General features: G+C 40.6%; 2 protein-coding genes across 2 annotated transcripts; one reads left to right on the forward strand and one right to left on the reverse strand.

Annotated features, from left to right (window-relative positions):
• Positions 1-1747: 1747 nt before the first annotated feature.
• LOC126109869 (peroxisomal membrane protein 11C) lies at positions 1748-24716 on the reverse strand. Its single transcript, XM_049914935.1, has 5 exons — positions 24341-24716; positions 24077-24255; positions 23801-23869; positions 23447-23579; positions 1748-5845 (listed from the first exon to the last, which is right to left on the reverse strand). Exons 1-5 carry the CDS (start codon positions 24569-24571, stop codon positions 5768-5770), a joined length of 690 nt encoding a protein of 229 aa, XP_049770892.1. The 5' UTR covers positions 24572-24716; the 3' UTR covers positions 1748-5767.
• Positions 24717-24816: 100 nt separating this feature from the next.
• Positions 24817-105795, forward strand: LOC126109868 (FAST kinase domain-containing protein 4). Its single transcript, XM_049914934.1, has 11 exons — positions 24817-25368; positions 37586-37768; positions 43424-43609; positions 50914-51193; positions 56222-56352; positions 61699-61861; positions 69037-69123; positions 81008-81169; positions 87471-87570; positions 95305-95548; positions 105573-105795. Exons 1-10 carry the CDS (start codon positions 25207-25209, stop codon positions 95534-95536), a joined length of 1686 nt encoding a protein of 561 aa, XP_049770891.1. The 5' UTR covers positions 24817-25206; the 3' UTR covers positions 95537-95548; positions 105573-105795.
• The last annotated feature ends 16101 nt before the right edge of the window (positions 105796-121896 follow it).

Raw genomic sequence — 121896 nt, forward strand, 5'->3', positions numbered from 1 at the left:
CCCCCCAATCCCAAAGATCCAACATCACCTGGCCTGCACCCCCATCCTCTTTCCCATGGTCTTCCCTCCCTTGGTTCGGTCACCCATCCTCCCAATCCACTACTGCATGCAATCATCATGTGCTGCACAAACTAAATAGCGTTGGTACACATGTCCCATTCATATCACGTGCATCTACTGCCTCCAACTGCAAACCTTCCTACGGTTCCCTCCACCTTTTTCTCCTCACCCACTCTACTCAAAACAACCCATCATACTAGTCTACCTGCAGAATTACAGTCCCTGCACTGCTTACTAAGCCAGCACATTATAGCTGTATAGGTAGGTGTGTGTGTGTGTGTGTGTGTGTGTGTGTGTGTGTGTGTGTGTGTGAGCAGAGATAGATAGATAGATAGATAGAGAGAGAGAGAGAGAGAGAGAGAGAGAGATCCCTTGCAAAACAACCTTTCTCACTAGTGGTCATATCCATGCAGTGAACATTCACCTCCAAGAGATCGTTGGTCAATCCGAGGCTCTCCATAAATGGTCATCCAAGATGGATGGGAAAGTATGAGACCATGGTCCTACCTGTAATTCTCTATTGTAGCTCTACTTGGGGTCTCGCTATCAACTGCAGCACATACAGGTTGTCGCTAATCAAGTTGTCTGACGGATTGTCAGTGCACCCAGATTCACAAGAAACATCAACATCCATCAATAACTAAACACTGATACCTCATGTGACCTCGTGAGAGATCGGTTGCTGCAATTAAACGACAAAATAAACAGTGTACATCAAATCATATGACAGGTCAGGGATGCAAGCACATCATTCTCCTGAGCAATAAATCTCTTCGAGGCACCAAGATCTCTCATTGAACAAATAGTATTCACACCAACTTTTAACTAAATACAGAATATTTAACTACCCTAGACAATTACAGCACTGGAAGAGGTAAAAGGACGATGTCACTTGCAATACCCTTTCAAGACGGTAAACAAAGATAGGTACTCATCTACGAAACAGTTAAGTAGAACCGCAAGAGAAACAGCAGTGAGACCTGATCTTATTTTACTGTAGGAAGCATGGAGGTGCAGGTAGGGGTCAGGACGAGGTTACATAAAAGTAACTGAAAATGATTGATGTTAATATAAAGTCCACAGTTTTCTGTGTTCCTTGCTCAAAAGAATTTACATGCTTACAGTTGAAAACTTACACTTACTGTATATAAGTATCTTGTGTTTTAAATTAATATTACAATAAATTGTAAAGATTTTAATTTATATCTAGCAAACTACATTCTTTTAAAAAAATTTAAAAATCTATGCAGCATAGTTTGTCTTTGTACTACAGACAATTTCACATTTGTCTTACCTGACATAAGATTAGAATATAAATACAACAGTGTGAAAAGCTCATCCTGTATAAAGCTTCCAACTGGATTAGACATTCAGTGCCCCAGCCTCTGAATCACACTGAAATATAGCCTCCTTAGCACATTATTTGTGCTAAATTTCTCACTAGAAGACACAATTAAGGAAGTTAACAGTAGATTTGTCTAAGTCTCAGTGTAAATATTGTTGCCTCGTGAAATGATTTGTTCCAACTGTGACAGCAACAAATTATAATCACACCATATGTTTTCATTACAAGACGTTGCTTACTTTAAGCAATGTTACATTATGGTTAAATAAAAAATGGACAGAGTGACACAATACAGAAAAGGTTTTCAGAAGGAGATTTAAACAAAACAAAAACTACCCCATGTGAAAAAATAAAATTTATTTGTATACTAAAATTCACCTAATTTTTTTAACATGGTATTCTTATACATTGTACAAAATTGGGGACAATATCAGTGGAATGCTCTCAAAGTTGAGCAAATATTTTGTAAAGATAACTTTTTTCTGCTGAATACTTGGTACTAATGATAGATGCTGTCTGGATAGTTAATGTTACTACCGTCACCACCAATATCACTTCCACCATACAATATTTCCAGACAGATGGCACGTGTATATATAAATGCACAAAGACTGTTCCTTTTCACGACAATTTCCACTAATCTTATTACCTTACCAGTAGTGTTACAATAGTCGCAGTAAAAGATCAGTTTAGAATACTGTATACAAACTGTAAACAGGCCTAATAACGACCAATGCCACTAAAGCAATCAGCTCAATATATACACACAACACAATACATGCATTTTATAGTCTTTCACAACTTCAATAAGTCTTTATTTTTAGGAATATTTTGTTTTATTTCAAAGTATTGCCACTGAGCACTGTGGACAACCCGAGTGGAAAAAAAACACACGAGACCATTTTCATACCACTAGCACATGTAAGTACGACAACCTCTCTATTTCGTCTTGCTGGCATAAACAAGACTGGATGGAACACAGAGCAGCAGAACATGGAAGAATGGTAATAAGTAAAGTTGATGTTTCTGAATATTGGTACAGATGTCAACAGAATATCACATACAGGTATTGCACATTTAGATTTAGCAGCTGTTACTCTCTCTGATACTGATGTCAGAAAGTTGGTTTAATTTGCATATTTCCATTCATTTGTCATGCAGAAAAATATTCAGAGACAATTCTACAATTAGAAATAAGATCAAATTTGTGGCAAAAGAAATAATTAGTTTGGCCCATTTGAAGACTTATTGCAGTTGCAAAGGTGTCACAACCATAAACTGTAAAAACAATACAAAAAATATAATTCTAGAAATACTTCAACTTTTTGGACTAATTCATCAACAAAAATTTAAAATATGGCAAGATTAAGCAACCAAGTACATATAGCAACTTTGTGTAAAGTTAAGTTCTAGGCTTGGAAGACCATAAATACATCATTTGAAGATTCAGTACACACAAACACATGCATGCATACACACAAACATACAAAATTATTTTTTTGCTATTCCCCCACCCACCATTGCTTTACAAAAACTGTTTTTGCAGGGGAAAAACTGAGTTAATTGAGTACATGTTCCACTGTACCGTAAAGGGTGTGGTAGTAACTTGTGTTACTGGTAATGTCTGACATATTCAAAATTGATAAACTACAACTTTTCTGAATATTTATTCACCTTGATTTTCACTCATTTCTGAAACTGAGAGTCTGGGTAGTCCAGTTCCTGGAAAGTACATTATCATGTGATTACTTTATTGTGATGTCAATGTAATAGGAAAAAATGAAACACTAATGTATTTCCGGCATGTTAGTGTGAAAATAATAATCATTGCCTTCAGTCTGCTTTCAGTCAACTCAGTGAAAAAAGTAATGGTAGAAGTGGGTGTCAGCTAAGTGAACACATTTCTCATGTTTGACATTTAATTTTTATAGTTCTATGACATTCACTTGGAACAAATGTAACTGGAAGAGATGTAGTTAATACAGAAATTGGAGAGACAACTGATAAGACCTAGAAAACAAAAGTGGTCCAGATGTTATGTGCAACATGGAACATGCTTGTCAGATTGATTGAAAATACAGTTGTCTTTGACAAATTAGAATCTAAAAAGTATGTCAAATATATAAAAACAGGAAAGAGTACAATCACAAACATAAAATCAAGGCAATCAGTCTTCCATTAACATTGGTAACTTTTCCTGTTGCTAAAATTTGGCACACACATTAGTTAACAAAGATGAAGAAGTAACTGTAACCCACACACAAGGTTAAAAGGTGATTCCATAATTCATTAGAACAGTTGCGTACAATAGGTTCCAAGGACATATGACATTTCCATCATTTACATTCCCATTGTTCTTTTGTATTGGCTTTGTATATTTACATATTACTTTTCAACTTTATTCACGACACTCTGCAAAGTACAACCTTAACCTTAGCTTGGTACTGGAAGGCCTTGGGTGAAGTACAAATTATGGAAGGTGTAAAACTCACCACTCACAATACAGTTATCTTACATTTGTTTGACACTTAACATGAGTGTTTCAAATAGCTCCGAGCACTATGGGACTTAACATCTGAGGTCAACAGCACCCTAACATGAGGGTTTCACAATGCCTTCACTATATTATGAAAAGGATAGATTGTTACTCAACATATACTGTAGCTGCGTTTGAGTTGTGCTTGTGTGTGTGTGTGTGTGTGTGTGTGTGTGTGTGTGTGTGTTGTCAATATTAGAAGAGGGCCTTATGGCCGAAACTCTTATGTTTAGCAGTCCTTTTGTTGTGCCTGTTCACAACTTAACATCTCTCTATATGACGAGTAACAATCTATCCTTTTCACAATACTATCATTATTCCATACTGGATTTTCCACTGTTTCATTTGGCAATGCCTTCACTAGTTGTCAACACAACAGAAACTGCTTTCAGCATGTGCCTCTGGCTAGTCGAAAAAATATAAAAATTAAAGACAGCAAAAGTTCCTGAGATTTTGGACAATGTCCTCCTTTTGAGTTAAAGTCATGTGTATCACAGGATATAGTAGGTTGGGTGGTGGAGAGGCAGCTAGGTAGGACAACAGTGTGAGCCCAGCCCAAGACTGCTTTGTTTCTTAGGTCAGCAACTTTTTCAATCTACTTTATGTTTGTCTACAGCTCAATTTTGCAGTCAATGATTACCTTCTATCACTTGCATTATCAGACGGTAATAGCTTCACTCATTCTTGTAATAAGCAATGACAAGAGAAAATATATTAAGCACATCCTACAGTGACAACTGGATTTTAAAAAAGCAACAAGCTTACAACATACCTCTAACAGCAAAATTGCTAACTTGTAATGATGAGCTGTATTTCTGGTTTACATCTATATGTAAATATTGCTTTTGAACTTTAAAAATCCAAAGCTGGTCACAGTGTGAATTATTAAAATTGCCAACCTAAATTGCCAATAGTATCTCGTGCATATAGATTTGAAAATTGCCATCATCTTTTTCCTTCTATTATTTACTTTAGACCACTAGCACTTGCCAACATTCCTTGTCTGCATTGAGAACTAAAACTGGAAGACAAGCTCAAAAAATGTTACATTTGTTTTAGACATATATAGACATTTTTGTACTATTCATATTTCTATAAGACCTACCTGTATGGTGTCTCTGGTGAGGCACATAGTTTGGAAGTATTGAGAATGCAAATATAACAGCTAACAGTTGGACATTTGAGCCCAATTATGCCACCTCAAAACCCCCAAACGACATGCCTACACCAGAGACACCGCACGGACAGGTCTTTAAACCAAACCCTTTGCTCACAACTAGGATGAGCTGGATTGACAAGATACCAGAATTTGAGAAGGAACTGAATATATCATTACCCAAGATGAAGTACTACATATGTGAGAAATCTGGAGGCATAGAAATTCAAAGGAAGTTTAGAGAAGCAAAGAGCAAGAAGAAGTTGATACGCTAGTTTCCAACCATACAGCAGCATGTCCTCTTCACTTCAGATCTGTAGCTCGTGCCTCAAGGGGCAATTTGCTGCAGACTGAAGATTGCTACAAATGTGCAGAGCTAGCACCTGTTAATGTTTATCATCAACCTGTGTCATTTGCCCACAAGCTCCAAACCATTTAAACACAAAATTACCTTACACCAAGAACAGGTAGATGCATCTTTTAAAGGTATTTTAGCGCTCTTTACATTTGTATAATACTAGGCAACTGCCAGTTATCGAGAGCAGGCGCATCCAACACTTTTACTGAGACTAAAGATTTATACTATGTATAACAGGCTGACGTTGTAGAGATCTGCAACAGTTGTTCTGTTTGCAGACGCTGCCCTATAGGAAACATCGGTTGAATGTGCTCAGGCCCTGTTGGCTCGGAATGATGTAACAGCCATGTAAAGACCGAGCAGAGATGACAGTGTTCCCACAGTGCCAACCTGAGGAAAGAAGAACATCAATATCACAAACACTCCACATGTTATACGATTTACATTTAATGAATATCATACACGCAGGGTTTGACTGAAAAGTTATGAGATTGGGAGTGGTACAAGTCATTTTCAAAAAGTAAGTTTACTAGATTTTTATATTTTTTTAGAAAAAGTGTATTTGAAAAAAAAATTATGGAATACAGTTGATATAAGAGGCATGTTTTTTTTTTTTCAAGTAAGGTTCCATTTGAACATAAGTACACAACGAAAGGTTATTTCAAAAAAGGAAATTTATTTTCAGAAAGTACATACTTCACTCTATTTTTTGACATAGTTGCCAAGTTTGTTCAAACACATATCACACCTCTCAACCAATTTTAATATACCCTCTTCATAAAAACTTGCCACCTGCTCCAATAACCAAGAGTTCACTGCCATTTTAACGTTGTTGTCATCATTGTAACAGTTAACACTGAGGTGGTGTTTGAGGTGGAGGAACAGATGGTAATTGCTCGGCACAAAATCAGGACGTAGGGTGGGTGGTCTAACACTTCCCAGTCAAAACTGTCCAATAAATCGCAGGTGATTTTGAATTTTTCATCTAGTTCAACTTTGAAACCTTGCTTATTGCCAAATTTCATGATTCTAGGTCAAGGGGGTGCTTTGATGAGTGTGTTTGCGAGTATCGACATACATTATGTAAACGCCTGTATCTTTTGATTGAATTGACTTAGAAGCTCCAATCTTTTACACTGCAAGGGGACTGTAGACCTTAGTATACTGATTGAGGTACTACAGTCTTAAAAATAGTCAACAAGTACGAGGCGTGTTTTTTTTTAAAGTAAGATGTGTCTTGTTGTAGACACTAGTAGTTCGCGCGCAATGGCAACAAGCGCGTACGTTGTGTACTGGCATGCCTTGGGGTAAACTGTGCTCAGTTTTAGCTCTGTAGCTAACCTGTACAGTTCTGTTCTGTGCTTTCAAAATTTTGAAGACTATCAACTCGCCCGCCGCATGTGAGGTTCGCTCAGTAATACAGTTTTTGTCAACAAGGAACCTGTCTGCTGCAGAAATTCGACAGATTTGCGAAGTGTACGGTGATACTGTTATGAGTGAAAGCAAAGTGCGTAAGTGGGTACGAGAATTCAGAGATGGCTGTGACAACTCCATGATGAGGACCGCTCTGGTCACCCTTCTTTGATTACAGACGATTTGGTGGCTTCAGTTGAAGCGAGGATTTGTGAGAACAGGCGCTTCACAATAACAGGTCTCTCAAATGAATTTCCTGACGTGTCGAGATCAGTGCTTTACAAAATTGTTTCTGAACACCTAAAGTTTAGGAAACGGTGCTCCCGTTGGGTCCCGAAACTCCTAACAGAGGACCACAAAAACCAAAGATTTGAGTGTGCGATGAAGTTCTTGACTTGTTATCACGAAGGTGATGGCTTCTTGAATCAGATCGTAACTGGAGACCAAATATGGGTTTCGCATATCGTGCCCAAATCGAAGCAACAAAGCATGGAATAGAGACACACACACTTGCCTGAAAAGGTGAAGGCCAAAGAGACTCTGTCCCAGCACAAAATCATGGTGTCAGTGTTTTGGGATAAGCATGGTGTTTTGTTGGTCGACTTCATGCAATGAGGAACCACTATCAATGCAGAAGCATACTGCCAAACCCTGAGAAAGCTACGCAGAGCGATTCAAAACAAAAGATGCAGCATGCTGACGAAGGGAATTGTCCTTCTCCCTGACAATATAAGACTTCACACATATTTTGATACTTGCAAACTCACTTATCAAAACTTACAGGGTATCTCCCATTGGCCTACAATCATGAAATTTGGTATGAAGCAAGGATTGACACTGCAAGTGAAGGGAAAAAAAATCTAAAAATTGTGATGGTTGCTTGGTTGGATGCTTAAAGGGACCACAGTACTATGTCATCAGTCCCTTCATCCTCTAACAGACACGACTATATATGAATGTAGATCAGAGAAAGCCTACTATGCAAACCCCAGAGGTAGAAAACCCCTAGGTTCTGCCTATGTCAGTGAAGCTCAGGTAAGGGTCAAAAAGAAGAAAGGGAGACAAACAGAGAAAACCAAGCAAGTTGCCCCATCTAGGGAGCAGCTGGAAGACCCCAAAACAGTGCAATGAGGGGACGGACATACATCCCACAGCCCCCACCACTTACCAGAGGTACTCTGCTCCGCGACTGCCTTGGAATCACTAGCAACACGCACAAGCCAAGAAAAGCATAGAGAGACAAAAGACAAACAACTCTAACAGACCAAATGAGAGGGGGGGAGGGGGGGGGAGAAGAGCAAAAGAGAAGGCAGGATGGTCCTGTACTGGACCACCAAGCCCAGACAGCTGCAGCATGGCCTGGGCAGAGGCGGCAATGAAGTCTTCTGCCAACCTCTCAATGAGCTGATAAGATTAAGCAGCCCTCCCTTAAAGAGGGTGGTAAAAGCCTGCTTCACAAATAAAATGTAAAACTAAGTTAGCCACTGAGGCATCATCTCCTAACATCAGGGGTAGCAAGTCAGGAAGATGACGAGTCTGCCGCAGGGTGGCTAAAAAAATCTGAACTATCATCAAACAGGCACCACATCGACAGTGACGTGAGTACTCGCTACGAAGGAGATGACCACGAGTCAGCTATGTATGGTCGATGCAGAGCCGGCAAAGGACAGTAGAGTCCAGGCGCGAGGCCTGCATGGAGGACCTCCACAAATTAACAGTCTCCTTTATCACTTGTAGTTTGTTTGGTGAAGTCAGAGTGAGCCAATCCATATTCCAGGCATCTAAAACATGACACTGTAATACAGATGGGAGGTTTGTTTCCGGAATACCGATCTCAAGAGTCGGTTTTCTGGTAGACTGTCTGGCCAGGCTATCAGTAAGTTCATGCCTCAGGATTCTTATGTGGCCTGGGGAACAGATGAAGGTCACTGAGCATCCACACTGTTCAAGGGCATGCGGGGAATCCTGGATAGCAATGACCATGGGGTGGTGAGGGTAACAGAGTTAAGAGCTTGAAAACTGCTCAAGTCGTCACTCCAGATGACAAAGGACCCACCAGCTACCAACTCCGTAGTGAAAACACTGCAGTCAACCAACAAGAAGAGGAGTTCAGTATTTCTCACATGAATACAAGCAAAGCCTACATGAACAGCAACCACTGAGCCATCAGAGTAGACAACTACTGAACCCTGAGGATGAGCTAAGGATGGAGAAAAATTGGCATCAGAGGGCCTCGGGATGAACCGAGTTTATTGGACCTAGTCGTAGGTGAAGACGAAGCTGTGGCCGAGGGATGCACCATGCAGGCATATGGAAGTTGGTCCAGAGGAGAGGTGGAAGAGGAAACAAATGAAGTGCAGAGAGGATAGATTGGATGCAGATTGTGATGGTAGTTCCTGATCAGGGCTGCCATTGTAGGAGATGGATAACAGGGTTTGGAAAGAGGAGATGGTAGTTCAGATGCTTAGGGGAGCTATGAATGTGGGTAGCATAATTGACAAGCTGTTGCTGGCACCTAGCCAGCAATGGAGGGACCCCAGCCTCCACAAGTAAGCTGCTCACAGGGCTAGTTCGAATGGCTCCTGTTGCAAGTTGAGCCCCACAGTGGTGTATCAGATCCAATGTCCGCACTGCTGAGGGGGTGATGCTGAACCATTATTCCAGATTCTCACAATCGAGGTGGAATTGTATCAGGGCTCTGTAAAGCTGCAGAAGGATCACTTTCGCTTAAGCTGGTGAAGATGGGGAACCCATGTGAAACGAGAATCGAAGACTAATCCTCAAAAGCGATATGAGACCAGCGCATTGAGTAGCTGGTCACTGTGGTAAAGCTCAGGCAGTGGGTGAATGGTACGACATTGACAGAAGTGTTTGAAACGAGTCTTGGAGGTAGAAAATCGGAAGTCATGGGCGAGGGTCCATGCCTGCACCTTTTATATGGCACCATGCAGTCAATGTTCAGCAACACCCACATTAGAAGAGAAATAGTAGGGACAAAAGTCATCAGCATACAAGAAGGGTGTTACTGAGGACCCACAGCTGCTGCTAGACAATTGATGGCTACAAGGAATAGAGGGACACTCAGTACAGAGCCCTAAAGGACCCTTGAAAATGGGGGTACTGTGGACAGCACCATCTCAAACCCGGAAAATATGGTGCAACAGGAAGTTTTGGATGAAAGCTGGGCCCAACTCTGGAGACCTCACTCACGTACAGTAGCAAGGATGGGGTGTCGCCATGCAGTGTCACAAGCCTTTTGCTGGTCGAACAAGACAGCTATAAGGTGCTAACGTCAGGCAAAAGCTGTTCAGATGGCAGACTCCAGGTACAGCAGACTATCAGTTGTGGAGTGGCCTTGGCAAAAACCACTTTGGGACAGAGCCGGAAGACCCCTGGGACTCAAGGAGCCAACACAGCTGCCAGCTCCCAATGCATTTAAGCAACTTAAAGAGAACACTGGTGAGACTTATTTGGGCAATAGCTGTTCATCTCTAGAGGGTACTTAGCTGCTTTCAGTATTGGAACAATGATGGTTTCTTGCCATTGCGATGGGAACTCCCCTCGCTCCAGATGCTGTTAAAGATGGCAAGGATATGACATTGACAATCCACTGGTACATGTTCATCCAATTGTTGGTGCGGTCTGGTCCTGGGGCAGTATCAGGAAAGTGCGCTAGGACACTGACGCATTCCCACTCGCTGAACAGAGCATTATATGGTGCCAGGCAGCAGGCAGTAAAAGATAACTGCTTTCACTCCACTGCTTTAGGACACGAAAGGCAGGCTGGTAATTTTCAGATGCTGATGCTTGAGCATAGCGCAGAGCAAAACATTTCACTATGGTGCCTGCATCAATGCAGACAATGCCATTTAAGGTAATACCAGGTACACCTGCAGATGTCTGGTATCCATACAGACATCTGAACTTAGCCCACACCTGTGAAGGGCAGGCACGTGGTCCGCTGGTTGAAACATACTGTTCCCATCATTCTCGCTTCCATTAGGTGGTGCACCCGGGCATGGAGCTGCTTAAAGGCAATAAGGTGCTCCATATATGGGTGCCGCTTATGGCATTGGAGAGCCCATCTGCGATCTCGAATGGCCTCTGCAATTTCCGAGGACCACCAAGGTGCTGTCCTCCATTGGGGCAGGCCAGTGGAACAGGGGATTGTTAAATCGGCTGCCGAAACAATGGCTGTAGTTTTATTCTAGACCACTCATTGGTATCTGTTGAGAGCCCATCTGGGCATGCATCCAGGGGAGTTACACTGAAGGAGGAACAGGAACATAGGGAAGTGGCCGTAACCACACAGGTCATCATGGGCTCTCCAGTGGGTGGATGGGAGAAGACAAGGGCTGCAAGCGGAAAGGTCTACGGCTGAGAAGGTTTTGTGCGGCACACTGAATTGTGTAGGTGTAAGGGTACCCATATTCAAGAGGCAAAGGTCAAGTTATGCAACTAAATTTTCAAGGTCTCTACCACAACCAGTGACCATGGTTCCATTTCACAAAGGGTTATGGGTGTTTAAATCACCCGTTAAGAACTGTGGGGGGAGCTGAGAGATCAATGCAAACACTAAGTCCTGAGACACTGACACCAGCAGAAGAGGGCTAAACATTGCAGATGGTAACATCCTAAAATGTCCTTACCCGAACAGTCACAGCCTCCAAAGGTGTATTAAGAGGCCCAAGTTCACTATATGGTGTGTCTAGAATATATATGTAAACTCCGCCTGACACCCTGTAATAGAAAGCATGATTCAAATAATATCCGCACTATCCACGAAGGGCTGGGGTCTGAGCTGCTGGAAACCAAGTCTCTGAAGGGCAAATCAGAAGGCAGGTGATGTGCTTGAAAGATGTAGCTACCCAGGTGTTGGAAAAACTGCTACAATTCCACATGAAAATAATGTTGTTGATGTACTGTGATGCCATGAAGGGACCAAGGGGGCACATTATGCCATAGAGTCACCTGCTGCCACTAGTCGAGGGGTTATGGCATCAATATACACTCCTGGAAATGGAAAAAAGAACACATTGACACCGGTGTGTCAGACCCACCATACTTGCTCCGGACACTGCGAGAGGGCTGTACAAGCAATGATCACACGCACGGCACAGCGGACACACCAGAAACCGCGGTGTTGGCCGTCGAATGGCGCTAGCTGCGCAGCATTTGTGCACCGCCGCCGTCAGTGTCAGCCAGTTTGCCGTGGCATACGGAGCTCCATCGCAGTCTTTAACACTGGTAGCATGCCGCGACAGCGTGGATGTGAACCGTATGTGCAGTTGACGGACTTTGAGCGAGGGCTTATAGTGGGCATGCGGGAGGCCGGGTGGACGTACCGCCGAATTGCTCAACACGTGGAGCGTGAGGTCTCCACAGTACATCGATGTTGTCGCCAGTGGTCGGCGGAAGGTGCACGTGCCCGTCAACCTGGGACCGGACCGCAGCGACGCACGGATGCACGCCAAGACCGTAGGATCCTACGCAGTGCCGTAGGGGACCGCACCGCCACTTCCCAGCAAATTAGGGACACTGTTGCTCCTGGGGTATCGGCGAGGACCATTCGCAACCGTCTCCATGAAGCTGGGCTACGGTCCCGCACACCGTTAGGTCGTCTTCCGCTCACGCCCCAACATCGTGCAGCCCGCCTCCAGTGGTGTCGCGACAGGCGTGAATGGAGGGACGAATGGAGACGTGTCGTCTTCAGCCATGAGAGTCGCTTCTGCCTGGGTGCCAATGATGGTCGTATGCGTGTTTGGCGCCGTGCAAGTGAGCGCCACAATCAGGACTGCATACGACCGAGGCACACAGGGCCAACACCCAGCATCATGGTGTGGGGAGCGATCTCCTACACTGGCCATACACCACTGGTGATTGTCGAGGGGACACTGAATAGTGCACGGTACATCCAAACCGTCATCGAACCCATCGTTCTACCATTCCTAGACCAGCAAGGGAACTTGCTGTTCCAACAGGACAATGCACGTCCGCATGTATCCCGTGCCACCCAACGTGCTCTAGAAGGTGTAAGTCAACTACCCTGGCCAGCAAGATCTCCGGATCTGTCCCCCATTGAGCATGTTTGGGACTGGATGAAGCGTCTGCACGTCCAGCACGAACGCTGGTCCAACTGAGGCGCCAGGTGGAAATGGCATGGCAAGCCGTTCCACAGGACTACATCCAGCATCTCTACGATCGTCTCCATGGGAGAATAGCAGCCTGCATTGCTGCGAAAGGTGGATATACACTGTACTAGTGCCGACATTGTGCATGCTCTGTTGCCTGTGCCTATGTGCCTGTGGTTCTGTCCGTGTGATCATGTGATGTATCTGACCCCAGGAATGTGTCAAAGTTTCCCCTTCCTGGGACAATGAATTCACAGTGTTCTTATTTCAATTTCCAGGAGTGTACATGGGTTCTGGGTTCCATTGTGTGGTGTGGACTGAGACCTGAGGGGACACCGGAATCTCTGCCTCAGCAACAGGAATGGAACAGGCAGGATCTGGTGGTGTGAAAGACACAGGAATGTCCTTCTTCTTGGAGGACTTTTTCTCATCTTTCCTCTCATTAGAGGGTTTGGATGATTGCAAGGGCTTCTCTGAATCAGTTTCAGGCAAGGATGAGGATTGCAAAGCCCTGCAGTGAGCAGCCAACGGCTCCTGCGGCCACTAGCTGGTGTACCATTGCAGACCATGGGAAGCCTTGAAAGAACTTGTCCCGAGGGACCCCTTCCTGGCGAGAGAGCCTGGATGAAGGTGATGTGTCTCTGGATGACAGATGGGGATTAATGTTCTTAGTGGGTGGGACGCCATCAATCCCAAAGTACATGTGGGGAAAGCAGCAAGATAGGTGCCCCGGACCATCGTGGGGGCAGGCATGGTTGAGCAGCCCTGAGGGCCCACTGTAGAAGTGTAATGGGACAAAGCATCATCGTCAAAGAGGGCGACGTTGCCGTAGCTGTAGTGTATGACATTATTTGACACGTTGGGTGCAAGTGCTCATGCTTCTTCCTGGCCTCTTGGTAACTGAGTTTGTCCAGAGTCTTGTATTTTTGTATTCTTGTACTTTATTTTCTCTCTAGAAAACTGTGCAATCTGGTGGGCAGGGAGAATAGAACTTTCCATGGTCAACACAGATGAGGGAGGTGTTTGTTTTGTGGTGTTTCAGGGCACAAAAACAACTAAGATCATACGCACCTTAGAACACTAATATGAAAAAGGAGTTCAAAGCGACTACATGTTAAGCACAATCGCTGGAAGAAAAGAGGGGTAAGAACAAGACTTCCTTTTGGAGGAAGGTCCATAAAATATGCCAGAGAGACAATGGAGGTACTGAACTTAAGATGAAATGTCCTTCGCCATATTGCCACAACAGATAAAAAGTAAAATACGGTCGACAGCCCACGTGTCATTCGCTAAAATGGCCGATAACTCAGATGGCAAACATAGATTGGAATGTAAATGGTTAAAAAAAGGGCATTCAGTCAGCAAATGGTGAACTGTCGAAGGTTGACGACAATGAGCACAAAGTAGTGGGGATCAACACTTAACAAATGGTGATGGCTAAAGCGACAGTGCCCAATATGCAACATAGCTAAAATGATCTCCTCGCTGTGAGAGGGCTTAGAGGTGGTCAGCCAAGCCGCCAGGAGAGGTTTAATTCCCTGGAGCTTGTTCCCGAAAAGGAAAGACCAGTGATGATGCCTGCTGACAGACGGCAACACAGAGATCATCAGGAGGAATGAGAGATGATGATGATGATTAGTTTATGGGGCATTCAACTGTGCAGTGATCAGTACCCATACAAAGTCCCAATTTTTTTTCACAGTCCAATCTAGACATTGTCACAAATGATGATGATGATGATGACGATGATGAAATGATGAGGACAACACAAACACCCAGTGCCCAGGCAGAGAAAATCTCCAACCCAGCCGGGAATCGAACCTGGGACCCCGTGATGCAAAGGCAGCAACGCTAGCCACTAGACCACATCGGAAGGAATGGAAGAACTAGCGGGTGGAGGTAGAAGGACCGCAGCCTCGTTTCCCATCTGACCAAGGTGACCAGGGACCCACATAAACATCACATTTCTTGGAGACTTTGCGGTTGGCAGATGAAAACTCTGATGTCTGTCAGCTGGAGGGACATACCGAGTCTTTGCGGGAGTATTCCTTCTGGCCTGCCGGTTGTGTAGCAGGTGATTTTGACGCTCTTGGTGAAAATTTGGGGGCTCATTGCACAGCTGGAGGAGAATGAGATGAGAATGCAGCTGTGACAATGGGTGATTTTACAACCACGGTGCTGATTTTGAGGTTGCAAGTCTGCGTGACAGTATTCTTTGTGCAGCGAGGTTTACGAGAATGGTACTGTGAGTGCCAGATGGTAAAACACAGGGCTTTTGACTGGCCAACAATTTATGCAACTTATGAGTGACAGGGTAAGGCACTTTTTCCTTCACTCTGATCTCCTGGACAACCCACTCATCGCGATACACAGGAAATTCTTGCGATGTTGCTGCACGGTCACCATTGCAATTAATACAGTGGGGAGGAGGAGGCGGGCAATTGCCCTCACGAGCATCCCTAACACAATTAACACATTTAGCCAGGTTTCGATAGGACAGTCAAATGTGGTTATAACATTGGTAGTGGCATCGGGTTCGGAATGTACAGTTGGACTGTGATAATTTCATAGCCTGCTTCGATCTCTGATGGAAGCACTGCTCTATCAAATGTGAGAAAAACAGTGTGTGTACGCACTAAGGATGCATCAACCTATTTCACGACCTGATGGACTGCAGCGACACCCTGATCAGAGAGGTAAGTTTTGATTTCTCCCTCGGTTATACCATCATGCAGTCTATTGTAAACAACACCAAGTGAAGAATTCAGCATTTGATGGACCTTGACACAAACAGGATAACCATAGAGGAGCGAAGCTGCAAGCAGTTGTTGTGCTTGAGAATCACAATTGGTCTACAAATGCAAAGATTCAACCCCCCCCCCCCTCATAGCCACTCATTGTTGCCAATCCTCAAAAAACAAAAAACCACACCCCGTTATGGTCACAGTACTTTTTAGCATGTGTTGTAAAATGACTTAATGATTTGATCAGTAAGTTTTGTTAAAACTGTTCAAAACAGTCTGCTCGGGCACTTATACACTGCTGCCAATGTGATTCCCATGCTGCAAAGGCTCCGTGGAAGTCAGCTGCTGTAACCTATTTCAGAGACACCGTGACAGCCCATCGGTTGGTGGAAAAATCATAAAAAATATGACTTTTCAGGCTTCTCTTAAGCTTTGAGAACAGATAAACGTTTGGTAGATTCCTATCGGGGATGTGCGGTGGCTGCTGCAAGGTTGAAACCCCTATCCAGGCCAGGCAGGTGGTCACAACGAAGGTGGTGTAGGCTGGAATGTTATGGTAGGGCACCTGCCATGACAAAAGCTCAAGAACAGCTTTTGCACCACACATGATCCTCACTGCTCAGAGCTCGGATGCGACTGCTCCCCAGAGCATTGCTTAATTTAGATTCCCAGCACAAATCCCCTGCTGGGGTGTATCCTGCTAGCAACTGGAGTGCTGCTTGGTGGTCAGACTCATTACTTTACAAACAAATCCTGTACACAGCTCTTTAAATAATCTGTCATATTGACAACAGCCCAGTAGTACATTTACACCCTCTTATGGACTTTCTTGTCAGTAATCAATCACAGTTTGAAAATATTCATAAATATAGGGTGTTTCAAAATGAATATGTAGGTTTTAAGGCTTTGTAGCATTTTTTACATTCAACTCACAATTATAAATACATCAAATGAAAGAGCAAGTCAGACGGTTTTGTTTGTATAACTGTGCACAAATGGAAGAGTATGGAATGACAAAGAGTTAGTGAGGAATGTGTTGAACAAATGAGAATCTTTCATGCACACCCCCGAGCAATCAATCTGGAAGGCAAGTCATGAATTAGCAATTCCGGTGATGTCAGTGTGGAGACTTAAGGAGACACTTACAACTATGTCCTTATTGCCAACAGTTTTTACAAGCTCTAAAGCCTACATTTACAAGCCAACTTTGCAAACAAAATGTTGCTGCATGACAATTTTATGGATTGTGCCGTCTTCGGTATCAACATTTCACAGAAGTGGAAATGCAAACACACATAATGTGTGCATCTTGGGTCAGCAAATCCCCACAAGATGGTACCGATACCACGAAGCTTCCTTAAATTGAATGTTTTTAGTGCCATATCTTGGCAGAAAGTTTATGGGCCTTTCTTTTTCATTGAAACAACTGCAACTGTTGTTTATTATGTTATGCACTAGAAATGTGGCTCTTCCCTGAATTTGAAGAAGCTGAAGCACAGAACTTTATTTGGCAGCAACATAGTGCACCACATCACTGGCATATCTCAGCACACGATTGGTTAAACAACATCGTACCTGACTGACAGATTGGCTGTAAAGGGCCAGATGACACGAGCTTGTTTTGCATGACCTCCACATTCACACACGATCTGATGACATGTGATTCGTACCTTTGGCGGTTCATAAAGGATCATGTGTATGTGCCTCCACTACCAGCCAATCTATCCCAACTTAAGAAACAGCATTGTTGCAATGATTATTGCAGCTACACTGATCAAGGTTTGGGAAGACCTCACCTACCGACTTGGTGTGATGAATGGTACCCACAGTGAACATGTGAAAGAAAACTGTTTGATTTGCTCTTTCATTTGAGGTATTATCTATAATTGTAAGTTGACTGTAATACATGCCACATAGTCTTAATACCTTCATTTTGAAAGAACATGTATAATGCTAGAAGCAGCAACAATTTCCACTATCCATTACTCAGCCATAATATGGCACAGAAAGGAATGAGATACTTAGCCATAAAAATCTTTGACCAAATTAGCAGTGAGAAAAAATTAATAGGTAATAAATAAGCAAACACATACCGAAATTTTGTCTGCTTGACAACTCCTAATACTCTATAGAAGAATTTCTGAACGGAACATTCAAATATCAAACTAGCTAGATAAACTGTTGAACACAAGCAAAACACTGGTCAACTAATAAAAGAAACGTCCCATTAAAATTCTTAAGAGCAGCAATTTGCCTTTTAACAGCAGAGAAAAAAAATATATACGTAGAATATTTCTACCTCTACACCTGAACTCTGAAAGCTATCATAGTGTGTGGCAGAGGTTACATATTGCTCTAGTATCCTCTGTCACTCTAGTTTGAGTCACCAATGATGGCGGTCAAGTTCAGGCTTGTTCTGCACACCTACACCATGCATTCTTCGACAGCCAATGAACTTTCGGTAGTGTTTTGAACACTCTGCTATGAATGTTGTATGCAGTGTGGTCGTTTAATGTAATTGTAGTGTGTTATTTAGTGAATTTTTATTCTACTTGTTGCAAGTTGTCATCACTGATGGCTGTGGTAAGTGACAAATTCTACATAAGCAAGTGAGAAATAATTTGCAGGATACACGCTTCCACCAAGCGCAGAGCTTGTGAATGCACTTACAAAAACTGTCGCTTGAAACTGACAACAATACAGTCCCTGTCCGCGACTTGACCCGCGCGAACTGCCATCGTTCGTGGATTTATATACTATGACAGGCCATTTGTGCCCTAACCTCAATAAGTATGTCGTAACACCTGTTGTGACCTGTTGTGGCAAGTTATGATGACAGACCACCTAATTTTACAGCCAATGACCCAATAATGTTTTCATTTTGATGGCAGGAGGACTATTAAGCTTATGACACAATAGCCACCTTAATAGACTAGGTACAAATATGCCATGAAACTGAATTATTGGAGAGAAAACAAGTTAGTTTGCAGGAGAAAATACAGACACACAGAATAAATAAATGGACACTGAGTCCTCGTTTTCTGTTTTTCCATTGTTTTGGCACTTGTGTTGCTATGGGTGAACCCATCACTATAACCTGTATTTAATATTCACTTTCATTGGCTTTACCAACTCATCCTAACTGTCTCCTTCCCAACTAACCTAGACCTCAGGCTACAGTACAGAAGTGAATATTCTGCCTTCGAGACAAACTAATTAATTAATTCAAAAGTGCTGTTTAAATTAATAAAAGAATCACTTGCAAGCAGTAAAAGCAGAAAATGAAGAAAGGGCTGCCGACACAATGCAAATATTTGTATCTTTTGTCAGCAAAACCTAGATTCTGAACTTAGACAAAATCATTATATTGTCAATAAGGGGCAAAAGCAGAATGTGAAAGAAAGGCTGTCCACAAAATGTGATTAATTCATATGTTAATGCATAACCAACTCTTTATTGGCTGCCTCGCACTTGATATGGAAAGACACTGCCAACAATTGCATTTGCTCTGTACTGTGAACAAGAGTAAGCATGAGCTTAAATAACGGCCAACAACACGTGGGCAGATGGTAACGCCCTCCATGGTGACCAACGGTAGTTACAATGCTTAAGCAAGAAATTGTAAATTTTAAAGTTTGTTCCAGTTGTAATACAAAACAAAATAAATATTAATTATAACTAATTAAATCTCAAGAAATTTACAATTATTTAAAATTCAGGTAACTGTTGTCCCATTCATTTATTTAAGCTCATGCAGAGAACCAACCGTGCACAGGCAGGGTGATGACTCCAGCAAGCGACCAAATGGGTATAAAAATCTGTTTATTTATGTAACTTTGACTAATTGCTTGTAGATTACGTACATGATTACTTACCAATATTATAACTTTACAGTGTAAATTGCCCTGAAGATGACCCCATCGCGGGTTGAAACCGGTTGGTGGCAAAATAAATAATGTGACTGTCACTTTGAATAACAGATTATAAGTAAATTAATCGCTGTTATCTCCACACAACTATGTTGTCTAAAAACTTAGACACAGCTGAGGGACATGTATTCAGCTGTGTCTATGGTCTCTCTAAACAGACCACTCCTTACACCTCCCTGCCTCTCATTGGCAGCTGCTAGGCTAGCTGCAAGAAGTGGTAGCAGCACTGACTTGAAGCTAAGGGAATTGGTAGGGAGGGCAGAAGCAGTAGGAATAAGGGAGTAGAGAAGCAGTAGATGTACCCAGCTGCAACCAGCCAGCAACAATGCATGACACCTCAGTAAACAAAGCATTTAATCTATTAAGACAAAAAATGAGATTTTTCCAATGTTTTTTTCAAACTTCCCTGATGTGTTTGAAATTCCCCGATTTCCAGAACCTGTGGCAACACTGAATGTGGTACACTGTCTAACATCCTTCTGGAGTCTAGGAAGATGGAATCTACCTGTTCTATTGCTTCCATGTCATGTATGGGAAAACAAGCTGTGTTTTAGAATGTTTTTTCACCCCTCCAGTTCATTCTTTGAGAAGCCTGCTTTCCTCTAGTTCCGTTGAAAGTGCACTGGAAATGGAAGCATCAGAATAGTGCAGGGTCCTTCCAATGAGTGTGTCTCTGACACATCTACAAATAGATTTATGCAGTGATTTCATATTAAATTAGGTGTGGTGTGTATTCCTAATTGTTAGCCAAATGTGTTGGATTCTACTTATAGCTCAGAAACAATCTAATAAAAAACAAACAAAAAATCAAGTCTTTATGCCTGCTGACATATTAAATTAAATTATGGTATAGATTAGCTGCCACGACGAAATGGGAGATACGATACTGTGTGAAGAGATTGACAGAGCACTGAAAGACCTGTCGAAACAAGGCCCCAGGAGTAGACAACATTCCATTAGAACTATTGACGGCCTTGGGAGAGCCAGTCCTGACAAAACTCTACCATCTGGTGAGCAAGATGTATGAGACAGGCGAAATACCCTCAGACTTCAAGAAGAATATAATAATTCCAATCCCAAAGAAAGCAGGTGTTGACAGACATGAAAATTACCGAACTATCACTTTAATAAGTCACAGCTGCAAAATACTAACACGAATTACTTACAGACGAATGGAAAAACTGGTAGAGGCCGACCTCGGGGAAGATCAGTTCGGATTCCGTAGAAATGTTGGAACACGTGAGGCAATATTGACCTTACGACTTATCTTAGAAGAAAGATTAAGGAAAGGCAAACCTACGTTTCTAGCATTTGTAGACTTAGAGAAAGCTTTTGCAATGTTGACTGGAATACTCTCTTTCAAATTCTAAAGGTGGCAGGGATAAAATACAGGGAGCGAAAGGCTATTTACAATTTGTACAGAAACCGGATGGCAGTTATAAGAGTCGAGGGGTATGAAAGGGAAGCAGCGGTTGGGAAGGGAGTGAGACAGGGTTGTAGCCTCTCCCCGATGCTATTCAATCTGTATATTGAGCAAGCAGTAAAGGAAACAAAAGAAAAGTTCGGAGTAGGTATTAAAATCCATGGAGAAGAAATAAAAACTTTGACGTTCGCCGATGACATTGTAATTCTGTCAGAGACAGCAAAGGACTTGCAAGAGCAGTTGAACGGAATGGGCAGTGTCTTGAAAGCAGGGTACAAGATGAACATCAACAAAAGCAAAACGGGGATAATGGAATGTAGTCGAATTTAGTCGGGTGATGCAGAGGGAATTAGGTTAGGAAATGAGACACTTAAAGTAGTAAAGGAGTTTTGCTATTTTGGGAGCAAAATAACTGATGATGGTCGAAGTAGAGAGGATATAAAATGTAGACTGGCAATGGCAAGGAGAGCGTTTCTGAAGAAGAGAAATTTGTTAACATCGAGTATAGATTTAAGTGTCAGGAAGTCGTTTCTGAAAGTATTTGTATGGAGTGTAGCCATGTATGGAAGTGAAACATGGACGATAAATAGTTTGGACAAGAAGAGAATAGAAGCTTTCGAAATGTGGTGCTACAGAAGGATGCTGATGATTAGATGGGTAGATCACATAACTAATGAGGAGGTATTGAATAGAATTGGGGAGAAGAGGAGTTTGTGGCACAACTTGACAAGAAGATGGGACCGGTTGGTAGGACATGTTCTGAGGCATCAAGGGATCACAAATTTAGCATTGGAGGGCAGCGTGGAGGGTAAAAATCGAAGAGAGAGACCAAGAGATGAATACACTAAGCAGATTCAGAAGGATGTAGGTTGCAGTAGATACTGGGAGATGAAGAAGCTTGCACAGGATAGAGTAGCATGGTGAGCTACATCAAAGCAGTCTCAGGACTGAAGACCACAACAACAACAGCTGCCACTATTTTCACCAAATTTTAAACAACACTTCCTGCATTTGAGAACAATCTTCCTCTTATATGTATGCATCAAATATAAACAACAAGTGATATCTCTCATCTCATATGCTATAATCACACATTTCGTTTTCTGATAGCACTGTGACACTTTATCGAAGGCTTCCCATAACTTAATAAATAACACAAGTCTGACCTCACTAGGTACTCTCTTCTTAACCTGAAGAATTTTTTGTGTGTGACAAGTAACAAACTAAATAAAAAGTAGTAGTTAATCATACAAGGTGATAAATAAAAGTGTTAAGATAATTGAAATTCCAAGGTGGAAAAAGCACACAAAAATGAGGAAAGCAAGTTACCAGTAGCAACCCTGTTTATTAAAGCCCATGAAGTATATAGTGGCTGACAGGGGAAAGAGCACTAATGTTTGCTGCTTTGTGTTTTCTTACCACTTTTTGATGTACGTGTAAGTTTAATGGAGTCAAGCCACCAATACCTGACATCAGTTTTATCCTATGCTATAATGGTGTTGTGGCATGTGACAGCATACATGGGTAAAAATTTACAAAGGGCTGTTGGGGAAGTCTAAGACGGCGAAACAGATGAATTGTGAGTCAATGTTTCATTTTTTTTCTTTTTCATGGGGCTAGGGAGGTGGGTGGCTGAAGATAAGTGATTAGTTTGTATTGTCAAAGTAATAACACATTTGCTCTTAATCATACATGCATAGGTGTTGCCAACATCTGTGCATGGACAGCCCATTGTAAACTTTAGCCCATACATGTAAAAGAGAAAGAGAGTAGAACAATGACAATATTATTATGCATCTATATTATTTTTCTGAATGTAAGCTGTAGTGACAAATACATCTGTGACAAAAAAAGGTTCAAATAGCTCTGAGCACTGTGCGACTTAACTTCTGAGGTCATCAGTCGCCTAGAATGCAGAACTAATTAAACCTAACTAACCTAAGGACATCACACACATCCATGCCCGAGGTAGGATTCGAACCTGCGACCGGAGAGGTCGCTCGGCTCCAGACTGTAGCACCTAGAACCACACGGCCACTCCGGCCGGCATCTGTGACAAAGCCCAAAGTATTGGATAGGTTAAAAACTGACAATCATCAGTTGACAAAGCCAAAAAATGTGAATAAGTAACCTTCGCTGCAGCGACATACTGGTCTGTAGCATTGGCCAAGGTTGAAAGGTGACAATGTGGTTTGGAATTTGCAATCTGCATTGCAGATTTCAGTTAATCTGCTTCAAGTTCTTGGTATCCTAATTATCTTAGACATTAAAATAAAGAACTAGCTCATCAAAAATAAGATAATGAGTTTATGAGTACAGCTGTGATGACCAGGGTGGGATGGCATACTAACCTGCAACCTACTTAGGCGACTCGACCATAGGAAGCCAGGAGGAAGACAATGTATGGCATGGATCAGGTCTATCACATTCCGGACTGCACTCAGAACTTCGCGTCGTCTCTTTGCTGCCATTACAACTGCATCCCTGTTGATTACATCACAGGCTGACATTTACTAGCAGTTGTGAAGGAACAAAAATGTTTCATTGTCAATGTCTTGTACATACAGCACACATGCACAGCAACCAAAACATTCTTCAAAAATAAAAGAAACCATGTTTCATGTTTCAAAGTCTTTCTGCATGTATGGATTGTCTATGAAGAAGAGAGATAATTAACTAGGTTTTCTAATTTGCTGGATACTTACTTGTGCTCGGAGTCTACTTCCTTCAGAGACTTTTTTCGCTTATTCATATTTTTGATGGTTCTAAGTGACCTGCATTGTTTAAAGAAAGGACAGGGTTAGTACAATTTTCTTCGCAGGCAGTAGTACACTAACAGATGGAATGCATAGAGAAGACACTGTTCCACAAGACAAAACGTGCAACACCTTGTACAAGTAAATAGTTTGAGTTACACTACTACTGACACAGGACTTCTCTTCTTGATTAAAACTTTTATTTGTGTTCCTTCTAGTACTTACTTCATCAGTGACAAGGCCAGTGAGATAACCCAGCACCAAGTGCTACATACAGCCCATGGTTCACTCCGAACATTAATGTAGTTGTTATCTGCCAGCCACTCTATGTGTTCAATTGGAAAGAACGCTTGATCTACCAAATTCCTGAGCACATTGACAAATCTGAGATAGACATCACGTTCCTAAAATGCAGTGGTTAGAGTTTCAGTCAGCATCTGTTTCCAAATAAATTTCATGAGAGTGGAATTAAATAATATATATACTAACCTGCGCACCAAGACCATACTCCAGTGTACAACTTAGTTGTGGGAAGTCATCGAACAGCCTTAATATAACACGACAGTTACTCAGTTGACTGCCGAAAGAATTTAATTTTTCCGATGCAGATTCCGATTTCACCAATGCAGATGTAAGTTTAGCGGCGTAACATAGCGTCCTTATCATTTTGTCTTTTCCAGTGGGAGTCTCCAAAAACTCTGCTATTTCGGACACGCTCATTGTAGCCTTTCGTCGCAGCACCGAATTCCTAAGCTGTAGACAGTTAACGGTACTCTTGAACACCTTGTGATATCGTTCACATTATTGGAATGCCTACGTAGGTAAGCACCAAGGTTAAATTCCGTAAAGACTTGGAAAAGCAAGGCCGTATCATTGACAACAAAGACATCTTTGGAACACGCGTACTTCGCGTTACTATGGTAACGATGCGCAGATATCAGAGATATTATTGTGAAATCATGTGTCGAAAGGTGGGCGAATGGAAGATCTTCAGGTGCAAGATCATTTATGTTATTTAATTTTGTGTTAGTAAATCTTCATTACTTTAGCACATAAACACGGTGGAAAATAAGACGTCATGTCATCCACTTACGACGCTTGGACATACAATTAAAAAATCTCGTTCAGCGTGTGGAACAGACGCAGTCGTCTTGATCCCATGAGAGGTAAATTATAAAAGGCTAGGATTCTGATTGAATCCTGAAAAAATAGTGAAGAAAATAATGTCATGGCACGCTAAATGTTGTGTGTAGAAGAAAATACTACGGGCTCTTCCTGCGTTTAGCAGCTGTGTATTTTGCGTTTAAGGTTATGTGGGATTTGAACTTTGAAGACGGAACATCTAGTTAAGTGATATGATTTTTCGCAGCATTATGCTGCGTTCAGTTTCTATGTCTAGTTGGCGCGGATTGCTAAGAGCAACTGCTCTGCCTTTGACGAGGCTTTCTAGTTCCTCGGCAACGGCAGCAACTGGCCCCGTTGCAGTCCCTTGCGAAGCCGAAGACACATCAGATAAGGTACGTTCCGTAAGACCGTAAAACATTTATTAGCTATCAAGAAATCAATCTCTCTGGTGTAATATTAATATAATAATATCAGTCCATGTTCACCAGTGCCTGTGCTATATGTAGCAACCAGAACACCATTAGCTGTGTATGTTAGTTTTATTTAGGCCTAATTGCAACCGGTTTCGGTGATGGAGTCCGCAATCTTCAGGCCCTTCTGAGATACACCTATTGTTGAAGTTGATTGCCGCCGTCACAAGATAAAGCTGATGAAGGTAACAGTAGCAATCTACTTCAACAAGAGATGCATCCCAGAAGGGGCTTGAAGATGGTGGATTGTATCACTGAAACTTGATGCTAATACACATAGTTGATGGTGTTATTGTTGCTATGCTGAATGAAACAAGTGCTGTCCCATTTCTTATTACAAGATGGATGTACAGAAATACCAATGCTAGTACACTGTTTTTCTACACATGTACATCATCAGATAACATCCCCTCTGTGAACACCATTCTTAGGTCTCTAGTGCCTTGTGTACCCTTTTTGAACACGTTCGTGTAAAAATCATACAGACATTTAGCTGTAATTCCTCTTAAACCATCATATTCCTCTTCTGTACCTATTTCCCATGTCTATTGGGATCAGTTCTCCTAGTCTTGTTACACTATTCTGAATTCGCCATACATAAATGTTTTTACAGTTGTGTAATTTATTTCTGCAGTTAGTGTTTTATGTTTGCAACTATTACATTCAGTATAGTCTAATAACAGGTATATTAGGGGATTATGTGTAGTCTGGACCTGTTATCAATATACCTAGTTTCGTACATTGTCCCAAGAATATTTTATGATGTACTGTACACCAGAGATTCTGAATGTAGAGTGTAGGCCTGTTTCTCTTTAGCAATTGGGCCTACTCATCAACTACTCCCTGCCTGTTCATGCCATTTATATGCTCAAATAATTTATCATTGTTAACTAGGTTATTTTCAAAACAAAACGAAAATCTGAGATTGCAATTAATAATATCTGCTAAGTTAAAATGTTCATATTTTTCCATGCAAACTCTGAAATTTCCTTTGTGTCTGTATTTACTCTATTCAGATAACATGTTATGGTCTGCCTGCCAAAAACATTCTCAACCCAAACAAATTCTTTAGCTAGCTCATTTCATTAAGTGTCTTTTGTAGATGTTAGTGCCATTCATTACTCAACTGAGAAACTTGCAGAATACAAACAACATTTTGCATTTAGTGAAGTGGCTATGGTAATCCTCTATTAGGACATTATGTCTGAAGTTCATGAGAGAAGTGTCACAGAACAGGAGGTAGTTATCACATCACACGTAATGTTCCGATCACAGGTCTAATGAAACACATGACTCATTGGTATATTGTATGATATGTGACATCATATGTTATGTAGTGGTTTACACTGTTTGCATTTGTATGTTTCAGTTGTGGATATCATACACGCATGTTGTTCACAATATGTCATTTAGTTCTTGTGGTTTAGATCATGTTATTTTCCAAACTCTGTACATACATGTCTAGTGGAGATAGTGAGTGTATTGACATTTGTGATACTTCTATCAAGTCAAGAGGAGCATTCGATAAATGTTAATGGCTGCTGTGATGTAACATTTTGCTGTGTATTTTCACAGTTTGGTTGCCAATTGGTGAAACCATATGTGAAAGCAAAAAATCCTGTTTTTGGTGGCAGACTGATCTGTAGATTAGCCCATTTGAAAAATCGCACTTATTAATGTTATAGTTACAGTGTTCTTTACGAGGGTCATTGCGTGTTTCCTATGTTACTGCTCAAGGCTGATGGGAAGCGTCAAACATTTCTCTTTATCTTTCTATCTGCTTGGACCATTGACCATTAGCATTTTTGTTTTAAATGGAGGTTGTGGTGAAAGATGTGTTGCGTAGCCCAAAGTCTGGATTAGGTTTGGAAGGTGGTTGTTTACTTGTGAGTTGGCAAAGGCAACTAATGTGATAGGAGAATTGGAAATACGGAAGCGTCCGATCCCGCCCGTCTGCTTTGACCCATGACATCACAAATACGGCGGAAATGACCATAAGCCACAATTCCAACATGGCGCATATAAAGTCGTTACGTACACATTGTGAGGATGAAAATACATCGAAAAACAAACACACACACATTCCACAAAAAGCCTAATGACACTAACGGGACAAGCGTGGGAAATAGGGGGTTTTTGGTTGAGGACAAACTAAATATAAACAAATTTAGACACCCATCCCAATACAAAACCATTCAAAAGACAAAAAAAAAAAAAAAAAAACCGACATCACAAAGCTCCCCAAAGCACAATATCATCTGGAATTGGACACTTCCCTTGACCATTATAGCTCTACAGCAGCTCCCGATCCCATAAATTGGGATCGAACACTTCCCTTGACTTATATAGCTCTACAGCAGCTCCCGATCCCATCTCCCAATACAAATACATTGGGATCGAACACTTCCCTTGAACTATATAGCTCAACAGCAGCTCCCAATCCCATCTCCCAATACAAATACCAACTACACCGCCACACATTGGGAGCGAACACTTCCCTTGATCTATATAGCTCAACAGCAGCTCTGAACCCCATCTCCCAATACAAATACTAACATACACCGCCACACATTGGGATCGAACACTTCCCTTGACCTATATAGCGCAACAGCAGCTCCCGATCCCATAAGTTGGGATCTAACACTTCCCTTGACCTATGTAACTCAAAAACATCTCCCAATACCAATACCAATCTTCACAGCCACACGTTTCAATGAAACACTTCCCTAGACCCCAACACACAACACATACACCTAAAACAAAACAATAAAAACTTACCACAAGAAAGTTCCGGTGCCACAAACTAGGTTGGCCACCACAATCACACACAGGAGCGCACGCGTGCGCGCGCGCACACACACACACACACACACACACACACACACACACACACACACACAAACCAATGAAAAAATACTCAACCAAAAGAAAGACCCAACCCACCCACACCTCAACCCTCCCCCCCCAACCACCTCAATTTCCCCCACCCCCCACCCCAAAATAAAAAACCCACAAACAAAAACTAAATGCAACATAAAAAAATCCCAATCACACACTACAACTCAACAAAAACTTCAACAAAATAGATCCTCCACAACTAAAACACAAACCAACACACTCCCCACCCCTCCCCTTCACAAACACTCTAACGTGAAATAAACCACCCACCCCACCCTGAGCCGCAGCCAGCCACCCACCTACCCAGACCATCCTAACCAACCACTTTTGGCCTATATATTTTACTGACAGCCCTTAAGAAAACCCGAAGAACACAATAGCCCTCAGGGACACTCTTCCGCCAATCTAAATGAGACTGAAGGTTGGAAGAGCGCCCCTTCCCCCTCCCAAGAACTGACTTAACAGCCCCCCACATCCCCTCTATTGTATTGGTGCAAGCCCCCGTCTCATAATTTTTGAACTCTTAAGCTATGGTTAACTACTAAATGATGGAATCCCCTCTCACCCAACCCCCTATACGAAGAAAATGCATCTGAAACTACTGTGGACCCCGGTTCTATGTACTCCTCAATTAATCCCTCTAATTCGGCCTTAGACCTTCCTTCCACAACCCTAAAACCACATTCAGAACACCCACCCCCGGAACAACAGCCGTCCACACCCAGAGACCAACAACAGACTTACCCTCCCATACTTCCTTTTCCCAAACTGCGACTCGTCCACCTCCACAACAACAATGGCGCTAATGACCATAGCAGTTTTGCGCCCTAAAACAAAAAAAAAAAAAAAACCTCCACATCAACCTCATGCCCCCCCCCAGCTTACACCTGTACTTAATTAACTCGGAACACACTTCACGGCAAAAAGAAAACCAATCAAGCTCACCCCTCTCCCTCACACCAGTTTCATGTGCGCAAAAACTGTGTGGGGATCTATAACAAAAGTAATAAGTCACCAGTACAATCTCGCGCATGCCCAACCTAGACTTCTCGAACCAGGTACTGCGCCGTATGGAACGCCAAATGTCGTCTTTCTGACAGCGCCACATATAACCGTCCCTGGTCTGAGAGCCCGGAACTTTAGCCAACTTCATTTCTTTGCCGCAAACATAGCATTTGACAACCTTGGCAATTAAGCCGAAAAGCTGCAAAAACTTAATGAGCTCTAAAGGGGTGTTCCCCATCATAGCCCTCAGACGCGCACTGTTAATTTTGTCTGTCATATCCATTCCTGAACAAAAAACAACAACCGATTAAATTTAATAAAAATACCACACGGCGTACAGCGAACAACACTAAATTAACCTTCACACAAAACCACAAAATCGTTAACTCACTGAAACGAATTCCACTTCAAACACACTTGAACAATACTCGATAATGAGCAACAGCAAACTGAGCCCATTACACCACACAAACGAAAACCCTGAACGTACCACCAGAGGGCACAAAAAACCACAACGCGACGACATCTACAAACACACCACACTCACAAACCAAACTCCGCGCCGTCATGACATCACATACCACAAGACCCTTACATCATGGGTCAAAGCCGACACTTGGGATCGGACACTTCTGTTGACCCGGAGAATCATTGTCTTTCATACATTAAGCACTCTATTACTTCATTTATGTCTCTGACAAATATTGATATTTTCACACAGTAGTCTGATGTTTTCAAATTTTTAATATTTTTGAAGCGTTTGATACCAGAATATCGCTACCCAAATTCCCGTGGGGGTTTTGTTAGTTTGTCAGTTTTTGGTTAGCCAATTTCTTGGGTTATTAGAGATGTCATCCATTGGTCATCTATTTCTGTTTGTATCTCTGCCTTGTTAATGACATCATTGATTTATTGGCACAGTGCTACTTTGTTTACCATCTTGTATTCACTACTTGCTGTCATTTTGTTTTAAAATTTAGTTGTTCAAAATGTAGAATTGTAGTCATTGAAGAATTTAGGAGATCACAAATGTTCCTACATACCTCTCTTATGAGACCTCAATAATAGAATTATTGTAAATACTGAAGTTTTGAAGATAGATGAGGCAAAGTTTATTCCATCTGCTGCCCACATTATGGCTATTATTTTCTGGTAGGCGAAAGGGATTATCCTTGTAGGCTGTTTCAAAGTTTGAAACATAACTCCCGACATCTATCCTAGTCTTGTGGTCCAAGTGGACAGAGAAGTACAGGAGAAGGGCATCTTTAAATGTCAGCGTTTTTGAAAATATGATTCTGGGCCTCTGAATAAATGTGACGAGTTTTGCCATAAGCACTTCACCTCAGTTTATTAGCAGTAGCTACAGTGGCCTGAAATGTATACACATTTTCACTTACTGTATACCTCCGAATCTTGGACGACTCCGAATGTAAGGTGGTCCCCCATTGTTCAATAAGGAATTACAGAGAAACATGTATACACATACCCGGTTTATTCTGAATACTTACAAATGGTTACCTTATTACAGGGAACTCAAGGAGACAATAAGAGTATTGGTATAAAGAAAATAAAATCAGATAAAGACCTCCATTAGTCAGATACAGATGCCACTTAGCCCCTCTCAGTGTAATGGGCCACAGAATCTGCAGTGTCACTGTTGTGGTTGTCTTGCATTTCTTTCCATGCTAGATTATCTTCACACCCATGCATTTGTTACACAGAACTTCTTAAAGACATTCACATCTAGTACATTTGATGTACTAGATATTTGTGTGTCCAAGCAGTCTGGATCCATTACACAACTTCCTGGTCGGATTCGGACTTGACTATCGTGAAGTAACCAGTTGCTATACAGCTGTGTCAGCTGGTCTTTAAATTGCTTATTCACCACGACGTCTAACACTTGTAGTTGTGAAGTCATACCTCCTGGAATGATAACAAGACCTGTGTTTAATTTCAGGATTTCTGTCTTCACTGCTGGTGTCAGATGCCCCTTGAAAGCACCAAGGATCAACACCCCACAATTCTTTATAAGAGCACCTGGTCTCCTGTACAGAGGTTGTATGGAGCTAATCTATATCAAACTTATCAGTCATCCATCCTTTTCTGTTGCAACGAAATATACCAAGTGGCAGCACTTTCTTTTTGTCGTAGTTTTACGATTGAGGATGACATAAGGTTGCATTTTATTCCATCAACAAGCACACATATCATCATGGTGATTCATGATTTCTCATTGCCCGTAGTGTCAACCAATACACTTTTGTTGCCTTTCTTTTCAACTGTTGTACAGGATGCAATCACAAAGCAAACAGGTGACTTGTCAGCATTTTCAGTTCGTGCTGAGAGGTAACACGTTCGTTTCTCTGTCTTATAATGTGTCACTAATACACAACAAACTTCCCACACATAGCAACAAGTCCAGTGTGTCGCATCATCCTTATACCCCACCCAAATGTAGCTTTAAATTGGACACCACATACCTGTGCCAGTTCACATGCTTTATTTCATATGACATTGTACGAAACGGCTATTCCTTCTTTATGTTTCTCGCGCTCAAATGCCACTAGTTCAGTTTCAGTATTTTCAAAATATCCACACTGTGGGGCACTGAAAGCTTTCCTAGTCAACTTCGCATTTTTCAAATGTCCTTTGTCCTTTTGCCATCTTGAAATATGCATCATAGTAACACCTGCATCCTGTTGAAAATTTCAATGTTGGGTCGCATTGCTCCTTGATATGATCCATTACATGCCTTACTATGCAGTTCAGAAGTGGGATCTCCAAAGTCAAACAACAACTAATTTAAAAAAATTGCCACAATAAACGCATCCTTCTATCATACAACAATGCTCAAAGTGCATGTGTACATTCGAGGTTAAAGCGGTAGGTGTGGCAGGAAGCAGAGGTACAGCTTAAGTTTGAGGTTCCATACAGTAAAGAAAAGAAAAGTTCTGTATCATATGCCGCAAATGCGAGACAACCCTCTGCTTCTGGGCATTAAATTTTGGGCAAAAACTTTGTCTTGGATCAGAGATATACAGTACATGCAGCTCTTAATTTACATATTCTGTTGTTTTTGCTTGGTTTGTTGCAGTCCTGTGTGAACCTCTTATATCCGAGTAACTATTGCAACTTCCAGCCATTTGAAGGTACTTACTCTATTTGTTCCCAACATTCCCTATCATTATCATACTGTTTCTCCCTTTATGCCTCAGGGTGTGTCCTATCAACTGATTCTTTCCATTAGTCAAGTTATGCCACAGGTTTCTTTTCTCCCCAATGCTATTCAGTACCTCCTCATTGGTTACATGATCTGTCCATCTAATACCAAGCAGTTATCTGTATCACCACATTTCAAAAGCTTCTGTTCTCTTTATGTCTGAATGGATGTTCCATGTTTCACTTCGGTACCAGGTGACAATCCATACAAGTACCTTCATAAAAGACTTCCTAACACTTAAATTTGTATTAGTCATTAACAAATTCTTCTTTTCCAGAAATTCTCTTCATGATATAGTCAGTATGCATTTTATGTCTTTTCTACTTTGGCCCTCATCAGTTATTTTACTGCCCAAAAAGCAGAACTCATTTCCTAATTTAGTTCCCTCAGCATCGCCTGGTTCTGTTTGACTACATTCCATTCCCTTGTTTTATTTCTGTTAATATTCATCTTATATCCTCCACTCCAGACACTGTTCATTTCGTTCACGTGCTCTTCCAAGTCGTCCTCTGTCTCTGACTGAATTACAGTGTCAACAACAAACCTCAGCATTCTTATTTCTAGTCCCTGAACTTTAATTCCCTTTCCAAATTTCTCCTTGATTTTTTTACTCCTTGCTTAGTGTGCAGACTGAATAACATTGAATATAGGCTACAACATAGTCTCACTTCCTTCTCACTGCTTTTGTTTTATGTCCATCAGCTCTTTATAGCTGCACTCTAGTTTCTGCACAAGTCGTAAATAACCTCTCACTCCTTTTATTTATCCCTGTTACTTTAGAATTTCAAAAAAGATAGTCTGCTCAATAACTGTCAAAAAGCCTTCTCTAAATCTATAAATGCTATGGACTTTCTTTAACCTGCCTTGTAAAATAACTCAGAGGGTCAGTGTTTCTTCATTCTACCAGAACTTTCCTTACAAGATAGTATCACAGTATCATATATTCCAATTCATCTTCATCTACTGTCCACCTCGATAGCTGAGTGGTCATTGCTACAGAATGCCACGCTAAGGACAGGGTTGGAGATTTTCTCCAGTCAGGAACTGGATATTGTGTTGTCTTCATCATCATCATCATCATCATCATCATCATCATCATCTCATCTCATCACATCACGTGCTCTATCATCTACACTGTGAGAACAACTGACACTAAATTATTTTTTCTGGAGGGCCACTTGAATTCGCATGCATAATGACCTGAGTGCCCAACTTCAGTGTTAATTAGCTCCAAAATGGTGAATCATATGGAATCTTTTTCTTAACAATTATCTCTCAGTGCAACTTACACTGCTACATACTTAGAAACTTATCAGACTGTTTCTGGCCACTCTGTATATTGCTGTCACCTTTCAGCATCCATTTCATTGCTTGCCACCTGAGCTCTTGTTATTCATACAGTTCCTTTTTTGTTTTCCCTCCCTCCGTCCCCACTCACTCACTCAGCTCTTCCTGCTGGTCCATTTTAGGCATACTGTAAATCTCATTTCCTAGATGAACAAGAATGTGTCAGAATCAGAACTTTTTATGGCAATGGAAGAACTGAGAGATTGTTGGATCATGTAGCTTTTCACCAGATTTGGCACCCTTTGACTTCTGCAACTACAAATATACTTCACAGTTGACTGCATGGTATGTGACAAAGGGTACTTTGTACCACTATTTGTCATTTTCTGTCCTGTTCCAGTCATGTATTGAGGGGGGAGAAATGACTTTTTGTTTGGTTCTGTATATGCTCTTTCCTCTTTTATCTTATGGCTATGATCCCAATGCAAGATATACAAAAGACACAGCAAAATTGTCTCAATCCTTCTTCGAATACCAATCCATTAAATTGGGTAACAGTGTTTCACAAGAACAATGTCACCTTCATTTCAGTGATTGCCATTTAAGATCTCTGAGCATCTATGTTAGACTTTCGTGTAGACTACACTGAACTGTGATCTTACCAGTTCTTCTTGAGATTAGTTTGTTGTCTGCCATCATACCTGGTTGATAAGTATCCCAAACATTGGAGCAGTACTCTAGAACTTGTCATACTAAAGTCTTGACTGCTTTTTCCATTTGCAGAACTCTGCCCACAAACCAAAGTCCGTTTTTCACCTTCCCTAATACTGATCTTGTGTGTTCATCCCATTTACTATTGCTATTCAGTATTACTTGTAAGTATTTCAATGACGTGACATGCTCCTCCAGATGATTACTGCTAAACCACGAAGAAGAAAAACGAAGTACAGTGTCAAAAGGACGGTTCACCCCCCACCCCCCTCAGCTTCCCATGTTGCCCAGAATGTTTCTCCAGGGTCTCATTTTATATAGACGCTTGAAATTTTCTCTGGCTTTAGTGGATCTAAAACTGAAATTAATCCTCAGAGTCTTTGTGGTAGCACGACAAAATAAAATACTCCAGCTATAAAGCTGCTACAATTGAGTGTTTAGGGGCTGATGACTGTGACAGCTGATGAAAGAGAGAACTATAACATTAGTATTACGGGTTGGGTGGAGAGAGGATTAAAAGAGAAATGCTTGTCTTTGTTCCAAGATTCTTTCACATGTAAATAGATTTGTAGAGAAGAGGGAAATATTTATTTATTTTCTGTGTCTGATTAAGTAAGTTGTCTTCAGAAAATTGTGGGCCAAACAGCTTTGCTATTAATTTTAAATTCATGCCTAAAACAGTCCCTTAGGCTGTGGCTAGGCTATTTCTCTGCAATTTTCTCCCTTCTTTCCTTCCTTACTCTCTTCCTCCCTTCTAAGAATGGTAGTCCATCAAAATTTTCAGGAGAGCTTCAGCTCTCCTCAATATTTCGAAAGCAGAAGAGAGATACTGCCGGAAGTAAAGCTTCAAGTGTGGGTCGTAAGTCATATGCCATAATAGATAGCTCAGTTGATAAGAGAATCCTCTGTCAAAGTCAAGATTCTGGGCTCGAGTCCCAGTTTGGAACATTGTTTTGATTTATCAGAAAGTATCATCTGTAAGCTTGTAGAATTCTCAGGTTTCTGCCCGGGCCTCGTCGTAAGTTCTTCGTGATATTTCGTCAAACAAACTTGTTGCCATCTTCAGGTGGTTCCTGAGGGCTGCATCTCGGCTTGTGTCAGCTTCCCATATTGAGTGGCAGTTACCCTCCATCACTCTGCTCCTGTCAGTATCCGCGCAGCTGCCATGGTTGTTAGGGTAGTGACACCCGCATGCAAACTGTGGTCTTCAGTGTCCATGTTATTACCATTGGATGCTAAACTTAGTGTGCGAGAATGCGTTGCTTTTTCTGAACTCGGTGCACGGTCCCATACCTGACTTAGTTGTTGACCAATGTCTCTGTTAATTAGACCATCTTGGACTCTAATTTCAATGAGCGTGTTAGTCGTGCAGTCCCGGAAGGAGGAAGATTGCCGAACTATCTTGATTTGTCATAATCTTACAGTATGGCTGTGGTCGGCCACGGCAGATTTGGTGGTCTGGCAAAATTCAATGTGATATCTATGTTCACGGCACCTTTCTTTTTCTGAGTGTACATTTTGTTCACACCTAGCCAAGTAGGCAGTCTTCTTCATTCTGCGAGTGTGTGGTAAAAGAGGCTATTGAGGTTAGGGTCCGAGATGATGTAAGTAACAAAGATTGTGGCCTACAACTGAGTCAGTTGTGCAGTGCTGCACTGAGTCCAGAAAAAGCAAAGCGTTCCTGTGCCCTGAGGTTTGGATCTGGCAGTGATAGCATGGACACAGAAGACAGTTTGTTGCTGGGTGAGTTTATTGATGCAGCAAGACATTGGCTCCGACATAGAGAGGTAGATTAGATTAGATTAGATTAATACTTGTTCCATAGATCATGAATACGACACTTCGTAATGATGTGGAACGTGTCAGGTTAATAAAAGATGTCTGTACAAGATATTACATTACACAAAATATTGCATGACAATAATGTTTAAGTTCCCTCCCCCCCAATTTATATCTAAAAATTCAGCCAATGAGTAGAAGGTGTTGTCATCAAGAAGTTCTTTTAATTTATTTTTAAATGTTAGTTGGCTATCTGTCAGGCTTTTGATGCTGTTTGGTTGGTGACCAAAGACTTTTGTGGCAGCATAATTTACCCCTTTCTGTGCCAAAGTCAGATTTAACCCTGCATAGTGAAGATCATCCTTTCTCCTGGTGTTTTAGCTATGCACACTGCTATTACTTTTGAACTGGGTTGGATTATTAACAACAAACTTCATAAGTGAATATATATACTGTGAGGATCCCTAGAACCTTAGATATCTGCAGGATGACCGTGGGTGGACTCCAGCAATTATTCTGATTACACGGATTACACGTTTTTGAGCAATGAATACTTTTCTACTCAATGATGAATTACCCCAGAATATGATGCCATTCGAAAGCAGTGAATGAAAGTAGGCATAGTAAGGTAATTTACTGAGATTCTTATCCCCAAAATTTGCAATAAGCCTAATAGCATATGTAGCTGAACTCAGACGTTTCAGCAGACCATCAATGTGTTGCTTCCAGTTTAAATTCTCATCAATGGGCACACCTAAAAATTTTGAAAATTCTGCCTTAGCTACAGACTTCTGTTCAAAGTCTATATTTATTACTGGAGTTGTGCCATTTACTGTACGGAACTGAGTATACTGTGTTTTATCAAAATTTAAAGAGAGTCCGTTTGCTGAGAACCACTTAATAATTTTGTGAAATGGTAGAATGGTACAGGCTCTCCCAGTAAGATGGTGTAACACTATCACATTGAATGGAGATTATGTTAAAAATAGGGGTCTGTAGCCAAAAGAATGGAGAGTAATATGGTGTATTGAACTCTTGATTAAAATCAGCCTGCTTTCGGAAGAATATTGTTGCTTTACTTATTGATCACCCCTTCTATCTACGGTTAAAGTATGTGTTCCGTGGACAGTTCTCATTTATGTAATTCAGATAAACCAATATTGTGGGTGTAGGGCTTACAGTACAGTTTAGAGGAGATGGATTGGCACCAACACAGCTGCCACTTTTGTTTTGCAGACGGCAGAGGAGGCGTCGCAAGCAGTCGGTTCGGCGACCGCACCGGGTGGCTCGCAGCCTGCCCTCGGGACTGCCAGGAGGAAGGCTCTGGTTGCAGCCGCCATGGAGCTGAGCTCACCGGGGGCACCGCTGGCAGAGGAGGCCCCTGGTGGCACGGCACCGAAGGAGAAGAAAACAGCTGAGGTGGGTCCGGTGCACTCTTCATCACTGTGTTTCCTCTGTGAGCCAACGTGAAACTTTCGTGTGAAACTGTGGTAATCTGCCACGAGGGTGTTCAACACGATGGAGAGAGCGTGTGGTGATGCTACAATGAGTTGTGTGACATATTTTGACTGACATGTGCACTTCAAGACTGAAGGAATATCACTGGAAGACAAAGAGAGGAAAACACCCTGAAATGTCGAAACTGTGCAGCAACTTGTGCACAAGCATCATTGGAGAACAATTCATAGCATTGCTGCCATTGTCAGTGTGTTCTACAGAACAGTGTAGAAATTGCCATGTGTGACTGCAGCTCGTGTGTTGCTGCCAAGTTTGTCCCTAGGCTGCCAATCTGGGAGCAACAGGAACACCATCTCGGAATCCGCCGAGAACTCTGTCAGAGAGCTGTGGGTGACCCATCCTCCGTGTCGAGGATCATTATGGGTGCCAAAGTTGGCTCTGAGACAAATTAACAGTCTTCTCAGTGGAAGAGACTGTCATCTCCACGACCAAAAACAGTAAGGCAGGTCCACAGCCCTCCCGAGTGCACATTCGTTGTCATTTTTGACATTTTCAGCGTTCTGGGTCACAAATTTGTCCCCAAGTGCCAGACTGTCAGTAATGAGTTCTCCTGCCAGGTTTTAAGGCACATGAGGGAGAGGGCATTCAGTGAAAGCAAAGATGTCTGTGGTGCGAGAAAGACTGGCTGCTCCGTGTTGACAGTGCCTGCTGTCACCACTCTCTTCAGGTGTGAGTTTGTCACCAGTAACAAGATTATTGCACTTTTGCATCCAACATAAGTGCCAGATATGGCTCCCGTGCACTTTGCCATCTTTCTAAATCTGAATGTCCACCTCAAAAAGTTGCCATTTTGCCACAGTTGCAGAAATCCAACCTGAAGGTGCTCAACATACTTCAAAAACGAAACTTCTAGGACACATTTCAGCAGTGGCAGAAATGATGGGAGAACTGTGCAGTTGTGTGTGATGTGGCTGTTTTGAAGGTGATCTTGTGTAAATGTAGATAGACAAATAATGTACCGCCTCGTATCTCCTCCCACTTCATCCATTGTCTCCTCCCTAACCTCCGCAACATCCTTATGACGTTCCCAAATCATTCTCTTTGCCCGCAGAGTTGGTATCAGTGCAGTTGTCCCCACTGTATAATGTGCCCTGTGCCTCCTCCAGTATCACCCACCACAATCCTACAATATCAGAAGTGGAGCAACTTAACAAAACCATGCATCTTATTATGCAAATAACTTGTGTGAGCTTCACAGTGTTTTAAGATACGACTCCCACACTATTACCACATCTCCTCCTCTTTTTATTTGTCTTGTCCTAATGCTTAATTGCACTATTCACCTCTCTTCCCCCTACCCTGTCTTCACTTTTCACTCTATCTTCAACATCTCTGGAATGAACATGGTGCATCGCGTACTTACCAATGTACCATCTTTCACTTACTCTCTGTGTCCCACTTCATCTTTGTTTACCCTATTCATCGCAACATGTGGGTCTCTCTCAGCCCGGTTCTGAATGACCTGGCTTTCCTTTTTAACCTTCCCTGACCTATCCCCCTTTCCTCCCTGACAAAGGATGCACAGATGTAAGTCCATTTAACAATTAACTAGTAAAAAAATTCCAGAAATAGTATTTCATATTGTTTTGATATTGTTATTCTCAGCTAAAATCATACTTTTTAATCTGAAACACCATTTTTAACTCAATAGTGGTATAATATAATATCCTGGATGAGTATTATATAACAGTTTATTTCTAACATTTTTGCAGATATCTTACAGTATTGTAGGAGTAATATTATTTTATTCTTTTAGAACATCCAAACACATAATAAATAAAACATAAACTGTGGTTTTTAAGCATTGGACAAAGTCAGTGATTTACCAATGCTCTTTCAATCTTCTTCGCTATCATCACATGCTCCAGCCGTGTTGTTCCATTTAACACACACTTTGTAGAAAATCTCTTTGTCTCCTCCATGGGGAATGTATGACAGTGCTTGCTGAATGTCCGCTACTTTCTCGGTTTTGATGAGGATACTGCTTTCTGGTTATGCTATGATGCTGGGTAAAGCTATACTATTCGTGTTAGTAGGCTGTGCAAGCTTAAATGTATGATCTACAGGGCTTTGTATGTAAGGTGAAGTCATTACACATTCTTTCAGATCTGAAGAGTACTTAAATACCATATAGTCACCAGACTTAAATGTAACATGCTTAGATGGGTCACAGAATGTTTCACGGTTTCCATTGATAGTGTTGCTTACTAACACAACTGTGGACATCAGGTACTAACATACAGTATGTCACATGATTCCATCGTTTTCGCAGTGGTGACACTTTTTGAACTGTGAAAAATTATTGATGTGTGTAGGATAGGGGTATACACTCTGTCTTCTTTTCTACATTTCTTCACTGTCCCAAATACTCTATTATAGGGCAAAAAGGAATGTCCACAAATAGAAAATTTGTGAATAATAGTATTGAAACACTCTTTATCTGTGAGTGATAGAAACATTAGTATAACTGTACGATTCTTGTCTTGTCCCATGCATCCGTCAAAGTATACAAATCCACACAGAGTTTAGTGTTAAGGGGCCCGAAGTCCTGCTGATACTACTTGAAGAAATTGAAGCCTTGGTGTTTGTTCAAGGATTGGTTGGAGTAAAGTTCTTTTAACACTAATTAATGTATTTTTGACGGACTAAGGTGGTACAATGGTTAGCACTCTGGACTCACATTCTGGAGGTTGACAGTTTAAACCTGTGTCCAGCCAGCTCGATTTAGGTTTTCCGTAATTTCCCTAAATCACTTCACCCAAATGCTGTGATGGTTACTTTGAAAGGGCACGGCCAACTTCCTTCCCAATCCTTCCCTAATCCAGTGAGACCGATGACCTCGCTGTTTGGTCTCCTCCCCCCATCTGACCAACCAACGACCGACCGACCAAACTTATGTATTTTTGTGTCGAGATCCTGACAACATACTCTACTTTAAAAAAAGTAAAACTAACCTAAGTCCTTTCAACAACACGTGTTTCTAATGTGAATGCAATTATTGGTGCTCTCGGGTATTCAAAAGTGCGCACAAGATGGGTCCCATGCTGTTTTACTGAGGAAGACAAATCTCACAGAAAAACATTTGTTCTGAGTTGTTGCAAAGTTATGAAGTTGATGGGGAGGCCATCTCGGTATGAAACTAGGTTTCACCACTTTGAGCCTGAAACGAAAAGACAATTGATGGAATGGTTTCATCCTTACTCTCCACAGAAAAAAAAATTCAAATCAGTTGCTTCTGCTGTTATTATATCGTGAGGCTGTGTGTAATGCCAGGATAGTATTCATGTAAGACATTTTTGGGATGTTGAGGAAGTAATTTGTGCAGTGAAGAAATGGTTTTGTGGCCAAAGGACAGTGGATGATTGGAAATGAGTGATTTGGAGTGATGAATCATGCTCTACCGCATGGAAATCCGATGAAAAGGTTTAGGTTTGGCAGATGACTGCAGAATGTTACGTGCTACCATCAGTAGTTCCAGCGGTGAAGTACAGAGGTAGTAGCTTTACAGTATGGAGTTGTTTTTTGTGGTTAGGGTACACTCTCCTTATCGTGTTTATAAGAATGCTAACTGTGGGAGAATATGAACACATTTTACGGCATTGTGTACTGCATACAGTAGAGTAACAGTCCAGAAACTGTGATTGTTTATATCACCATGACACAGCATATGGTCATAAAGTAGCAATACGAGACAGTGGTTTGTGGACAGTAACATTCCTGAAATTGACTGACCTGCCTGAAGTTCTGAACTGAACCAAATGGGGAACAGCTCTGGGATGAGTTAGAACATCAACTTCATTCCCAGACCCCAGTGTCTGACATCTCTATCTTCTCTGGTACCGTCTTCTCAGGAAGAATACGCTGCACTTCCTATACAGACTTTCAGACACCTCATTGATAGTGTCCTCAGCAGAGCTCAAGCCATCGTATTGGTGAAGGGTGTACACACCTTATATTAATGTCCACTAATAGGTGTCCAAATACTTTTGATCAAATAGAGTATATGCTTTGTTCTACAGTTGGTATACACAAATAATGAATGTATTCCAGTTGCGACAGCACTGATGTACTTAGTTGTGGTGTTGATGTAAGTGTCTTATATTCTGGTAACTGTGGTTTTGAAAAGTCACACATTCAGACTATCTGTACCTCATTAGTTGTCATAAATTCATTTGTTCGTGGAGGTATATGCGTTATGCAAAGAGTAATAATAAATGTGACTGATTACAGTAATTTGTCACTTGAACTGACATTGTTAATGGTAACGACCATAGTTAAACCCAATTTGAAATGTTCACATTCAAAGTATAAGAGGCGTTCAAAAAGAAATGAGCCGGAGGCATAATTACAGAAACCCGTACCTGTATGTTAAAAGTATTGACCCTCGCTGTTAAGTAATTTTTCCCACTGTGACACTAGGTGGTGAATGGCTGTCTCGTAAAATTCCCGGGGCTGCAATGTTAACCAGTTCGGCATGCATAGCTGGATGTTGTCGTCTTAGGTGAATTGTTTTCCCCTCAGAACCTATTTAAGGGGACCAAAAATGGTGTGATCACAGGGAGAGATGTCCAGACTGTATGGAGGGTGGCCAAGAACCTGCATTTGAATTTCTGCACACGTGCCATTACTGTGTTGGCCGTATGAGGCTTTGCATTGTCGTGGAGCGGAATGACCCCATGAGTGAGATTGCCTGGTCATTTTTATTTGATCGCTTGGTGAAGGGTGGTCGAGGTGTGCGAGTAATGCTGGGCATTCACTGTTGTCCCGTTCTGCAGGAAGTGAATCAGAAGGGGGCCATCTTTGTCAAAGGAGAACGTCCGCATAACCTTTACTGCACTCGTGCGGACGACGACATCCAGCTGTGCATGCAGAACTGGTTAACATCGCAGCCCCGGGAATTTTATGAGACAGCCATTCACTGCCTTGTATCACAGTGGGACAAGTGTCTCAACAGCCAGGGTTAATACTTCTAACATACCGGTGCTGGTTTCTGTAATTATGCCTCTGGCTCATTTCTTTTTGAACGCCCCTTATATCTTATTTGTTGTTCTGTACATACCATTTTCTACTCATTGTAAAACTTGAAAAACAATGTGCTACATTTGTATATTGAATTAATTAGCAAGAAAACACATTTTTACGTGCTGCACATGAATTTTATTTATGCACCCAGACAGGTTGTGCTTTTTTAACAAGACATTGTCAGTAGGTGTAACATAACATTGTTACATTACTTAAGTACAGCAAGTACACGAAAAGTGGGACTTTCAACCTGTTTTCCACATGGCCGGAAAGTGAATGATCTTCAGTAACAAATTAGAAATGTTACTGACATCCACTGAGGGAGGACCCCTTGTTAAGAAGGTAAAAGGCATGTGGGTGTATAAATAACATTTGTGTGCAGCATGCAAAAACAAATTTTCTTTCTAACCACAATTTATGTATAGCTGCTGCAAAAATGTCCTCCGTAAGAAACTTCGTGAGTATGTGTTTTGAGATACTATAATATACCAAAAGAAAAGTTGTGTACATGCATCATTTTTGTTTCCGTTGCAGCCGTCAAGTGCACCGACAAAACAACCTGCTACACCTGTCGACAAACGAGAAATTAAACGACCACGAAAAGGCCCCGCAATGGCTACGTTATCTGCGACTGGGGATTTGAGTGTCATTTTGGGCATCACCGGTGACGATGAAGCGGCACGAATGGTGCCCAGTCTTTCGACAGACCAGAAAATAAGGGTGAGTACTGCTTACAGCGTGTAGTGGTTGGGAATTAATTGGCAGCTTTGAACTACACTGGGGATCAGGGCTCAAATCCTTATCGACCCTTTTATGAGCATTTACCAAATGGGCTACCCTGACGTATCTTGTAGCCCACATCACATATCTTTATAGCCAATATTTCATCCACAGCTACATCTACATATATACTCTGCAAGCCACCATACTGTGCATGGCAGAGGATACTTCGTACCCCTACTAGTCATTCCATTTTCTGATCCATGTGTTGATAGAGTGAGGGAAGAAACAATTGTCTGTATGTCTTCTTATAAGTCCTAATTTCTCTTCTCTTGTCTTCATGAGATAAGAGATGCCTGTGACTTGATTGGAGTAGGTGATGTTGGTGGGAGGATAGTCTTACTTCTAGATCTATTTTAGAGATATGAATAATGAGCAAAGGTGTTGGGTGCAGAGGTGGAGTAGGAATGAACAAGGATATTGTGTGGGTTGATGGGAGTATTGGGGGTGTGTGAGGATGTGACTAGGAAAATCTGTCTGTGGACAAGGTTTTGTGGTAGTGCCTGTCTGTGAAGGTGTTTGTGAGATCTTCAGCGTACTGGGAAAGGGAGGCCTCGTCACAGCAGAAACGTCCATGGATGGCTAGACTGTATGAGAGGGATTTTTTGGTGTGGGAGGGGAAGCAGCTAGTGAAATGCAGGTACTGATGGTGGTTAGAAACGTCCATGGATGGCTAGACTGTATGAGAGGGATTTTTTGGTGTGGGAGGGGAAGCAGCTAGTGAAATGCAGGTACTGATGGTGGTTAGTGGGTTTATTTTGGACAAATGTGTGGATGGAGCCATCAGAGAGGTGGAGGTGGTATGTTGGGTTGAGGAGATCTAGGTAAAGCAGATGGGAGAGAAGGTGTTAAGATTGTGACAGAATGAGGCTAGGGTGTCTGGGCTACACTTCTGTCCACAATAAACCCTCTAACCACCAACAGTACCTGCATTTAAACAGGCTCCATCCCTTCCACAGCAACAAATCCCACCCATACAGCCTAGCCATCTGTGGACAATGCACCTGCAGTGATGAGGACTCCTTTACACAATATGCTGGAGGTATGATGAATGCCTTCACAAACAGGTACTGTCCACCAAACCTTGTCCACAAACAGATTCCCTGTGCCATACCCTCATACACCCAGAATCAACTACAAATCAGCTCCCCCATCATCACCCAGTATCACACTGCAACGGAACAACTGAACCGTATACTTTGTCAGGGCTTCAATTATCTCTCATTGTGCCCTGAAATGAGGGACATACCCTGTGGAATCAGGTGAGGTGGCACAGTGGTTAGCACACTGTACTCGCATTCAGGAGGATGATGGTTTCAAACCCACATCCGGTCATTCTGATTTAGGTTTTCTGTGATATCTGTAAATCACTCCAGCTTCATGCTTGGTTGGTTCCTTTGAAAGTGCATGGCCGATTTCCTTCCCCAGCCTTGGATCAATCCAAGCTTTTGCTCCACCTCTAATGATGCCGATGTCGATGGGATGTTAAACCCTAATCTGCCTTCTTGTACCCAGCTGAAGATTAAGGTCCAAAACCTATCCAATTCACCCAACCAACACTACTCCTCCAGTCCTGTCATAGGGTTATCCTGCCTCGAGGCCGAGTCACCTGTGAAAGCAGCCATGTTACACGCCTGCTCTCCTGCGAACAATGCACAGCTTTTTATGTTAGTATGGCTACCAACTGGCTGTCCACCAGGATGAATGGCCAGTGCCAAACTGTTTCCAAGAACAGAGTTGATCACTCGATTTTAAGGTTGATAATTCTGAAACATAAAATAAACCACAACTCATACTGACTACACACATTTTTGATCCTCTTAGCGTATCATATACCACATTTTAACATATGTAGTACAAAACATTATAAAAAGTGAATATTACATACATGATACACAGCTGCGAAAAAATTAGTACAACCTTTTAGAGATTTCCATTTCATTCAACATTTATTTTTGCAACAATACGTTTGTAGTACATGAAATGATTACATTTACATATCAGTAGTGCAGGCAGTTCTGAAATAACAGGTACTGGCCCATGCTGAAACATCTGTATTAGTACATGGTGTCGCTTCTGTGGCAGCAACGCAACTGCTGACTCCGGCATCCAGATCATTCTATAGATGGCGAATACTGTGTGGGGATAGGCTATGCCACTCCTGCTCGGCCTGTTCACACACTTCTGCAAGAGTTATCGGTTGACATGTCGCATGAGTCATTCTCGTCCCATGATATTCAACATTTGCTCCACTGGGGACAAGTCTGGAGATCATGCTGGCCTGGGAAGTTGCTAAGTGTCTTGCTGAGCATGTTGAGTTTCGTGGGCAATGTGTGGGCAAGCGCTATCCTGTTGGAACATCACCTTCCTGTTGCAAGAACAGCAAAAGAATGGGTATAACAACATCCTGCATGTATAGAGTGCTGGTTAGTATCCCCTCTGGAAACACCAAAGGTGAAAAAAAGTTGTAGCTTATCGCACCCCAGACAATAAGGCCTGGCATGGCGTCACTGTGTCTCGGATGAATGCACTCACCAGGTCTACATCGCCTGTGCAAACGATTATCGCTTGCGTGCACGTAGAATCTACTTGCGTTACTGAAGACCACAACATGCCAATTCATCTTCCGAGTGATCCTCTGATGGCATCAGTCGAGCCATGTGCATTGATGCTATGGCGTGACTGGAAGATGGGTTGGAGGTGTGCGTGCCCGTAGTCTCACTGTTAATAACTGGTTTGCAGCCGTTTGAGTTGACACATCTGGACTTCCAAGTCCTCTTATTTGTGCTGTGGTAGCTGCACAATCTGCCATTGTTGCCCTTACAATATTACGATCCCGGTGGGCATCTGTGGTGTGTGTACGTCCAGAACCTCATCTGTGAGTGTGAGAATATTCACATGACCACTGATACCAGCACCATTGCGCAGCTGATGCAGCATGTCCAACTTGTGTGGCAGTTCTCTGAAAGGACCATCCTGCCACTCGGAAGTCCACCATATGACCGCTTTGAAACGCGTTCAGTTGGTTGTAGGCAGCACAAGTGTACCCCTGAGGTATGGTTGCCTGCTTGCTTCACTGTTTGCATCTCACTGTCCCTTCTGGCTATGAGCATTCCCTATTAAAGGGTAGCCACAGATGACGCTCTGGTAGCCGTGCCAGTACGCTATATGTTGGCAGACAATGTTGAAACCATTATCAATATATCTACTACCCACAGGTGGCATATCAGTTAAGGGGGGGTAGGACGTCAAACGGGCCGACTTGGAGCAGGAGAGGCCCCATAGGACATTTTAATTTCCACTGTCTATACTTTTACAAGTAAATTCATAAAACTTTGTCAGCATGACCAGGAAGGATTCAGGATTCACACTCGTAGCAGCGGAAGTTCAAAAACATAACAAAATATTTTTTTTTTACATGTGAAATTTCATCATTTTTTTCAGTTACTATTGGCTGCGTTTGTTGCTATAGGTACACTTTTCTTCATAAGTAAGAGAGACTGTTTGATGAATTTTACACAGCATACAAACCATACTTACAGGTGTCTGAAACTCTAAAATCTATTTAATTTATGAAAAAATGAATGAGCTGTTACGTTTTGAACTTTATGTTTAGAAAAAAATAAAATTTTGTAGTTAATTATCTCAATTTTTACCACAGTTTTTAATAGATTTGGAAAATTCTAGAGTTTCTTACACCTGTAAGTATGGTTTGTATGCTGTGCAAAATTCATCAAAGAATCACTCTTACTTGTGAAAAAAAAAAATGTATCTATAGTAACAAATGCAGCCAACAGTAACTGAAAAAAATGGTGAAATTTCATGTCTAAAAAAAATTTATTTTGTTATGTTTTTGCACTTCCACTGCTATGAGTGTGAATCCTGAATCCTTCCGGGTCATGCTGACAAAGTTTTATGAATTTATTTGTAAAAGTATAGACAGTAGAAAATAAAATGTTCTGTGGTGCCTCTCCTGATCCAAGTCGGCCCGTTTGACATCCTACCCCCTTTAAGTATGAAAGCATACTATTATCCAATAGCAACCAATAGTCACCAAACCAGCACGCACATTATGTTAAATTAAAATAGCTCAGCATTTCTCTTGTAATAAAAACATTGTTCAACTCTGGTAATTAGACTTGCATGTGGGTTGCAGTTTTTGTTCTACTTGTAGAAGATATTGGCCCATTTGACACTATTACATTGTGATGTATTTATTGTACATTGGTATGTGGATTATTACTTGCTGGCAAATAAAAACATACAATGTATGTTTTATGTGATGTTGCTTGATAATACCCAACAGGACAGCATTAGCTAATCACAAATGAAATAAACTGTTTATTTCAAATAAAAAGGACACAATGCTGCAGCAAAATGACTTCTTTCCAGAAATTTGTTTTTATCGTTATCTGTGAGAGTTCTCTGATTTTGAATTATAAAGAAAGGCTTCTTTTAACCTTCAAAATACACACATGAACGTTTCTCATTCTTAGTAAAATAACAGCTGTAGGTGAGTGAAAGTTAGCAGCTTATTAACATCTACATCTACATCCATACTCCGCAAGCCACCTGACGGTGTGTGGCAGAGGGTACCTTGAGTACCTCTATCAGTTCTCCCTTCTATTCCAGTCTTGTATTTTTCGTGGAAAGAAGGATTGTTGGTATGCCTCCTCTGTGTGAGCTCTAATCTCTCTGATTTTATCCTCATGGTCTCTTCGCGAGATGTACGTAGGAGGGAGCAATATACTGCTTGATTCCTCAGTGAAGGTATGTTTTCGAAACTTTAACAAAAGCCCTTACCGAGCTACTGAGCATCTCTCCTGCAGAGTCTTCCATTGGAGTTCATGTATCATCTCTGTAACGCTTTCGTGATTACTAAATGATCCTGTAATGAAGCGTGCTGCTCTCCGTTGGATCTTCTCTATCTCTTCTATCAACCCTATCTGATACGGATCCCACACTGGTGAGCAGTATTCAAGCAGTGGGTGAACAAGTGTACTGTAACCTACTTCCTTTGTTTTCGGATTGCATTTCCTTAGGATTCTTCCAATGAATCTCAGTCTGACATCTGCTTTACCGACAATTAATTTTATATGGTCATTCCATTTTAAATCACTCCTAATGCGTACTCCCAGATAATTTATGGAATTAAGTGCTTCCAGTTGCTGACCTGCTATATTGTAGCTAAATGATAAGGGATCTTTCTTTCTATGTATTCGCAGTGCATTACACTTGTCTACATTGAGATTCAATTACCATTCCCTGCACCATGCGTCAATTCGCTGCAGATCCTCCTGCATTTCAGTATAATTTTCCATTGTTACAGCCTCTCGATACACCACAGGATCATCCGCAAGAAGCCTCACTGAACTTCCGATGTTATCGGCAAGGTCATGTATGTATATTGTGAGTAGCAACAGTCCTACGACACTCTCCTGCGGCACACCTGAAATCACTCTTACTTCAGAAGTCTTCTTTCCATTGAGAATGACATGCTGCGTTCTGTTAGCTAGGAACTCTTCAGTCCAATCACACAACTGGTCTGATAGTCCATATGCTCTCACTTTGTTCATTAAACGACTGTGGGGAACTGTATCAAACGCCTTGCGGAAGTCAAGAAACACGGCATCTACCTGTGAACCCGAGTCTATGGCCCTCTGAGTCTCGTGGACGAATAGCGCGGCTGGGTTTCACACGACCGTCTTTTTCGAAACCCATGCAGAGTCCTACAGAGTAGATTTCTAGTCTCCAGAAAAGTTATTATACTCGAACAAAATACATGTTCCAAAATTCTACAATTGATCGACGTTAGTGATATAGGTCTGTAGTTCTGCACATCTGTTCGATGTCCCTTCTTGAAAACGGGGATGACCTGTGCCCTTTTCCAATCCTTTGGAACGCTACGCTCTTCTAGAGACCTATGGTACACCACTGCAAGAAGGGGGGCAAGTTCCTTCACTTACTCTGTGTAAAATAGAACTGGTATCCCGTCAGGTCCAGCGGCCTTTCCTCTTTTGAGCGATTTTAATTGTTTCTCTATCGCTCTGTTGTCTATTTCGATATCTACCATTTTGCCATCTGTGCGACAATCTAGAGAAGTAACTATAGTGCAGTCTTCCTCTGTGAAACAGCTTTGGAAAAAGACATTTAGTATTTCGGCCTTTAGTCTGTCATCCTGTGTTTCAGTACCATTTTGGTCACAGAGTGTCTTGACATTTTGTTTTGATCCACCTACCACTTTGAGATAAGACCAAAATTTCTTAGGATTTTCTGCCAAGTCAGTACACAGAACTTTACTTTCGAATTCATTGAACGCCTCTCGCATAGCCCTCCTCACACTACTTTTCGCTTCGCGTAATTTTTGTTTGTATGCAAGGCTTTGGCTGTATTTATGTTTGCTGTGAAGTTCCCTTTGCTTCCGCAGCAGTTTTCTAACTCGGTTGTTGTACCACAGTGGCTCTTTTCCGTCTCTTACGATCTTGCTTGGCACATACTCATCTAATGCATATTGTACAATGGTTTTGAACTTTGTCCACTGATCCTCAACACTATCTGTACTTGAGAAAAAACTTTTGTGTTGAGCCATCAAGTACTTTGAAATCTGCTTTTTGTCACTTTTGCTAAACAGAAAAATCTTCCTACCTTTTTTAATATTTCTATTTATGGCTGAAATCATCGATGCAGTAAGAGCTTTATGATCGCTAATTCCTTGTTCTGCGTTAACTGTTTCAAATAGTTCGAGTCTGTTTGTCACCAGAAGGTCTAATATCTTATCGCCACGACTTGGTTCTCTGTGTAACTGCTCAAGGTAGTTTTCAGATAAAGCACTTAAAAAAGTTTCACAGGATTCTTTGTCCCTGCCACCCATTATAAATGTTTGAGTCTCCCAGTCTATATCCAGCAAATTAAAATCTCCACTCAGAACTATAACATGGTGGGGAAATCTACTCGAAATATTTTTCAAATTTTCCTTCAGGTGATCTGCCACAACAGCTGCTGAGCCAGGGGGCCTATAGAGACATCCAATTACCATGTTTGAGCCTGCTTTAACCGTGACCTTCACCCAAATTATTTCACATTTCGGATCTCCACATTTTTGTATGATTTTTGTACTGTAACAGACTTACTCATAGTACTTTAGTTTGCGAGTGGGTTACCACACTGCTTATTGCTTCAAAGCAACCAAAATTGTGTCATTTCCATTGATAAACACAACTTATGTCGAACTCTGCCTCTCACAGGTGTTGTCGAAGCTCTCCTCACAGCGCCGTAGGTCGGTGACCCTACTGAGGTCACTGGCCGCGTCCATAACGGCTCAGAGCGAGCCACTTGGCCTCAAGCGGGCTGCCGATGTTCTCTACGCTGCTGCTACCCTTAATTTCCCGGACGGTCCGCTGCTGGAGAGAGCGGTCAGCGACGCCGGAACTGCTCTGTCGTCTGGTAGTGCTGGGGCAGAAGGCAAGGCTGCGGCAGTGAGGTCTGTCGCCACCAGTGTCGGCTTGCTGAGGTACAGGGACATAGGTGAGGGCTTAACTCATTTTATTCTCGGGTTTGTAAAGAAATAAACACGATAAAACTGCCCTGCTTATTGGTTTCCACATTTCAGGCTTATTGGAGGTGCTGTGCCCTTGCTTTCATTCGACATTTGAACTGTCACTTTTTTCAAAGAAAATATGTTCCTATGTGATATCTTTCCAGGTTCATGAATGGACTGACAATTTCCTAGCATTTGATAAGGAAAGAAGCTGAAGTAATGGATTAAAATTTGTGTCAAGGCCAGGAGTGTAAGCCGGGTCTCCTGCTTACTAGGCAGATGTGCTACCCACTGCTGGAGAGTCTCAGAAATACTGATGATTGTGTGATAGCAACAGTGTGAGGATGGTGTTGTGTATAGCACATCTGCCTAGGAAGCGGGAGACCCCTGTTCAAGTCCTGGGCTGGGCACAAATTTTAGTTCGTTACTTCAGCTTCCATCCTTATCAAAGATAAAGTTGAGACTCAGTGTGGAAAATGAGTTACATCAGATCAGTTTCCTGGCAATTTCATGGCCATCCATTATCCTGAATGGAGAGGGATCTACAGACATTGCAGTAGTATCTGACGAGCCTCAGGGGAGTGTGACAGGACCGTTGCTGACTGTGTTGCACGTTGATGAGTTAGTGAATAATGTTAATTGTGATCTCTTCTTTTCTTTCTTTGCAGTTACAATGACATCTAATTAGATATGGATGAAGGTAGCAGCAGTAAAATACAGGGAGTGGAACATTATATAGAACTTATACAGAAACCAGACAGCTGAAGTTACAGGGCATGAAAGGGGAGCAATGGTTCAGAACATAGTGAGACATATTTGTAGCCTATCTCCGATATTATTCAATCTGTATATTGAGCAAGCAGTAAAGGAAACTGAAGAAAAATATGAAAAAGAAATTAAAGAGTGGAGAAAGAAGTAAAAACTTTCAGGTTTGCTGATGACACTGTAACTCTGTCAGAGGAGGCAAATGATCTGGAAGAGCATTTGAACGGAATAGACAGTGTCTTGAAATGAGCATATAAGTTGAATACCGATCAAAGGAAAAAAAGGGTACTGGAATGTAGTTGAATTAAATCAGGTGATGCTGAGGGAATTATAGTTGAATTAACTCAAGTGATGCTGAGGGAATTAGATTAGGAAACCGGACTCTAAAAGTAGTAGAAGAATTTTACTATTTGGGTGGTGAAATGACTGATGGCCCAAGTAGAGAGGATATATAACAATATTATGAAAAGGAAAATTGCTGCTCACTATATATGGAGATGCTGAGTCGCAGAGCAACATGCACAATGTCACCTCAAAAAGCTCTCCACCCTGCTCACTTCCTACTCCTGCCTTGGAGTACCACTTTCCACCACCTCTACAACAACCTCCAAACCTCCTCTATGTCTCCTCCTAGCTGACAAACCCTGTCTCGCAGACCTACTACATTTACCCTACCCTCCAAAACTCCCTCCCACCACGACACAGAATCCAGAACTTAAACAGCCCCAATACACTGTCATGAACCGTTCCTCCAGAAGCTTTAGCTCCACAGCAATATCAGTTCTTTCCAAATGCCTTACCTTCTGCCCCTTCCCTTTGTCACTCAGTACGACCCAGGCCTGGAGCACCTAAATTACATTCTACACCAGGATTTCGACTACCTCTTGTCGTGCCCTGAAATGAGAAATGTCCTGCCCACTATCCTTCCCACCCCTCCCACAGTGGTATTCCGCCGTCCACCGAACCTACAAAATATACTTGTCCATCCCTACACAGCCCCTGCTCCCAACTCCTTACCTCATGGCTCATACCCCTGTAATAGACCGAGATGCAAGACTTGTTCCATACATCCTCCCACCACCACCTACTCCAGTGCAGTCACAGACATCATCTATCCCACCAAAGGCAGACAAGCCTGTGAAACCAGTCATGTGATCTACAAGCTAAGCTGCAACCACTGTGCTGCATTCTTTGTGGGCATGGCAACCAACAAGGTGTCTGTCCACATGACTGGCCACTGACAAACTGTGGCCAAGAAACAAGTGGACTACCTGGTTGCTGAGTACACTGCCAAACACTACATCCTTCATTTAAGTGGTTACTTCACAGCTTCATCATTACGTGTACAGCTTGTGACAGGGGGTATCCTCCATGGTATGCGCCATTTGCCTATGTAGCTTCAAAATATATAGGATCTACAACTAATACTAATAAATGCTGTTGAGATAAAGGAAAAGAAAACACCTTTTATCTGTATGAGGCAGTTTAATGAGTTCAAGGAGGTCCAAAATAAGGATTGAACCATTAAAAAGAATTATTGGCATCAGGAAGGCAAATCGTAACAGTGTGAAAGTGAGTAACAAGCCCTGAATGACATCTGTTACCTCCATTTGTTAGCTTCAGTTTGGTTGCAGTCCTCATCAAAAACTCAATTAACTTGTACATGTAGTGCATAGCTGTTACTAACTGTGTTTCAGTTATACACACTCCATTCCCAACACAAAAAAATATTGAGACTTACTCCTAGTTCCAACAGCCAAGAATTTTGTGCGCCACTCTTTTGTATCTGTCACTTTAGGTGCCGCATTCTGGATAGTGGGGTCCGGCTAGATGTAGGTTTTCTTTGGTACTCCAAGCTGTGAAGTGAATATTGTGGTGATTCCTTTGAAAAGAATACGGCTGATTTCTTTCCCCATATTAGATCTGTCTGAGCTGAGACTCTGCCTTTAACGACCTCTTATTGAGTGGACTCCAAACACTAATCTCCCTTCCTTTGTCAGCCAGTTGCACAGATAAAAGCCAGCCAGTTAGTGTTTACACAGCTATAGTCTGATTTAAACTAGTTGTCATTTGACAGGTAATGAGCTGCACAACTCCCCCCAACAGTACACAAATTGGAGCATGGCTCTGTCACTTTCCACTGTGTTGCCGTTTCCACTGTGTCGTGCTCCCTAAAGCATTGTGCCAGTCGATCCTCAGCGAGTTGTCGTACCGCGTGATTTGGAGTGACTTTCAGTGATGCGTGCCTTTCGGTGTGTGATGAAAGTAGCCAAAAGAGGACCAGACTGGAGCTGCACATTCCTAGGAAACTAATAGTCAAAAAGTGTTGGACGTGGCGAGATTATACGCAGTCGGTCGTGTGAATTCGTGTGCTCCACGAGGGAGTATTTTGAGAGAGAGAGAGAGAGAGATGGATGAAGGGGTGCCTCTACTTCCTTTGGATAAAGGGGTGGAGCGAACTGCAGCTTCTGTAGAAATCAGCAAATCATCGGTGATAAGAATCTTCCAGGAGAAATTTGTGAAAAGAGAGTCAGGGGAGTCATATATTGCAGCCTGGTGATTCTGTTTTCTTTGAGAATTAGTAGGGACAAATTTTGACTATACCGCTCAGCTTTATGAAACGTGGGTGAATGCGGGGGACAGTTTAAAAAAAATCTGAACAGACAATTCCATTAGTGGTAGTATGGCAGCTCCGATTGGCAGAGGAGTAAGAATAATGGTAGCGTATGCAGGTAATTCAAAAGGTTTCATTTCTAATCGTGTGCTGTTATTCATTTCAAACAAAACCTCAGCTACCATGAAGAGATGGACCACAATACTTTTGTGAAACGGTTTGAAGACATTGTGCTTCAGAACTTAATGAAAAGCTCTATATCTGTCATGAATAATAGTCCATATCATTCAGTAACACAAGTAAGCTGCCCACAAAGACAACGAAGAGAAACGGCATTGTTTGCTGGCTAGAGAAATGTGGGATATGGTTTGACAGTAACTTGACAAGGGCAGAATTATTAGAACTTGTCACAGCACTAGCCAAAGAAGTCAGTTGACATTCTGTATGAGACAGCTAAAAAATACCTGCATAAAGCACTTAGGTTGCCTCCCTGCCATTGCCACTTCAACACAGTGGAACAGATTTGGACTCAGGTTGAGCATCATATTGCTACAGAAAATAAAAGATTTATGTTGACCAAAGTGAAATGGCATTTGAAGCAGACAGTTGAAAAAGTGGCACTATAAGACTGGCAAAAATTAGTGAATCATGTGAAAGAAGTGATATAGGAAGCATGGGATAGCGAAGGTGTTTTACAGCAGTGGATTGGAGACTTGATAATATCTGTCGCTACGAGCAGTGACACTCCTAGTTCCACTGACTCTGACTGTGACTCCAGCGGTGTCTTCCTGTTGTCTGGATAGTATGTAGTGTATAGTGTACTTAAATGAATGTCTTACTTTTGTGGCTTTGTTTCAATTAATTTCTCTTTCCTTTTATGAGACTGAGGAATACTATTCAGCTAGCACCCATCATCTCCTTATGGCAAGTTAGGCTGCATTTTAAATATATGTCATTTTGTATAGACACCAAGATGGTTATTTCATGTGTGTAGTAGTTTTTGACATACGCAGTGATAAGAAGGAAACTTTTGCAGATGCAAAAATTTCTCCTGTTTCAATAACCAGCATAACACTGACCCTAATTAAAATTTAGAAAAGATTTTTAATGTGCTTAGAGATACCACTGAGAGTGATAATATACATAAATTTCAGAATATCTACATTATTTTTGTAGCAGATAGAGACTAAACTTCATATTTGTTACGAGTTAAATGCAGATGCAATTGCATAAAAATGGAATGCTGAGCGAGATATTTTAGTAATAAAGGAAAGAAAAGTATTGCTCTGTTTGAGACATGACATGATAAGTTTGAAGCTGTTTATAAACAGAATAATTTAATCCATTTCAAAAAATTTAACATAACTCTCTTCCTAATTAAAATTAAGAACATATTTTTGACATGCTGAGAGACACTATAGAGTTCTACATCATATGTGAAATTGAGATTATTTACTTGATTTTTGTGGAAGATAGAGTCTTTAAACTGATTTTCTATCGCTGCTGAGAGCAATGTTCTATGATGGCCGTCTGCAGGTTGTACTTGATGCAACAATGCCATAACTTAATAGCTTACACATCAAGTGATATTTAGTTTAAATCGGACCATAGAAGCCTGTTTTTGTCCGTTCCACAGAGCTGATGGAGCACATGTCGGATTGGGTGCTGTCTCAGCTGCACAGTTGTCGCCCACAAGACCTGACTGCCGTACTGTTGACGTTTGCCGCCGTCAACTATGTGCCATCAAATGCTGACGAGTTCTTTCAGGTAAGGCAGTTATTGTGGCATAACTGACTTTTTAAGATTAACAATGACAACACTCAACACTCAATAACTGTTCAAATTATGATAAAAATTACAACAGTGAAAAAGTCAAAATGATGAGCTGTCATTTTTGCCTTTTTAATTATTGTAAATTTTATGATGACTTGAATGGTTACTGAGTGTTGAATATTGCAATTGTTATTCATAATGTCTCTGAGCTGTGATTGCTCTCCCCAGAAAGTTGACTTTTTAAGGTACTGCTGTACTTTTAGACACAGGCTGGATTTTTTGCTTTATGCTGTGACCTGCTTGCAGCCAGTGTGTCTAGTATTTTTCCTGGAATTTATTATTGAGTGTTTTCCAGTCTCCGTCTTTTCTTTACAATTTTGGCATTCTATGGCTCCCTGTATTACAATGGAAGCTTGTCTTTTTCAACTATGTGAACATAGTGCAGTGGTTAAAGTTCATAGACAACATGCAGGCAGTATGGGTTCAGAACCTGCCCATATCTCCCCCCACCCCTCCTCCCTCCATACCTCCCTCTCCCTTCCCTCTCCCCCTCCCCATCCTCCTCCCTCCCTCTCTCCCTCTCTCCCCTCTCCCTCCCTCCCTCTCTCTGTCTCTCTCTCTCTCTCTCTCTCTCTCTCTCTCTCTCTCTCTCTCTCCCTCTCCCTTCCCCATTGGACAGAATATCATTAAATAGTATACAGGACGCAAAATTCTTCAAAAATATTCACTTTTGCCATAGAAAGCTAATTAATAAATCAGTCATTACAGGAAACTTTCTTCAAATGTCTATTCCGTTTGTTACAGAATAGAGTACAGAATCTTCTTACCATTGCTTGCTCTGCTGAAAGAGAATCCCAGATGATATTTGTTATAAAAGCAACTGACACACAAATTTGTAGAGCACCATGCATATTTAATGGAAGCTTCTGCCTTGCAGGCACACGGAGTTTTCAAAAGTGATACTGGAAAACACAAATCATTTAAATTGAAAAAAAATTGTTCTTTCTTCAATCAATTTTGATATGAACCACTAGAATTTTATCATTCCTGCGAAAGCATGTGCACTAAATTGATTCAGAATTTTAAAAAATTGTTTTTATAGAATCTTCCCTATGATTTCTCTATAGGCCTTTGCAAGTTGGGAGCATTTTATTATTATTATTATTATTATTATTATTATTGGCCTGTGCAATAAAAATCATAGGGTTGGCAAAGACGAGGAATTCTTTAGGTGGTATAGTTTGTATGATGCAGCTGCATGTTTTCTTTCATGTGTGAGGGTTGCCCAGTAAGTAATGCACTGCATTTTTTCTTCAAGAATTCTTTATTGAACATAATGAGAATTACGCAAGCAAAAGAATAGTGTTTTATCCACACACCCTATTTTTCCACATAATCTCTATCCTGTTCTGTGGCCTTCCTCCAGTGCAAAACAAGGGCTTGTATGGCCTGTCAGTACAAATCCTTGTCCTGGTGGGGGAGCCAGTGCTTCACTGTAAGAACCACCTCCTCATCGTCCTCAAAATGTCTTCCACGAATGGCATCCTTTAATGGCCCAAACAAGTGGAAGTCCAAGGGGGCTAGGTCTGGGCTGTAGGGTGATAGCCGTGAATGGTCTCCTCGACCACTGCAAATCGTGGAGCTCTGCCAAACTGCCTTCTGATGACCTCACTTTCCAGGCCTAGTGACTAACTGTGCTTCTGTCAACAGCAGATTCTCCATAGATTTTGCACAAGTGTTTGTGAATATTCCCCACAGTTTCTGTCCCTGCAGTTAGAAATACAATGACAGCACATTGCTTGTAACATACATCACCTACAGACGCCTTTTCCAAACTGTCCTACAGCTGCGCTATCTGTCAGAAGTGACGGAAACTTGGGTGGGTGCACTCACTCAGGAGACTTCATATAATACATACATAATGTTTTCAGCTGAAAAAAAAGTGCAGTGCATTACTTTCTGGACAGGCCTCATAGAAAGATTTGATTGTAAAGTATCTGATCAGTATGCCTTCCCCATGAATCAGTAATGTATAGAAATTTTTCTTTTCCCACATTTTGAAGAATGACAGATTTTAAAAACTCTTTGTACACACTTTTGTGAAGCTTTATGGTTTAGTGCAGGTCACAACATTTTTTTAAATTCATGGTCAACTACAGCAGCTCAAATATATTTCCTGGATGGTTCTTGCACACATAAGAAAACATATGGCAGTAACTTTCTTGAGAGTTTTATAGTATATTGTGCTGTGAAGGAATGACTAATCTTGTTTAAATCAGTTTTGCCCCGTCTCCGCAAGGGATCTGTTGTACATTGATTGGTGCTGGCAGCCGGTCTGAAAAGTATTAACAAGATAATCGAGGTAGAGTATCCTCATCTGTACTGGGGATCTTCTTGTAGCTGCTTATACTTTGTTCTATCGTTGTGAACTCTTTGGAGCTGTCCAGATATTTGGAATTTTAATTACAAACCACAAACAGACAATACTTTTGAAGAAAGTTTGCTGTAGTGATTGATTTATTAATGAAATTACTACAGAAAAATTGACAATTTTTGAAGAATTTTACATGACATATACTATTTAATGATGCTCTGTATGATGAAACTGAAGGAAAAAAGTACATGTGCAGGATTTGAACCCATACCACTAGCATAATGGATATATGAACTATTCACAAAACTTTGTCATTGATTTTCTCCAAAACTAGGGCCATCACATGAAAAGCTGCTACACAGGTACTTGAGACAGGTACAACATAGTCAATACTCACCAAAATCCATGATTGATATGTCCTCTTGTAAGTATCCTTGACAGCCACCAGACACCATCCCAAAGCATTGTTATGCAATCAAGTTTTGCATTCAGCTGAAAGAAGACTCCTTCAGAAATACTTCAGTTTCTAAGTAGAGCTTACGGTGAGTCTACAGTATCTAATGCTTCATGTGTCTGATGACATAAAGCTTTCAAAGATGGAAGAGTGACGTGTGAGCTGAAAGGAAGGGAGGGAGCCCTCATCGCTGTCCTTACTGACATCACAATGAATTCAGCGGCAGCTATCATGTACGAGGGCTCTTGTCTGACTGTTAGACAACTCGCAGATATGCTGGAAATGTCAGTGGGAAATGCTCACACCATTTTAAAGGATCGTTTGACATATCAGACAACTGATTTCTGCTCAAAAACAGAACACAGTTGATGTTTGCATGTTATGAAAAGAACGTGTCCAGCATGAAGGGGATGATTGATGGAAAACCATCATCACTGCCAGTGAATTGTGAATCTCTCGTTATGACTGCGAAATTGGAAGTCAAAGTACAATGTGGGTTCAAAAGGGACAGCCTCACTCGAAGAAAGTGTGTGGCCAATAAGGCATTAGCGATCACATTCTTTTATTATCACATCATGTTGTACTTACATCATGTTTCCATAGGTCAGACAGTAAGTCCAGAATACTACAGGCATGTGCATCAGCAACTGATAAAAAATTGTATGCCAAAGAAATGGAGGGGACTTTGTGGAAAGTGTAAACTGCCCCATGACAGTGCACTCTCTTGTGTTGCAGAACCTGTTATGAAGGACATTTGTATAGTCGTGATACCAATAGATGACTGGCTTAGATAGTGAGCAAAGGAGAAAGTGAAGACAAAAATTAATGTAAACCATTCCCTATTGTTAATTTAATTTCTCATGATGTCATCAAAATGTACACAATAAATTGCTTAAGTTTAAAATAGGTGTAACGTTAAATTTTTTTGCCAGATAGTTCATATCAATAAAATAGTTTGTAATTTCCATGAGACGGAATATATTAAAAACAAAATTCTCTCAAGGAGCCTCTTAAAATAAAGAGGGGGGGGGGTTCTTATATTCATGGTCATCTAATACTTGGATAAATGCAATATTTGTTTTGGAAATATTCATTCCAGAGCTGCACTCTGTTTTTATTTAATTTATTTGTATTGTTTGCATGTGACCAGTTGTGATTTTGGATTCCAGCCCAATGGCAGGAACAATTATGTAAGAATGGGGCTTTTACCCAGAAATTAGTCACAGAGAACAAGAGAGAAATACATTAGGTAAGAACAGTCTATTTAAAAAATAAACTGTTTTAAAGTTTTACCTTATTCTTGTTCATGTGGCATAATCAGTAGCCCATAACGTGCAAGGAAGATGCAGATTTGAAACTGGCACTGCACACAGGCTATAAATTGTTGCGTATAATAAACTCACTATAATACTGTCTCCTATTATGACTCTTGTGTTATCTCTGTGCAGAAACTAATAATCATGTTGCATCACATTCCTAAATCTTCGATGTGTTGGCATGTCAGTCCTCAGTTACTACTACTTTTATGTAAAAGATTTTTAGTTTATAACTGTGTGCAACTGAGTGAGTGCAATTTATGGATGTAATACATAAATTGCATTTTGGGAAAATTACTCATTTGGCCATGAATAGGCTTTAGGCTTCTTAGTGTACTGTCAGGTGGCAACTGAAAGTGGCAACGTCGGATGCAACTTACACAATATTACTGATACAAATGCAGAAGTTGCATACAACAATGAGGTAAAGAGGCTTACAAAGGAAAGTATCATCCTTTTTGTGTTATTTCAAAATCGTTACATTTAACAGAAGTTGACAAGCAAAATTCTTTTGGACATTTAAAAGAGAGCTTGCAATCTGCATCATATGTTTATTGATTCCAACTATTTCCAGCATTGTCATCTTTTTGAATTTTACAGTATGTAACAAATCACATCCTGCATTGTACAAGTGGTTTTCTGTTGAAAGATGCCCTAAAATGGTCAGAAGCTGGTTTTTGGTCAAATAAATACTAACTTCTGTGTATCAGGAAAGTGCTTCCTTTGCGATATTATTGTCATGTTCTGTCAGACACCAGCAGTGAGTTTAGTGAATGTTATAAACACACACACACACACACACACACACACACACACACACACGGCTGCCAACTCCAGCATCTCGGGAGGGGCTTGGTGGTTCTGTTCCTGTGTGTGTGTGTGTGTGTGTGTGTGTGTGTGTGTGTGTGTGTGTGTCACTTTTACTGACAGAGGTTGTCACCGAAAGCTATGTGTGAGTGTCTTTTAATTTTGCCTGTCTGCAAGTTGATGTGTCTTCTTTAAGATAAGTAGAAATCTGTCTTCTCCTACATTGTTGATATTCCTACCTGGAGTTTCCATTGTTCGATTCCTAAATATTTTGTTCCAAATGCTCTTCCTCACTGCCATTCTTGGCTTGCTGACAAGGCACAAATTATTATATGACGATGAAAGTATTTTAGTCAGTTGGCAGATGCACATTGTGAACACGATTGCAGGCTGTGCTCCCCCTACTGAGAGAGGCAGACTTCCCCGGGCCATCCATGTGGTTGGACACCGTGTGGTCGCTGTGCGTCCTCGGAAGAGCTACCCCGGAGCAGACTGCGTCCGTCCTCTCCCCGGAATTCCTGCTGCGATTAGCGAGAACCTCGGGACGAGCAGGTATTTCCTGTATTACATCTCGTATTCTGCTGCAGTGTGTGGGGAAGCCCAAATTTAACTATAAGTGCTCAAGTTTACATTTTGCCCTCAAAATAATTTCTATCAATGTAAACACCACTACTCGTGTTAAAGTAGACTTTACAGTAGACTGTTCCAATTCCTCCCTGTGGGGCACGAGCATCCACGACTTACCCACTGGGCAGGGATGAGCACAGGGTCTCGCACTGATATTATGAGGCATTTAAGTAATTTAAACAGAACACCTCACTGGAAGGACCTACTGATTATCATGCATTAAAGAACAACTTCTATCTGTTGGAAACACACTTTGGTAGAGAACACACAATTTTTTTAGGTTTCCATACCTCAGTCAGTAAAAATAGAACCCCTATAGGATCACTTTGTTGTCCATCTGTCTGTTGGTGTGACATATCAGGTTGAAATGTGTGTGACATACTAAGGTGTGTGGTGTCTCGGTGATGTAGAAAATTTGAGCTTTTATGTCAGTGGAATTAAAAGATACAGGCACTTTTGATTTTTGAAACTTGCAAACTCACGCATCAAAACCTACGGGGTACTTCCCATTCACCTGGAATGATGAAATTTGGCTGGAAGAAAAAACAAAAATTGTTAATTTGTAATGATACCACAGGGGAAAAGTACAGTTTTTGCCATGTTATTCAACTGTCTGTCTGTCAATCTGTTAACCCTATCGCTGTTGTGGACGTGTGTGCATGTCCTGTTACACCGTTCCACAGGTGGCGCTGATGTATATATGCACACCACTTGGGTTTTCCCACAGTGCTGTGGACGTCTATATGTGTCGCGACCCACCGATCTCTCAGTGGTGCAGACAAGCTACTTCCATATCTTGGTGAATAAAAATATTTCAAGTATTTATCATACAACATATGTGCCTCATTTGCAAAAAAACTCATTTCAGTATCTTGAATTGTTTACCAGCTAAGACGATTGTCATGACCACTTGATTCACGATGTTCAAGGAATTGAATGGGTGCATGACAAACAACCATCCGTTGGATATGGAACCCAATAATTCGAGGATGAAACAAGATATGGTTCTACTCTCATTTCTAAATAAAATTTCTATATCTGATGTACATTTCATTCTCTGTAAAAAGTACTCTGTTTTCAGGCCACAAGTGGCCCATCAGGACCGTCCGACCGCCATGTCATCCTCAATTGAGGATGCTGATAGGAGGGGCGTGTGATCAGCACACCGCTCTCCCGGTCATTGAGATGGTTTTCTTTGACCAGCGCCACTACTATTCGGTCAAGTAGCTCCTCAATTGGCATCACGAGGCTGAGTGCACCCTGAATAATGGCAATGGCACCATGGCAGCTAGATGGTCACCCATCCAAGTGCCAGCCACACCCGACAGGGCTTAACTTCGGTGATCTCACAGGAACCGGTGTATCTACTGTGGCAAGGCTGTTGTCTCATTCACTGTAAGGTATGAGCTAAATTAGATCATACGCAAAGGTTACGCATTATGTGTTTACCTCCGCAAAATCTTTAAACACACTCAGTATGATGGATATGAAAAGAAATTCAGTTCTTTATCAAGTGAAGGTATGAGACTAAAATGTGCAAAAATCAAATTGATTCACCTAATAGTGTTTGAAAAATCAGATGATAAGTATTTCATATCGACCAGACTGTCGTCTCTCAGCACAGATGCCACCATTTAGCAAGCAGTACAGCCATAATGAAAGCTGCCCTCAGTCTGGAATGGAAAGAACATGTCTGTAGCAGTGGTAGGGTTGAGATCCCTTTCTCTCAGGAATGGGTAGATATATCAATTTCAAATTTCTGTCACTAATGTCTACAGTCCTTTGGCAGTGCAAAAAATGTAAGCTCCATACAACAGTGCAGTAAGTCCATTTACGTCATATATTTTGATACCTTGCCAGTATTGATATCAATAACAAGCAAAAATGTGGAAATTCTCAATTCCTGGTGTGGATAATTATCTGTATACGTAATTAAGTTAGTACAGAACTCTCACCTTCCTGGATCTTTCAAAAAGGTCTTTCATATCTACAGAAAGATTGTTCAACTTTGTCTGACAAGGCTTCAGAATACATGTGCACTAGAAAATTAATTGAAATTATTTACCACTTCAGTGTGAGTTGCACTGATACTGTACCTTGCTAAATGCAATTAGAAGTACAGGTCAACACCTGCCATAAGGAAGTAATTTCCTGCAAAGGTTATTCTTTTATTTTGCAATAAGCGCCGTATTTTATCGAATAAAATGTTTTTGAGCTTCCAGTTGCTTGAAATGGTTAAAATACCATGAACATTTGACCAAGTACTCTTCGATGGTGGTCTTGGCCTGATTTTTCTGTGTAGTGTAGGCAGAGGTTTCATTACCTACTTTACCCTGAAAAGTAGACCCTCTAGATAATGGTCAACAGATCAAATTTGACAAAGCCTCTGTTGTGACTCGCTCTAATGGCTTCTGTGAAACACCCTTAATAGAGACGGCAGACTGCAGCACAGCACAGCGTGGGTCCAGTGATCTCGAGGTCGAAGTGGGTGCATAAATTCGGAGTCAACGGATGCCCATATATGTTGATGCTGTGAGGACCAGGGACATCAGCTGGTAGCTGGAATATATAAGGGCATATTAGTAATCCATCAGCAATCATTCTGCTTGACAACAGTGAAGGAGTAAAAGATGTAAGCTCCATCCATGGACCCATCGATACCGACCAGCTACCACGTAATCTGTCGATACCATCGTTGTATACTGGACGGAGGAGTACGGGTTCAGCATGCTGCTATCTCAGCCGTTATCAGTTTTCGTGGCCTGGAGCCACTACTACCTGGACGAGTAGCTCCTCAATTGGCATCACAAGGGTGACTGGACCTCATTCCAGTCCTCCCACTGAGGAAAAATCCCCAGTGACTGCACATTGTTCTAGTCCCTGCCAGTACTGGGAATCGAACCTGTCTCATCTGCACGGCAGTCAACAGCACTGGCTGCCACGGTGACAGACGAGGAGTACGTGTTCAAAAGCTCATGGCATTTTAATCATTTGGACAGTTGAAACTCCACGAACATTCCAATCAGTATTGGTGCTGTGGGACTTTGCATCCTTGCGTTACTTTATTTTGTTATTTAGCAGTTAGCTAGTTTTGCCCCCTTGGCCACTGCCATGCTTGCAGCATGTTATATACCACACGTGTGTGAGGAAAAAGCAACATGTCATGATGTCCCTAATATGGGCTTCACATCTGTAGTAGTTGTGACCATACCTACTACAGTTGTGCGGAGCTCTTATAAGGGGCACTATTACATGTTGTTTCTCCCCACACTGCTATGTAGTTCATAACATGCTGCAAGCACAGTGATTTTTATTGTGATAATTTCTGAGAGGGCAAAAATTGTCTAAGTGTTAAATAATGAAATAAACTGTTTATTTCAGAATAAAATAACGGGCTACAGTGGAAAATGACTTTCTTTAAGGCAATCTGAAGTAATTGTTTTACCAGACTGCTCTGTGCTCAAGGACAGGTATTACAGCAGCATGAACTTTTTACATTACCAGCATGACATAAAAATGGGGGGAGGCAGCACTGAATGGCACCAACTTCACAGTCAGACAATGAGGAGCATTCCGCATCTTGTGGTAACATGGGACCTGATGTCATATATTTCATCACTTGTGAATAAATATAAGTGTTGTGTTCCACAAATACAGTAAAGGTTGGTATTTACAGAGCTCTGTACCTCAGTCGGTAAAAGTGAAACCCTTACAGGATCATTTTGTTGTCCATCTATCTGTCTGTCCGACTGATATGAACAGATTTTCTCTGGAACGGCTAGACATATCAAGTTGATATTTATGTCACATACTATGATCTATAGTCTGTTGGCAATGTGAGAAAATTTAAGCTTCTGAGTCAATGAAATCAAAAGGAACACCCATTTATGCCACATATTTTTATACTGACAAACTCACTCATCAAAATCTATAAGGTACTTCCCAAACACCTAGAATCATGAAGTTTGACAAAAAACATTATTTCACAGTACAAGTAAAGGAAAAAATCCAAAAATTGTTAATTAGGTATTATATCTGCCTGTGTTTCCATCTATTAGATCCCATTTTTGTCAGGGAAAAGTATAAGTATTAAGTTGAAATTTATGTCAGCTAGTAAGGTCTATGGTCACCTGGCAGTGTAATACATTTAAAGTTCTAAATCAATGCAGTCAGAAGATACGATCATTAATGTCACATATTTTTATAGTCAAGACACTCATCAAAACCTATAGGGTACTTCCACTGACATAGAATCACAAAATTTGGCAAGAAGCAAGGTTTCATAGAACAAGTAAAGGAAGATACGTCGACGACACTTTTTTAACCTGGCCACACGGCAGTGACACGCTGCAGCAGTTTGTCGAACATTTGTATGGTGTACATCCAAACATAAAATTTACAATGGAGGTAGAGAAGGAAGGGAGGTTACCTTTTTTAGATGTGTCGGTGGAGCGAAAACCGGATGGACGACTGGGCCATTCTGTGTACAGCAAGCCAACCCACACACACTTATATCTGCATAGCCACAGCTTCCATCATCCGTCTCAGAAGAGAGCTATGCTGAATACTTTAGTACACAGAGCCAGGACTATTTCCGACAAGGACCACCTCGGTCCCCAGATTAACCATTTGACGACTGTTTTCAAGAGGAATGGTTCTTCTGCCGGTGAAATTAAATCAGTATTGTTCAAGAAAGCAAGACACGTTGCCGTCCATAAACAAGAAGAGGACCAACACAAAGCGCGGCTTTCATTTTGCGGTGCTACAACAAGCAAGATAGGCAGAGTCCTAAAGAGGCAATGAATAAAACCAGTTTTCCGACCACCTAGGAAAATTAAGGAAATGTTGAGACCAGTCAAAGATAGTCTCTGCTTCAGGGTGCCGGGAATTTATAGTATTACTTGCGAATGCAGCAAGAATTATGTGGGCCAGTCTGTAAGAACCGTTGCCGTCTGTTGCATTGAGCACCAGCACCACCTGAAATACAGGTATTTGGAAAAATCGGTGGTGGCTGAGCATAGCCTGCCTAACAAGCATAAGATTTTATTCGAAGAAACGAGAGTAATAGCCCACTCGTCAAATTACTGGGACTCTGTGAAATTAGACTTAGCGATATAACTTTAACAGTGACAACGGCTATGCACTTAGCAACACCTGGAAGAGTGCACTGGATAAAGAAAAATCACAGAGGAATGATTCCCGCACTTTACCTCCTGATTCGAGGGATGGCGCTGCAAGCAACTATACCTATGGAAGTAGGGGGCACCACTTCACTACACGCCACATTGCTGTTCCTATGACGTATTCCAGCCAATCAGAAGCCATCCTTTCATATAAAAGTGTGAGCCTTGGTAGTTTATGACAGTCAGTTTTAGCCCTGGCGACGACCATGGAGGTAGTGGTCGAAAGCTTGGAGTTTTATCCTGAATTGACGTGGCATGTACACCGAAAGATTTTTATTCAAGAAATACGTCCCGAAAGACTTCATAGCCAAGTAAAGGAAGAAGTTTGAAAATTGTTAATTTAGAATTATATCACATGAGGAAAAAATAGTTTTTATTGTTGTCATTTTTTATCCATCTGCCCCACTGTTAAGACCTCTTTCTCTCAGGAAATTTATATGAGGTACTAAGGTCTATGTCTTTTGGTGGTGTAAAATATTTAAGGTTCTAAATTAGTGTAATTAAAAGGTACAGCCATTTATGTCATAATATTATGAAAAGGATAGTGCTACTCACCATATGTGGAGACGCTGAGTCGCAGATAGGCACAACAAAAAGACTGTCTCGTTTTCATAATATTGTGACATTCCAACCTGGATTTTCCATTGTTTGATTTAGCCATTTATGTCACATATTTTAATACTTGCAAACTCACTCATCAAAAACTGTAGGATACTTCCCATTAATGTAGCATCATGAAATTTTGCAAGAAGCTGGGATTCACAGAACAAGTAACGAGAAAAAACCTGAAAATTGTTAAACTGTAATTATATCGCATAAAAATATCTTTTTACCATTAGAACTTACATCGCATTTGTCATCCATCAAAATCATAGTAAAAAAATATTGCTTCAGGCAAACATAAAATGTAAATTGTATTCGTGTTTTAATAAGTAATAAGAGATATTTTATTAAATCTTCTCTCTCTGCACATATAAACTGAAGTTACCTGCTTGCTTTCTTTTGTATGTCCGGGCTAGTCACAGGAACTACTGTGAAGATTTTGATATACGATCTTGGAATTCCCGGGACCAGTATCTTGCCAATATTGATATCAGGCAAAAATCGTCAAGATTCTCAATTCCTGTTTTGGATGAGCTACAGTAGCTATAAATGTAATTTAGTTTGCACAGGATCCTCGGTGTGTGAATCCTGTTCGTACTTCGCCGGTTTTTTCTTTTTTTATTTTCATTGAATTTTTTGCGAAACTTGTACTCACTAAGTCATTGTTAACTAAGTAATGAGTATTGTTGTGGGCAAAATGTCAGCTGACTATAAGCGAACCCTTTGTCTGTCCCTACCCACAGGCAGCTGAAAAAGCAGTTGTTTTAATGCAAATTTTCCAAAAGCAATCACAGTGGACATTTATGTTTGTGTTGTATTGTACATCCTTGGTATGCTTTGTGGAATCTAATTATGCACGCTGTTTATCCACATCTCTTGACACTTCACACTGATAGCACTGTGAGCAGCAGAAGCATAACTGTGGCATATTAAGTTTTTCTAAATTGAAAACTCGTGGTACCAGGTAACAGGGAAGTAACGAAAGGTGTAGGTGTAAATGGACAGTATGTATAATTACATCCAACAGAACATAGAAAGGATGCAATATGACTAAAAACTGAAGTACAGAATGTTTGCTACTGGTGCTCTTACAACATTTTAGACGACAACAATTACTTTTTGAGTAAAGAAATATACTATTTCTGACCACCTCAGTGTGTAAATAAAAAAGTGAAACATTGTGTTTCGCAGAAGCTGGATTTTTTTAAAACCTGATCTTTCTTCTCATTTCTGCTAAGTGCTTATTAATTTCCCTCATAATTTTTATTCTTATTTATTTATTTTTTTTCACAACTGTCTCTTATATATTTCCAGATTCGCTTGGTGAAATTCCTCCAGGCAGCAAGCTCAAGCTGCTGAATGTGAATGCAGTTTCACAGTACTTACTCCCTAACTACAAAGGTGAGCCATACAGCACAAATATACATACACAAAGCAAAAAGTTCCTGGTCCTGGAAAATTTTATTTCGAGTATTGGCACAAAATTTGGAACCTCTCCTATCCCTAGAGCAGCCCATAAGCTAGGCGATGATCATGTGCTTATGCTCCCAGGATCCTCTGCAAAAAGGCCAACTTATGTTGTGCGTATAGTACATGTGACGTAATTGTAGTGGAAGTAGAGTGAGTGTGATTAGCATAGTACATTCAAAGAGCCTGAAAAAAAATTAAAGTACCAGTCACCGTTGTAAGATACTAGAGTACTTGCATATAAAGTTCTAGAGGAGAACCAACTGGGGCAGGTGCCACACAAACAAATTCAAACTTATCTCCAACCAGCAGCTTTTTAAACCCATAATTTGTTTCTTTGAAAAATAAACCATCTGGAGAGAATGACATAACAAGAGAGAAAAAAAGTAATTTAGCACATAATCATGCTCACATCCTATTCCTTGCTGTTGCTATTGCATGCCGTTATGATTACATGGAAACTTGGAAATTATTATGGCCTCCTTTCTATGTTGGTCAGGTTGTTGTCACATTCAACTCTACATGAATAAACATGCACATGTTCCCTCCCATCTCTTCTGCTCCCCCCCCCCCCCCCCTGCCGCCCCCCCCCCCCCACACACACACGGGGTTGGGGGGGGGGTGGAGAGAGAGAGAGAGAGAGAGAGAGAGAGGGGAGAGAGGAGAGAGAAGAGAGAGATGACGTGCTGTAGCAGGATAGAGAAGAAAATGATATCAAAATACTATAAGGCAGCACAGCAAAAGTTTGGGGATTCATACATTTCTGCATCCTATCACTCATGGTCTGTTAACACACAGAACTGATAGTTAAGAAAGAACAGGATTTGTAGTACATAAGGATATGAAATTGTTTTGTGTTAAATGAAAATCACTAGACTGACGTAATTCTACACACTGTGATGATGCTATATACTACTTCCTGACAATGCTTCGAAACACTCATAAACAATTTAAGCAACTAACATGCCATTTTCTTTGTGATACCACAGTGCTCTTATGTCACAGTATTCATATGGGCCAAACAGCATAACCATGTTCACTAATATATATGACTACAGAAAAAAATTCACATTTGTGATCAATGCAAACATAGGAGCAAATTCTGCCTCACACAAAAATGTGAAATCACCTTACAGACCTGTTTCAGAGTATATATCCAGATGAACTATTTTATTAAATATAGTGTGTTCTAGCTTTATATTCTGAATAAATATCAAAAATTTAATAAATTTTTGGTTACTGGTATTGCAAATCATATGGTGAGGCCCAATTTGAGAAGATACTGTCTGTAAGAACATACGTGAAAAATAAAAATGCACAAATGCAATGACATACGAGTGTACTCGATGCTCTGGAGTCGTGCCAACTGTGGGAGGTTGAATGCTCTGAGTGAGATACATGCAGTGTAGGACTCAGCCAGGGAATGTAGCATCTTAGCTTCAGTAATTTTAAAGACCTGTTCTGAAGTTATTCCCTGCATATGTCAATTGTTTAATAATTAGATCTTCAGCACTACAAATAAATTCATCTTGGATCACACCCTGTAAAAAAAACATCTGTGAAGAGTTTACAAACATCTGTATGCAAATATGCCTCTCGAGTGAAGTGATATGTATGAACAGGATGGAGAGAAGAATGTATCATGGTGCTAAAACATAGAAAATGCTTTTCTTTGATTATGTGGTAAGTTTACACTGTTCAACTTTTCCACTATTTTGTGCATATTTTACACATTTGACTTACGAAATTCATAACCTAACATCAAACCTTTTCATGACAGGAATATACATTTCACTTCATTCAAGAGAAAAAATAAAACATGTTTTAAGACAAATTACACCTGATGATGGACCCACAGGTTCAGAAATGCATTGTGTACCAAATAAAACATGAAAATCGTGGCCGAAGGCATTTTTTAATTCATTCAGTGTTGGAACAAAGAAATGCATACATTTGTCTGTCAGCTAACATTCAGAAATTGATAAAATGTGGACACTTTTCATGTGTCAATTTTAGGTGGCAGTATGGTTGTCTCAAATACTGCTAGAAGTCAGGTCTGAGCTACCCTCATTAACAATAGGCTGCCAACCTCAACGAGCATTTGCACCATAGCCATTCTCAAATGTTTTGTGTTGTGTATTGCTTGTTGTTGTCTTTTCTTATTTTGAAGTGAATGAAGAGACTACTGTTGGTCCATCATGGATTTTGATTAGGAGTCTGCCTGCTTAGCCTACCATGCAGCATGCGCAGGTTCAATTCCCAGCCGGTTTGGAGATTTTTTCCGCTCTTGGACTGGGTGTTGTGTAGTCCTCATCATCATTTCATCATCGCCACTGGCACACAAGTTGCCCAGTGAGGCATCACCTGAAATAAGACTTGTAACACAGAGGGCAAACTTCCCCGGATGGGGCCTCCCGGCCTTTAGTGCCACAAGATCATTTTTTGACAAAGACCCTCACAGCACCAGAATGTTTGGTGGTCTTCTGATAATGTGACAGTTTTGCTTTCACAGGCCAGTGCACTGCGAGAGGGAGGCAGGGCTTGTTGCCCCATCCATCTCCTCTCCCCTCTGGCAGTCAGAATTCCAGTTTGTTTATACTCGTGACTGCCTGCAAGTCCACACTCCACACTATAGCAATTAGAAAACAAAACCTGTCTTGTATTTCGAAATTTTTTCCCCTAACGTTTTGACTCGCAATCAGGTGGACAATGGTTCAAAAGCGCGTCCGGCCATCCTGATTTAGGTTTTTTTGTGATTTTCCTAAATCGCTTCAGGCAAATGCTGGGATGGTTCCTTTGAAAGGGCATGGCCAACTTCCTTCCCCATCCTTCCCTATTCTAATGGGAGTGATGACCTTGCTGTTTGATCCCTTCCCCAGAATCAACAACAACAACTACTACTACTACTAGCTGTAGCATTGTCAAGTATGTGTCACACTGCTGTGAATACCCAAAAAAAGTCAAAATTGTTTTTCTGTAGATTTTGTAATCCTCATATTGGGCAGGAAATGTCAAAAAACACCTTAAATCAGTAACAAATTCAGTTCACTTGTAGCAAATGTGGCTGCTTCTCGGCAGAACAGTCATTTGTAGAAAGTTTAAATACAGCCAGATGAAAAACAAATGCCATTTCAGAAAAAAATGTTGAAGTTTTTTGCAAAACCAAACAGACCACTCGAAATCTTCACCAGCCAACTGTTTTTTAACAGTCAATCACAAAACACTAAGGCTTGGTGTTCACTACACAGTGTGACAACCTTTTTTATTTGTACATCCAACAATTTAAAAATAAATAAGTAAACGTGATTTACTACCAGGAGACATACAGAAAATTTTGCCAAAAATACATTATAAGTTTTCCGGCCCCTACGAATGCTGAACTCGGCTCAACTACTGTGTTGGCTCTTGGCTCCTGCTATTTATAAAGCTACTGTTTGCTGAGATTTAACAACCTTTGGCCTGTGGAATTCCAGAGTTGTGTTTCTTAAAGGATTGGCAACTACGTTTTCTCATTTAATTTCCTGTCACAGTTTCATACATATTCTTTAATGGTGACTTGATCTAAATAAATCCATTCATTTTTGAACTATTGTTTACCCCAAAAAGTACAACATTAACGAGAAATATACTGGGTGATCAAAAAGTCAGTATAAATTTGAAAACTTAATAAACTATGGAATAATGTAGATAGAGAGGTAAAAATTGACACACATGCTTGGAATGACATGGGTTTTTATGAGAACCAAAAAAACAAAGTTCACAGAATGTCCATCAGATGGTGCTGGACAGCAAAACGTCAGTGACTGCGCATGACAATCGTGTATTGAAAGGAGCTGTAATGAGAGAGAGAATCAGATGCGCCAGTAGTCGCAGCATGTTGACGTTACCTGAAAAGGTGGTTTTAGTGAAGCTGTATTATCAGAATGGGGTCCGCCACCGGTAGCTGAGTGGTCAGCGCGACAGACTGTCAATCCTAAAGGCCCGGGTTTGATTCCCGGCTGGGTCGGAGATTTTCTCCGCTCAGGGACTGGGTGTTGTGTTGTCCTAATCATCATCATTTCATCTCCATCGATGCGCAAGTCGCTGAAGTGGCGTCAAATCGAAAGACTTGCACCAGGTGAGTGGTCTACCCGACGGGAGGCCCTCGTCACACGACATTTCATCAGAATGGGGAGCGTGCTAGTTCAGCACTACGATCCTATCGCCATAAGAAGGGGATTTGAACGGGTAAAGGTCCGTTGACAAATGAAGCTGTGGTGAGAATGATTTCGAAGTTCGAAGCCACTGGTTGTTTAGACGATAGACCATGTAGTGGCTGACCGAGCACAAGGCGTAATGCTGTGAGACAGTTCAGGAAGAAATGGAGACTGTAGTGGGTTCGTATATGCATGAGAAAGTCAGCGCTCGTGCAGTCGCACGTCGCACCGCCATTCTATACACTACTGTTTGGTTGGCACTTAGGCGTACCCTCCCATGCTATCCGTACAAAATCCATCGGCATCGTGAACTGTTACCTGGCGATTTAGTGAAGCGGGGGACATTTGCGGTGTGGGCGTTTCAAAAGATGGCGGAAGATGACGAGTGGTTGAATAACGTGTTGTGGACCGACGAAGCTCATTTCACGCTCCGAGGGTCTGTCAACCCCCACAACTGCAGAATTTGGCTACCGAAAATCCTACAACTGTCATGGAAACTCCTTTGCACGACGAGAAAGTCACGGTATGGGTTGGATTTACTACATCTACCATTATCGGGCCTTTTTCCTTCGAGGAAATGCGTGATTCTGGTTTTGTAACTGCTACTGTGACAGGTGAGAGGTATGCCGATATGTTACAGAATCACATCATCCCCAGCCTGGCTGATAAACACCTGCTGGAACGTACGATGTTTATGCAGGATGGCGCTCCACCCCATATTGCTAGACGTGTGAAAGATCTCTTGCGTGCGTTGTTTGGTGATGATCGTGTGCCACTTTCGTCATGCTTGGCCTCCCAGGTCCCCAGACCTCAGTCCGTGCGATTATTGGCTTTGGGGTTACCTGAAGTTGCAAGTGTATCGTGATCGACCGACATCTCTAGGGATACTGAAAGACATCATCCGACACCAATGCCTCGCCATAACTTCGGACATGCTTTACAGTGCTGTTCCCAACAGCTATTGTTGAGGAATGATGGTGGACATATTGAGCATTTCCTGTAAATAACATCATCTTTGCTTTGTCTTACTTTGTTGTGCTAATTATTGATATTCTGATCAGATGAAGTGCCATCTGTCGGACATTTTTTGAACTTTGGTATTTTTTTGGTTCTAATAAAACCCCATGTCAATCCAAGCATGTGTGTCAATTTGTACCTCTCTATTATTTCATGATTTATTCAGTTTTCAAATTTGTACTGACTTTTTGATCACCTGGTAAATACAAAACACTGAAATATATGTTGTTGTTGTTGTTGTGGTCTTCAGTCCTGAGACTGGTTTGATGCAGCTCTCCACGCCATACAGTAAAGCTGCATGCCCTCGGGAAAAATTACAGCTGTAGTTTCCCCTTGCTTTCAGCCGTTCGCAGTACCAGCACAGCAAGGCCGTTTTGGTTAATGTTGCAAGGCCAGGTCAGTCAATCATCCAGGCTGTTGCCCCTGCAACTACTGAAAAGGCTGCTGCCCCTCTTCAGGAACCACACGTTTGTCTGGCCTCTCAACAGATACCCCTCGGTTGTGGTTGCACCTACGGTACGGCCATCTGTATTGCTGAGGCATGCAAGCCTCCCCACCAACGGCAAGGTCCATGGTTCATGGGGAAGGCTGAAATATATAAAAATTCACAAACATCCTATATGTACAGATCACAGAAATTCATTACAAATGTGAGATACGTGTTTCTTTAATCATGTTACTGTGAAATAAATCCAATCCAATATATAAATATTTTGTTGTCTTCTTATAGTATACATTCAAACTGTCTGTCATTACCATAATTGACTGCCATGCACTAGTTCAACTTAGCAAATGTGGTTGAATATACATGACAGCTGTCGTTAGTATTCAGTGTGTATCATATGCACTGTCATCATGCCACAGTACTGGTTTGTGTGCTTCCGTTTATTTCAGGTACTACCTCTCAGTGTATGTGTCACAATTTTGCAATTGCATTTGCATACAAACATTATAGATTTTGCAAATTCCGTATTTAAAATCTTATAAAATTATCCAGTCCTCATAAAAAGCAGTTGTAACAGTACCCAAATTCTCTTAAACAGTTTTTGGAATATAAATTGTAAAATTTAGTTGCACCACATATGGGTGTTATTAATACATTAGTTTTATGAATACTGTTTTATTTTTAACCAAATCTGTAACATTACAACCACATTTTATGAAGATTGGAATGATTTTAAAAGTTTTTAAAGTGAAAATTGGTAATGTTTCTATGTGGATTCATTTGTGAATTTGAGAGACAAACACTGATCATGCTGCTTGAATTAAATGGAGACGTACTAGTACTGCGGCTTAGCGACAGTGTGCATGAACCCATATTGATCATTGATGGCACATGTCAAGTACACTCAATCACGTTTGCTAAGGTGACCTGGGATATCTAAGTCAGTTGTGCCAAGGACAGGTGGTTTGAATGTATACAGTAAGAGCAGAATGAAACTTCCATGTATTACATTGGAGTTATTTTACAGTAACATGATGAAGATGCAGGTATGCCATAACCATTGTAATGAATTTCTGTAATTGTACTTTCTTGCTATCAGCCCTTGTATGACAGTGCATGGTACCAATATGTTACAAAAAGCCCCACACAAGAATTGACTTTTCAGCAATGCATGTTTCTAGTTCAGATAAGGGTCAAGTGTTTTGGATAGCCCTGGGCCTAGTGAACATTTGTATACCTGTTAGAAGGATGGGCCTACAGTACAGAGTCAAAAAATAAAGATTACACACTTCCTCCATCCCAAGCAAATTGGTTGATGCTTTTGCAGTTGGTGTGGTCTAGGGTTTACCTTAGGCAGCTAATAAAAGCTCCCTTTTTTTCATGGGTAGTTCATGAGAAAACCTAAAAATTGGCTTTTAGCGGTTTTTGTGCCATGCCTCGTGACAGAGGTCAGAACCAGGAATCCCAGTATTGAAGTCGTGCAGTTTTCTCTTACAGGTGGCCAAGGGAAACAATTCAGACACACCACTGCTCAAAATTGACGGGAAAAGGCTTTATGAGCCTAAATGGCGTGGATGAAAACACTCGTTCCCTTTGACACTCGTTTTACACATTTTGTGGTGAAAAACAATAGTCAACAATATTATGTGCAACAGGACAACGTTCTTGACAATTTTTGACACAACTGCCACCCCACCCCCACCCTCCCCTCCCTCAGGTGATTCAGTCTTTATTGAAACTATGGAAAATCCAGGAAGGAATGTAACAATATTTGAGAAGGAAAGTTGCTACTCACCATGTAGCGGCAGTGTGGTTTCAGTCGCCTGAAACTGCATTCGTTTGTGTGAGCTGCATTTGTGTGTGTGTGTGTGTGTGTGTGTGTGTGTGTGTGTGTGTGTTGTTGACAAAGAATTAATGGCTGAAAGATATAATTGTGAGAATCTTTTTGTTGTGCCTATCAGCGACTCAGCATCTCTGCTTTATGGTGAGTAGCAACTTTCCTTCTCGAATATCAGTCTATATTTATGAATATCTTGGGGATGCAACTGTGTTGAACATGATCTCACCATTTGGAGTGTACCCTGACCACAATTTATGCTCTGCTATACAGTATGGAACCATCTGGGACCATTCCGAAACATTTGATGATATTTGAACATGATCCAAAGGAGAAAATGGTGTTTATGCATTCCAATCCTTCCTTCTACATACCTTCCTGCTGCATGTGCGCTGGGGGTGGGCAGCATTGGCGTGCACGTGAATAAAACAGCAAAGGGGACCTTCTAAGACCCCACAGTTCAGCAACACCGTTTGTGCCACACGCTCACCTTTGTTGGGATTTTTAAAATTATCTCTATACAGTGTGGTGACATGACAATCGTTCACCAGTTCCTAGTCACCAGCCAAGACAGGCAATCCTTTTGACACACATCAGCTGAGTGGTGCTATGATGGTGCAGTAGCACCTGCTGGCTGAATGTGAAAACTGATGGGTGTTGGAAGGGTAGCCTATTCGTGGGGAGGAGGGGGTCCTTAGTAGGACCATTTGCTGTATTCATGTGCGTGTCAATGTCACACACTTCCCCTCTCCCCTCCCACAAGGCTCCCTTGTAGTTGCACAAAGCACAGGAGGGTGTGAGAAAGGAGGGATTTGAAAGCGTAAACACAATTTTCTGCTTCTGATCACATTCATATCTCGTTGAATGGTTTTGAATGGTCACTAGTGGTTCAGAAAACATTGTGGCTATGCTACACTCCAAAGGGGTGAACTCTCATACCGTGAGGTTGCAGCCCCATGATGTCCACAAAGGGTGACTGAATTGTCCAGTTGGTGTCAGCAGTTTTTGGAACTAACCTTCCAATGTGCCTAAAAATGGAAGCTAGCTTACAAGTAGTGTGTATTGCCAGTGTTGACTTCCAGCAGTGAGATGTAGACTTTTAGTACAAAAATCACTTGAAACTGGAAGATTGCTAGTAAGATAGGGAGCTAGTAAGATAGGCAGGAAAACAAACAAATCGTTCAAGGAGTGGAAGAGGTAATTATGACTATGATGTAAATCCAGTGCAAGTGAGTGGGACATGTAGGCAGGTGAATGGATGGCAGAAGGACCGAGGAAGTTCTCTGCTGGATTCTGTGAGATGAGAGAAAAAGACTGATGCAAAAACTTGATACGAGGTGGGAAAATGATGTCAGAAAACTCGCAGGAGTGTTTGTTCCTTAACACGTCGTCTTCTGTAAATCCCACTTGGTGGAGAGTACTCGGCAATGTGTAACAAGTTAAATTACACACTACCTGATCAAAAGTATCCAGACACCGATCAGTGGACATTAATAAAGGTTTGGATTTTGCAGGCAACACCTTTGGTGACGTGTCTGTGGAGTAATGGCAGCCAATTCTTCTGTAAGAGACAAAACCTGCGCTTTAGGCATGCCAGTCCATTCCAGGATTTTTCACAAACCAGCAGATGCTGCTTTATGACAGGGTGCATTGTCATCCTTATACAAGCAGTCATCATCTCTGAATTTTCCTCTCTTGTACACAGTACATAATACTGTAAATGCTTTAGAATGAAAGGAGACCACTCACCGAAAAGCAGAAGTGTCGAGTGACCGATTGGCACATTGACAACTCACCGTTTCTACTTTTTGGTGAGTGGCCTCATCTAATCCAAAAATATTTACGTTCTACAATAACTTTCTACAACAATGTACATAATACCGTAAAATGTGTTCATATCCTTCTGCATTGAGCATTTTTTTAAAGTGCAATAATGAGATCACACCCTAACCGTGAAAAATGTCACATACTGCAATACCACTTCCTCAGTACTCCACTATTGGAACTACACGTGATGGTAGGTAATGTTCTCCAGGCATTCCCCAAACCCAAACATCAGCCTGCCATGGGCTATAGTGTGATTCATCACTTCAAATCACGCATTTCCAGTGCTCGTCTGTCCATTGCCATCACTCTTTACAGCACCTCAAAAATCACTTAGCACTGACTATAGAAATGTGTGGCGTACGAGAAGCTGCTCGAGCATTGCTCCCTATGCACACTCATTGTGCTGGCTTGACTGCTGGTAGCACTTTGGAACTCTCAAGTGATTCCTTCTGTTGATTTTGTGCAATTTTGTGCAGCCACCCTCTGCAACGCTTTGGCTTCCCCGTCCGTCAGTACATTAAGCCTCCCATTAATGATGCAGTCCTGAACAGTGTGTGTGTGTGTGTGTGTGTGTGTGTGTGTGTGTGTTGGCGGCGGCAGCAGTGGTGGTGGTGGTGGTGTTGGGGAGGGTGGGGCCATGATGAGTGATTGTGGCAAAAACCTCAGAATGCTCACCTATGAAACACCTGCTTGTCTGCTATTTAACAAATATTTCATATCACAACAAAACACACCAGTAAAAATCTGTGGCAGTACAAAAGTAAAGGACAGACAAAAATGTGGCTGCAGCAGGAGGCAGCTGAAACAATGGAGAGAGCATTCATTGACTGCTGTAACTACATTTTATTGTGAAGTTTTCAGTGAATGTTTGTAGTAATTATATTACCATATTTACTTGAGTCTAAGCCGCACTCAAATCTAAGCCGCACCTGAAAAATGAGACTCGAAATCAAGGGAAAAAAAATTTCCCAAATCTAAGCCGCACCTGAAATTTGAGACTCAAAATTCGAGGGAGAGAAAAGTTTTAGGCAGCACCTCCAAATCGAAACAAAGTTGGTCCATTGTAATATGAGACACAATTTAGGTCGAATGAATGATGATACAGCTACAGTAGTTTGGTTCGAGTTGTAAGCTTAGCAGTTACGCTTTACCAGGTAGCCAATGCTATGCGTCAGGTGCTCCATCTGTATTTATTCCGATACCCTTCCTTTTTCACGTGCTTCATCTGGTTTGAATTGATTGCTTTTTTTTTTTTAATCTGATAAGTGCCGTTCTCTTTGCTATAGGTGTTTACATCACTCTAAACTGAAAATGCATTACTGTACTGTGTCATGCATTGTTTGTCGCATTTTGATAATGAGTGTTTACGGCCTGTCACCGCTCGCGGCATGGCTTGCTTTTGTGGATGCTACCGCCGCTTACAATTTAAAAAAAAAAAAAAAAAAAAAAAAAGAGAGAGAGAGGAATCATCTCATTAGTGAAGCAATGGCAAGAGACTGCTATTTGTTGTTACTTACACTGTTGCTTGCTTTGATAATGATCAACAAGAACCAAATAATAGAGTTTATCGAAAAATTTTCTCCATTTGAAAATATTTGCAGACACCTCTTTAGTACATTACATTCTGCACAGAAATTAGAATAATCTTAGATTTAAAAATCTAGTCAATTGCTGTGCTTCGTTTCTGACTGTATCACTATTAGGCATAAGAATAATACCAATATAAACATGACATGATATGTATATTCTTCTGCATTTGCTGTTGTCTCACTCTAGTTTCGTAGTTTATTAAGCAGACAGGATTTAAACGAGATAGCAGTAAACATGAAAGAATACATGGCAAAATGTTTATATTCATATTATTCTTATGGTGAAGAGAATATTGCATGTGATTCACAATTCATAAAAGTTCCTATTAGCAACCATCTCTTCTCACAGATAGGAAAAAATTCAGAATGTAGAGTTGGCTATATTGACAAACATCCCAAACAGTCTTGCCAGTCGGATTTTAGTAGTACATTGAAATGCTGCTACATTCTAAGATGAATAATACGGAAATTGTATTTAATTCGTCGGATAATGTATGAAAATGCAATGGTTGAAACTCGGGGCGGAGAAAAAAGCTCGTCTTCCACCTTTTTTTTTTTTTAATTTATTTACTGACGCAGAGGTTTTGGCGCCAGTATTTATCTTTTTGCCTGCAAAGCATGCCTGTGTAACGCTACATATATTCGACAGCAGAAGTTAGTTGTAGTACACCTACCAACATTTTTCAGAACTTCCGCTTACTTTGAACTCGGTTTTAACCCGCAGGCAGTTGTTTGGATTACAAACACCGGAAAAAAAGTTCTGCTTCGATTTGAGTAAATATGGTAATTTAAGCCAAATGCATTTTTGTCTTGTTTTCTATTAAATATTAGTGTGCTTCTCATTAGTGGGCTACACACTTTTTTTGATGTTTTTTCGTGTATGAGAAGCTGCCATTTTCATTGACAGGGCCGCTGCTGTCACCCACGTCCGATGTGGCAGCAGTTCCCATCGCGCGCACCAAGGCGAGGCAGGCACTTGTCGCATCTGTGCTCGATGCGCTCACCAACCTCCTGCCGTCGGCGACTTACTTGCGCTCCAGTGTCAACACTGGCATGGGATTCCTGCTGGGTGAGTCACCTCTGCTAATGTGCCACATAGGAAAATACGCACCTGAACACACACACACACACACACACAGGATGGTCAGAAGCAGTCTGAAAAACTTGTAATGGTGTTGCAGGGTGGCTTGTGCTGAGAATTGTTAAGAAAAAAATTCAGTACATTGTGCCAATTCCAAGTTAATTGGCATTGAAGTTAGCCAATCAGCTCATTGTGCATGAAAATTCAAGTGACCCACTAGACACTGCATCACCAAATGTGTTCTTCCTTTGGTTTCCTAAAACTAAACAAGAGAGAGATAAAAAGAAAAATTGGACATTTGGTTGTAATAAGGATCGAACCCAAGCCAAAGGCTGAGCAGTCTCAGCAATCAGTGTGCTATCATCTACACTATGAGAACAATTGAGACTTATTGTATCTGGTGGGCCACTTGAATTTGTGGTGCAACAGCCTGATTGGCTAACTGCAATGCTAATAACTTGGAAATGGCTAACATATCAATATTTTTTCTTATCAGTTATTTCTACCCTGCAACACTATTATAACCTTTTCATACTGCTTGTGACCGCCTTGTATATAAGGTCATTCCACAAGTCATGGCAACTATTGTATACTGGAGATAATGCGACAATATGCGAATTCCGTTATGTTGTTATGTGCATTGAACCAATAGTGCGTATGTGGGAGGGGGGTGGGGGGAACTCCATACAAACAGACCATGAAGGCCCAACAGTACTGATCGGTCGCCATTTCTTCCTCAGCCCACACATATCACTGGATATACTGTGCTTCACCGTAGTTCCCCGGTGCATACACACAGTGTTGCCAGGTATGATGAAGACGTTGAATGCCATTGGCATAACCATCAGTGAGAGTCACCTGTCGCCAAAATCGCGTGAGGACATTTGCCCTGTTTGCAAAGCATCTCCCATGCAGCACTTTCCTCAGTTGTCGCACAGCCAACCTCACACTGGATTTTCGGGCACTGGCACCAAACCATCCTCACATGCGGTCACAATCTGTCAGTTGATTTCAGTAATGTTTGCTGCAGACTTTCTAATATATTCACTGTGATCATAGACATTTTCACAATGTACTATAGTTGCTATAAGTTACGGAATGACATATAGCAATGAAATTCAGGTTGTGATATCAACAATATTATGAAAAGTGTAGATTACTGCTCACTGTAGAGATGACATGTTGAGTTGCAGACAGGTAGAATGAAAAGGGTGTTACACAAGCCTGCTTCAGAAAAGAAAATATACACAGTCTCACACACGCACGCACGCACGCGCGCCCACACACACACACACACACACACACACACACACCCACACCCACGCAAGCACGCACGCGCGCCCACACACGCACGCGCGCCCACGCATGCACGCGCGCACGAGCGCCCACACACACACACACACACACACACACACACACACAGGTATGTATTCAAACAAGGTGGCACACCTCATGCACACATTGCCGCTACCTCTGGTGGTTGCGGCCAGTGTGCATTCTGGCCACAGCGCCCGGAGATATCTACATCTATACCAGTCGTGTGTGTGTGTGTGTGTGTGTGTGTGCGTGTGTGCGTGTGTGCGTGTGTGTTCGTTCGTTCTTTCTTGAAGAAGGCTTTTGTGAAAAGCTGAATGTGTAAAAGATTTTTTTGTTGTTGTTGTGCCTGTCTGCAACTCAGTGTGTCATCTTTATGGTGAGCCACTCACAAAATCTATATTGTGTCCCATGAGTCTCCCCCATTCTCTCTCTCTCTCTCAGAGAGTGTGTGTCTATCTATCTATCTATCTCTCTCTCTCTCTCTCTCTCTCTCTCTCTCTCTCTCTCTCTCTCTCTGCCCCAGTACTCAACACACACACACAAACCCACACAAACCATACACCACTGATTCCAAATACAATTCAAACTCACATGCCACACCCAGCAAAACACACTACGAAACAAATGAACACCTCACAGCCACAACAACGCGTAATGGCAGCGAAAACTCCACCTATGTTTTGAGAAATCGAAAAAAGTGCAGTGCCAAGTGACCATAGGTTAAGAAGCAAGCCTATTCACTTCACCAACAACACAGGAGAACGCACCACAGCTTCAAAATTGTAAGTTACACACAAAAAACAATATACAGACTCATTTCCGTTCGTAAATGCATAACAAACAGAAAAGTAAATTACATTTTGCTATTTGCAGATGACAAGTTGTATATTGTGTAGCAGAAGACCAAAAAAATGGACAATAACATCAAGTAAGGTATGTTAACTAATGCTTACATCCACTTTTTGCCAATTAAGCTATAAATGGAACTTTTACATAATATTGTAAACAACGCAAATATTAATATGTAACAACAATTTTACAGTTAAAAATAAAATTGAACCCACTGACGATAGAACAAAAGTGCTGAAACATGTATGGGTGAAACAAAATAGAAAAAAGGTGTCTTGCACAAGGCAGAACTTCTCATCCCAGGATCAGCATGTTTGCACCACTGTGTAGTAAACTTCAGTTCTCAGATTTGGTCCCTCAAAGGGATTCTTTCAGTTTATCAAAGAGGTAATAATCATACAATGCCAGATTGGAGCTATGAGGTGGGTGTTTCAATTTTGTCCATACAAGCCGTATGACCTTGATGATAGTGGTGCAAACCTTTTTAACTTCACCTTTTGCAAACACTCACTTCTCCTGCGTGACAATTTGTTCACTGTTATGCATTCATCAGCCAAAAATCAGATTGTGAATGGTCTCCACATTATCAGAAGTCTGTGCAGTGCTCAGTCTGACACCGTGTGGGAGGTCCCAAGTGTTGGCGTGCACACTTGTGCCTGACCTGCTTGCCCAATGACTGACTGTACAGCAGTCAACAGCATTGTCCCACACACTCCACAATCTTGTTTGAATGTTTGTTACTGTCTCATTCTCGCAGCACAAAGATTCTGTTGCACATTGCATCACACAAATGTTAAGTGCAGCTACCATCTTGATGAAGTATTATAACTGTGTGACTTGTGGAAACAGGTTGAATTAGTTTTGAATATGAGCAAGAAGAATGTTTCTGTGATCTCCATGAGCAGCAAAGATGTAGAACAAAAGCCTGATTAAATATATATATATATAATAGAGGGAAACATTCCACGTGGGGAAAAATATATTTAAAAAGAAAGATGATGAGACTTACCCAACAAAAGCGCTGGCAGGTCGATAGACACACAAATAAACACAAACATACACACAAAACTCTAGCTTTCGCAACCAACGGTTGCCTCGTCAGGAAAGAGGGAAGGAGAAGGAAAGACAAAAGGATTGGGTTTTAAGGGAGAGGGTAAGGAGTCATTCCAATCCTGGGAGCGGAAAGACTTACCTTAGGGGGAAAAAAGGACAGGTTTACACTCGCACACACACACATATCCATCCACACATACACAGACACAAGCAGACATTTGTAAAGGCAAAGAGTTTTTTTGCCTTTACAAATGTCTGCTTGTGTCTGTGTATGTGTGGATGGATATGTGTGTGTGTGCGAGTGTAAACCTGTCCTTTTTTCCCCCTAAGGTAAGTCTTTCCGCTCCCAGGATTGGAATGACTCCTTACCCTCTCCCTTAAAACCCAATCCTTTTGTCTTTCCTTCTCCTTCCCTCTTTCCTGACGAGGCAACCGTTGGTTGCGAAAGCTAGAGTTTTGTGTGTATGTTTGTGTTTATTTGTGTGTCTATCGACCTGCCAGCGCTTTTGTTGGGTAAGTCTCATCATCTTTCTTTTTAAATATATATATATATTGTGCAATTCTTTTGGAGTGACCCTCATTCAACGTAATTTACAAAATGTGTGCTAAAGCCACCCAGATGTATCAGACTTGCTATGTTACTAAGTTAATGAGATAAGATGTCTCCTTACCCTTCGTTTCTTATTCAGCTTAGCAATTCCTGTATTTTCACATATCTGTCAAATTTTTACAGTAAGGGATTTCTGCCTAACAAAGTTTGAGTAGGGATCTGTTTAAAAAATGCAGTTGCTTTCTGTTCCTCCTGTTCCCATCTATTCTGTTGCTAGTTAATATTTCATACTTAATTTATTGACACATTTGTTACTGTAACTGCCTTTCTCACTCTTCAGTTTTACCTGTAGTTCTGTTTCTTCATAAACAGGTCCTCTCCCTCTCCCCCTCCACTCTCTCCCCTTCTCCCTCTCCCACTCCTCATCTCCCTCTCCTCCCCTTTGTGTGTGTGTGTGTGTGTGTGTGTGTGTGTGTGTGTGTTTGTGTTTGTTTGTTTCATCTTGCTGCAATTACGATTTTACAATACTAATACAGTCAACAACATAACCAGTAGGCTAACACTTCACTCAGTCAGGTTTTGTCCACTTTATAATAGAAAGAGTGAAGAAATTCAAACATTTTATTCACATGAAAGCTTCAAGCAGTGGCTTTCAGTGTATTACAATTTGTTCCAATGTGAAAGATTCTCATTAAGATTTATGATCAGGATCAAAAATGTAAATATACTGAAATGATATATCTGTGCAGTAATTATACACTAATTTCATGTTGCACAAGGAACATTATCTACTATTTGTAGAGAAGCTTTCTATGTAGTAGTAGTATTTATTTGTAGGTCTCCTTTACAAGGATATTGGACTTGTCTCAGTATTAAAATGTAAGAAGAACAGACATTTAACAACCTACAAATCTAGAATGACAAGGATAGGCCAAGTAGTCAGCTGTAACCTTATAGTGGGAATCACCCTATGATTTGCCTGGAATAATTTAGGGAAACCACGATATTCCTAAATCAGGCTGACTGGATGAAGTTTAGAGTACTCTGTTTAAAACAGTGTTACCTCATTCAGTGTACCCCTAGTGTAATTACTGTTTTACAAATAATTATGAAAAGAATAGATTGATACTCTCTGTAAAGGTAACACATCGAGCTGCAGATGGGCACACCAAAAATCTGTTATATGCTCAGCTTTCACTCAAAGCCTTCTTCAGAAAAGAAATGAAAACACACACACACACACACACACACACACACACACACACACACACACACACATTGACACAAGCAGGCACACCTCGTGTGCACATGACCACTATCTCCAGCCACTCGTGTGAATGTGTGTGTTTTCCTTTCTTTCCTGAAGAAGGCTTTGGCCAAAAGCTCAGTGTTTAACAGTCTTTTTGTTGTGCCTGCCTGCATCTCAGCGTGTCATCTTTACAGTGGATAGCAATCCATCCCTTTCATAGTAGTCGATATTCTGACCTGGACTTTCCATTGTTTGTTTTACAAATGAGTTACTAAATCATGATGAAAGGCTAATGCTACACTTTATTCATTTCTCTCTCCTAGTCACTGCACAAACTACACGCACATCATTTCGTAAAACTACACACACTACACTCACTGTCGGCTGCTGTCAGGACCTTTTTGTGCATCCCAGCCTACCATTTGCTAAACTGAAAAACTGAGTCAGTATCCTTCTATAATGAGTGAGATGTTGAACTTGGAAAGAGGATAAAGTTTTAGTTTTAGACATTATGTAGCTATGGGAGTAAATTTTTCCAGAAAAAAAGAGGGAAAAAGTATAGTGTGAAGATATTATGTAGAATGTTACATGTTTTATCATTATCATTATTATTTGTGTTACATTTTTACCAAACTCCTACCATGTGTCTTCTAAATAATCATTCGGTGTGTAGAATGTTTGAGTTAACAGGTAGTTTTTAACTGTCTTTTTAAATAAGTTTCTGTAATCTCCTTGTACAGTTTTATTCCTTGGTAGAAAATGCTACTTTGAGTTTTATGTTTATTTTACATAATTGTGATTATTATAATATCTTTTCATACTAATGTTTCTTACCTCCCCACCTTCTCCAGTGCATTTTATCTACCCTTTACCTTTTATTTCCATTTGTGCATTTTTCTCCCTTCTCCAGTTGTAACATCTCTGTCTTTGATGTATCAGTTACCAGTATTTCATAATAGAAATAAACATAACACTAACCTCAGCTCTTAAGGTGGTAGGACCTAAAGAAACATTGTGCTGTGCTGTCACTCTGTATGCCCTTTCTTTACACACATAATTATATACGTGTGTGTTTTTAAAGCATTTGATTTAGAGAAAGGTATATTTTGATCCAAATCGTTGCAGCTATTATCAGTGTTGATTCACTGGTGATTGCATGTCCTGTGTCTTTCTTCTGAACAGATGGTTTGTTTACAACATTTTATTTCTGTGTAAACTGCATACTGTTTGCCGGCACTGACACAAAATTTCCAGCAATTACACTCTTTCAGATGCCGAATGTCTCATTGACTCGAAGTGCAATCCTTTACCGCTGCCCCAGCCAGACAACAAGTCCTCTCCACCTCGGAGTTTTGACAGAAAGGGATCAAAGTAAGTACAATAAGTCTGGATTTCTATTTTGAAGTTAAAGAATAGTGTGCTAGTGCTCACATAAAATGTGGTTAAAAGTATTTGCATTTTAGCTAATAACTGTTGTACGTTTGCTTGTTCCCAAATCTTTCTCTCCAGATTTGTGGCACTATCATTGGGCATTTATTTATTCCTTCTGGAAGCAAACAATACAAAATTGTGTATTTGGACTATGTGAACGCTATGTTAATGTTACTGTTTACATTATGTTTCTATGTTATTGTCTATTATGAGGGTCATCCAGAAAGTAAGGACGATTGCGTGCCACACCTGGCCCTGATCCCCCATCACTCCTGTCACAAGTCTGTCAGTTAGCTCCTCTCACTGTGAGTGGAAATTTTATGCTGAGCGGTCACGTCTCTTTGTTCTGTAACCCTTCAAAATGGAGGCACCAATCGAAAATTCCGCCAGATGTGAAGTGTGTAGTGTCACTCGTTTTCTGAGATTTTGCCGAGAGGAGACACAATCAGTTCAGAGGCCTATTGTGAAACTCTTCAAAGACTTTGGTGCACCATTCAAAACATGAGATGTGTTGTGTTGTTGGCAAAGATCTTTTTCATTCATGATACTGTGCGGACTCAGGTCAGCAGGAACACAGCAAAAAAATTCAGTGTCTTAAGTGGGTAATTTTTGGACATGCTTCTTACAGCCCTTACTTGGCACCAAGTGATTTTCCGTTATTCCCAAAATGAAAGGAATTTTTGGGTGGAAAAAGTTCACAAATGATGAAGACCTCAAAGCAGTGAGATACTAGGTCAAATCTTTGGCAGTAGTGGAGTAAAACATGAGAACTGAAAAGCTGGTTCTACTTAGCAGTAAGTTCCTGGACAGCTGTGGTGACTATAATGAAAAATAGAGTAAGGTACTGTAACTTTGTAAATAAAGTTTTGTGTTGATATCTTTTGTTTTTATGTATTTGGGCCAAAAAGTTCTTAACTTTCTGGGTGACCCCCATGTATTACCTTAAGAATACATGCCATTTTCAGCAGAAAATTAGGCTTAAATTGTAACATCACAAAAACATATCATCTGTCCATACGTGTGCACAAGTGGCATATTGCATTAGCTATAGATCAGAAAATTAGGCTTAAATTGTAACATCACAAAAACATATACTGGACTAAGAAACATTTTTCAACTTTGACATTTTCTGTTGTTTTTATTGTGGATCTGCTCTGAGAGTTGTTTTAGACTTCCCAACAGTTTGAAGAGATTAGTGACAGTTATGATGTTTGTGTTATTCAGATGCCCAAGAACCCTGTTGGTTGTCATTCACTGCCTTCTATTACTTATACAAATATTTTACCACCCAAAAATTGTTGTCCAACGCATTGCTGCCTCACTGTACCTCTGAAAAATCGATTTCACACACACACACACACACACATTTATATCAGGCGTCCTTACACTTCAACAGTGGCTTGACTGATGCCTTGAACATGATGTTTTGTAAGGCTCAAATTGAATAGTTCAACAGCTGTCTCTTAGTTCACAATTACTGACAATTTGATGCAATAATACTGAATCTCTGATCTGTCAGGGATTCACTGCCCAGCCATTTTGGCTTCTGGTCAGCAGTCAAACAGTAAGGGATCCACTCCAAAGAAAGTTTTCTAATATTTAAATAATGTGTCAGAATTCAGGATACTTATGTCAGTGGAATCCCTTTAGTCTCAAAAGTTCTTCAGATGTTGCCTGAGGATGTGTACAAAGAGAGCCTGTTACAAGTTTTGCAGTTGGTTCGTCTGTTGCCGTTTTGTCCTTTCTAATTATGGTCACACAGTCAACATGAAAATGATTAGACCGGTAGTATAGGGTAGTAATCTTGACAGTTAACTCATCACAAACTCCACCTAAAGCACTCTAGATTTCTGTTAAATTTTTACCATGGAAAGTTTATTTCAGTGTATGACCTTATACTTTCAGTACCTGAGACCCGTTCAGATTTAATTTCAGGTTCAGTGCATACAGACAGAGAGTGCTATGAAGAAACAAAGTTCTCGTTTCTGCTTCAGTTCTACAATTTTCATCACTGTTGCAGTGTTAAATTTTCAGTGTTGTCTACCTGTATTTTGCTTGCAAAATGATCCTCATGTTTGTCCTAGCTTCAAGCCATGCTCGATGTGCTTGCGAATCCTTGGAAGAATGCTGAGAAGTCATTCTACTGGCATAGGCATTTAAGTGCACCGTACACTCTTTGGTGGTTCTGAAGTATGCAGGGAGGCGTCTCTTGTGGTTTCCACCTGTATTTGTTGTCATTCTTTTACACAATTACTGTTTTTGTTAAAAACCATGCCCTTATTCATGCAGATCTTTGAGGAAGGTTCCTCTCCTCTGAGGATCCATGTTGTTTGCTGCAAGTATTGGTTATCAAATTTTTATGTTGCTGCAGTGTATGGATTTGGAAAATGATAAAAGTACTACAAAACAATTCATTTTAGTGAAAATAATAAATAAATTGGCAAATGTTACAGATTTTAAATGTGTCAGTCATTAAAAAATAAGATGATCAAAATGAGTGCCAACTTAGAAATTTAATGTAAAAAAGAAAAGATAATTTTACAACCAAGCAGGAAGCTATCAAAATTCATGTTAGTAGGAAGACAGCAATAAAAGCAGTGCAGGAAGTTGTGGACTATCCGAGGAATGTTTCTGTGGCAATGTTTTGTGTCCTTGTGCACAAGACATCTTCATTAGCTGTGTAAAGATGTAGTTGGTTAATTTTTAGAATAAACTTGTTTAGTGAGATAAGTCATTTCTCTGTAATTCATGACAGTTATGTAACTTCATCTGAACACTGTTAAAAAGTGTGAAGTCACGCCAACTCGTTAAAAACTTATATTATGGATGAGTTGACACTGTTTACTTTAACAGCAACAAAGGGTTGAAAGTAGACCAGTTTGAACCTTAGTGCTATACAAAACAAACTGTGTTAAGTCTTGTGCTCAATGTTACATGTGATATGTAAGTACCCCACCCCTTTTCTTATATTTTTCAGAATAACAGTGTTCACTCAAGTTTGTGACTGTCAGATGAGTCAAAGGGTTTTTTTTTTTTTTTTTTTTTTTTTTTGTATAAGTTATGCAGCAGCTATTGAATTGAACTGTGTGCAATAAACCAACCTGTCCCCTGCATCCTATTCTTATAGCAAACTATATTTAATAGATGTTTTGAAATGATAATTCACTAAATTTAAACACAGTTTTATTTTGCACTGATAAAAGTTTATGAGCTATGGTCAGTCTATCTCTGTCCAACATCACTACATCTACATCTATGTCATTACTCTGCTATTCACAATAAAGTGCCTGGCAGAGGGTTCAATGAACCACCTTCAAAGCTGTCTCTCTACCTTTCCACTCTCGAACGTCGCACGGGAAAAACATGCCCATAAATTTTTCCGTGCAAACCCTGATTTCTCTTATTGTATCGTGATGATCATTTCTCCTTATGTAGTTGGGTGTCAACAGAATGTTTCCACAATCGGAGGAGAAAACTAGTGGTTGAAATTTCATGAGAAGATCCCATTGCAATGAAAAATGCCTTTGTTTTAATGATTGCCACTCCAATTCATGTGTCATGTCTGTGGCACTATCTCCCCTATTTTGTGATAATACAAAACGAGCTGCCCTTCTTTGAACTTTTTTGATGTCATCCGTCAGTCCCACCTGATGTGGATCCCATACTGCATAGCAATACTCCGAAATGGGCGGACAAGCTTAGTGTAAGCAGTATCTTTAGTAGACCTGTGTTCTGCCAGTGAATCACAGTCTTTGGTTTGCTCTACCCACAACATTATCTATGTGAACGTTCCAATTTAGTTTATTTGTAATTGTAATCCTTAAGTATTTAGTTGAATCTTTAGACTTCAGATTTGTGTGACTTATCGCATAATCAAAATTTAGCAGTTTTCTTTTAGTACTCATGTGAGTAACATCACACTTCTCTTTTTTCAGGGTCAATTGCCACTTTTCGCACCATACAGATATCTTATCTAAATCACTTTGCAATTCGTTTTGGTCATCTGATGACTTTACAAGGTGGTAAATGACAGCACCATCTGCAAACAATCTAAGATGGCTACTCCCTGGTTGTCTCCTATGTTGTTAACATACATCAGGAACAGTAGAGGGCCCAGAACACTTCCTTGGGGAACGCTGGATATTACTTCTGTTTTACTTGATGACTTGCCGTTCTGTTACTATGAACTGTGACCTTTCTGACAGGAAATCATGAATCCGTTTGCACAACTGAGGCGATATCCCATAGACACACAGTTTGGTTAGAAGACGCTTGTGAGGAACGGTGTCGAAAGCCTTCTGGAAATCTAGAAATATGGAATCAATATGACATTCCCTGTCGATATCACTCGTTACTTCATGAGTATAAAGAGCTAATGGTGTTTCACAAGAATGATATTTTCTGAATCTGTGCTAACTATATGTCAATAAACTGTTTTCTTTGAGGTACTTTATTATGTTCAAACACAGTATGTGTTCCAAAACCCTACTGCAAATCAACATTAGTGATATGGACCTGTAATTCAGTAGATTACTTCCACTTCCCGTTTTGGGTATTTGTGTGACTTGGACAATTTTCCAGTCTTTAGGTATGGATCTTTCTGTGAGTGAGCAGTTGTATATAATTGATAAATATGGAGCTATTGTATCAGCATTCTCTGAAAGGAACCTGACTGGTATACAATCTGGATTGGAGGCCTTACTTTTATTAAGGGATTTAAGCTGCTTTACTACACTCAGGATATCTACTTCTATGTTTCTCATCTTGGCAGTTGTTCTTGATTGGAATTCAGAAATATTTACTTTGTCTTCTTTGCTGAAGGAGTTTCTGAAAACTGTGTTTAATAACTCTGCTTCAGTGGCACTGTCATCAGTGACTTCACCATTGTTATCCTGCAGTGAACGTATTGATTGCATCTTCCCACTGGTGTACTTTATGTACGACCAGAATCTCGTTGGGTTTTCTGCCATATTCCAGGACAGAGTTTCATTAAAATAGCATTATTAAAAGCATCTCATGTTGAAGCGTGTGCTATATTTCGAACTTCTGCAAAACTTTGCCAATCTTGGGGATTTTACATTATTTTAAATGTGTCGTGCTTTTTCGTTGCTTCTGCAACAGTGATCTGACCTGTGTGTTCCATGTGGCATCAGTACCATCACTTATTAGTTTACGTTGCATATATCTCTCAATTGCCATCAATACTACATCTTTGAAATCACTTCAAGTCTTTTCTATGCTTACATGATCAGATTGAAAGGAGTGAAGATTGTCTCTTAAAAGGTGTTAAGAACATTTTTATCAGCTTCTTAAATAGATATCGTTGTGTTTCTTTTTTTAAGGATGTAGCTGTTACGGTATTCAGCTTAGCAGCAACTGCCTTGTGGTCACTAATCCCTGTATTTGTCATGAACTCCGTATTTGTCCAGGATTATTTGTTGCTGAGAGGTCAAGTATGCTTTCGCAACCATTTACTTTTTGAGTGGGCTCATGAACTAATTGTTCAAAATAATTTTCTGAGAAAGCATTCAGTACAGTTTCAGATGACCATTTATGCCTGCATCTGGCTTTAAACGTATAATTTTTCCAGCTTATTGAAGGTAGGTTGAAGTCACCACTGACTATAATTGTATGAGTGGGGTACCTATTTGAAATGAGACTCAAATTTTCTTTGAACTGTTCAGCAACTATATCTTCTGAGTCAGGAGGTTGGTAAAACAATCCAATTAATAGTTTAGTCTGATTTTCAAGTATAACCTCTACATATACTATTTTGCAGGAACTATCAGCTTCATTTTCACTACAAGGTAAACTACTTTTGACAGCAATAAATGCTCCACTAGCTGCCCGAAACCAGAGAAAATCTCCTTCGATCCAAAGCGACACACGTCATTGGTACCGACATAAGCTACCACCTGCAGTGGGCTGCACCCTATACTCTTCATGGCATCCGGAATAACTCCCCCCGGTATGCACATGGAGTGCACACTGGCTTCTTTCTCCTCCTTGGCAGCCATGATCCTAAAGGGCCCCTTCACACGCCTAACATTAGAGCTCTCAACTACCAGCAAACCCACCCTCTGTCAATTCCCAGACCTTGTGGGCCGAGAAGCTTCCTCTGGAACAGGGTGGATGATTGCATTCGGCTTAGAGACTTCATCAGCCACAGTTAATTGCCAAAACCTATTTGTCAAACAAACTGGGGAGGCCCTACGATCGGTCCCTCGGAAAGTCTTTCGCTGCCTGCCAGACTTTGGAATGATCTCCCACTAAACCATGGGTGAGGGGTCAACCTCAGTGCAGGCGGCACCCGGGGTGGCCACAGCAGTGGACCGATCGGGGGACACATGGGACGTGCTCAACGTCCTTCGCATCCCCGTGTCTGACACCCCACAGTGATGCCCTTGGCATCTGCTTCAAGCTGTTTGAAGGAAGCCAACACAGCCTGGAGCTGTGAGTGAAGGGTCACCAACTCGGCTCGCATCTGTACACAACAATCACAGTTCCTATCCGTTACTAAAGTCGCTCCTGTTTGAGGTTTGTAAAAATATGTAACAAATGAACGATGTATTCAGCTTATTAGCAGCAGGAATTTGAAGTGTTTTCTCACTGACGGTCTGCCCAACACTGAGCTACACTAACCAAAACAAATAAAGGCCTGTTCGATACGAGGGATCATAACAGTGGTGCTACTGTACGCTACACTGTTATTAAAATAAAAGGTTGTGCCTAGTAAGCACTCAAACATTCAAGAAATTACAAAAATAAACTAGTAAGTACACAGGTATCTGTAAATAAGTAACTCCTGTTGGAAGCTCGTAAAAATATATGACAAACGAACGGTGTACTCGCCTTATTCTGCTTTGCCACACAAGTCACTTTTTTCATTTAGTTCATGTGAAGCAGCTATTTCAATATTTACTTACTTCATCTGAAATTGTTTTAAACTTCCAATATCCAGCTTTTGTATACAGCCACCTAGGAAATTAGATTGACGTGTGCTAGCGAGTCGCACCTTGATCTTCAGACTGCTCGTAACTCACAGTTAGCTTCACAGAATTATTTCCCATGAAAACTGAATTTCTATCATAACTCAAATAATTCTTCATATCACTTTCGAACTGTCGAATCTTCAAAATTAATCCCTCGTGTATACTTCTGTGTTACAGCCCGACCGTCACCCTCGACCGCTAGTCACCAACTGAGTCCTTCCAACATCTCAAAAGCACATGTAGTCGATCTGGGATTCTCCCACTATTGGTGCCAAACTGATACAGCAAGATATGGCAGCTATTGGAAATGAGTTGTTACTAGCGATCTTTAGTAATGGATTGATCGTGATACGTTTACAGGACTGTGTGTTCTTTGGCAGGGGTCGGACGACATCACGACTTGACTATTGTGCAGTTACCTATAAACAGTTTGGCAGCTTTAGGAAGCTAAACACATTTATGAATGAACATTAACTATCTTTGTCTTTATAACCTCTGAGGATGTCTCCTGCAGAAAGAGTAAAGAGTGCAGAGGGAGAGGGAGGGGGGGGGGGGATACTGGACACAGAAACATACCTGAGATCACATTCTAATTCACATAAAACCATCACCACCAAGGTGACTGCACTTTGTTCAGAGCTGTAATGTATCCTCAAATACTTTACATTTACATCTTCCACAGGGTAGCAGTGCTGGTGTGGAGCTACGCGGAGGTGTGCCGCGGGCGCGGTTCCCCACCCCCTCCTGCGGGTCCTGCCGCACTCGCGGAGAGGTTACTGACAGCCCGCGGCTACCGCATTCTTCGGGTACACCACGCGGAGTTTGCAGGTGTCGGTGACAGCCTGGTGAAGAGGGTGCAGTTCCTGGAGAGGCGTCTCAAACAGCTGGCCACTGCACCGTCCCCTAACGGCTAGCTCTAGTCTCAGGTCAGTAGATGGACAGTGTCATTCAGAATTGATATTATTGTTTGTTTAAAATGCTTGCTTATTACTCTAGCTTGCAATGTATGCTTTCTGTCATATGTGTATAAGGAACAGAAACAATACTGCGTAACTGACTTTTCTGGATTTCAGTCAGTTGGCAAACTTGACTTGGTGCACCTGCAGAAATTTTCAGTTCTTTACAGTGGAAGTTAAACTGGGAAAGACAGAAGGGGAAAAAAGGTGTAACTCCCAGAAAATGACATACAGTATGACTGGAGCAGTGGAAGATCTCTGAGACTATTTGTGGACAATGCTGTTGTCTTCAGTGAAGTTACAACAGTAGATGAATGTAGCAAAATGCAGCTGTCTGTCACCCTCAGAAATGACTCTCCATTTTCGTACACTACTTATAAACGAGTTCTCAGTGAAAAGATTATCTTATAAAGGGCTGTCCATTTCCATCAACTAGTGCCCGTAATATCCGCTGCATTGTGCGGCTGCAACGTAATGTTGTCCATTTAGCTTCGTGGTTACGAAGTAACATTTGTCTTTCTGTCTTTTCATTTCTTCTTTGAACACCAATTTCGTGGTCACTTGAGAAAATGTATCTCTGCTGATGACTCATTTTCATTTGTCGCTAAAAACAGAAGCGGTTACCGTGAGTGAACATGAGCCGAAGTGTGCTCACATTTGTATAAGACTTCCCTCATTATAATGGTGATTTGACCATAAATTTTGCATTGTCTACATTATTTTAAATATCACCTACCAACTTTACAATATTATATGTTAATGAGGAGTAACAGCAACTAGAAAGCCAAAATGATTGTGGGAGATGCAAATCTTGAAAGAGTAAAGCTCTGAAGAAACTGAGGAAGGATCTTCCTTTTAATATTAGATGCTAAGTCGTGGTTCAAGAAGTACCCTACCTGACAAAAAAGGTGAAACACTCAGAAGGGGAGAAAGAAGCGAACTGAAACTTCACGGATAGGAAGGGTACGTGACGTTATTCGATTGATCGCAGAGTTGAGGCAAATTTACAAAGAACTTGGCAGTATGACCCCTCCTTATTACTAGTACTGCAGCCCCTCTGGCTGAGGTGTGTGCACTGATTGGGTTGGGAAAGGTGTCGTGAAGCCACTCCATCCTCTCCAGAGACAAACTGGCACACAACTGTTGTAACTGGTCCTCGATATCCTGTATACTGGCACTGGGACAAAGAAGATTCCGAAGACGGTTCCACACGTGGCCAATTGGGAAAACTTGTCAGTATCTTGTGGGCCACAGAGGTACCTAAGCATCGAGCAGGCATTTCCTAGAGATAAGTGCTGTGTCGCCCCCCCCCCCCATGAACCATGGACCTTGCTGCTGGTGGGGAGGCTTGCGTGCCTCAGCGATACAGATGGCCGTACCGTAGATGCAACCACAACGGAGGGGTATCTGTTGAGAGGCCAGACAAACGTGTGGTTCCTGAAGAGGGACAGCAGCCTTTTCAGTAGTTGCAGGGGCAACAGTCTGGATGATTGACTGACCTGGCCTTGTAACAATAACCAAAACGGCCTTGCTGTGCTGGTACTGCAAACGGCTGAAAGCAAGGGGAAACTACAGCCCTAATTTTTCCCGAGGGCATGCAGCTTTACTGTATGGTTAAATGATGATGGCATCCTCTTGGGTAAAATACTCCAAAGGTAAAATAGTCCCCCATTCGGATCTCCGGGCGAGGACTACTCAAGAGGACGTTGTTATCAGGAGAAAGAAAACTGGCATTCTACGGATCGGAGCGTGGAATGTCAGATCCTTTAATCGAGCAGGTAGGTTAGAAAATTTAAAAAGGGAAATGGATAGGTTAACGTTAGATATAGTGGGAATTAGTGAAGTTCGGTGGCAGGAGGAACAAGACTTTTGGTCAGGTGACTACAGGGTTATAAATACAAAATCAAATAGGGGTAATGCAGGAGTAGGTTTAATAATAAATAAATAAAATAGGAGTGCGGGTAAGCTACTACAAACAGCATAGTGAACGCATTATTGTGGCCAAGATAGACACGAAGCCCACGCCTACTACAGTAGTACAAGTTTATATGCCAACTAGCTCTGCAGATGATGAAGAAATTGATGAAATGTATGATGAGATAAAAGAAATTATTCAGATAGTGAAGGGAGACGAAAATTTAATAGTCATGGGTTACTGGAATTCGAGTGTAGGAAAAGGGAGAGAAGGAAACATAGTAGGTGAATATGGATTGGGGTAAGAAATGAAAGAGGAAGCCGTCTGTTAGAATTTTGCACAGAGCATAACTTAATCATAGCTAACACTTGGTTCAAGACTCATAAAAGAAGGTTGTATACATGGAAGAATCCCGGAGATACTAAAAGGTATCAGATAGATTATGTAATGGTAAGACGGAGATTTAGGAACCAGGTTTTAAATTGTAAGACATTTCCAGGGGCAGATGTGGACTCTGACCACAATCTATTGGTCATGAACTGCAGATTAAAACTGAAGAAACTGCAAAAAGGTGGGAATTTAAGGAGATGGGACCTGGATAAACTGACTAAACCAGAGGTTGTACAGAGTTTCAGGGAGAGCATAGGGGAACAGTTGACAGCAGTGGGGGAAAGAAGTACAGTAGAAGAAGAATGGATAGCTCTCAGGGATGAAGTAGTGAAGGCAGCAGAGGATCAAGTAGGTAAAAAGACGAGGGCTAGTAGAAATCCTTGGGTAACAGAAGAAATATTGAATTTAATTGATGAAAGGAGGAAACATAAAAACGCAGTAAATGAAGCAGGCAAAAAGGAATACAAACGTCTCAAAAATTAGATCGACAGGAAGTGCAAAATGGCTAAGCAGGGATGGCTAGAGGACAAATGTAAGGATGTAGAGGCTTATCTCACTAGTGGTAAGACAGATACAGCCTACAGGAAAATTAAAGAGACCTTTGGAGAGAAGAGAACCACTTGTATGAATATCAAGAGCTCAGATGGAAACCCAGTCCTAACCAAAGGAGGGAAAGCAGAAAGGTGGAAGGAGTATATAGAGGGTCTATACAAGGGCGATGTACTTGAGGACAATATTATAGAAATGGAAGAGAATGTAGATGAAGATGAAATGGGAGATGCGATACTGCGTGAAGAGTTTGACAGACCACTGAAAGACCTGAGCCGAAACAAGGCCTTGGGAGTAGACAACATTCCATTAGAACTACTGACAGCCTTGGGAGAGCCAGTCCTGACAAAACTCTACCATCTGGTGAGCAAGATGTATGAGACAGGCGAAGTACCCTCAGACTTCAAGAAGAATATAATATTTCCAATCCCAAAGAAACCAGGTGTTGACAGCTGAGAAAATTACCAAACTATCAGTTTAATAAGTCACAGCTGCAAAATATTAACGCGAATTCTTTACAGACGAATGGAAAAACTGGTAGAAGCAGACCTCGGGGAAGATCAGTTTGGATTCCGTAGAAATATTGGAACACGTGAGGCAATACTGACCTTACGACTTATCTTAGAAGAAAGATTAAGGGAAGGCAAACCTACGTTTCTAGCATTTGTAGACTTAAGCTTTTGACAATGTTGACTGGAATACTCTCTTTCAAATTCTAAAGGTGGCAGGGGTAAAATACAGGGAGCAAAAGGCTATTTACAATTTGTACAGAAACCAGATGGCAGGTATAAGAGTCGAGGGGCATGAAAGGGAAGCAGTGGTTGGGAAGGGAGTGAGACAGGGTTGTAGCCTCTTAGGCCTCAATGGGCTGTTACGTTTCAAAATGACATCCTGTGCTTCTCGACAGAGTGTAGGGGAACGACGCGGGAGACCCGCACCGCTGTATTAGGCTAGGTGCTAATGGAGGTGGTTTGCCATTACCTTCCTCGGACCGTAATGGGAATGAATGATGACGATGAAGACGACACGACAACACCCAGGCATTTTGGGGCAGGTGAAAATTCCTGACCCCACCGGGAATTGAACCCTGGACCCCGTGCTTGGGAAGCGAAAACGCTATCACGAGACCATGAGCTGACTCGCCAGTATTGATCATCTGGGATAGCCATACATTGCTGAGTGCAGTGTAATGCCGTTTGACAGCAGTCCACCATTCCGTACGCAGCCATTTTTGTTGTGGTGTTAACAGCAGCGTACGCAGCGGATGATAATAGTGACAGTCACCGACCAATGTTGTAGGGTGCTACAGAATGTTGTTCTCAGATGGTAGGCACAGACTTGGAGGGGTTACAATGTGCTCGGTAACCAATATGGTGACCGTCACTTTTGGTGGTCAGGCGTGGTCGACTGGAAACTGCCGAGGGGTATGCCTGCCCTTACGTTCCCTTGTAGTCCCACGTCAGATGACTGTAGCCTCTGAATGCCTGACAAATCTGGGTACTGCACTATTTGATCGGACCCTTTTGAACTCTTTCAGGTGCTGAGAATGCTCTATAATACGAGTGTGCTGCATACCTGTGTCCTTAATAGTGATCGCTCAACATCTGATACTGTTTGTGCCAGTTATATCCGCTGTCAGATCTGGTAACAAAGCTAATTGTGAACAACATTCTTGTGGCTGTTGTAACTGTCACAGAGGATTGTGGCTTTTAGTCATTTACATAGCATTTGATGGTGAGTATGTACACAAAGTTACATTGACATCCCTCTGTGTATTCTAGGTACTTCACTTTTTCTGTTAGGCTATGTACTTTCGAACATAAAGATGTACATAACAAGCAGTAATAATGTGCTGTGGGTGCACACTTTTTTTGCATTTATTTAGCAAACTGACACAGAGTCGGTTATGTTGTAGTGTTTCTTCGACAATGTTATATGTAATTGCTGTGACTATATTGTCACTGCTAAATCTACAACCATTTTTAGGTTGGAAACATCTTTGTCATAGTGTTCAGTCCAAAGACAGGCTTGATGTAGATCTCAGCACTAATCTATTCTGTGTAAGTGCCTTAATCTCTGCAAAGCTATTACAACACACATTCTTTTGAGCATTTTTCCTATAGTCAAACCTGGTGGGAAGTCTTTCTTCATTAATTATCCAATCTGCTGACTTGATCATTCCTCTGTAGCACCGCATTCGTGCTGCTCTTCTCCTCTTGTCTGGACTATTTATCATCTATGTTTCGTATAAGGCTACACCACCAACAAATAGGAATGGGAAAAACCACTCAGTTAAAACTGGTACTGATATTTTAGTTCTGAATAACAGGTATTTTTTGGCATTTGTTTGGTCGTGATTATAACAGGTATTTTTATTTTTTACTGACAGTCAGGTATAAAACTGATATACCAGTTCACCATATCAGTGGTCCTGAAAATTTTGGTTTTCAAATAAACCTTTTTTAAAAACAGGTTTAGTAGGGTGTTCTGCTTGGTTTCATCTTTGAACAGTTGTTTCTTATGAAAGGGCAATTGACATGTAATCATTCGTGATAAATGTTATATTTTGCCTGAAATTGTTCATTTTAATTTTTTGTAAGAGTATTTTGTCAGTAAAAATCAGTTGTATTCAAATTCCCATGAAACAGAAAACATCTGTATATATTTGACCAAAACAGACTTTTAATTCAAAATAATTAAAAAGAGAGAATGCTACAAATTATACACAAAGTCTTATAAATTATAAACTTAACAATTTGTTCGTAGTTTACACCAAAAATAGAAAGTAGTTGATCTGCTGCCTGTGTCTACATTGTTGTTGTTGTTGTTGTTGTTGTTGTGGTTTTCAGTCCTGAGACTGGTTTGATGCAGCTCTCCATGCTACTCTATCCTGTGCAAGCTTCTTCATCTCCCAGTACGTACTGCAGCCTACATCCGTCTGAATCTGCTTAGTGTATTCATCTCTTGGCCTCCCTCTACGTTTTTTACCCTCCACTCTGCCCTCCAATACTAAATTGGTGATCCCTTGATGCCTCAGAACATGTCCTACCAACTGATCCCTTCTTCTAGTCAAGTTGTGCCACAAATTCCTCCTCTCCCCAATCCTATTCAGTACCTCCTCATTAGTTATGTAATCTACCCATCTAATCTTCAGCATTCTTCTGCAGCACCACATTTCGAAAGCTTCTATTCTCTTCTTGTCCAAACTATTTATTGTACATGTTTCACTTCCATACATGGGTACACTCCATACAAATACTGTCAGAAACAACTTCCTGACACTTAAATCTATACTCGATGTTAACAAATTTCTCTTTTTGAGAAACGCTTTCCTTGCCATTGCCAGTCTACATTTTATATCCTTTCTACTTCGACCATCATCAGTTATTTTGCTCCCCAAATAGCAAAACTCCTTTACTACTTTAAGTGTCTCATTTCCTAACCTAATTCCCTCAGCATCACCCGACTATATTCGACTACATTCCATTATCCTCATTTTGCTTTTGTTGATGTTCATCTTATATCCTCCTTTCAAGACACTGTCCATTCCGTTCAACTGCTCTTCCAAGTCCTTTGCCGTCTCTCACAGAATTACAATGGCATCAGCAAACCTTAAAGTTTTTATTTCTTCTCCATGGATTTTAATACCTACTCCGAATTTTTCTTTTGTTTCCTTTACTGCTTGCTCAATATACAGATTGAACAACATCGGGGAGAGGCTACAACCCTGTCTCACTCCCTTCCCAACCACTGCTTCCCTTTCATGTCCCTCGACTCTTATACCTGCCATCTGGTTTCTGTACAAATTGTAAATAGCCTTTTGCTCCCTGTATTTTACTCCTGCCACCTTCAGAATTTGAAAGAGATTATTCCAGTCAACATTGTCAAAAGCTTTCTCTAAGTCTACAAATGCTAAAAACGTAGGTTTGCCTTTTCTTAATCTAGCTTCTAAAATAAGTCGTAGGGTCGGTATTGCCTCACGTGTTCCCATATTTCTACGGAATCCAAACTGATCTTCCCCGAGGTCGGCTTCTACCAGTTTTTCCATTCGTCTGTAAAGAACTCGCGTTAGTATTTTGCAGCCGTGACTTTTTAAACTGATAGTTCGGTAATTTTCACATCTGTGAACGCCTGCTTTCTTTGGGATTGGAATCATTATATTCTTCTTGAAGTCTGAGGGTATTTCGCCTGTCACATACATTTTGCTCACCAGATGGTAGAGTTTTGTCAGGACTGGCTCTCCCAAGGCTGTCAATAGTTCTAATGGAATGTTGTCTACTCCCAGGGCCTTGTTTCGACTTAGGTCTTTCAGTGCTCTGTCAAACTTTTCCCGCAGTATGATATCTCCCATTTCATCTTCATCTACATCCTCTTCCATTTCTATAACATTGCCCTTAAGTACATCGCCCTTGTATAGACCCTCTATATACTCCTTCCACCTTTCTGCTTTCCCTTCTTTGCTTAGAACTGGGTTTCCATCTGAGCTCTTGATATTCATACAAGTGGTTCTCTTTTCTCCAAAGGTCTCTTTAATTTTCCTGTAGGCAGTATCTATCTTACCCTACGTGAGATAAGCCTCTACATCCTTACATTTGTCCTCTAGCCATCCCTGCTTAGCCATTTTGCACTTCCCGTCGATCTAATTTTTGAGACGTTTGTATTCCTTTTTGCCTGCTTCATTTACTGCAGTTTTTTATTTTCTCCTTTTGTCAATTAAATTCAATATTTCCTCTGTCACCCAAGGATTTATGCTAGCCCTCGTCTTTTTACCTACTTGATCCTCTGCTGCCTTCACTACTTCATCCCTCAAAGCTAACCATTCTTACGGTGTCTTTATCTGCTTTTAGCACTTTGAAATGTGCAACTTAGCACGAACAATAGAGTACTCTAACCTAAGTTTTCACCTTTTCGCACCGACTATTCGTGATGCCCAAATAGTGTACGATCCTCAATTACAACATAATTTTTGAGCAGAGATTTTTAATAATTAGAATCAGGAGGAGAATAATGGTGAATTTTTTAGTATTCAACCAATCATTACTTTTCAAGAAAAGCAGCAAATGATGGACAGACTAAACTTTCATTTGTTTACCTACTTTGTTTAATATTTTGTTTCTACGTATCTTGAAAAGTGTTCTGCAGAAACCTGAGTGAGTCCTAGAATATTTTGATCGTTGTTCAGTGTCTACCTTTTTTGACAGAAATAATAGCAATAAAAAACAAAAAAATTATTTCAGGGGATGGTTATTTTAAGCAATAAGGCTAAACTGGAGATGAAAAAAAATCAGAAACCAGTTGTTTCAGCAATAACTGCCTTCCCTACTGACAAATAGTTGTAAAAGTAAAACTTCCATACACTTAAATTTGTGTTTGAAGTTAACATTATTATTTAAAGCTTTACTTGCTATTTTTGCCTGTCTGCATTTCATATCCTCTCTACTGCTGCCACCATCAGTTCATTTTCTGCCCAAATAACAAAGCTTATTTACTACTTTCCCCATTTTGTAATCTAATTTGAGAAGCAGTTGTTGTAATTGGGTTGCATTCCCCACCACCTTTGCTTTTCTCTTCTCAGTGTATGTGTTGTAACTAAAAAATAAAACAATGGAAAGTTCAGGATGGGATTAACAACAATATAAAAATGTAGATTGGTGCTCACCACATAGATGCAGGCAACCACAATGTAAAAGACTGATGAACTTTTCAGCTCTTAGACAGAAGGGTTCTTCTTTGGAACAGAAATTTGTGTGTTCCAAAGAAGGCCTTCTCTGCCCAAAAGTTCAAATATTTAGCAGTCTTTTTCATTGTTCCGCCTCCTCTGTTTGGTGAGTAGCAATCTGTTTTCTTCTTACTGTAATGTCTCTTTAAGACTCTGTTCATTCCATTCAGCTGTTATTTCAAGTCCTTTTCCATCTCTGACAGAACGATATGTGTTACATTACAGTTATTTACAATAGAAATTAATGTATGTAAATGATATGATAGTAAAAAAAATCTGGCTGGTACAGAAAAAGACATGTGCTGGGAGAGTTTCGAGTGGATGTAGGATTGAATGTAGGTATTACTTCTTTAAGGTAGGCAGTGGAATGCCTTTTGGTGGGATGTAGGAAGGAGTTTGGGAAGAATAGTTCTAGAGTCTGTGCATAAGCAAAGTGAACTCAGTGCAGGTAATATACGTTGTCTAGTCCCAGTCATATGTGATAGCAAGTAATGTGGGATGATGAGAGAGCTGCTAGAAGGATGTGGCATGGAGTATTTCTTAATAGACCATTTTTGGAGCATAGTGTCTTAGCAATCTTACTCAAGAGCTTATTCATTGTGGGAAAGGGACTGCTTATCACGACTGATAGGCCGTTCGTGAATGGCAATGCAGTGAGGGTGGCAAACTTTGGGAAGGAAGCTGTCAAAATGACAGAACTTGTTGATGTCAATACCCAGTAAGGTGGCAATCTGACCACAAGGTGAAACGAAACAAATTGGGTGTCTGCTGTCTTACACACAAACTTTCACCTACACTCATGTTGTAATTGAATACTACGATTCACATTGTTGTGCCCATTCAAAATCTGTAATCTTCTTCCTCATAACTGTGACTGGACTGCTTTGGTCCCCAAATAACTTTTAATCTAAAGCCAGATGTACGAAGTTGAGCTACATTGTTGCAGCCTGTGTCAAGTTCTTGTGTCGCAGGACCATAATTTTTATGTATCATATACAAGATACGCTGCAAAGTAATATACAGTATGGCCAAAATAAAAACGGCCTCACACCATAAGCAACACATTGTCATTTTCTTATTTTCACCCATCTTTCTATAGTGTGGCAACCGTTGTTAATTGTCACAGCTTCCACTGTTATTTGTTGTAACCTTTTAAAAACACATTCTACTTTTAAATAAAATTGTTTTCCTACGGTTTAATATGCATGTTATTGACGCAGGGCCGCATTTATCTTGGACATAGCGTATTATGCGATTGAGAAAAATTATCAAAGAAGATTCTTATTTTCAATGTTTTTGCCGTCTTTTAGATTTATTAGCTGTGTCTTAAGTCTTCAAAGTTGTGTTGAGTTCTACACTTCATTTTGTGTGTAGATTTTAAAGTTTGAAGACAAATTAATTTATTATTTTTGTTTTTGCAGGTTGCACAGAAGAAGGTACAGTGACATTGTAGCAATGGACAGGAACTGGACAGTGTGAGCAAAGGCAGAAACAGGAATATCTGGACAAGAGAACTGCTCTCTCTCTCCATAATTTATTGTTTTGTCTTTACGTGTGGTGTTAATGTGGTGGTGTGTAGTGCTGCTGATGTCAAACTAACAATGTGACCATTATTTATAAATATTACTATTTAATTGCTGTTCAGAGTAATGTTTTTATTTGCTGTGGCATCCGATAAATTGACTTTCACACCTTCACTGCAGAATGGATGGTTAGTGTGCTCGTAGTATCGGTACTTGGCACTCATAGCATCCACTGTGACAGTTATGTTATAACTGTCTAAAGGACTCAACATTTGCAAGCTCTTAAAAATTGATATGATGGATACCAATTTATGTGGTACTTATACCCCCTCTCTACAGCAATATACAATCACCAACACTACTATTCATCATAATGCGCCTACAATACAAAACTAAACAACGTAACACAAACAGAAATTTTGGAGATATCAGATTATCCTTGATTTGTAAAAAAAAATATATTTCTTTTAGAAAGCATTTTAAAAATCTGTTTTTATCATTTTGGCAGTGCTTTCCTCGAGAGTTCAGCCAAATGTTTCCAAAGATCTAAAAGTAGTATCCCAGATTCCATTTACTTTGGTGGTCCTCTGTTGCATCTGTAGGTTCTAAGTACTATTCAGTGAATTTGCTTATTTATGTTGGCTGTAACATGTTTGAATGAAGTAAATCTGTAACTGAATGAGAAGCTATTTCTTGTGTTTCAGGTAAGTTTAATTTTCTGAGTACTGTTCTAGCAATAGAAAGAAGAAATCCTCATCTCGGAAAGAACTGTTTGAAGTTTTAAACATTTAACAGAGTTCTTTGTAGTCATCTTCATAACCACACTAATGCTTGCATGAGGAACAACATATTGGGGTGTGCTTGTGTTTCATTAAATTACTTGCATACTGCTCAAAATGATTTGAATCTAGTTCAAGAAAGAAAGGAAACACTCAGTCTTATATTGGACAGAGACCACATTTCATCATTTCAAGTTGATGGTGATACAGACACTAAGAATACAAAAAAATTAGGACTGACTAATCAAAATTACAAACTGTTTTATTGATGTAAAGTATGTGCCAGAATGTTAAAATGATACCTATTCTGAACTTATGCCATTTATTGATTGTCTGCATTTTGATGAAGGTGAACTATGAGGTCTGTTCAAAAAATTCCACAACTTTGTCCACAAAATTCTTCTATGCTTACCTTTTACTTGTGCTTGGTCTCTTTCAAAATACTCTCTTCCACAATTGACACACAACTCTCAATACCATTTCCACTTCCAGAAGCAGTCTTGATATGCCTCATGTTGGATTGCGCAAAGCGTCATCTGCGAGTTGTCTTTTATCTCACCTATCATTGCAAATCGTTGTCCTTTCAATGGCATTTTTCATTTTGGAAATAAGAAAAGGTCCGCAGGGGCCAGATACGGAGAGTATGGAGGATTAGACAGCACAGTGATTTCATTTTTAGTGCAATAGTCATGCATCAACATGGATGAATGTTCATGTGTGTAATCATTATGCAAGAGCCGTGAATTGTCTCACCAAATTTCAGGCCATTTCCTTCTCAAGTTTTCTTGCAGGCATCACAGCACGTCCTGATAGTACCACTGATTAACGGTTTGACCTTTTGGCATGAATCAACTATGAACTAATCCTTTAAAGTCAAAGAAAACTGTAAGCATGGCTTTTACATTTGATCTGATCTGACAAGCTTTGTTTGGTCTTGGAAAGTGTTTCCCAACCCTTTGTTAAGATTGAACCTCGGTATCCAAAAGCTCGTCACAGATTGAGAGGCAAAGGTCTTTCTGGTCTTGACTCATGAGCCATGGGATGAACTTGGTAGCAACACAGTGCATTCCAAGATGCTGTTCAGGATTTCATGGCGATCCAACTGAAATGTTACATTCTTCTGGACAGTCAGTCTTTGGTTGGCACGTACAGTTTTGGTGATGCTGCCAATATGAATGTCATTTGTAGTTATCAAAGGGTGTCCTGAACGAGGGTCATCTTTAATTTCCGTCTGGCCATTTTTAAATCATGTGAACCGTTTGTAAGACGGAGTATGGCTTAAACACTCATCACCGTAGGCTTCCTGCATCATCTCGTGAGTCTCTCGAAAGATTTCCTTGAATTTCACCCAAAATTTAATGTAGATGCATTGGTTCTGTAAATTTGCCATCTCAAAATTCGCAAACTGTATGGCACAACATTGTACTCAATACAGCACTGTAGGATAACTAGCAACCATACAGTGAAACTTTTGGCAGTTACACGTTAAATACAGGGATGTGCAGGGATGCCAGCTGCATTTCGCTCCAACACACCATCGGCGCGAAATTATGAATGTTCCAGAATTTTTTGAACAGACCTCATAAAATAAACAAAAAGGAATGGTTTACAGCAATTTTTGGACTGTTTCTTCTCTGCCTTTTTTGCTTATTAAACCTGTTGTTTGTGGTATCACTATATTTAATCATGATCATCCTAGTAGCACAGCAGTAAAATTTATCTCTTTGTAGTCATGAATAGTTGGCTGTTTCTTTCGAATATGCTGCTATTTGTGTAGTTGCCATTATGGCGTGACATGAGAACACAGCTGTCCCCCCCCCCCCCCCCCTCCCTCCCTCCCCACCCTCTCCTCCTCCAAATACATATCGGATTTTGCTTCTATACCGTCATGAGAATGTTACAATATCTCTTGCTTCTGAAAACATTGCCTGCTCATTGCTCTCTCTTTCACTTTGAAGAACTAACTGGCACACACCGTTTAATTCCTGTCATATGTCACGATGAGCGTCAACATCATCGCAGCAAGAAACATGCAATACGACACTGGCCCCTACTAGACTTTTACCCTCTCCTGCAGAAATGGATACTGTTGTTGAACATTTGTTCAGTTTTAAAGTCAGTTTGATTCCTACTAAGGGATTCAAGCAAACTGCAGTTTAAATGTGATAGTAGTGTGTATAGATTCCTATGGTTGGTGGGATAGTGTAATTTGCTGCCCACTCATTTCCTTTGTTAAACATTTCATTCTGGATTAATTTTCCTTCGCGTTTCAACAATGTCACCATTATGTTCTAAAGCTGATTAAAAAATGGTAACATTTTTACCTCGTATTCTAATGTGTGAATAGTGACCGAATTTCTCATCTGCAATCCACTAAGTCTCTTATAACCAAATAAAATATTGGTCTGCGTTCTCAATCAACTGATGTTTTTTGACTGACAACATTTCCGATGTAGAATGATATCTTTTCTTTAAAAGTGGCATTAATGTTTGTATATAGTATCCATGCACGTAAGATAACATTTATATCAGACATGTTCAAATACAACAAAAGTTTGTAAGATGATAGAATTTAATGTTGTTTCCTAATGTGTTTCAGAAAATTGTCAAATTTTATCAGAGCACTAGACTGCGGTAATGGCTAGTTCATAGTTTCTCGCATATCTCTTGCACTAACACCACATGAGCCAGTGTCACGTGATTGATTGAACAATGTCGATTCCATATCAAGTGCTTCGGCGTATTGGGAAATCTTGAGCTTCTTGCCAAGTGCTGACCTTGCAAATTCTTCAAAATAAATCTGCACATGACCTTAGGCCAAAGCTTCATCTTTAAATGTAAGACGACACTTATAAATTTAAGACTACCCCTATAAGCCCTACTAAGCAATGTAAAAATATTTACTTCAGCAGCAATAGTTTAACCTGTGAATATAAGATGACACTGTATGTTTCGAATGACGAATATGAGAAAAAAATCTCATCTTACGATCGGGTAAATATGGCATGTGGAGAGTTCCTAAAAAGTCAGTGTTCAACTACCATTATTGCTGCTATTATCAATCATCCTTCCAAGTTAGTAGCGGTTTTCTAATGATTTTACATCATCAGGACATATCTAATCATTTTATAAAAATAGCGCAGAAACAATCTTGAATACACAACAGACATAATTGTGGCATAATTAATAAAACAATGACATAGAAGTAATTGCAAATTTGGTGGTACATACAGGAAAGTACTGGGTGATAATGATGTGTTAGTTGAAGTAACAGAAGGTGGAGAAAAATAATACAAAAGGAAATTGGAACATTATGTACAGAAGGACTGTGAAGGAAGACAGTTAGTAGACATTGAGTACCAATAGATTCTTCAAACTCCTTTTTAACTGTAATTAATTTGTAGCAAAACTTTTGGTATCATTGGTATGCTGTTGAAAATATTTGATCATGAATAATGAATAAATTTGTGAACCAAAAAACCTTGAGAACTGAAGTAGGTTGACGTGATACTGAGCTCTGCTTTTTTAAAGTGAGCTATAGGATACAAAATGGTGTTGTATTATTATGTCAAAATTTGCTTAGTAATGAATATACTGAGCAGGAATAAATAGTATACACAATTATTCAAAGAGGCTTCTACCTGACATTATTGAATTCACATCACAAATAATTATTGATATTAAATGCTTCTGAACTTTGGAAACTTAAGTATTGCTTGATCAACTATCCTAAAACCTTATATCATCTGACATTACAAAATAAGTATATCAGATTTACTTACCCATTACAGCAGTTCTTTTAAAAGCTCCTGTTGTTATTATCAGGTTGTAATCCCAACAATATAATGTCATACAATAGGAAACAGTCTTCATACTTTATGTGCTGGGTGAGAACTTTTTACAGATTGTCAAATGTCTATATGAGTATTTATGACAGTGAATCAGATGTAAATCATTTACTGGTGTCCATTATAATTTTGTTAGTAGCCATTTCTAGTACTACACTCTATTTTGTATTTATCACAATACCTGCAAATATAATTTGTAATATGTGACAATGCAACTGATAAAACAACATTCATACTGGGTGGTTATAATTAAAGTGTAGCTACTCACGGAGGTCCAGTGTGGGTTGTAATTATCATATGGCAGCGAAACTTAGCAGATATCCCAATGCATTAACTTGAAACCCATTTATGCTGGAAAAAAATTAATTCCAGTTTTGGTGACCAGGTGCACATCTGGCACTGTACACCTTTTGTATGACAGAATGATATCCGAGCTGTCATCTGACAATCTGTAATGTGAGTGAACAGTATGGCTATCTAGAAGAGAGACAGCACACTGTTAGTGAAACTGTTTTATGTAATCGGCAGCAATTGTAGTGCTGCATTAGGACAGTATCGCTGACCGAAAGGTCTGAGGAGAGGCCCAGTGTCATTACTTGGTTTAAAGAAGATGATAGGGTTTAGGTAGCTGTGGTTCCTAGAAGAGAAAGGCATCCTATCCCGGAGTAAGTTATAGAAGAGAATGCTGTTGTTGTAAAAGACCACACAGCACGCAGTGCTTGCACGTTGTTGCGAGATTTGTCCATCCTGTGGTCAACAGTACGGAAAGTTTTGTGGCCTATTTTACACTGGTACCTGTACAAGATCCAGACGGTGCAGCAACTGAAACCTCACGATCTGCAGCAGCATTCTGAATTTGCTCTTAGATTTCTGGCACGGATCAAATTTGATGACATGTGACCAGGCAATATTCTTAGCAGTGACGAGGCACATTTTACACTACAGGATGCAGTGAACTGGCTGAATTTGGGGGAGTGTTAATTGCATGTTGTGCACGTAGAGCCTTTGTACTTGCCATATGTGACTTGTGTGGGTTCACAAGTGGCTTTATTCTTGGTCGAATATTATTAGAAGATAAGTTGCTACTCACCATATAGTGGAGATGCTGAGTCGCAGATAGGCACAAAAAAAAGACTTTCTTACTTAAAGCCTTGGGCCAGTGGCTTTCGTCAACAACAGACACAGATACGCACACACACCTCACGCACACCACTGGTTTCAGTTGTGTGTGTGAGTTGCATTTACATGGGTATGTGTGTGTGCGTATCTGTGTCTGTTGTTGACAAAACCACTGGCCGAAAGCTTTAAGTGTGAAAGTCTTTTTGTAGTGCCTATATGTGACTCGGCATCTCCGCTATACGGTGGTTAGCAACTTTCCTTATCATAATATTGTTACATTCCATCCTGGATATTCCATTGTTCAATGTTGTATTTACTATTCTACTTTTCTTGTGGTTTTTTTTCTGCATTTTACTCCTCTCTCTCTCTCTCTCTCTCTCTCTCTCTCTCTCTCTCTCTCTTTCTTTCAGTATTTCTTGTAGGCTAACATATCACAAATTTCTGGTTCAAAGAGCTTGATTTTATGTGTTTTATGTGAATCTCCTTGCCTGCCCCCATTGTTAACTAAATCTGTTTCAACTATTATCAACAAAACATGAAGAAAAGTTTGCATTGCCAAATAACAACACCTCACAGTGTAGGGTTAAACTTAATGACTATTGCTATGTGTTCCAAGAAATTGACCTGTATTTCTGCATCTAATAGATTTTCAGTTAGCACAGCAAACTCACCTGCAAATGCCAGCCAATTTAGTTAATACACTGCTTTTGCCTTCCCAGTTTTATTGGTGATACTTGATATTTTATAGATTTTTTTTATTCCATATGTTAAATTGCAGCAGTGTGACAATGCAATTTAAACGTCATTCGTAGAACAAATTGGGCCATTGTTTGCCATTCTTCTCTAAGTTAAATATCTCACCTCCAGAATACCAGGAATAATTGCTTATCATTCTTAACATTTCAATACATTTTGCCTTAAAGCAATGTCCAACTGACATTTGGGCTGTTTCAGGAAGAATATATTAAAAGAAAATCGATGTGGTACATAACAATGAAAGTTCAAAGTTCACAGTACAAAAAGTAAAAAATAATAACTTATAAAATTATTATTTGTTGTGTGCGTGAGTTTCGAATTCTTTACAGAAGAAGGTTTTGGATGAAAACTTAGTGTGTAACAGCCTTTTCGTTGCGCCTGTCTGCAACTAAACGTCTCATCTTTACGGCAAGTAGCAATCAATCCTTTTCATAATTGTTGATATCCCAAAATGGACTTTACACTATTTTATTTTTTACCACTATTATTATAAAACAGACAAGACGACATGTACCTACCAACAGGAGGTGCAGTTCCCAGCACTACTGATGGAAGCACACAAAAATAGATGCAAACAATTCTAGCTTTCAGAAGAATACATTCCTACTCCAGAGAGGGAAGTGAAATTGTTTGGGAGAGATTACTCAGAACCCAGGATGATTATATGTAATAGCAATAGAAAACAAGGTGGATGTTGATAATTTCCCTGTAAGGTAAGTTTCTGTGTAAATAAAATGATTTGTTGTCATTTGGCAACTTCATGCATTCAGTCATAGCACTGTCTTGTGCTTGTATAATTAACTGGCACTCATTGCTCATGAAGTTTGTGTGATGTCAGTGGTTTTATGCTATTTGTATTATCCAATAAGATAACATGAGTACTAAAAAAGTCTGACTGGAGTGGCCACAGGTAGCGGTCATGTATTGAAGTGTGCTTGCTTGTGTAAATGTGAGCGTGTTTCTCTTTTCTGAAAAAGGCTTTAGCCAGAAGTTTATGTATAGCAATCTCTTCATTGTGCCTGTCTGCAACTCAACGTGTCATCTGTACCGTGAGTAGCAATCTATCCTTTTCCTAATATTGTTGATATTCGAACCTGGACTGTACATTGTGTAAAGTTTATTTTATGGATTATGATGCACATAATTTAAAACTTCCCGGCTAATAGTCCATGGTCAATGTGGAAAACTTTCTCCTAATGTTTCCTTTCCGACTGCAGGGGAAATCTTCAGAGGTAAAGTGGCAAACTGCAACCAGAACTTGAGGGAGTGCCAAATATATAGACAGTGTATAGATAACTGAAGTCCATCATGTGACGTCGGCTGTAATATTATCTTTGGTAATGCCAACATTCTCGATTGAAAGCAATCAATTGTCATTCTTACGTTGCAGTGTTGACACTCAAATTTTATCTGATTTAGTGCTTTCCTCTTTTCTGTTCAAATTGATACTGTGTTTATAAATTTCAATAGCCTCTCTAGACTTGCACACATGATAATGCAATATTTTCAATATGACACTCATCTCACTGAATTTTATTTCCTGATCACCCTCTTGGTAAACATGTTCCGCTTCTGCCCCGTATGTACCAGCTTCTGCCCCGTATGTACCAGCTGGTAATTCCTCTTGTGTTCAACCAGACAAGAGTTACTTCTTTCCATGGTACAAATATGGACTAGTCCACAAATATAAGGAATTTTATATACAGCTGGTGTAGCCAAAGGATGTACGTCTTCAGCAGATCTAAATGTTCTTTTATCTTCCTGGTGGGTCTGAAGACAGTTTCCACACCATACTTGCTCAACATTTTCCCAATGCCATCTGTAATCTTACTGATGAACAGAAGTAAATCTTTCCCCTTGGGCGGCCATTGTTCCTCGTTGATCCTAATTCTTCCTAGGGCGAAGTGGTCGATCTGTCTCATTTTTAGAATAACCATTCTTCTTGAATGTCGACCTTAGAGGTTCAACCCCATCTTTTGAGTAAATCAGTTCACAAATTTTGTATGCCATATCTACCAAGGTTGTAATGACGCCTCTTTTTTTGTCTGGGGTCGTGGTTAGATTCTTTATGAAGGTAATGGTCACTATTTGTGGCTTTTCTGTATTCCCTATGGCCCAACGTCCCATCCCCTTGCTTGATAAGACACACATCCAAAAAATTCTGTTGGCCATTATTCTGTTTCCATCGTAAATTATGTTTTCAGATTGATACTGTTGAAATGTATCAGGAAGGCATCCCACCCCTCTGCACTGTGACTCCATACCACAAAAATATCACCGACGTAACAGTACCACCTTACTGGTTTTTTACTGGCAATCTATACAATACCTGTTGTTCAAAAATCTCCAGAAACATATTGGCCACGGTTGACTAAAAGTGTTGCCCATAGCCACTCTGTCAATCTGTTCATAAAAATCATTATTGTGTTGAAAATAGGTTGTGGTGAGGCAGTGTCTGAATAAACCCACAATGTCTGCTGGAAAATATCTGGTATACATGAGATGTCTTCATCCACCTGAATCATGGTAAGCAACAAGAGATAGTTTTGAGTGTCATTATTAAACACGTACTGCTGATTACTGTAACTATTGCTTCAGGTACATGCACACTGGCTTTATTTCTTGCTTTGGGATGACAACTTCTGAAATTCCCATTACATCTGGCATTATCTGAAAAATTCCTTCTTTCCTTTTATCTTTTCTTCTTTTTCTATTTTCTTTTTTCCCTATATATCTCTTCTGATCCCTGTTTCTGTCGGAACTGTTTGCTACTGCAATTCAGAGAACAGCATTCGAACCAGTACTCAACAGTGTTCACTCTATAATTATTTCTTCTCATGCCATTTACTACGCTCAAATAGGTATCTGCCTTGTTTGTCTGCCTGTCTTCTGGCTTTGCAGCTTTTTTCGTGGCTGACATAACATTCGTATGTCTTGCAGCACACGTTGCTACCGAATCGGATCCTACCGAGTTCGATCTGTTATCTGCTTCTAACATGACCTTCACTGTGTTCGATCCTACAATTTTCAGGATTATGGATCCCAGCGTATCTCTCTTCTTTTCTGCAGTTCTTCCTGCAGGAACTTCAGACTTATGAAATAAAACACTGTTGCTGTACTTCCCGCTGGAGCAGACATTCTTTTGCTGTTCTCAAGATAATATGCTTTCCACATATCCACACACTTTTTGTTTGGTAAAATTGTGACCTAAGAGGCCAGTAAACAATACATCTACCTCTGCTCCAATTACTTGGAACTCATGTAACAAGTTCCAACTGTTACCCATTTGTAGATCCTGCGTATCCTAATACTTTCTCTCAGGTCACACACATCTGTTTCCTAACAAATATCTTTCTTTATTCAGCTAACGTGAGCACCACTACCCATCAGAAATTTCACAGGGTTTTGTTTTGCATGTTTACAGATTAAGTTGGCATAATATTCCATTTTCATTTGTGCCATCTACTGTTAATATGATATCTGGTGAGGTGTAATGTGACTGCATCATTATACCAGCCTGTAGTTTCCCTGATACCGACATTTTCTCTAACTGTGGCAAACTGGGACACTCTTTGGGATAATGTTCACATCAATTGCAGGTAAAGAACTTATTGATTTCGTATTTTTAAAAGGTGCAGCATGCCCTGGTAGATTGTGTAGCATACACCATACCAGTTTCATCCTATCTGCTCTTGAGTCACTTCCCCTTATCCAGCAATTCTTTGTGCACTGCCCCAAGTGTCCTTTTGCGCTTTTCTGTTCAGCAGTCATTCACTATAGGTCCTCTTTCACCGCAGTTGTAACATATTCACTCAGTTTTCTTCAATATCCCAGAAGTACTTGAAGTACGCCCCATAGGCTTTTCTTTAGCAGAAGTTATGGCACCCCCCCCCCCCCCCCCCCCCCCCCCATGAACCATGGACCTTGCCGTTGGTGGGGAGGCTTGCGTGCCTCAGCGATACAGATAGCCGTACCGTAGGTACAACCACAACGGAGGGGTATCTGTTGAGAGGCCAGACAAACGTGTGGTTCCTGAAGAGGGGCAGCAGCCTTTTCAGTAGTTGCAAGGGCAACAGTCTGGGTGATTGATTGATCTGGCCTTGTAACAATAACCAAAATGGCCTTGCTGTTCCGGTGCTGCGAACGGCTGAAAGCAAGGGGAAACTACGGCCGTAATTTTTCCCGAGGGCATGCAGCTTTACTGTATGATTAAATGATGATGGCGTCCTCTTGGGTAAAATATTCCGGAGGTAAAATAGTCCCCCATTCGGATCTCCAGGCGGGGACTACTCAAGAGGATGTCGTTATCAGGAGAAAGAAAACTGGCGTTCTACGGATCGGAGTGTGGAATGTCAGATCCCTTAATCGGGCAGGTAGGTTAGAAAATTTAAAAAGGGAAATGGATAGGTTAAAGTTAGATATAGTGGGAATTAGTGAAGTTCGGTGGCAGGAGGAACAAGACTTCTGGTCAGGTGACTACAGGGTTATAAACACAAAGTCAAATAGGGGTAATGCAGGAGTAGGTTTAATAATGAATAGGAAAATAGGAATGCGGGTAAGCTACTACAAACAGCATAGTGAACGCATTATTGTGTCCAAGATAGATACAAAGCCCACTCCTACTACAGTAGTACAAGTTTATATGCCAACTAGCTCTGCAGATTACGAAGAAATTGAAGAAATGTATGATGAAATAAAAGAAATTATTCAGATAGTGAAGGGAGACGAAAATTTAATAGTCATGGGTGACTGGAATTTGAGTGTAGGAAAACGGAGAGAAGGAAACGTAGTAGGTGAATATGGATTGGGGCTAAGAAATGAAAGAGGAAGCCGCCTGGTAGAATTTTGCACAGAGCACAACTTAATCATAGCTAACACTTGGTTTAAGAATCATGGTAGAAGGTTGTATACATGGAAGAACCCTGGAGATACTAAAAGATATCAGATAGATTATATAATGGTAAGACAGAGATTTAGGAACCAGGTTTTAAATTGTAAGACATTTCCAGGGGCAGATGTGGACTCTGACCACAATCTATTGGTTATAACCTGTAGATTAAAACTGAAGAAACTGCAAAAAGATGGGAATTTAAGGAGATGGGACCTGGATAAACTGAAAGAACCAGAGGTTGTACAGAGTTTCAGGGAGAGCATAAGGGAACAATTGACAGGAATGGGGGAAAGAAATACAGTAGAAGAAGAATGGGTAGCTTTGAGGGATGAAGTAGTGAAGGCAGCAGAGGATCAAGTAGGTAAAAAGACGAGGGCTAGTAGAAATCCTTGGGTAACAGAAGAAATATTGAATTTAATTGATGAAGGGAGAAAATATAAAAATGCAGTAAATGAAGCAGGCAAAAAGGAATACAAACGTCTCAAGAATGAGATCGACAGGAAGTGCAAAATGGCTAAGCAGGGATGGCTAGAGGACAAATGTAAGGATGTAGAGGCTTATCTCACTAGGGGTAAGATAGATACTGCCTATAGGAAAATTAAAGAGACCTTTCGATATAAGAGAAACACTTGTATGAACATCAAGAGCTCAGATGGGAACCCAGTTCTAAGCAAAGAAGGGAAAGCAGAAAGGTGGAAGGAGTATATAGAGGGTCTATACAAGGGCGATACACTTGAGGACAATATTATGGAAATGGAAGAGGATGTAGATGAAGATGAAATGGGAGATACGATACTGCGTGAAGAGTGTGACAGAGCACTGAAAGACCTGAGTCGAAACAGTGATCAAGAGTAATTGATGCCAGACTCACAGAGTAGGGCTGAGTGGTTTTATGCCAAATCGCACACCTGGCACCGTAAAATGTGGCTCACTGTCACGTCCTGGAGTGCAAGCTAAGGAGGACGATTACAATTTGTCAGCAAACCTGAATGAGCAGGTGATCTCGGGGACTGTTCAGCGCATCACTTGAAGTTCTGTGATAAATCTCGGAGTTAAAGAGCTGAAAGTTTTTGCGGGCTAGGAAATTAGGTAAGAAGCCAGAAATGTAGGAAGGTTGAATAAAGACTCAGATGCCTGAATATACTGATATATAGAGAAAGCCCTTCTGAGGTAAGTCTGACAGGAGCATAACCGTTTGCAGTTGTTCTGTCAGACAAGATGTAGCCCGAATTCTAAGTTGTGACCCTGCAGTTGAATGTTGCAGAGTCTGTGTCGGAATCCGGTCACTGAAGAAGATCCTCTCGACTGCTCTGTCGCTTGTATTTATACTCTTAAACAGCATACTAGCTGCCGCTCTTATCTCCCCTCTCGTGCAGCTGTTTATTGTCAGGTACGCCGCTGGGCACCGTGGCCACTGATGCGACCCACACCTGTCTTCAGTTAATGTGGTGCAACTTTGTAACAATGGTACGACACACAGCTATGCCCAAATTTAGTTACTGTGATGCAGCTCTGTAGCAACAGTACTGTACCCTTTTTCACTATATTTGCAACTGCCAACTGAATTGTATCTGTTATCAAGCAAGGCATCAGGGATATGGAGCCATAGGGTATGTAGAAAAGCCACACGTACTGATCATTACCTTCATGAAGAGTCTAACACCATCCGAGACAAAAATGAGGTCCAATTAAAACCTTAGTAGACAGGGAGTACAAAATTTGTGAACTGATTTATTTAAAAGGTGAGGTTGAACATCTACGGTCAACATTCAAAAAGAATGGTGATTCTAACAAGGAGATAGATCAAGCACTTTCCCCTAGGTAGAAAATCAGGATCTATGAGTTACAATGGCCACTCAAGGGAAAAGTTTTCCTTCCGTTCATCTGTATGATTACACATGGCACTGGGAAAGTGTTGAGCTGTGAAAACTACCTTCAGACCCACCAGGAAGATAAAATAATATGTAAGATGTCCTTTGGCTATACTGCGTGTACATAAAATTTCTTGTAGTGGGGTACTGTTTTATATTGGTAACACGAATAGAAGTGTTAACACACTTCTGGTTGAACACAGAAGGAATTGCTGCCAAGGACATACAGATAAATCAGCTGTAGAGGAATGTGTTTATCAAGAAAGTGATCATGAATTAAAATTCAGTTTGATGAGTGTCATATCGAAAACATCGCATTATCATATGTGTAACTCTGGGGAGGCTGTTGAGATTTATAAACACCATAATAATTTTAACAGGGAAGAGGAAATTTCAAATTATATAAAATTTGGACGTCAGCATTGCAACATAAGAACGATTACTGTCAGTCCAGAACTTTGGCATTACCAGAGATAATCTCTTATCTGACGTCACTTGATGGACTCTGGTGCTCTCCACACTGCCTATAGATTCAGCCACACTGCCTATAGATCCAGCACTCCCTCACATTCTAGTTGCAGTTTGCCACTTTACCTCCAAAGTGTCTCCCGCAGTCGAATAGGAAACATTAGGAGAAAGCCTTATACATAGACCAGAGCCTATTAGCCTGGAAGTTTTTTGTGATGTCAGTACTGGCCATGAAAGCTTACATTGGATGGTTCAAAGAGTTGACAGAAAATTTGGTTCTCAGTACCAATTCCAAGTGAAAGTGAAGATGAAAGTGGTCATGAAGACGAAATTTCAGACAGTAGCAATAAATTTTAAAAAAACCATATTGGAAACGTCAATCTTATTGTTTCTAAAGTGGATGCTTTCCATCTACGTGTGAATTCAAATGAATCTGGTTGTGCTGGGCAGTCAATGAATTTAGGTGCCCCAGTAGTTACAGCAGAAGGAACAGCATGTACTAGTAGATATTCTCCTGGAATATCTGTGAAGGTAACACATTAAAACAGTACAGATAAAGAAAATATGAAAGGTGTTGTCGAAGAAGGAGAGGTGAAGTGTGTAGAGCAGCCATTTTGTTGAAGAGAAGCTTTATCAGATGAGATATTGGCCAAAGAAACCACTATATGACTTCTTTTCATATTTTTTTACTCAGGATATCTTTGACTTGCTTTCACAAGAATCTATACTTCATAATACTCAGATGACTTTGTCTAAGCCCTTAAATGGTACTATAGAAAATATTCAGAAGTCTGTATTGTTACATTTAAGTATATGAGGATCTACTGAAATAGTGTAGTGGATCCATCAGTTGTACAAGACTGTCAACAGATTTGAGCAAATGAGCCACTTCTTACACTTCCCAGACTGTTTATCAATTATGCTGACTTCCAAGGTAAGCTAAGATAGTACAGAGACGTACTTTTACACATATGAATGAAAGATTTGGTTCAATTCCAATCGAGGAATCACCTGAAGATGAACAGATGCGTGCTGTTAAAGCCAGACACAATCTGAAAATGCATGTGGGGAAAAAAAAAAACCACATAAATCTGGTCATAAATTGTTTTTACTTGCTGGTGTATCTGCCTACAAAATGGAAATGTATAAAGAACATGAACATGAATAGATAAGAATGATGCAGAGCCTGATATTGCAGTCAGATTATGCTGTAATGTACCTGAAAATGTAAATCACAATGTTTACTATGATAATTATTACACATCAATACCAGTGAGACATTATTTGAAGGAAAGGTGCATTTTATCTTTAGGAACAGTTAGAAGAAATAGAATTGACAATCAGAAACTCCCAGATGAAAAGTCCTTGAATAAAGAAGAAAGATGTACAATACCTGAGTACATTATAAATTATGAAGGGGCAAAGATATCAAATGTATTCTGGAAGAACAACAAGACAGTCATGTTCTCCACATTTGTAGGAAGTGAGCCTGTAAGCAGTGTAGGAAGGAACATATTTTTGTACCTCGTCCAAAGATTGTAGGAATTTATAATACACATACAGGAGGAGTAGACCTCCTGGACAGTCTCTCTGGCAGCAGAATCATAATGCAGAGCGAGAAGTGTCACTTCAGATTATTTTACCATCTTGTTGATATAGCTATAATCAACAGCTAGATTCCATACTGCAGAGTTAACAGCGCCCACATTCCAGTTTCTACAGAAAAGGAGCTTAAATTAACAAATTTTATAATTGAATTGGCTGAGAATTTTGACAAAATTGGTTTTGATACTACACCAAAGAGGGGTATACGAAGTTATCTATATAAACCACTTGGAAAGATGCAGAAGACAAGTTCACACAACCCAAGTAAAAATGTCAGATTAAATCAGGTCGGACAGTGACTTGTTAATTTAGATAACAGACAGGTGCAAAAAATAAAACTACAAAGGTTATACCATTGTAAAGCGCAAAAATGTAATGTGGAGCTGTCCTGTAACAAAAACAGTAACTGTTTCACTAAATATCATTTAGTGCAATTTAAGAGTCTTCAGATTTATTTCAATGAAATATCTGGCTTTAAAAGTCATTGCAGATCAATAATACAAAATTTAAATTCATAACTAAACCTTCACAAAATATTTACAAAGTAGGAAAAGATAAGATTGCTACTTACTTTGGTTGCTCCAGCATCTCGAGCCGGAATGTTTGATTCATAAAATGTGTTTGTTCAAAGATTTCCTGGTTTGACAAGCACAAAAGTGTTGTTTGTTGAAGAGTGAGTCCTGTCCGAATGCATGATGTTGCCAAATGGAAACAGGAAATAATGAATTTCACACAGTTAAATGAGTGAGATAATTTTTTCAATATATTTCACTGTCACTGGAGAACCTTTTCGACCCCATGTATTTTTTTGGGGCATTGTGTGGTTAAGTATCTCTTCACAGACAACTAAATTTATTACCAACACAAAAAATGCACCAGAGTTTT

Source organism: Schistocerca cancellata, chromosome 12, assembly GCF_023864275.1.
Source record: "Schistocerca cancellata isolate TAMUIC-IGC-003103 chromosome 12, iqSchCanc2.1, whole genome shotgun sequence".
Classification (NCBI taxonomy): Eukaryota; Metazoa; Arthropoda; class Insecta; order Orthoptera; family Acrididae; genus Schistocerca; species Schistocerca cancellata.

Bases quoted from the DNA above. Each gene is read 5' to 3' on its own strand.
- LOC126109869 (XM_049914935.1), bottom strand. From the start codon at position 24,571: ATGAGCGTGTCCGAAATAGCAGAGTTTTTGGAGACTCCCACTGGAAAA. The intron at 23,580-23,800 runs GTAAGTATCCAG...TGTAATCAACAG, and splicing joins GAAGTAGACTCCGAGCACAA to GGATGCAGTTGTAATGGCAG. The intron at 5,846-23,446 runs GTTAGTATGCCA...TTCTTTCCTCAG, and splicing joins GTCGCCTAAGTAGGTTGCAG to GTTGGCACTGTGGGAACACT.
- LOC126109868 (XM_049914934.1), top strand. From the start codon at position 25,207: ATGATTTTTCGCAGCATTATGCTGCGTTCAGTTTCTATGTCTAGTTGG. The intron at 37,769-43,423 runs GTGGGTCCGGTG...TTTCCGTTGCAG, and splicing joins AGGAGAAGAAAACAGCTGAG to CCGTCAAGTGCACCGACAAA. The intron at 87,571-95,304 runs GTAAGTACAATA...CATCTTCCACAG, and splicing joins TTTGACAGAAAGGGATCAAA to GGTAGCAGTGCTGGTGTGGA.